General features: G+C 38.7%; 1 protein-coding gene across 1 annotated transcript; it reads left to right on the top strand.

Moving 5' to 3' along the window:
* The first annotated feature begins 34,528 nt into the window (after positions 1–34,528).
* zbtb46 (zinc finger and BTB domain containing 46) lies at positions 34,529–112,769 on the top strand. The gene is made up of 5 exons (XM_063015225.1): positions 34,529–34,601; positions 63,847–64,809; positions 94,976–95,260; positions 110,646–110,821; positions 112,287–112,769. The coding sequence occupies exons 2-5, from the start codon at positions 63,882–63,884 to the stop codon at positions 112,677–112,679; spliced, it is 1,782 nt and encodes a 593-aa protein (XP_062871295.1). The 5' UTR covers positions 34,529–34,601; positions 63,847–63,881; the 3' UTR covers positions 112,680–112,769.
* The last annotated feature ends 6,288 nt before the right edge of the window (positions 112,770–119,057 follow it).

The following is a 119,057-nucleotide window of genomic DNA, read 5'->3' as shown; positions in this document are numbered from 1 at the left end:
AGTTCATGACCTAATGCTCAATTGCAGTTTGGTTATGCAGCAGGACAAGATCCAAAGACCACAAGCAAATCCACCTTAAAAGAAACTAAATGAAAGTTTAGAGTCAAAGTTCTGACTTTAATCCCATTGAGATGATGGGGCAAGACCTCAAACAGACAGTTCATTTTCAAAAATCTTTCAACGTAGCCAAATTAAAACAATTCTGCAAAGAAAAGTGGGTCAAAATTCCTATATAGCAATGTAAAAGACTCTTCACAGGTTGGCACATGTTTGATTGCAGTTGTTACTGCAAGGGGTGGCACAACCATTAGGTTTAGGGGACAATTACTTTTTCATGTGGGTAATACAGGTTTTGAATAAACCTTTATCTTCAGTAAATGGAAAAATCACTTTAAAAGCTGCATTTTGTGTTTGCTTGTGTTTTAAATTAGTTGGAAGATTTGAAACATAAATGTGACAAATTAGCGAACGTAGAATAAATCGGGTGGGAGCAAATACATACATTTATCATACATATCATATGTTACATCTTATACATACATTTGTATGTAAGTACATGATTGTTCTTTAATATTAATTTACAAATTTTTGTATTAGCATAACAATTGTGATAAAATAATTGGTCAACAATATCTGCAAACTTATTAAATAAGCTATTGATGAGTAAATGAAATCCAGATACCTTTGACATGGTGTTTTTTAAAGATTTAAATTTTCCCAAAGTTGTTATGCTGATTACAATTTGTAATAAAAATCATTGTAATTAAATCAAGAACAATGCAAGATAAAAAACATTTTTATGCTATTAGACTTTTGGCCCCACTGTACATACAGTATATGCATACATGCATTCACATACACTCAATGAAAATGTATATTTAGTATATTTCTGTTTGTGTATATACATGTATTCACATTTCTGTTTATATGTATATATAATTTTTGTTACAGGTAACAGGAGATCTGTTTGGTCAGCTGGGCTAGTGTTCACACAGATTGCCCACAATACTCCTCACTGGTCTGAGCAGTGCTTTCAAGGACTGTCCAACCTGAGAATGCTGAAGTTTTGGGTCAATCTCAGGTTTGTCAGCCCATGAAAAGCTGTCTCCAATAAATACTAGTGGAATTAACAAACTGCCGTCTTAACTTTCTGCGTCTAGTATTTTAGAATTCAGGATTGTTTTATTGTCTAAGTAAGTGATAAAAAAAGCTAAATCTAATGTTTTTTTAGGCATTGAAATTTATATAGAAATTTTGTTCTTATAATTTGTTCTACTAATGCTTTATGTTTAATGCTCTTAAAATATTATTCTGTTACATCAAATCTTTTCGTATATTTTTTATTAATAATTTGATATATTTTGTGAAAATTAATTTTTTGGTATGCCAAGAATATCAGGGTATTTTTAAAATAACAGTTTAAATAAGTGTTTTATATTATTCACTATATTATATTCACTAAATAATTTTTTTTATTAACCACTTAATTTTGGTCAGTATATCAGTGCATCCGTTGCCACCCTAACACAAACTGGCTCCAGTTTATTACAGGGCAAAGCACAAAATTTCTCACCTCACACCTAGAAACAATATTAAATATAAACTGTGTTAAAATAAAAACTACATCTTTTCACTAAAAAGTGGTATGTAAGAAGAGCGGTTTACTAAGTAAAACAGAATTGTTAGCATGTAACAAACCAGCGACAGATAAAACTTTTCTGTGATGTTGTTTGACAAACTTCTTAAAATATTAACATAAAACATGTTAAAGAAAACATAGTGTTTTGTAAAATATTTTGTACACATTTTAAAAATATTTACATATTAACATGTAAAGGATAAAGCTTCAGTGTTCCAGTTTGCTCAGTGTTCATCCTGTTCAATAAAAACTAGGTGTCTCACAGAAAAGAAGCAAAACTAAAGAATTTGTAAATTATTTATTTACTAAGCATAAACCTTTTTTAGTATATAATTTTATGTCTGTTATGTGGAAATCACTAATAATTGCATTATTAGTTGTACTAATACATAACAAACACTTTGTTAAGACCTGTCTAGGCAAATTATTGAACATAAATGTACATGTTATTGGTAGTGGGTGTAATTGGCAGCACTTTTTAAAATGCATTTTTCCCCAATTCTTCTTCCAATGTAACCCTATCTCCAATTTACCTGCTGCGATTCCACTCGTGACCGAGGAGAGCCGTGACTCTTTTTCAGACATATGACATTTTCTGACACAGAGGTACACACGTAACTTGGATTTAAAATTGCTACAATTAACTAGTAGGCTGTCAAAATAGTCACTTATATTCCCAATATATATTATGTCACAGTCCACAAACAACATTTTGCACTACACGTGGCGGGGCATTTAGCATTCTCAATAACCTAAATCTTGTGTAAATAGTTTGTATACTAATGCTTGAAATGTTTTGTTTTTGTTTTATTTTTTGTTAAGTCACACTGGTTTTGGTTTTGTTTTGTTTTGTTCGTGTCTGGTTTAGCCCAATTTAGAGCAATTAGCATTGTTAGGCTCACTTAGCGTAATTAGCACTGTTAGCCTCACAGATTATTTACAGTGGTGATTAGTATCGGTGGTGGTTTAATCACTTTTAAATAAAGAGTAATCAAATTAATCAGTGTTTATAATCATGTTTTGTGTTTTACATTTATGTATAGTACTGAGCAAAGTTTAGGCCAACATTACACTTGTTGTTTTAGCGAAAGTATAAAGACCATTGCTAAAACCTGTTTTGTTCTTTTTTTATGTTAAAACGACTGTAAAAAAGGTTTATTGCACCAGGTTTGTGCAAGACATGCTTGAGCATTACATAGACATGTTGTATGAGTTTAATTCATCAGAGGCTTGCTAATATGTGTAAGACAAACTTTCACATAATTCCATTCAAAATACACAAGTCAGAGAATTTATTTATTCTTTGTCTGTTTTACCACTGCTTTATCCTGGTCAGGGTCTGGCTGCTGACTGGCTGGGTAATCAAACCCAGGCCCTCCTTGCTGTGAGGGGACAATGCTACCCACTTTGTCTACAAAGGCTCTCTGGATGTTTACTTTTTGTCAAACAAGCTTGTTTTAAATACAACCTTCTATTAATGATAACAGTTAAAAATTTAGGTTTAAAAAAAACTGTTATGTTCTAATATTTTAGGAAACCTGTCATCCACAGGCCCTAAGAATCCCCCACCACCGTTTTATTATTTTTATACCAAATTTCTGTCACACAGTTTTCAAAATATTCCCACCAAATCATTCTTAGAATATTTAATTGTCAGTGTGCAAAAGCGTTTTGCAACATCATGAAATACCATAGCAACCACCTACCAGCCACAGTAGCAGAAAGCACCTAGCAACATTCCAGCAACCACCAGAGATAAAGTCGCTTAAGCACAATCTGCTTCTTCATGTTCATTTTTCCTATCCTGCTGCAGAGACAAAGCATCTTAAGTGATAATGATAAAAACTAAAAATACCAATAAAATAATTAATAAACACAATTTTATGTACAAACATTTTACTACCTTTGTTTAAAGCAGCAGTTCTCATACTGTCCTGGGATTAAAGCTTCCAATTTTGAAGCACTAACTCATAACCTGCAACATGACTCTGCCAAGTTGTAAAGCAGTGTAAAAAAGGTAAAGATACTAATGTCTGGTTGTATGCAAGATATTTTGTGTTTAATGTGTTGTAAAGTAGTCTTGACCACTAACATGGTAATAACATGAATGTGTTGTACTGGTATAAATGTATCAGGTGAAGCAGTGTTCTTGTGATTTTTAAATAATGTTTACAGAGATATATTCCCCTTTGAGGACACATTTTAGGTTGATGTTGGCTTTATGTTGTTACTTAGAGCACTGCTATCCCAACAACACTGCTTCACCTAATACACTTATTCAGAACAACACACACTACAATATCGTCACCATGTTATTGTCAGTGCAGTGCTGAGAATGGCCACTGGGGGTCCCTCAGGGACATTCCATTGATGTATGAGGATGAGGGGTTAACAAAGTGTATAAGGCAACAGATGGACTACGGTTAGTAATGCTATACCCACAGTCAATTTATATGGTAGGTGTAGATCATAAAATGGCAAATGAATGTACAGGACAGGTATTCCTAATAAAGTGCTCAGCGAGTGTATAAAGACAATAAAAGAGTAGCTGAAATATACATTATACGATTTATTTTATTTATTTGCTTTGTTATCTATAGTATTTTTTGTTTTAAGATGTTAAACAAAACTAAGAAACAAATCACAGTACATGAAATAGATTATTACTGATACTATAATAATTATTTGTTTGATTTTAGTCAGATTAGTAAAAAAAAAATTTGAGACCCATTTTGAAACTTAAAAAATCATTTCCAAATTCAAGTGTGTGGGTGTTTAGGTGCATCTTCATCATCTTCCCTGTCCTTGTAATTACACTTGTCCTTCCAGCTCGTTACACCACTTTCACCCACTCTCCCTCACCCTCCCCTCTCATTCTTTCTTTAATGACATCACTCCTTTACTTCTTCCCACAAAAAGAGCAGACAGAAAATGCAGACAGAAAATGCATCCCACACTTTCCAATGATGCCACCATCTTCACACTTCATTGGAAAGTGTGGGATGCATTTTCTGTGAGTGAGCACGTGTGTTTATGTGGACTAAGCACACTAACCCTAACCCTTAATGTCCTAAAACCCATTTTTCTGCATACCTGGGAAACTGAATTGGATTGAGCAGATTAGGGCTTGCATATTTGTATGTGGTTTGAAGAGAGGCATTGGTGCTGGTGACGTTCACAACTTACGTATGTTTAATTAAGTCTTTTCATTCAAAGCTACAGAGCTAACACAATAATATTGCATATATGTTCTTTTTATGTTTTCAAAAACAGAATTGGCTTTAATTTTAGATCTCTCTGTGAAATGAGGGGATGGCTTAATATAAAAAATGTGGAAAGGGTAGAAAAGAGAAACTAAATGTCTTTGTAGACCTCACCAACATCATTAAAACAAGCTGAGCAGTAATGTGTACTGGTAAACTTTCTCTAAGGGGCGACCTCTAAAATCCAGTGTTATTGTTGCTTGAGGAAAGAGAAGGTAGCTTTTTCCATCTGACCCTTTATGATTTCCAGAGGAGTAAATAAGATTTAAATGGGTGAGAAAAGGAAGAAGAATAAAAGGAAGAGAAAGCAGTCTGTGTGTGCATGTGTGTGTATGTGTGTGTGTGAGGCACAAAATAGAAAAAAGGTTGCTGGGGGTTAGAAGCAGGGGTGGAGGGGTAGTGATGGTCAACCAAGGCCAGAAAATCAGTGAAAGAGTTGAGTAGGAGTGGGAGTTGGAAAAAAACAGAAATTCAACCTCACAACACAGGCCAAATGTAACTATGAGATCAGTTTTGCATATAACTATAAATATATAGTACACATGTACACTTTATACAGGTCAGTAACATTTTAAAATGTTCAAACTTGTTTTAAGTGGTAAAAAATAACTATTTAAAACAAAATCAAAATGAGGTCAATGCATTTCTGTATGTATTATACAGTCTATTTTTCATATTTTTTAATTTATTTTGCCTTTGCTAAACATGTTTAAAATAATCTGTGGTGTCTCTATTAGATATAATAGTGTTTTATCTTCTTAACATCCAAACTCTAAGTTAAAATTCCAGAAATATTTTAAGAAGAATGAGTGACCTTGTTACATCGCTACATGTGTCTTCTTTATAATCCAACAGCCTAATCTCTTCCACCTCCACCACCCCACTCTGATCAAAGACAGCAACAGACACTCACCCTCTCCTTCCTCTGTGAAGTCATTGGTTCTTCTTTTCACCTGCCAGAGGTGAATCATTACTCGTACTAGTGCCTTATTCAGCTTAACTGACAGCAGCCCTTTGTTTCAATCACAGTCCCAGGTGTATCCAGGATGTTAAGGGTGTAAAGCGTTGTGGTCAGGCTTGAAGGGTACTGATGCCGATGTTAGAGATTTTTTTGCATGATTTGTGGCTAACTCTACCATAGTAAACAGCTCATTGTACATTAATGTACATTAATCAGTGGTTTCTAGCTTTGTCCTACATAGCTCTCAACAGATCTTTCCAGATTTTCTGAATCTTTTTCATAATATTATAAACAGTAGATAATGAAAGACTAAATTATACTGATAATTTTCTCATATCGTTCAATTTTCTCATATCGTGTTCTATTAATGTTCTATTAACTTTTCACACCAATTTTGCCCTGTTTTCAGAGTTTGTTGTTGGCGTCCAATTCTAAGTGTGTTTATATTTACAAACTACAACGATCAGTAAAAACATTGGAAATCTTTTCTTTCTATTTTTTTAAAATTAAATAAAGATTAATAAGAATTAACAAATCATTTTGCATTTTACTAAAATGAATCAGTATTGTTTTGTGTCTTCTTTGACCGTTCTTACCACCACATTACGATTGCACACCCCGAAACTACGTTGTGGCACCTTTCATACCAGTAACTGCAACCCAAAGTCTGAGCTAGCTGGAGATTAGTCATTCACATCAGTGTGAATGGATTATTCCTTCTTTTTTACAGAACTACTACAACCTTGACCAGGATAAAGATGAAATTGTAATAGACAATAGTTCAAACTAAACTACATTTTCCCATGGATCACAGTGCTCATTAGTTACACCTGAACTCAGTGCTATAATAATGTGAGTGTCAATATACACCGATCAGCCATAACATAAACCACCTCCTTATTTTTACACTCACTGTCCATTTTATCAGCTCCACTTACCATATAGAAGCACTTTGTAGTTCTACAATTACTGACTGTAGTCCATCTATTTCTCTACATACCTTTTTAACCTGCTTTTATCCTGTTCTTCAATGGTCAGGACCCCCACAGGACAACCACAGAGCAGGTATTATTTGGGTGGTGGATCATTCTCAGCACTGCAGTGACAATGACATGGTGGTGGTGTGTTAGTGTGTGTTGTGCTGGTATGAGTGAATCAGACACAGCAGCGCTGCTGGAGTTTTTAAATACCGTGTCCACTCACTGTCCACTCTATTAGACACTCCTACCTGGTTGGTCCACCTTGTAGATGTAAAGTCAGAGACGATCGCTCATCTATTGCTGCTGTTTGAGTTGGTCATCTTCTAGACCGTCATCAGTGGTCACAGGATGCTGCCCACGGGGCGCTGTTGGCTGGATATGTTTTTGGTTGGTGGACTATTCTCAGTTCAGCAGTGACAGTGAGGTGTTTAAAAACACCATCAGTGCTGCTGTGTCTTATCCACTTATACCAGCACAACACACACTAACACACCACCACCATGTCAGTTTCATTGCAGTGCTGAGATGACATTCCACCCAAATAATACCTACTCTGTAGTGGTCCTGGGAGAGTCCTGACCATTGAAGAACAGCATGAAAAGGGGCTAACAAAGCAGAGAAACAGATGGACTACAGTCAGTAATTGTAGAACTACAAAGTGCTTCTATATGATAAGTAGAACTGATAAAATAGACAGTGAGTGTAGAAACAAGGAGGTGGTTTTAATGTTATGTGAATTCAATGTGCATAAAGTGCAAACTAGCAATCTCTTCCCCCCAATTTTCCTCCCAATCTAGTTGTATCCAATTACCCGATCGCAAATACCCTGTATTGATGTTGACCTCCACTCTGACTGAGGAGAGCTGTGAATAACACATGCCCCCTTCGACACGTGTGCAGTAGCCGGCTGCATCTTTTCACCTGCACGAGGTGAGTTCATATGTGGATAAGTTTTGCACACGGTGAGTCACACCCTGATCTCATTGTCCCTCGTCCCTGTGCAGGCAGCATCAATCAGCCAGCAGAGGTACTAATTGCATCAGTTATGAGGAATCCCCTTCATTATTTGCAAGCTGAGATTTGAACCGACGTGTTCAAGATGTCAGCTCTGGTGTGCTAGCATGTTTACCACTGTGCCACTTGAGCCCCTTGTGTTGTGAAATTTTATTGAGTTGACTATATATTTCAACTCATTTACTTAAAGATTTACTTCCTGCCATTACAGAGCACTTACTTACAATTATGAATTCATCTCTTAGCCTTTAATGTGTTTAAACATGCAGTTATTAAAACATTTATATATGTTATGAAGATTGTAGAAAAAGCAGTTTCCCACTTATAAGCTTAGAAATAATATTCATAAAACATTTAACATACACCCACATGTGCATGCAAGTACACATCTACACTGTACTAGATGTAGGTATTTCTACTCGCTGTTGTGGTTTAGAGCCTGAAAAGCTTGTAGGAAGAAGCTCCTCCTCATCCTCCCTGCCTTGGCCTTTAAGGAGTGAAAACACTTCCCTGATCGCATCCATTATTGGGATGGCTGGGGTCCTTCACTACCCCTCAAGCATTGGACCAGCACCTTTTGGTATAGATTAACTGCAGGTCAGGGAGCTTGGTCCTGATGATGCGCTTAGCTGAATGCACCACCATCTGGAGAGCCGGCCTGTCCTGCTTGGTGCTGTACCCAAACCAGGTTATGATGTTTTCTGTGAGGATGTTTTCAATTGTGCAGGTGTAGAAGTTGCACAGCATCTTGGTGGGCCGTCTGAAGTCCCTTAACCCTCTAAGGTGGTATAGGTGCTGATGGGCCTTTTTGGTCAAGGTGGTGGTGTGGCAAGAAATCTTTTGAAATGTGGACTCCAAGGTACTTGAAACTATCTACTCTCTCCACTGCAGTCGTATTTATCCAAACAGGGTGAAGGTTCCTCACCTTTTTCTGCTGCAGTCCACTGTCAGCTCCTTTGTCTTTCAGACATTGAGAAGAAGATTAGGCCCACCACTCGTCAGCAAACTTAGAAGTCATAGGTGTACAGTGAGAATAGCAGGGGGCTCAGACACAGCCCTGGGGGAACCAGTGCTAAGGGTGAGTGTGGCTGAGACATGTTTGCCTCCCCGCACTGCTTGTAGTCTGTCTGTCAGGAAGTTAGAGATCCAGTGAAACAGGGATGGATGAAGTTCCAGGTTCTCCCACTTGATAAAGTGGTTTGGAGGGGATAATAGTGTTACGTGCTAGCTGTAGTCAACAAACAGCATTTTAACATAATTAAGCCTTTTAGCATCCAGGTGTGTTAGTGTTGTAGGAAGCAGATAGGTAATGGCATTGTCTGTAGAGCAAACCAAAGAGATGTAAGGAAGTCTTTAATGAGCCTTTCAAAGCACTTCATCACGACTGATGTTAGGGTTACTGGACAAAAATCATTTAAGCAAACTGGCTGGGATTTCTTTTGGACAGGAACAATGACAGACTGGTTAAAGCAGAATTGTCAGGAATAATTTAAAAATGTCAGTGAACACAGTACAAGCTGGTCTGCGCAGGCTTTTGATGACTTTGATGTCCTGCTGCTTTCCTTTTACTCTTGTGAAAGCTTTCCGTACCTTACTCTCCTTGATGATGAGGGCTTTCTGCTTTCTGACGTGTTCTGTGTGCATGCTGATCACACCGGTAGCGCTGTTAGCATCACTAACACTGGTAGCATTGCAGGCTGCACCCTCAATGCGAGCATAGAATGCATTTAACTCGTTTGCCAGAGACTTGTCCGCATTCACCAGTCTAACATTGCTTTATAGCTATTTTTGAACAGAGTCTAACAGTGATCCAGTGTTCTTTTCCCTCTGGTGGTGCAGGTGACATGTTGGTGGATGTTTGGCACTGCATGCTTGAGTTTAGCAATCACAGTAAACTCAGCATCCTGTGATAAGACTGAAACTGTGTGAGAGTTTTATGAAGTTCACACAGTGTAGTGTCCATAATTGCCTGAGGTGGAATAAACACAATGCTGACAATGACCGAAATAAATTTCAGAGGGAGATAGAGAGGACGAAACCTGAGGGCCAGAAGCTCCAGGTTGAGTGGGCAGGAACATATAAGAACAACAACGTTGGTGTTGTTATTCTTACACGCTCCTGCCCAATGCTGTTGTTGCACCAGCTGTTGTGTACCATGAGTGCACACTCCACCTTCCCTCAACTTCCCCGACTCCACTGTCCTGTCCATATTGAGAACAACTGAGCCAGCTGGATGGGGTGATTTGGTACCGCTGGGTTCAGCCATGTCTCAGTGAAGCAGAGGTTGCAGTCCCGAATGTCTCTCTGGAATTGATCCAGGCCCAGAGGTTGTTGAGCTTGTTTTCCGGGGACTGGACATTGGTTAACAGGATGCTGGACAGGGAGGCTCGGTGTGCTCTAGCCGTTTTCCTAAGGGCCATCACTTCTAGTCATATCCTTTGTTTCTTTGTTCTTTATTCCCTCTCTTGACTAGGATGGATTCGGAGTTAAAAACGTGAAAAGTGAGTGAATTGTAGATTAATAAAAATAAAAGTATTCCTATCATGGCTAATTCAAGCCATAGTGAAAAGAAAAAGAGACTAGAACCAATGAAAGAGGAAGAAAAATAAAAACATGCAAAAAGTGGTTGGAGCCACGTTTTGATGGCAGCCGACCCCACTGCGCCATCTTGAACCTTCTTGGTGCATCCCTAATAGTAACCTGAATTCTGTAAGATGTTTTGCTGACTTTGCTAAGGGCACCTGCCAATACCCTTTGCACAAGTCCAACATGCTAAGGTATTCTGCATTGCCAAGTCTCTAAATCAGTTTGTTTATCCTTGGCATAGGATATGAGTCAATCAAGGTTATAGAAGTCTATACAGAACTTCAGTCTGTCATACTTTTTGGGCACTAGGACCACCAGGCTTCATAATTTACTCTTTGATGGCTTTATGATCACATGTCATCTTTCTTAGTACTTCATATGGGCCTTGCCACTTGGCTAACAGACTACATTCTGAGCTAGGTAAAAGTATGAGCACCTTTTGGCCTGGGGTTAGTAAGGTACTCTTTTGTGGAGACTTGTCATGCCACATTTTCTGATGCTGCTGGGCTTTCACCAGGTTGTCTTTAACCCTTGGTCATCAGTGTGTCCATCTTGTCTGTCATATTTTTTATTAGACTGTTACTTTCCCAGTTCATGCGAATGAACCCCACGTTCCATCTACCATGCCTCAAGCCAATATTGTGCAGTCCCTTTAACCTATCCCCCACTTCAAAGCCCCACCTCCCTGACTGATAGCTGAAAAACTGAAATGTCAAATGTTTGCTTCATGTTTCACTGGTAAAAAAAAATGCAACCCAGTATCTAGATGACTGGGAAGGATATGGGCCAGCTGGCATGGGAATGTTGGTAACCCTTTCATAGTGGGGGATGGGGGGTTCCTGTAACAGGACAAATGAAAACTCAAACACAATTGCAAGCATTACTTATAATAGAACATGATCAGTGTTGACAGAGGGTACTGAGGGCTGATCATGTTTACCTTATAGTTTGTTTTATATTACTAAATAAGAGTCGCAAGCAGTGTTGTTCGAAATACAAATGCTGCTCGCACTTGCTTCCTAATAACCTCAAAATTTCTCACTAAATTAATCACCCTGCTGCATAACTCAGTCAGTAGAGTGTTGTGTTTTACACAGGAGCCCAACTGATATGATTCCCACTCCGGGTAGTTGACATCAGAGTAATCACAAGCAGCCACACTTTCACTTTTATAAACACCTTGTTTGATTTATTGTACTTACTGCACTTGGCTCCTATTGCTGAGATGGTTACCTGCAGAGAGGAACATCACCTATAAATATAGCTAATTTCTTAAGAAATTTGCCTCTTTTTGAATAATTACATCATTACACAAGCTCTGTGTGCAATACACTGCACCCGTGTCCCCACAGTGAGCGGAAATTGTCATAAATGTATTGATAAAAAAGAGGGATAAATTTAGAGGGAACCTGCTCTCATCTGTGAAGAGAACAGGGTACCAGTGTAGACCTGCCAATTTTGCTGTTCTCTGGCAAATGCCAATGGAACTGCACGGTGCTGGGCTGTGAGCCTAGGTGCCACTAGAGGATGTTGGGCCTTCAGGCCAAAATCATGGAGTCTTTTTCTGAAGGTTTGGTCAGAAACATGCACAACAGTAGAAGGTCATTTTGTACGGTTCTGGCAGTTCAAACATTGTCTCTTTACATCAACTTTACATCATCCAGGACCAAAAATCAGAAAATACCAGGTGACCAAGCCAAAGGCAAGAGTGGCAAGAAAAAACTTCTTTAATATTACAATGAAGAAACCTTGAGAGGTACCAGACTCAACAGAGACCCATCATCTTTGGGTGGCCAATAATTAGAATTAGATTAAACAAACCATACATTCATTCATTCATTCATTTTCTTATCCTCTTATCCAATTAGGGTCAGGGAGGGGGGGGGTGCTGGAGCATATCCCAGCTGTTCAATGGGTGCAAGGCACACAGTAACACTCTGGACGGGACGCCAGTCCATCGCAGGGCAGACACACATACACACACCCATTCACTTATAGAGCAATTCGGTGGCTCCAATTAACCTGACTGCATGTTTTTGGACTGTGGGAGGAAACCGGAGCTCCCGGAGGAAACCCACGCAGACACGGGGAGAACATGCAAACTCCGCACAGAAAGGACCTGGACCGCCCCGCCTGAGATCGAACCCAGGACCTTCTTGCTGTGAGGCGACAGTGCTACACAAACCATACATATAAAATTCAATTATTTATAGTCAGCGAAAAGCATATCGAATTTAATTTCATCATTCAGACCAGATCTAGCCTAGTGAAACAATATGATCTACAGTATCAAACAATCTATATCAGATCTGCCCTGAGATCTAATAAAACAAGAAAAGGGACACAGACATTAATAATAATATTATTTCTAAGCTTATAAGTGGGAAACTGCTTTTTCTACAATCTTCTTACGTTTTTAATAACATATATAAATGTTTTAATAACTGTATGTTTAAACACATTAAAGGCTAAGAGATGAATTCATAATTGTAAGTAAGTGCTCTGTAATGGCAGGAAGTAAATCTTTAAGTAAATGAGTTGAAATATAGTCAAGTAGACATGACCATGACTTTGATGATTAAATGAAGTTAGCTCAGTTTGAAAGATTGGATTAAAGGAATTTAGCTAGATAGCATTTTTGGATAAGCCACTATTTTCCTTCATACTACTCCAAGTGAATTGCTGCGTAATAGAGCAAGGTGGCACATTTGAATGTGAAAAGTGTATTTTTTACTATCTTGTCATTTTAAAAAATCATTGCTAGTACAGCCGTATGGTATAATAGATTCAGTTTCCGTGACTTTTCAGTAATTTGGATACTGTCTCAAAAAGAAATCTAGGATTATTCTTAATCATTTTAATTTTAACCCATGCTATATTATCTAAGGTTGTATGGAATATGGACTCAAAGTGTTGGCTTGCCTGATCATGCTTTTCAGACTCCAAAGGCTGTTAATGAATGCAAGTGCAGCTGCAGACATAATGGTGCACTTAAATTGATAGCAATGTGGTAGACGAAAATTAAACACAGTTCATATATTTAAAAAGAGTGTGATCTGAAACAATATCATTTTGTGGTAAAACAACCAGATTGTCAATATCAAGAGTTAATATTAAGTTTGGTGCTTAGCCTTATGGCTGTCATCAAGACAGTACCCAGTCACCCTGCTTTGAGGGCTCCAGTGCAGGAGTCGGGGGTTCTACTGTCTGCTAACATTGTTTCTAAGCATTTAGCACTACCCATTGTCTCTTCTAAAGCCAGAATGTGCATTCTAATGCAGGAATCTTCTCTGTTACACTAACAACTATCCTATACTTATCACATGTAAAATTATCATTATAAAACGGATAGTTCCGGTCCTAAAATCTGATTGGCTGAGCCGCGTTCGAAGCCGTTGTAAAATCCCCGATAAACGCACACCTATGACCACCTCACATCATTCCATATTAATACGCCACTGAATACAAAAGTTAAGGTTATTTTCGCCCTCATGTTGCCTAGCAACACTGTTAATCGAACTATTTTGCGTCGCGGAAGAACGCTTTATTGTAAGTTTATACACAATAAATACATTTATGAATTAAACATTGTTGTATTTATTATATTTTATGTTGACCGCCGTTTTATAAAAGCAATAAGCCACTCGAGACCGTGCATTACTGTTATGATTTTAGCACGGGGAAAGAAGTTTTAGGCACTCCGCTTCGCGTCGTACAGAAACAACTTTAATACAGGTGTAATTTGTGTTAATTTGGTAAAGTAGAAAGTAAACAAAATGTGCTGTGTTCAGACACTGGTAGCACTAGTTTTTTAAAATGAGAAGTTATTCAGCAAGGAGGCTGCTAATGGCTACAAACAACCAGTTTACAGAGAGTGTACTAACCAGCTTATCCGATGCACCAAAGTTCATCCAAATAAATGTTTAAGGTAGGTGAACCTAATGGAGTGGTCTGTGAATTAATATGTGGAGTGCACTGAGGTCTGCAAAAGTAAATAGTTTGTGTACATATACAGAGCTCATTCCTGTTCCTTCTTGCACAAATGAGCTTATACCACTCCTACTGCTGGCTTGATGCCTTTCTATTGCCCTGTACACCTTGTGTAACAGTCTATGTTCTGCTTCCAGTAGTGACAAGAACATTAGCAAAATGCGAAACTAGAGAAGTTATGGAGAGTGTCTGTGGCCATCACCTGCAAAACCCTTTCCTTTTGGGGGTTGTATTGCTGTTGCTCCTCCAGTGCACCTGTTATCACTGTCATTGGCATCAAACCAGATAAAACTGATTTACATTTGCTTATGCTTACTAAATGGACAGATTGATATCCCTGAAGAATAACTGACTTGGTGTTATACGGAGATGATTAAGAGCACCCTTATATTTGAGAATGTGTAGTAGTGTGAAAAATTTCTGATGCTAAAGTTATTACAGATTATTTAAGACACAATAAGGTATTACAAAAGGAGAATAAACCCCACACATTTAATAAAACAGAATTTCATATTCTTACAAAAGTTTTATTCTTTTTATTTTTTAGCCATTCTGATCTGACCTTTGTCAATTAATATTACATAAATGTTTATATTTCACAATTTTAAAAGAGACAATCAACCAAACATGCTCTAAAAACAACATTGCTTTTAGATAAGATGTCTTTATTGTCATTGCACAGTGTACAACAAAATTGAGCAGCAATCCAACGGCACTTACACATACAATAAGTAAACACAGGAACAAACTATATAAAGTGCAGAATTTGTTATGAAGAGAGAGGTCGGACCCAAAGATGCTGAGTAAAAGGTTTGTTTTTATTTAACAATAAATAATAAAATACAGTCAAAACAAAAGGAAAAAGGAGAACAGAAAACAAATCGGGGAATCCCGAGCGAGCCTCCGACGTCACTGGCAACTGAAAAAGAGAAAGAAAACACAAAAGCACAAATTGGCGGAGGCATAAAAGCGGGCTTTTAGAGAAACCAGACCGTGCCGGCACGGGATTGCTGGGAGGAAGCCGATTTGAAAAAAGGGGTAAAGAAGAGAGATGTGGATTCGAACCGGGGTTGCTCCACTGTCAGTGCTGAGCTTACACCACTCAGCCAAACCGGCGCCAATGAACCTGGGAATCTAATAGCGTCTTAACAAGACTGCGGTCGTTTGACTAATGCGCTAGCATTAGCCCGCTGCTAACCATGCAAGCGGGGGAAGTAGCGAAATCAAAACAAACCGCAGCGCGAGGGCTGCACGGAATCGCACCAGCTTTTCTTAATAAAGAGATCTAAGCCCTAAAATACCTCGGCCTTACGACCTACACACCCAACCACTATACAGTGCCTGGGGTAACCGAACTAACCCTATGAAAGAAAAGGACTGATGCGATGCAGCCATAGACCAAAAAGAGAACAAAAGGTGCGACGCCTGCAGTGTGGCGATGCCCCTTTAAATAGGAGGCTCGCACCTGCAGGTCGTTCGCCCTAATCAGCTGGCCTCCTATTTGAGGCCACGCTGCCCTTTGTTCTGTAACGCCTGCGAGGCTGGGAACTGGTGGTCTGTTCACCAGACCTCGCAGGCACCCTAACAGGACCCCCCCCTCTAGGGACAGCTCCCGAGGTCCCAAGACCCGCGGACCGGTTCCTTCGGTACTCACGGATCAGTTCAGGGTCCAGGATGCGTCGAGCCGGTACCCATGAACGTTCCTCGGGGCCGTAACCTTCCCAATCCACCAGGTATTGGGTGCTACCCTGCACTTTCCTGTAATCCAGGAGGCGGCGAACCGTAAATGCAGGGGCACCCTGGATGATACGAGGGGCGGGAGGTTGTGGGGGGGGGGGGGGGGGGGTAAAACTCCCCCGCCCACGAATGGGCGGAGTTGGGAGACATGGAAGGTTGGATGCGCCTTCATCCTGGGAGGCAGCTCCAACCTATATGTCACCGGGTTTATCCGTCTAACTACCTTGAACGGACCAATGTACCTCGGTGCCAGCTTGTGAGTGGTACCTTCGACGGGGAGATCCCTCGTCGATAAGAGGACACGTTGGCCTGGTCGGAACGTTAGAGCCGGCTGCCGCCTACGGTCAGCATTGCGCTTTATGGAGCGCTGAGAGGCCAAAAGGGCCTGTCTTGCTTTCCGCCAGGTGGCGCGGCAGCGACGGATGTGTTGCTGCACAGTCGGCACCGCAACCTCTTGTTCCTGCTCAGGAAACAGCGGAGGGGGATAACCGAACTGTGCCTCAAATGGTGACATACCCAATGCGGCATGGTGCAGGGTATTGTGGGCAAATTCAGCCCACATCAACTTATCCGCCCAAGTGGCTGGATTTCCTGCAGTGAGGCACCGAAGCATCTTGCCCAGATCCTGAATGACCCACTCCGATTGCCCGTTGGACTCGGGGTGATATCCCGAGGATAAGCTGGCCGTCGCGCCAAGAAGTTGGCAAAAGGCTCGCCAGCACTGGCTAATGAACTGCGGACCCCGATCCGACACAATGTCAGACGGGACCCCATGTGCTCTCACCACATGTTGCAGAACAGCCTGTGCGGTGGCCATGGCGGACGGGAGCTTGGGCATCGGAACGAAAAGGCAAGATTTAGTGAACCGGTCAACAATCACCAGTACCACCGTGAATCCCCTGGATTTAGGCAACCCCGTGACAAAATCCAGTGCCAGGTGGGACCACGGTCTTGAAGGTACTGGCAATGGGTGGAGAAGTCCACGAGGACGCTCTCTTGTGCTTTTGCTAGTTGCACAGACAGCGCAGGCACGGACAAAGTCCTTGACCTGACTCTCCATCCCCGGCCACCAAAACCTTCGGCGCAACAACACCAGGGTCTTAGAAACTCCTGGGTGAGCCGCAAATGAGGACGCGTGAGCCCATTCAAACACCTGACGACGGACTGTTGATGGTACAAACAGCCCGTCAGGTGGACCTCCACCTGGGTCGGGCTCAACTGCTTGAGCGTCCCGAACTGTCTTAAATATACCCCACGTTACCGGGGCAGCAATTTGGCTCTGGGGGATGATAGGATCAGGCTCAGTCTCAGGTCTGGTCGGTTCCCACTGCCTGGATAAGGCATCAGGTTTAACGTTTTTCGACCCTGGTCTATAAGACAGGGTGAAACGAAACCGACCAAAAAAAAGTGACCACCGAGCCTGACGGGAATTCATCCGCTTCGCCTGTTGGATAAACGACAGATTCTTGTGGTCTGTCCAAACAAGGAAGGGATGTTTTGCCCCCTCGAGCCAATGTCGCCACTCATCAAGCGCCAGCTTGATGGCCAAAAGCTCCTTATCTCCTACCGGGTAGTTACGCTCGGCAGGAGTTAGACGGTGCGAAAAGTAAGCACATGGGTGGAGCTTCTTTTCCGGACCCACTCTCTGGCACAATACCGCCCCAACCCCGACATCAGAGGCGTCCACTTCCACTATGAAAGGTTCCTCTGGATCGGGCAACTGCAATACAGGAGCAGTTGTTAAGAGAGCCTTAAGCCTATTGAAGGCTTGTTGGGCCTGCACCGTCCATTTCAACGGACCCTTACCTGTAAGGGCCGTCAAAGGAGCGGCGACCGAACTGAAGTTCAGAATGAACCGCCTGAAAAAGTTTGCAAAACCCAGAAATCTTTGCACTAGGCGTACGGAACAAGGAGTTGGCCAGTCCTCCACAGACTTGGTTTTAGCCGGATCCATTCGGAGGGCACCCTGTGAGATTATAAACCCCAAAAAAGAAACTGATGGGGTATGAAAAACGGACTTCTCCAGCTTGACGAACAAATGATGGTCGAGCAAAAGCTGGAGAACCCGACGGACGTGCCTCACGTGTTCTTCGATGGACCGGCTAAAAATTAAGATATCGTCTAAGTAGACATAGACGTATCGGTCAAGGGCTTCCCGCAAAGCCTCATTGATAAAGCGTTGGAAGACCGCGGGGGCATTCATTAACCCAAAGGGCATCACTAGATACTTATAGTGTCCCGTGGGCGTAATGAACGTCTTCCATTCATCCCCTCGCCGGATACGGATCAAGTTATACGCGCTGCGCAAATCGAGCTTCGTAAAAATTGAAGCTCGCTGAAGGGCTTCAAAAGCCGTGGCCATCAGCGGCAGCGGATAACGATCCTTAACCGTTATTGCGTTCAGACCTCGATAATCGATACAGGGGCGCAAGGTTCCATCCTTCTTACCCACAAAGAAGAATCCTGCCCCAGCTGGGGAGGACGATGGTCGGATGAACCCCTGATCGAGTGCCTCCTTGACATACTCCTCCATGGCGATCCTCTCCGGTCCCGACAGGGAGAAGAGGCGCCCCCTAGGAGGAGAAGTGCCAGGAAGCAAGTTGATCGCACAGTCAAAAGGTCTGTGTGGGGGCAAGTCTCGCGCCCGGGACTTGCTAAACACCTCTTGTAGGTCATGGTACACGGGGGGGTACCCGGGCCAAATCAGGGGTCATCGCATCGAGCGATGGTGGCGCCGATGACATGCTTGCTGGCAGCAGGCATGCATCTTGGCACCGTGTTCCCCAGGCAAAGATTGACCCGGTTTGCCAGTCAATTTGGGGATTGTGTCTCTTCAACCACGAGTGCCCCAGTACCACTTGGAGTTGTGGAACTTGGGTCACTAAAAATGTGTTTCGCTCCTCATGACTCCCCAAACGCATCGTCAGAGGAGACGTTTGATGCGTGATTGGACTCCCGGCCACCGCCCGGTCGTCCACGGCGTGAACCGTTATGGGGACTCGTAATGGTTGAAGGTCAATCCCCAACCCGTGTACCAAATGGCGATCGATGAAATTTTCCACCGCACCGGAATCGACACAGACTTGGAGGTCAGTGTTCCCAGATTCCCAGCGCAACGACGCGCTTAGGAAGAGACCCTGCTCAGGGATGGTGGAACGGCTCGCCCTCGACTCCCTGCCACGAGAGCGGCCTACTCGTTTAACCGAGATCGGGCCCTCGAGGCGGAGTCGGATGGTCGTGGGGCGACCCCCCGGGTCGATCCCAGCTGCATGGGCTCTGGGTCCTGATCTCCCGACACGGGCCGGGGCTAGCCTTGGGGCCAACAATAGGGTGGGTGAGACCCTCGCTCCCGGGTTTGTTGTCGGAGTCGGGTGTCGATAGAGGTGGCTAGGAGATAGAAGGCCTTGAGAGAAGTGGAAAGTTCTCGAGTGGCCAGCTCGTCTTTAATTCTCTCTCCTAGACCACGGTGGAAAATGGCCACTTATGCCCCCTCGTCCCAACCGCACTCAGCCGCCAGCGTGCAAAACTCGATGATGTAGTCGGCGACTGAGCGCCCCCCTTGGGACAGCTCGAGCAAGCGTGGGCCCGCTTCCCTCCCCCCTGTGGGATGAAAGAAAGTGTCCCTCAGAGCCTCCTTAAAAGAAGACTCCGAAGAACACTCTCAGGCGTTCTGCTCGCACAGGGCGGTAGCCCATTCCAAAGCCTTGCCGGTAAGCAAAGATATAATAAATGCCACCTTGGAACGCTCCGAAGGGAAGCGGGAGGGCTGTAGCTCGAACGTGAGGGAGCATTGTAGGAGGAAGCCTCGACATTTCTTCGCCTCCCCTGAAAAACGCTTGGGGGGCGGAATGGAGGTTTCGACTCCTACAGGAGGCGCTGGAGGGACGGAAGGGTGACTGGGGTTACTCAAACCGACTGCCGGAGTCGGCAACAGCTGGGCGATTTCAATCACTCGCTGTGTCAGCTCCGACAGCGCCAGCTCGTGTCTCCCCAGTGCGACCCCCTGGTGACGAAGGACGTCAGCCACGGGAGGAAACTCTGCTGGGTCCATCTATGTTCGCACCTTTCTGTTATGAAGAGAGAGGTCGGACCCAAAGATGCAGAGTAAAAGGTTTGTTTTTATTTAACAATAAATAATAAAATACAGTCAAAACAAAAGGAAAAAGGAGAACAGAAAACAAATCGGGGAATCCCGAGCGAGCCTCCGACGTCACTGGCAACTGAAAAAGAGAAAGAAAACACAAAAGCACAAATTGGCGGTCGCTCACTCGCGGACCAACCGCCTATCCAACAGCACTATGGCGTGGCTGAAAGCACAACAGCTCCTTAGGGTTATAAGGAGTATAATGAGAAGGGGATCTCCGGATATTAATCCGTGAGAAACACAAAGCCCCATAAAAGCGGGCTTTTAGAGAAACCAGACCGACACTGTCACCAGCACGGGATTGCTGGGAGGAAGCCGATTTGAAAAAAGGGGTAAAGAAGAGAGATGTGGATTCGAACCGGGGTTGCTTCACTGCCAGTGCTGAGCTTACACCACTCAGCCAAACCAGCGCCAATGAACCTGGGAATCTGATAGCGTCTTAACAAGACTGCGGTCGTTTGACTAATGCGCTAGCATTAGCCCGCTGCTAACCATGCAAGCGGGGGAAGTAGCGAAATCAAAACAAACCGCAGCGCGAGGGCTGCACGTAATCGCACCAGCTTTTCTTAATAAAGAGATCTAAGCCCTAAAATACCTCGGCCTTACGACCTACACACCCAACCACTTTACAGTGCCTGGGGTAACCGAACTAACCCTATGAAAGAAAAGGACTGATGCGATGCAGCCATAGACCAAAAAGAGAACAAAAGGTGCGACGCCTGCAGTGTGGCGACGCCCCCTTAAATAGGAGGCTCACACCTGCAGGTCGTTCGCCCTAATCAGCTGGCCTCCTATTTGAGGCCACGCTGCCCTTTGTTCTGTAACGCCTGCGAGGCTGGGAACTGGTGGTCTGTTCACCAGACCTCGCAGGCACCCTAACAGAATTAAGAAAAGAAGTGTGTATATATATATATATATATATATATATATATATATATATATATATATATATATATATATATATATATACAGTATATATACTGTATATATACAGTGTATTACAAAAGTGAGTACACCCCTCACATTTCTGCAGATATTTAAGTATATCTTTTCATGGGACAACACTGACAAAATGACACTTTGACACAATGAAAAGTAGTCTGTGTGCAGCTTATATAACAGTGTAAATTTATTCTTCCCTCAAAATAACTCAATATACAGCCATTAATGTCTAAACCACCGGCAACAAAAGTGAGTACACCCCTTAGTGAAAGTTCCTGAAGTGTCGATATTTTGTGTGGCCACCATTATTTCCCAGAACTGCCTTAACTCTCCTGGGCATGGAGTTTACCAGAGCTTCACAGGTTGCCACTGGAATGCTTTTCCACTCCTCCATGACGTCATCACGGAGCTGGCGGATATTCGAGACTTTGCGCTCCTCCACCTTCCGCTTGAGGATGCCCCAAAGATGTTCTATTGGGTTTAGGTCTGGAGACATGCTTGGCCAGTCCATCACCTTTACCCTCAGCCTCTTGAATAAAGCAGTGGTCGTCTTAGAGGTGTGTTTGGGGTCATTATCATGCTGGAACACTGCCCTGCGACCCAGTTTCCGGAGGGAGGGGATCATGCTCTGCTTCAGTATTTCACAGTACATATTGGAGTTCATGTGTCCCTCAATGAAATGTAACTCCCCAACACCTGCTGCACTCATGCAGCCCCAGACCATGGCATTCCCACCACCATGCTTGACTGTAGGCATGACACACTTATCTTTGTAATCCTAACCTGATTGCCGCCACACATGCTTGAGACCATCTGAACCAAACAAATTAATCTTGGTCTCATCAGACCATAGGACATGGTTCCAGTAATCCATGTCCTTTGTTGACATGTCTTCAGCAAACTGTTTGCGGGCTTTCTTGTGTAGAGACTTCAGAAGAGGCTTCCTTCTGGGGTGACAGCCATGCAGACCAATTTGATGTAGTGTGCGGCGTATGGTCTGAGCACTGACAGGCTGACCCCCCACCTTTTCAATCTCTGCAGCAATGCTGACAGCACTCCTGCGCCTATCTTTCAAAGACAGCAGTTGGATGTGACGCTGAGCACGTGCACTCAGCTTCTTTGGACGACCAACGCGAGGTCTGTTCTGAGTGGACCCTGCTCTTTTAAAACGCTGGATGATCTTGGCCACTGTGCTGCAGCTCAGTTTCAGGGTGTTGGCAATCTTCTTCTATCCTTGGCCATCTTCATGTAGTGCAACAATTCGTCCTTTAAGATCCTCAGAGAGTTCTTTGCCATGAGGTGCCATGTTGGAACTTTCAGTGAACAGTATGAGAGAGTGTGAGAGCTGTACTACTAAATTGAACACACCTGCTCCCTATGCACACCTGAGACCTAGTAACACTAACAAATCACATGACATTTTGGAGGGAAAATGACAAGCAGTGCTCAATTTGGACATTTAGGGGTGTAGTCTCTTAGGGGTGTACTCACTTTTGTTGCCGGTGGTTTAGACATTAATGGCTGTATTTTGAGTTATTTTGAGGGAAGAATAAATTTACACTGTTATATAAGCTGCACACAGACTACTTTTCATTGTGTCAAAGTGTCATTTTGTCAGTGTTGTCCCATGAAAAGATATACTTAAATATCTGCAGAAATGTGAGGGGTGTACTCACTTTTGTGATACACTGTATATATATACACATATATATATACATATACTGTATAAACGTACATACACACACACACATATAAATATATATATGTGTAAATAATAACATATACATTATACACATACACACACATGTATGCATGACAAAAAAATCTTAAATATAAAGAAAAGAAAATACTAAAACTATATTTATAAAAAAAAAACTATCAACAATGGGTGAAGACAGCAGTGAGGTAGCAGTGGGGTATTGCACATGCTCTGAATAGCTTAGAGATATTGCACAGAAAATATTGCACGCTCCAAAAACAATAGTGCAGTAAGAATAAATATAAATATGAACAAGAGTGGAATGGAACGTTGTGCAGTGTTTTAAAGGAATCCAGTTACCAGTGTTTTGTTGTTATTGTTCAGTTCACTTGTGCTGTGTTCTATAGGAGTCAGTTGTCAGTGTGTGGTTTGAAAGTGTTCAGTTCCCGTATGGCCCTGGGATGTTCGGGATGTGATGGACCTACATTGTTTTTCAGAGGGCAGCAGGTCGAACAGATGATGTTCAGGGTAAGATGGGTCTTTCAGTATGTTGGCTGCCCTGCTAAGGCAGCGCGAGCAGAACAGGTCCTCCAGGCTGGGCAGTGGGCAGCCGATAATCTTCTGGGCCATGTTAATGACTCTCTGCAGAGCTCCCCTATCTGCCACTGAGCAGCTGCTGTAACACATCGAGATGCAGTATGTCAGCACACTCTGAATGGCAAAGTGATAGTAGGACACCAGCAGCTTCTCCTGAAGGTTGTTTTTCCTGAGAATTCTCAGGAAGTAGAGTCTGTGCTGTGCCTTCTTCACTACTGCCATGGTGTTGATGGTCTAAGAGAGATTTTCAGAGATGCGTGTGCCAAGGAACCTTAGGGAAGGGACTCTTTCCACACAGTCCCCATTGATGAACAGTATTGCAGGGTCCACACACTTTTTCCTGAAGTCTATTATGAGTTCTTTTGTTTTTGAGAAGTGAGGGTGAGATTGTTCTCTAAACAGCACTCAGACAGTCCTTGAACTTCATCCCTGTAGGCGTTTTTGTCTCCTCCAGAGATAAGTCCAACCACAGTCGTGTCATCTGCGAAATTGATGATGGTTTTGCTGGAGTGGGTGGGGGCACATTCGTAAGTGTAAAGAGAAGTGGGCTCAGCACACATCCCTGAGGAGCACCGGTGCTGAGTGTAATGCTGAAGGAATGATGACGGCCTAATCTAACAGACTGGGTGCGAGTTTGGTCACCAGTCTGCACAGGATGACTGTGCTAAAGGCAGAGCTAAAGTCTATGAAGAGCATTCTCACATAGCTCCCCCAGTGTTCCAGGTGTGTGAGTGCTGTGTGAAGAGCAGTGGTGATGGCATCTTCAGTGGACCTGTTTGCTTTGTAGGTGAACTGGTGTGTCTTAGGCAGTCTTAGGGCCCTTGATGCCTCTCTTCAGGTTGGTTCTAGCCGTGCTGTATAAGGCTTTGTCACCAGACCTGAAGGCAGTCTTGTGCTCATTGAGGATAATTCTGACCTCCTTTGTCATCTAGGGCTTTTGGCTTGGATATACCCTAATGTTTTTGTCAACTGTAACATTGTCCACACAGTTCTTGAGTACAGTTGATGTGTACTCCTCAAAGACGTCCTTTCAAAGCAGTCCTGCAGCTGTGAGGAAGTTTCTTCAGTTTCTTTGTCTTGACAGTCTTTTGTGATGGGTTGAGCTTTGCTTTTGAGGGGGGGGGGGGTATATGTAGGAGTTAAAAATATAGAACAGTAATCTGATTGGCCCAAGTGTGGTAATAGTGTTGTTTTAAAACTGTTCCTAATGCTTGAATAAACCTTGTCTAATGGATTTTTCCCCCTGGTAGCACATTTAATGTGTTGTTTAAATGTAGGGAGAATTGCCTTTAAATCAGCGTGGTTAAAGTCACCAGCTATTATGTGTGCCGCTTTAGGATAGCTCTGTTGTGAATTAATAGCACTGAGCAGGTAGCCTAACGCTATGCTAGTGTTAGCATTGGGTGGAATGTAAACAGAAGTTACCATGACAACGATAAACTCCCATGGAAGGTACAAAGGCCTTCATTTAACTGTCAGGTACTCCAAATCAGAAAAGCAATGTCTATCAATGATTTTGATATTAGTGCACCAGCTGTTATGTACGTAAATGCATAACCCCCCCCCCCCCCCCCCCCCCCTTTGTTTTCCCAGAGTCTTTGTTTCTGTCCCAGTTTGTACTTAACTCGTAACTGAGGGAAGGCATGATCTTCTGAAACAGGACAGTGTCCACCCCTTGTGGAAGGGTGCAGCTCTCGTTCATAGCATATATATGGTGTGGCAGGCTTTATGGTGTTAGTTTAGCGGCCGATAGTGGTTATTAACTATCCATAGCCAAGACCAGGCAGCAGACAAACAGGCTAAACCGTGTTTGAGTCACTATCCGATGTCACCTACAACTTTTAGGTCCCAAACTATTGAAACTGTATCTGTGCCATTTGTAAATAAAATTTTGTACATTTAAAAATTGTATTAATATAAATGATCCTGAGAAAAACAGAATAAAGTCAGAATAAATTTAAGACTACTTACGTTAGATTACTTTCATCTAAAACTGTAATTGTAAATGAAATTATCATAGATAACTGTCTTATTGCAAGCTCCTCTATTGGCAAACCTGCTATTTCTCTGAAGTTATGATACCAGGCTAGCTCCAATCCAGTTTTCCACTGGCATGTGATGCCAGAAAATTATAACCTAGCAGAAAATGCTAATAGTTTTATGCAGGTGTGAAGCTATACAATCATTTTACACATGTTGAAATTAAAGGCAAAAGAGGACAAAAGGTGCCAGTCATTTTAAAAGCAACAATGTGCATTAACATAGTAAATTTTGTTTTCTTGAGGATATAAAAAATCATTTTGTTTTACTTTAAGCAATGTCGAGGAAATTGGACACAGAGGAAGAACCCCACAGAACAGGAACTACTATTAAGTTTTATGTGAAACCCAATAACAGCATTAAAAAAATCAATAACCATGTAACCATGAGTTTTTATGAGTCTGCCTCCAGATTGAAAAGTAGCATGACGACAAAATTTAAGGACCTTGTATGTATAACTATAACTATAACCAGGTTCCAGGTTCAGACTGAGCACCATGGGTGGCCGATCTTTCAGTGTTGCTGCCCCTGCGCTTTGGAACTCTCTTCCATCCTTGTTATGGTCTACTACTTCTCTATCCAAATTTAAAACTTTACTAAAAACCCATCTCTTTTCTCTGCACTTTTCCCCTTCCTCCCCTGCTATTTTGGTGTGATTGTTATTTTTTGTTATTTTTGTTTGTAAAGCGACCTTGGGTTTTTGTGAAAGGCGCTATATAAGTGTAACTTATTATTATTATTATTATTATAAACGGACTTACAATAATGACTAAATACAATTTGAACAATTGAGGGTTAAGGGCCTTGCTTAAGGGCCCAAGAGTAACAATTTGGTGATACTGGTGCTTGAATTAGCAACCTTTTGTTTACAAGTCTAGTACCTTAAGAGCTGAGCTACCATAGAAATAGATTTATAATGGAAAAAAAAACATAATCACACATACATATCATACAGGTAACAATTTTCTACATATTTAATACTGAACATTTTCCCAATGTAACCATCAGGTCCTGAAATGTCCTCTGAAAAGCTGTGTCCCCAATGGTAGCATATATGTCATATAGTCCTATTTTATATTAGGTGGGTATTGGTGTGTGTCCAGGACCCTGTGGTAGCCCACTTTAAAAAGTAGTAATGAGGTTTAAGCTTACTTACATGGTAAATCATGTTGCAAGATTAAAGGGGAGTGTTGGAGAAAGGTAAGAGTCATTAAAAATTTACCATACAGTATATAAATAAATACGTAAAAATGTAATACTGTTTTTGTTTACTTAAAAATATGTATAATTAAATAGTAATTTAGTTAAAGTACTGTAGTTTAAAATACTATTACATGATAAGCTTCATATATTATCTTCATAATTCATATATTATCACCACACCTCCATTGTCAACAGGTCTACACAAGCATACTTTTTATCCACAACATAAATAAGTTTTGATTTAAAATATGCATTTACTTCCCAATACTCCCAATTTTTGTTCATTCAGAGTTCTTTTGAAGTAACCCCCACACTATTTAAGCTTGTTTTTTTCTTGTTAGCCAAATTAGCTTTGCCAAAAAGAAAGTGGAGTAAAATATTTGTCCAAAAACAAACAAGCTGCTGCTAAATATTAACCTCAGCTTATTAGTAAATTATTACAATTAGTGCAATAATCTATTTACGCATGAACAGAATTTTCACTCACTGTGCGTTCTTCAGTCTGTGAGGAGTTCTTGTGTGTCTTGTGTCTGAGTGTAGCTGTTGCACAGTGTATCACCAGTATGTCTCTAATTCTTTTTTCAACAGGCTTTTTGTACAAAAACCTCCAGCTGCTTACCAGTCCAGCCTGCCATGTTGGTAAATATGGCTAAATTCATATCAGCCTTAAAAAAATGTTTTCTTCTGGTCCTAAATTGGCTTTTTGTTTTCTCTGAACAGAAAGAATCTGTGACACTTAAACTGCTGAACCATAAAATGTTGTTACTCCATTACAGTCCATATCTTTAACAGTAATTAAAAACAGGTTTTTGTCAAGACCTGTGTGGCCCACAGTGTTTAGTTAAGCTCTGGCAACAACCATTTCATTTCATTTTCAGCATTTAGCAGAAGCTTTTATCCAAAGCGACTTACACAATGAGCGGAACACGATGAGCAATTGAGGGTTAAGGGCCTTGCTCAGGGACCCAACAGTGGCAACTTGGTGGTGGCGGGGCTTGAACCGGCAACCTTCTGTTTACTAGTCCAGTACCTTATCCACTGAGCTATCACTGGCTCAACCACCCAGTTCTAGTGTTAATGGTGGAGAAGTCACTGAGCTGCCTGCAGGCAAAAAGCTGCCACTTTGCTTTTGATATCGATCAGACCCTGTTCTCTTCCCTTCACCAGCACTGTCTGGACCAGAAAAAAAATTACTAAAATCTGGATGAAATGTGCTTGTGGGTTAATGTATGTATTTAGTGCCACAGAGCAGATGCAACCATTTAGTTAATGACCAGCACTTTTCCCTGTATGGTAACTGGAGTAGTAACCATTCCTGTTTACACAATGTGGAACACATTTTCTTCTTTCGTGGTACTCTTCTGTACCTAAAAACACTTGGGGAAAATTTAAATCAGTCTTACACCACTAACCATTTTCTAAAGTAGAAAATCTTTATTCAGCATCATTTCCAGGTTTTTGTATAACATTTCATTCAGGTTAGAAAGTTACTCCAGTATTTCTGGTGTGTACCTAGCATCTGTAGAAAACAAAATCCAATTTTTTTGCATCTTCAGAGTCAGAGGCAGTCAGACTGTGCATCTGCAAATACACATGGAAATATGTTTTGTGGTGTGTCCGGTTCCAACAGGAATCATTGGGCTCAAGGCATAAACACACCCTGGACATTAAGACATGAATTAAATTCTACCTTTTTCTATCTCCATCTTTTCCCATTGATGGATGGTGTGAAATACTGAGACTTAAAATTACTGCCATGACTAAGGGCACACTCCCTCTCCCACCCAAATCAACCAAGTTATTTAATGATTGCCTGATTTAGGATGAACGGTGGAACATCTGAATTTGTGACCTTCAAAGCAGGCACATGCAAGGGCTACATCAGCAAAAAAAAATCTGATACTCAAATTCTGCTTTACTAGTGTGTTTACTAAGTTTTAAATGATCAGTAATTCAAAACCCAACCTCTGCCAAGTTGCCACTGTTGTGCCCTTGAGCAATGTCCTTAACCTTTAATTGCTTACATTGTATGTAGTCAAAATGTTTAAATTTTATTAAATGATCTGTATAAAAGCTAAACATATGTAACATTACATATACATTTAAAAGACTGTACAATATATTGTCAAGGAAAAAGTTATTAACTAACGTTATCAACTAAAGTTGTTTATGTTTTATTCCTTCCACTAGGGGGCACAATTAGTTTTCTCCAGCATTCGAAATAAATCAGTGGATTGTGATGAGAAGTAACACGCGCTCGGTAATTTATAAAACCATGCCATACTCATGCGTGCTGCAGGGATGCTTACTTAGCCTTACATCCACCAGCCAGGTGGTTTAAACCGAATGATTACAGATCAGTTAGTTAAACACATAAAGACCTTACTATCATGCATAGAGAAAAATTGTTCTTAAACGGACTTTTCATTCATGTAGTGTTAGAGCGAAGCCTCAACCCACCCTTGTTTAAGAATAAATGCGCCTTTTAGTAATGCTTCTTTTATGCCTAATCATGATAGCATCACCTGGTACAAACCTGTTACCAGCAAGTTTTCAAACAGGCCTTTTAATCATTCCATGTCTACTTTACTGTCTTAAAGTCCCCCTTCCCTACATCGATATGTAGTATAGAAATAAATTAAATTGAGAAATTAAATGAGCTTATATTTAAAAAAATGTTAATAAGGTAAACTATTACATTATTTTATTTTTGCCTGACATATAGGTAAAGTATCACTGCTGTCTTTTTTTTATGGGGTTAGAATTTGGTTCGTACATCTAACTTGTATTTCCATAGGGCCCCTTTGCTTATAGGCCCCCGGTAGCTGCCTACTATTGCCTAGTGAAAAGACTAATTCAGATCAGGATGACAAATATGAGGTGTATCACAGGAACGCTGAGTGTTAGTCTGACACAGGACGGGCATTACATTCTTACTTACACCAATGAAGAGTAGACAATCAGCTCCTTGAGGAGCAAAGATGTGCAGAGTATTCAGAAAGTAAGGGTTTTGCATGTTTTTTTTTTCCTTAACAGTGCACAATATCATTAAAAAATTCAAGGAATCAAAAGTTAAATTTACAAATACCACCTAAAACTTTACTGTGCAAAAGAAGCTTCATGTTAACCATGTCTAGAAGTGCATGAAGGAATGGCAACACTACAAGTGGTAAATGCTATACTGTCTTAACTATTTTTGGAATATGTTCCTGTTAAGCTGAACAAACAAAACATGACATATCTCAGGTTAATATTGTCTGCAATGAAATAAAAGTTAAAGTAAACATAAATTTTACAGTTATTTACAATCAAAAATTATTTTCACCCCAATACACCCTTTTATCTGCTCTACAAAGACAACACACTTACATTTTGAGAAACCCACTTTACATGTATGTACATTTGTGATTTATATTTGCTTGGGTATAAGCCAAAAATGTACTGGGTAGGCACCATATGTGAAAGCACCCCATAGTCAAAATGCCAAGTCCCGTGCCAAGTAACATGCCAAGTGGTTAAAAACCAAGTACACTTACCAGATAAATATTGATAAATATTGTTTTAATTCATCTGCTCTTACATTAACAGGTCAGGAAAATATAGAAACAATGACTGTAAACATTAAAACAGTATCAAGACTTGAAATAAGATACTTGCAATGACTGAAAACATTAATACAATATAGATTAAATAAGATTTTGAACATGTAGCTTTTTACCTCTGCATGTACAGTAATCCTACTGGTATCATTATAAGTCACTTTAATAAAGTACTTTTAAGCAGACTTAAGGCATGCCTCTAGTATTGCAAAATGTCACATTGCAATCTAATTAATTTTTTATTACTTCTATTTTTTTTTCATTCAGGTGAAAGGCAGGGGGTTGCCCTTTGGCAAAAGAAGTGGTAGTAATAATAGTAATAGAAGTTGTAATATCAATAGTATGTCCAATACATGAGTATGGTACTATTCCTGAAGGAGGACAGGACACAGAAGCACTATGCCAAATTTCATGTCAATCGGACAATGTTTGCGCAAAATTATCTTGCATGTTACAGCACCACCTAGCACTGCTGTTACGCCATGTTTTTGCTATAGCCTACGAACCTCCTATGCTATGTTCTTCTAAATACTGGTAACAATCAGTGCAATTCTTTCTGAGTTAGAATATATGTGAATATTGTACATGTGTATTTTGTATCTACGCCATATGGGGTAGGAGATATACACACGTGGAGAAAATTGTTGGTACCCTTCCTTTAAAGAAAGAAAAACCCACAATGGTCACTGAAATAACTTGAAACTGACAAAAGTAATAATGAATAAACATTTACTGAAAATCAGCTAATGAAAATCAGACATTGCTTTTGAATTGTGGTTCAACAGAATAATTAAAAAAAACAAAAAACTAATGAAACTGGCCTGGACAAAAATGATGGTACGCTTAACTTAATATTTTGTTGCACAACGTTTTGAGGCAATCGCTGCAATCAAGCGATTTCTGTAACTCTCAATGAGACTTCAGCATCTTTCCAAAGGTATTTTGGCCCATTCCTCGTGAGCAAACTGCTCCAGTTGTCTCAGGTTTGAAGGGTGTGTTCTCCACACTGCATGTTTCAGCTCCTTTCACAGCTGTTCAATAGGATTTAGATCAGGACTCATAGAAGGCTCATCAGAATAGTCCAATGCTTTGCTCTTAGCCATTCTTGGATGTTTTTAGCTGTGTGTTTTGGGTCATTATCCTGTCGAAGACACCCTGTGCCAGATGCAGCAAAGCAGCCCCAAAACATAACCGAGCCTCCTCCATGTTTCACTGTAGGTACAGGTACAATGTGCTTTTCTTTGTATGCTTAATTTAGAGTCTGTAAACATAGAGCTGATTTGACTTGCCAAAAAGCTCCAGTTTTGTCTCATCTGTCCAAAGGACATTCTCCCAGAAGCTTTGTGGCTTGTCAATATGCATTTTGGCAAATTCCAGTTTCTTTTTTTCTATGATTTGCTTTCAACAGTGGTTTCTTCCATTAAGTCCACTTTGGCTTGAACAGCAATGGATGGTGCGATCTGACACTGATGTACCTTGACCCTGGAGTTCACCTCTAATGTCTTCAAGAGTTGTTCTGGGCTCTTTGGTTACCATTTGCATTATCCGTCTCTTCAATTTGTCAGCAATTTTCCTTTTGCGGCCACGTCCAGGGAGGTTGGCTACAGTCCCGTAGACCTTAAACTAGGGCTGGGCGATTTTCACGATTAATTCGGTTAATTCGCATGAACGTTTTCACCGGATGTTAGAATGTGACAATCGCGATTGTTTACATACTTTATATTTTAATTAAAATACCAACATGTCACGAGGCAGAAACTGACCAGACGCCCGCGGAATATAAATCAGAGAAAGTTTAATATCAAAAGGGCAAAAACAGTGTACAAAATCAGGTAAAGTCCAAAACCAGTGGATAAACTAAAACAGTAAACGGAAGACAACAAGGATTATACACGGTAACGGTTAGATTTAGAAATAAAGAGCGCAAACATGATCGGCAAAATGAGACACAAACAGAAGAGTTTAATTAAGATTCACTGAATCAAACACCGCTGAACTGAATCAAAACTCCGGAGACACTGAGCCCGATCAGGATTGGCTGACCGGGACATGTGACAGTCACGTGACAGTCCGTGAGAGCTTGGGATTTGTAGTCCATATTGTTAAAAGCAGAACTGGCCCCCTCCATCCACCCCCCAATCACAAGAGGACAAAAGCTGAGCTGAGTGATTACTTGATGCCCCCCAATGTAGATACTGATACAGACTCACTTAGTGGTGGAAACAGCACAGTACAGGCTTGTGTTCCTTTTAAGAAACCTGTAAATAACTTTTTGTAAGGTGGTTCTGCTGCACAATATTTAAAACAAGAGTTGTTTGTGAGCTATTCTTATAAAGAATATAGATAATTTAGATTTCTATTTTGTTTTAATTATTGTGATATCGTTATTGTTATAAAGTTTGAGTCCCTTACAAGGATAATTATAGGTGGTGCTGTTACTATTTTTGCACTTCTGCAGTCTTTTAAATTACAATGCAAAAAAAGAAATTTAAGTCTTATTTCAATTGCATTATACAAAAAATAAATAAATCGAAATCGTAATCGACAATCGGTTATAATTTTAAAATAATCAAGATTTTTTTTGTTGTTGCAAAATCGCCCAGCCCTACCTTAAACTACTGCAGAATATGTGCAGCTGTAGTAACAGGAACATCAAGCTGCTTGGAGATGGTCTTATAGCCTTCACCTTTAACATGTTTGTCTATAATTTTCTTTCTAATCTCCTGAGACAACTCTCTCCTTAGCTTTCTGTGGTCCATGTTCAGTGTGGTACACACCATGATACCAAACATCCATGTTTCACTGTAGGTACAGGTACAATGTGCTTTTCTTTGTATGCTTAATTTAGAGTCTGTAAACATAGAGCTGATTTGACTTGCCAAAAAGCTCCAGTTTCTACCATAATTTTTGTCCAGGCCAGTTTCATTAGTTTGTTTTTTAAAATTATTCTGTTGAACCACAATTCAAAAGCAATGTCTGATTTTCATTAGCTGATTTTCAGTAAATGTTTATTCATTATTACTTTTGTCAGTTTCAAGTTATTTCAGTGACCATTTTCTTTAAAGGAAGGGTACCAACAATTTTGTCCACGTGTGTAGACCTTAAAATGTGACGTTACACTATAGTACCAGTTATGCTGAGCTTAAGCTGTGTAGTATGGTATGGTATGTGCCTTTGAAGCTTTATGACAATCTACAAAATGTTTTCTGAGTAAGAGCAGTATATGTGTGCTTCAAGCTTCAATGTTTTTGATCAACATCTGGCAGTCACACTGTAGAAATTCCAAGATTTTTTTTAACATTAACTAAGATCAAATTCTCAGGTTCTCAGGTTCTCCTTTGATACCCCATTTGAACATGTAGGAGGAAAATTCATTTCCCATATTATGCAAATTAGCTTAAAATCTAAATAAACCGGGCTATATGGTTCTTGGAGCTTTTTGTAGGAGAGGAGACAAGTAATTAAAGAAAAAAAATAGTTTGTCTTTATGTCATACAGGGTAGGAAATATGGACCTCAAAGTTGGATGCTACGCTATAGCGCCACCATCAGGCCAATCGAGATGAGCTCGAGCACCTGAGAGGAGGGAATGACTACTATCTGTTGTCCAAGTGTCATGTCTATGACACGGTTTGGTCTGTGTTGCGTTTTAGTGGTAAAAATAATTATAAGAAGAAGAAAAAAAAAAAGAAGAAAAGAAAGAAAGAAAAAAGAAATTTAACAAAAACAATAAGGTTCCAGCACTTTTTGTGCTTGGACCCCTAATAATAACAATTATTATTATTATTAGTCTATTAATAATAATAATAAGAAGAAGAAAATCCCGCAGTAGCAGTTATAATAGTTATCAGAGAAGTGGAGCTGTCCAAGGTTTGGCATTTTTATACACCTTTCTACGTTGCTCCAACTGAGCTTGCAAACTCGCCCTGCCTACTTCAAACAGACAGAGAGAGAGAGAGAGAGAGAGAGAGAGAGATAACGCGACGCGGAAAAAGAGCAAGGGAGGGAGAGTTTGAGGTTTGAGGGAGGAAAAAAGAAGCAGACCTATAGAAGGGGAGAAGACAGTAAAATTACACAGCCTGGCGTAAAATTGCCGGGGGAGAAACTAAAATTCTAAAATTATTTTGAAAGCTCGCTTGCTGTTAACGCTGGGATATTGAGACCCGACGCGTCGCCAACGCTTGTACCCAGAACTCATGGGTTAACAGGTATGTGTCTTAACCATCCATTTACTCTTTATTCTTGCCATCATAACACCGTTAACGCTGTCAGTAGTGACTACACACTGCTAAATATCACACCTGTATACTTCAGTGTATAGACTTCAATTGCCAGGCTGCTAACGTGTTCCGCGAACAAGGTGAGTTCAAGTAGTCTACCAATGAACGCTGAAATTGTCACGAACTAGTAAGTTTTGACAGTTTATTTTTGTGTTTTTTTTGTTTGTTTTCTTTTCTTTTTCACGAAACAGTAAACTGCTAAGTTCTTATAGCTTCTGTCCTAGCAGCTTGTTTCACGCTGCCAGGTGATTTACATATGACATCGCTGACAATAGAAGCCTAGCAAAGGTAAGCTAAGAATGCTGATATAGGTTTTTAACAGTGTAACACTGTAATAACTGGACATGATGCAATAACTCATACTGCTTATATATAATAGGCCTAAAGCAAATTTCGAATGGTGTCGCGGTGCATTTACTAATGTAATTTATTCACGTTTACCTGACATATTCAACAGTGTTTCATTGCAAGTTTCGACCTTATCGTGCGTGACTCTTTGGCCTTGCAGAGCTCCGGTGTGGGCTTGTCGGTTATCCCTGCTTCCGCAATTGGAAGGATATAAAATCAAAAGATCGCGGTTGGTAAATTAAACCCCCACAATCTTTTCCTTTGACCACAATAAGGGAAATTTACCCTGCTGAGAATTTCATCTGCGTCAACATCAATTACCCAGTACACTAAACAAGACAAGGGGATTTTAAAAACTCCTATATATTTTGTTTCCCCCTTCCTCCCTTTTGTATAACACTTCTCGCAACTTAAATGTAGTGTGTCGCGCTCATCGCTGGGTGGGAATGAATCGTGTGTTTATGCGCGTTAACAGCGCTGTCTTCGGCTTATTGTGTGTGTGTGTGTGTGTGTGCGTATGTGTTATCCCCTCGCTGCCCACTTAAGCTGGTCAGTTCCGTCTTCCTCCATTTTCTCGCTAAGCTTGCTCGAGATTGTATCAGGGGAAAGGTCCACTTGTTCCGCACTTGCTTTTGTTCTGCTTTTGCTTTAGCTGTCACTTGAACAAAAGTCTGGCTGCGCCTGATTTTGGATGTAGTTGTTGGGTCATGATTTTGCATCCTAAGACCTGTTTACATATGGAGGAATATGTAAAGCGTAAAAATGAAAAGGAAGGTCTCGGTCCACCTTACATAAAGCCTCTAATAGGGTTCAGGTGTACTGAAGTTGAATTTATTCATTCATTCTTGTGTAACAGCTTTTTTTTTTGGAAAAAAAAACATGTTATATCCAAGGTTTTTATAAGGGAATACAGAATGAACCGGCATTACATGTGTACTCAATAACAATTTAAAGTAAAAAAAAAATCACCTATTAACACCTCCAGAATGAAACCAAAGGGGCATCCACAGAGACACAGGAAAACTGGTATGCTGTAAAGGAGGGCAGATGGGAGGATTTCAAGTGTGTGTGTTTTGCCCTGTGTTGGATTGGAACCCTCAACAAGGTTGCATTTCCAAGTGGTGCTGGACCAGCTGTAACCCTGATCAGGATTAGGGGATTAATAAATAAACATTATATTTTTAATGGAAAAATTCTAAAGAAGCTTATAACTGTACTTACAAAATATTGCTTTTATATTTACAGAAACGATACATTCTTATTAATTTAAAATTATTAAACTTGTAACTTTTAAGCTGAACAAAGTAAAGTTGTTTATTTAGGGGGATGATGATCATCAGAGAATACATCATAAATGTTAATAAGATGCAAGATTGGACACATATAGTATCTTCATCTCTTATCAACTCTGTAGTAGATTATGTATCTACTACGTATTTACTAAATTGATATAACTATTCATTTATTTATTCTTGTCCTCATGACTCTAGCAATTCTGGTGGGCCTGAAACCTATCCTGAAGCACTGGGCATAAGACTGGAAAATATCCTGTACAAGGGGCCATTGCGGAATGAATATCAATGTAAATGTCACTAGACAATCTAACATAGTATCAATGTATCCAATTTAAAATCCTCCACAGACAGCCAAATATTCAGCTGATAGTTTCCTCTTTGCTTGTACGTGCCTTTGGCACCTGTCAGTTGTCTGTTTTATTAGTGATTGTAAAACATACAACATGTCCATCTGTCACATTGAGACTGAACATACATACTGGGATGGTTGAGCTTATTACTGCAAAACTATCAAAAATAATATTTAGTTATTTCACAACTATGTCTCATTCTTATTGTGGTTGAATAAAAGAGGTGTTTTGTTCAGTGCTCACAAGTACAAATGCTTATTTAGACACTGGAGCACAGTATTTGCAAAACTCCCCATCACACTATAAAATTTGACATTGTGGTAAAGGTTATATTAGACTGTTAAATATTAGACAAAAATTCTCAGTTAACCATTTTTAATCTAAAGAAATTATTTAGATTTCCTTTTTAGGGTGCATAAGGTCAAATTTTGGCTCTAGTGGTAGCAAAATAAACAAACAGATTTTTTTCAGCAAGCGTAGTATCTCATAAGATGTTCAGATAGACAGTATATCAAGCAGATAGACAGTATATCTACAATACGTAATAACAAACTAATAAATACATCTTAGAAAAATACACATGATTACAATGGTGACTTAAGTAATTATATTTGTCTCATGTTAAGTTAGTAATGAGTTTTTCTGTCTTTTTCGCATAGGAATATTTATATCTTGGTGCTATTACAGAGACAATCCTTGATACCTGTTCTCCTCAACTTCCAATGGGTGAATCAGAATGAGCCAGACAGGGACTGTTAATTTAATTGGACCACAGCAGACATTTTGATTTACTTTTGGTTCATGCAAGGACTTATATGTCACAATTCAACAGTAGTTTACGGCATTGACCTACATGGACTGAAGTTTTTATGGATTTCCTGAATTCTTTTACAAACCCTATTTTCAGAAAAGAGATTTGTTGTACAGGTGTTGGCTTTTTCACCTTACATTAATAACAGTCTGGATGGTTCTTTTTGTCTGATATTACTCAGAATGTTGACTTACTCAGAACATTTTAACATTATGCGGATGGTAAAAGACTTAAAATATATACCCCATTTTCAGAAAAGTTGGGACATTTAGAAGAATGCAATAAAAAGAATGTGTAATCTGTTCATTTTGTTGAATTTTTTAACTGACAAAAGTATAAAAACATTTCCAAACTTCATGACAGAAGCATCAATCAGTTTTAAAATAACATTTCTCAATGCAAGATTACATCTACCATCTATCTAACATACTGCTGTAAAAAGAGAAGAGAATCTGGAGAAAGTCAGTGTAGGGCAAGTACAAAAAACTACTACTGAATGTGTGAGACCTTTGAGCCCTCAGCCAAAGTCCCAATGCTTCTCTCCCAGTGCTAAACTAGAAAAAAGATAGAAAAAAAGACTTAGGGAAGAGTCATGAAGGAATGGAGTTGGAAGGGGAGTTCAAGGAGCTGCAAAATACTGGTGTGAAACATGATACATGGAATGTTGAGTCGATCTGTATGTTTTGTGGTATTTTAAAAAGTGTAGTCCATTGGGTTTACCCTTCTGCCTTACTGACTGAGCAATGACTTAGCCCCAAATGAGAGTTCAGGGTTTTCTTATGTTATCCTGGATACAGGTGCTGAGGGTTTAGCACTGATTAGGGCTGCAGCTCTTGGGAAATGTAGTTTGTTTTGGAGCAAAATGGTTGATCTATGCTTCTTGCTGTGAGAGAAACCATACCAAGGTAAGCAACCCATTACAGATTATTCATTTAATGATGTCACAAAGTGTCCCAACTTTTCCGAAAACGGGATTGTATATTAATATAAGATATAAAGCAGTTCCGAACACGAAAGTTTATACAACAGAATGAATGAACTGGCTATACCATGTTAGAATGTCATTCAAATGTTTTTTTAAATTATTAACTACATCAGATGGTAAAATTGTCTGGTAAAGTTTTCTTCACAATGTATTAGTTTCTGAGTTTATTTTATGCTTTTGTTTAAAATCATAAAAGATTATTGAAAATATGTGTATGAATGTATTTGATATAATACAAACATGTTTGAGGAGAGATTGCATGAGACTTAGTCCATTCCAGTACTACAATGTAGTTTATTTTAAACTATTTTAAGCTTAATTTGCTGCATTGCTTTGGATTGTTGTCATGTTGCATAACGCACATGTGCCCTTGTCTTTTTTGAAAAATTTCCAAGAAGACTATGTTTTTTTTTTCAGTTGAAGCATTTATGTTCCTTTTCGTTATCAACAGGTTTTGCCTTTTAACATTCCATCAATGGTGAAATCATAAACCTTGACCTTATCCAAGTGTGAGCAATGCCTGCAATTTCAACAGAATCTTTTCTGACATCCTGGATAAGTCAATAATGCATTTTTGATAAAAGTTTGGTGGACCAGCCACATTTGGAAATATTAACCACTACTTAGTCTACCTCACATTGCGGGCAATGTTTTTAAAAAATAATGTTTAGATTCAGGAGGGCTGGCAGTCAGCAAGCCTGGGGGTGTATAATTTAAAAGAGCCAACTATCAATTAAATGTGATTTATTAAAGTTTTTTATACAGGGCCAATTGTTGTTAGGTAACTACACAAAATACATCTTTTAAATACTGTTTTGTTTTTTAGATTTGTGTATACATTTAGTTTAGGAAGGCACAGTGATCTCGTGCCTCACAATGAGAAGATTCTGGTTTTACTTCCCTATGGGAAAATTTAGGTCCCTTCTGTGTGGTGTTTGCATGTTCTTCTCGAGTCTGTGTGTGTTTTCACTGGGTGCGTCGGTTTCCTCCCACAAGTCCAAAGACATACAGTCAGGTTAACTGGATCTCTGGATCTACTAAAATTGCCATAGGTGGGAATTTGTGTGAGTGTTGTGAGTGTGTGTGTTTGCTTTGTGATGGTCTTGTGATCTGTTGAGGGAGTTGTCGCAGACAGCCGGAGCAGTCTGGCATATTGTGACACCAATTTTCAGTTCTGTGCTACCCCTGTTTTTTCCACTTTCTCCATTGCAGGCTGCATATATTTTTGTCTATCATTTGTTACTTGGATACTTTTTTCATTCTTGCAGATGCAGGGCTTTACTTCACTTTTCACTACTGAGGCGCGACCCACCCTATTACATTAATACTGTAAATCTTTGAGTTTTCTTAACCCTTTGATGCACAAGCTAAGCAAACCTCTTCTAATGCACAACATGGGTGGAAAATGACCCATATTCGTTTCCCATGTTTTTTTATGTATTACTGAGTATCTTTATGGTATATATTTTGAAACCATTTCACCATTTAATGTTCCATACTAGAATATGTTAACAGCTAGCAAGCTAATAGTATTGGACATATTCAAGATTCAAGAGCCTAATCTTTGGTTGTCTTTCAAAAGATCAGTAAATATGTTTCTGACTTACAAATGTCAGTAGTTCCTGTCAAATTCCATAGTAAATACATAAGGGTCATTTTTGACCCATGTTGTGCATTAGAAGGGTAGTGATACAAAAATGATTTTTATTAAAAAAACAAAAAATATAAAACTTAAATAAGGATTTGTGATGATCAAAAACAAGTTAATTGAGGAATTCATGAAAGCTTGAATGACAAAATTAATTTTTTGCAAAGATATAGAAAATAAAAACTCAGTCGGGTCACTTTTGAACCAGGTTGTGCATCAAAGGGTTAATTGTATTATATATTTTTTTTTTCAAAATATCACCAGAAAAATATAGAGAGAATGAGGTGGTTAGGCTGGTATTACTTTCATGTGGAGGGGTTTAGTAGAATAGGGTGCAGGCTGGCACGACACACAGCTGAACTCTGTGTATGAGTGGGTGGATAGTGTGTGAATGAATGCTGCTTTTTCCAAGCTGTTACAGGTTAGAATGTTTGCTACAGTACTGACTTATAAACACACAATCCCATATGTGTGTGTGTGTGTGTGTGAGAGAGTGTGTTGTGGGGTAGGGGTGGGCGATATATTATCGTTCACGATAATACCGGTATAGTTGTAAACTCGAAATTATTTTTGCCATATCGCGATATTGTTAGCAAACGCGCGTCACTCGCTCTCAAGCGCGTAACAGTGAAATAATGGCGACCAATGCAGAGCGTAGTACCGGAGTTAGCACTGAGGATGAACTAGTCCCTAAAAGCGGAGCTACATCACTAGTGTGGAAGTGTTTCGGATACAGAAGGTCAGACTCCAAACAAACGACTGTCATTTGCAAAACGTACAAAAATACGATGACGACAAATGGTGGCAACATCACATTTATTTCAGCACCTAAAGCAAAAACACCGGCGTGAGTATGAGGAGCGTCGGTCACTGCGTGAGTCCGAGAATAATGTGAGAACAAAAATTGTCAGTGAACGAACAGAATACACAGGTTACCACACAGGTTACCTTCTGAGAACGTTTAAAACCCAAAAGCGCTGAGCGGAACGCTTTCCGTCACATATGAGCATGGAAACTGAATGTCTGAGTCAATGAGTCAGAAACGACTCTCTTCAGACAACTCCGATTCAGAGATTCAGATGTATGAACCAATCAGAACTTCGAATTTAGCTTCATTGGTTGTTGTATAATTGACAGACACGCTTTTATTATGCAATGATAGCAAAGCATTATCAAATATTAAACGTTTTCGGGATTTTTTCATGCTCATTTATTTGAAGTAAAACGGACAGTATAAATGTGATTGTGAGATTCTGCTGGTTTGTTTAATATAAATGTTGTCAATATTAATACAAATACAGCCTTATAATAATACAAAATATAAACACTGTAATTAGTCAGAATGTATCAGAAGTACAATGTTTTGTGTTTTTAAGAGAACTTATAAACAATATAAGGTAAAATACGAGAAGTGACCTGCCATTGTACTTTAAATTTACATTATATCGTATATCACCACTTCTCAAAAGCATATGGAGATATAAAGTTTTTTAGCCATAGCGCACAGCCCTACTGGAAGTGATGCTTAATTTAATGTACATTTAGTAACATTTGTACCTTCGATTTCCTGAGTGTCTGCAAAACAAAAGTGTTTTTAAAATAAACTTTTTAAAAAAGTGTTCTTATATATCGCGAGTGAATATCGTTATCGCAAAAATATCCAAAAATATCGTGATATTATTTAAAGGCCATATCGCCCACCCCTATTGTGGGGTGATTAAAACATTTTTGAGTGCAATAAGCTAAAATATATTTTGAACACATTGCAACTATTGGTACTCCTTTCTTATGAAATATATAACTAAAGCATGTTTTTGTAAAATGTAACAATTTAAACTTTTAAAATGGAGTGTTTACCAACACAAAGGCCAAAAGTCATCCACCAGGCCTCCAAATCTACATTTAAGACATTACCTCCATGTCTATTTAGATGTAAGTGCTTGCAGTTTTGTAAATGCTAAGTAAACTTTAACTAAAAGTGGTTGTAATGGTTAAATGAGCCGAAACAGAGCTTTTTGGCAACAAACGTTTAAGGTTAATTTGGCTTTAGATGAAGGATGTTTCTCAGAAAGAAAACCTTATTTTCATCGTTAAGTATGTGCTGTTTTGTCTTTGACAAATGGTGAAACCTTGAGCTCTAGGCTGCACAAATTACAACTTGCAATTTAACAATTGACACAAGCTGTTTTTTTATTTATTTGTTTAATTAATTTCTTGGACTATAATATGCAATTTGCTGTGAATTTCAAAATGTAAGGTTTGTGTTGCGATTTCAGTTGATGATTTTTTCATTTGTGTAGCTTATGAAATATGAGACGCAATATGTAATATGAGGCGGTCCTAGCAATCATATGGCAATTAAGTTAGTGTAACACACTTTTCTGTGGTGTAGTGTGCTGTAGTTTCCATTTATTCTATCATTCAATTTATGTACGTTAGTTAATGACATGTGAAATGTGGATGTTTTTAGCTGTAGATTTTGGTAAATTGATATAACATATGAATGTAAACACAGTGAGCAGAACTAGTTGTCTTTCAGAATGTAGATTTACAGTAGCTGGTAGCAGACGGTTCATTACAAGTGCTAACTAAACATACTAACCATGCTAATCAGAAATAATGGAGATGCAGTTATTATGTCCTCTCTCAGTTTAAATCAAGCTTCAGCTGTGTTTCAATCAACAACATTAATCGAACAATGACTCCTTTGTCTGTTATCAATTAACAGGTTAATTATTAACATCCCTTATGAGAAATTTAACAAGCTTTGTTGTATTGTATTAGTAATACCTTATCAATTGCAGTTGCAGATGTGTAACCACTGCCCATCCTCCTGAAAAAAACAATTGCATTATGGAAAATATAAACAGGTGCTGTTAAAGTGTGGAGGCATTGCTGAACTGTGTGTATAGCAATAGAGCGACAGCTGTTCATCATATTCCTAAACTAAATGCTTAGTATGTGTTTTGGGGCACACCACTTTCTCCTTAAAGCGCTTGAGCAAATGCAGGTGAAATCTTTAGAAATTAGATATTGTGCCAACAGGATGAAAATAAGGACATGACTGCTTGCAGTGTTATCCCTCTTTCTTCTTCTCTTTTTTTTACCTTGTACTGTATGTCAGTTTAGTATCCCTATGTTACACAGCATGTACATAATTCACCTTTATTCTTCATTCATATGCAAATAAATAAAAATGGCACAAAAAATAAAAAGTACACCATAAAATAGTAAATCAGCCTCAGCAGTGCTTTTCCTATTAATTCAGTTAGTTTGCAAGGGCACAAATTAATTTCTTTGGTTCCAGATTATAATGCAATAAATTTAAATATGCAATAAATTGGCAATAAATTGAGTATATATTAAACTATGAAATAACAGCTATGGAATACGGTTTCGCTGTCACACATTTTCCCCTTTTATTTTATTTTCAACATTATCTAATAGAGATGCAATTTTTTTAACTCATAATTGATCATCATTAATTAATTGATAACCACCAAGTCCTGCCGAAATATATAAAACATCATTGATTTAAATATAAAAAAAAAAATTATTTTGTATTGATTAATAATTGTAACAAAGCGAACATGGCATTAAAAAAGAACATTAAAAGAAACATAACCACAAGCAAAACTGCAGCTCATGTTTTCACTGGGAGATAGGTGTATACTGCTGGCAGGTCAGTCTAGCACCTGCACTCTCTTACAACAAACCCCTGATGTTGTAACACATACCGAATGTGTCTGGTCTTTGTTATTGTAAAAGCAAGTTCTCCCCGAAAAAGATAAATTTCAGCATACAGGTGTTAAGCCGGATAGGGACTCCTCGTGGCTGATGCACTGCAACCTCTGCTGGCTGATTAATGGCGCCTGCACAGAGGCAGGGAAAGAGTGTGGATCGGGGTGTGTCTCTCCGTGCACAGGGCTGATTCGCATATATGCACTTGCCTAGTGTGGGTGACAAGATGCATACGGCTGCTGCCCACGTGTCGGAGGGGGCGTGGGTTACCTTCGTTCTCCTCAAATCAGAGCGGGGTTCGGCATTAGTGGAGAGGAAGCGTGACACAATCGAGCAATTGGACACGCTACAAAATCGGGAGAAAAAGGGGAGAAAATGCATAAACAAAATATACTGTATATATAAAAAGAAAGAAATTACTGAACCTTTTGTTAATGCTAAATTTGTTTTCAATTATGGCACATTTCAATTATTGTAACATTATCTGTTACAATACAGGTGCTTTTGACTGTTCTACAAATTCTAAAGTTATACAGTGGATTAAGAAAGTATTCAGATCCATTTAATGTTTGCACACTTTATTGTGTTGTGGATTTTATTTTGAATTGATATAATAGGCATGTTTTACCTGTCAGTCTACAGTGAAAACATAATAAAATAAAAACATTTACTAAAATTAATTAAAATTAAAAACTGTAATTTCTACAAAGTATTAAATAAAGAGCCATACACTTTTGTGCATAAGATGTTTTGATCTTTAATTTAAATATCCACTTTTAACATGTTTTCTGACACGTTTTCTTCATTTAAAACTACTTATGACTTCAAAGTCGCTCTGATACTTTGTCCTGAATTGAAACATAAAAGCGTTTAAATAGGAAAACACAAGGACTGGAACAAACTAAAAAAGGTAAACATAATCAAGGTAATTAACAGACAAAAATGGGTGGCAAACAGAAAACCAAGGCTATAACCTGGGGGACTGAGAAAGAGTGGAAACTAGTGTGGCTAGTGTGAAACTCCCGACAGAGAAGGGGGTTGAGCACATCCCGAGCGGGAACCCCTAAGCCAAGCCCTCCTACTCCACAATGTACTCAACCGTACCTCTCTGGTGGTGGAAGTTTAACAGGGCTTTGTACACGGGCTGTCCAACAATCTCCCTGATCTTTGGGGGACCCGTGGCTGTGGAATCACTGGCCAAGAGTCCTGAAATGAGAGGCTTTAGCAATGAGACATGATATGTGGGTGACAGTCAGCTGTGGTGTGATAATTCTAATGTTACCCTTTTAATTTTCTTATGAATTGTGAACCAAGATAGCAAGCGTTTAGTTCTTACATCCAGGGATGTAAGATGTTTGCTTCTGTTAAACCACTCATCCACTACTGAAGCTTCTGTGGGGGTGGCATCCCAAGGATATAATGGGGTTGATAACCTAGGACACATTGGAAAGGCGTGAGGTTAGTAGAGGAGTGGAGTAATAGAATTTGTTTGTATTCTGCCCATGGAATGAAATGATTCTACTCAGTCTGGTTTAGAGAGCAGAAGAGACATAGACATTTTCCAACTTCTTGATTAACTCTCTCCATCTGTTCATTGCTCTGAGGGTGGTGCCCTGTTGTTAGACTGACTTGGATCCCCAGCTTCTTTATGAAGCTACTCCACACTCATGATGTTTATTGCAGACCCCGGTCGCTAACAATGTTTTCAGCTAGTTCAAAATATCTAAAGTCCAAAATATCTGTCTAATGTCAGGGTACCACCCTCAGAGCAGGTGGAGAAAGTGAATCAAGAGATATCTTGAATTTCATTCCATGGGCAGAATACACACATATTCTTTATTCCACTCGTCTACTAACCTCACATTTTTTCAATGTGTCCTAGGTTATCAGCTCCCATGACTATAAGTTCAGCTGTCTGAAATGCAGAAGGGAGTCTGTAAAGGGAAATCAGATGCACAAATTTTGAGAACCTGTCATCAATGACCATTACAACTGTATTACCTCTAGACTTGGAAAGATCTGTGCTGAAATCAAGGGCTGCTGTGGAATAGGCAGTGGAAGGAGTTTTCAAGATGACAGGGTGTATGGAACGTTTACCTGGGCACTTGTGGTGCAGGATGTTATAGCAGTGAACATTGGCTTGGATCTCTGGTCACCAGTACTTGTGCTTCAGACACTCCAATGTGTGCCTGGGTGCCTCAATGTGGGAACAGTGTAATTCCTGTTGTCAATATTCCTTTTAGGTGGATCAGGAAAAATGTGAGATTGGTGTGGCAGGCTGAAGGGATTTCAGCGTCTGGGACCCGGGCGATTTCTGTTGCTGTCCTGAAGAAAACAGGATTGTATCAGGCGTTTGTTTAGGACACTGGATAGGATGACTGCATTGGTTTTAGTGTAATTAGAGTCTGGATGATAAGCAATCATGAAGTTAAAATGTTCAAGCTCCTGTCAGCTTTCAAGTATGAGGTATAAGATTTTTGTGGTCAGAAAAATCATAAAAGTGGTCAGCTCTTTTAAACCATATCGTAATTACATGCTAGGTTCCATGTTAGTTTTATTTGGCCTTTATTTAATAGCAAGGTAAGTACATTGGCTATTGTGCTGAAAAATCTAATGAATAGTGCAAATCCCAAATAAAAATGTGCAAATCCTGAAAAATGTTGGAGTTTTGGAGCACCTGCCATGTTGTGACTACACAAACTTTTTCTCAGTCCGTTGACAACCCCTCCAGGGCGATGATGTAACCCAAAAAAGAAATAGTGGAAACCCTAAACTTACATTTATTTTCTTTTACATGCAGGTGATTTTTAAGAAGTCTTTATAGTACCTGCCTGACATGCCCAGTACGTTGTTCTCTTGTTGAGAGTATATTAGAATATCATCAATATACGCAATGACGAACCTCCCCAAAATCTCGCACAGCATTAATCATCATTCATTATCGTCGTCATCGTCATCGACACTGAAATACACTTAGTGCTAGGGCATCACCAGATATTCATAATGCCTGGAGGTAGTGCTAAAAGCAATATTTCGATTATCTTTCAGGTGTATTTGCACTAGTTTTTGTGAAAAAATTGGCTTCTCATGTTTTTTTAGTGGCAGTGTATAGGGTATTTACTGTAACTTTGTTTAACCCACGATAATCTGTGCAGTGTCGAGGTAAAAATTCTGCTGAGGCAGATGTGAATGGGCAGATGTACCCCTGCGACATGTTGTGACATGCAAGTTCTGTAGGGATGTCCACATTTAGACCCTTACTGAATGCCACTTTCAGCCCCGGCCCGTTCCATCTGCTGCTTGCTGCCATGTATGAAACTCTAGGGCATATTCTGCTGTATGTAGTTCTCCCTGTTTTAGACAGAATAAAAGCTCTCATGTCTCTTTACCCTCTATGGCATAAACAAAAACATGTCAAAAATGTTCAGTTATTATTAGAGAGAATCTCACCTCGCTGATTCCAGTGGTCACCCATTTGCGTAAACTTACCTTGGTCAGAAAGTCCCTCCTGCCCGAGAAGTAAAGCTCGCATTGAAAGAGAAAGTTTTGACATTCAGAAGCCTTACTGGAGTAGCGTTCTGGGTGAGCCACGTGTTAGGATGCAAGTGCAGGTTTTTATTTCAGTTTTGACAAGTCCAATCAAACAATCCAAAAACAGAATCCAGACTTGTAGCAATGTCGAAGCAATGGCCAGGTACCTGGTATTGTGCCTTTGTATTTTTTATTTAACAAAGAAAAACATATATACACAATCTATGATTTTCAGTATCTTGCTTAATCAGTTTTTATAAAATTTTCATGAACAGGATGTATACGAACAGACTTTTACTATATTTGTCGGTTTAATCCAAAGGCGAATTATGGTGAATATACTTGATTGGCCTGTTTGATATATTGAAGTGTCATATAACAATCATATGTGTTTTGCAGAACATTTTTTGGCTATTTCTAAGTAACAAGTATTTACACAAGGTTAATGTACACTATAGGCAGCAGTTTATGTTTTTAATTTTTTTAGAACCAACCATGAAGAGTCGTAAACATTTACAATCCCACAATTTTATTTATTCAAAATTTTGTGCTGATAAATATCAGAAATGATTGTTTTGAACAAATATCAGTTTTATCATAACCTTTTTTTTAAATTGTGATAATCACTTATACTACCCTGTTAGATTTGCTAAGCATGACCTAGTCATCTAAGTTTGGAAATACCACTGATATATTGGTTTTGTAATTAAAAAGTCAGCCAATGTTGTTAGAGGGAAAAGATACTTTGCATTATGCCAGATTTGCAATGGCTGAAACTGGAGCATCATACTTGTAATAAGCCAGTATAAATGCATGACTGATACTAAAACGTACATGACTGATTCTTGATAAAAATCTCACTTTAGAACCAGAGTCTTAGTAATAGGGTAATTATATGTTATTATATGTCAAAAAATATGTCATTTTGTGCTGCTTAATTACACTGTTGAGCTTTGTTTACATTGTTGGAAGAGTTTTAATGAAATAAAATGTAGATTATTGTTTGATTGCGAAATTAAGGTGTTAATAAAAATTTTTACAACCCCAAATCAGAAAAAAGTTGAGACAGTATGGAAAATGCTAACAAAAAATTAGACAAAAAGTACAACATTTTTAAAGGAAGCCCATACTTTTTTCAACAAGAAAAACAAGCAAATCTGCATACTGCACACATTACAAAGGCATGGCCATGAAAGAAGAGGGTACAGGTATTGGACTGACCTGCCTAGAGTCCTGACATGTTCCCAGTACAGAATGCAAGCAAAATTTTGATAGGGGAAATGCGACAATGACAACCCTGTACTGTTGCACACCTTAAGACCTGTTTCCAGGAAGTGTTGTTAAGAATGTGTTGCAGGCCTGAAAATGCAGGAGTGGATGTGTATTAACAAATGAAATTAAGCTGACCAGACAGGCATGGAATATCTGTCTGCAATAAAATAAAAGTGAAAGTAAATGTTAGACACACTGAATTTTTTATTTGCGTTTTCCTTACTGTACCAACCTTTTCTGATTTGGGGTTTACAGTGAGCTAGTTGATCTTAAATAAATGAAATAATAACTTAAAAGTGTACATGAGCTTATATACAGTATCTAATAGAGTTAAAATATGACAAATATGCGAATATAGATGTAATTAGAAGGAAAGCAAATACTTTTTACAGCTCTGTAGATAAAATGCCTACATATTACTTAAAACTAATTATCTATGCATTTACATTGTTTTAAACAAATCATTACCTATCATAACATATAAATGAAATTCTCCAAGGTCAACATACTGAACATGAGCATCTTTCACATGCATTGGCCTCACATATTTTGAGCTGGTATTGTCTGTGGTTAATTAACTGTGGTAGAGGTTTGTTTTTCTAAATGCTTTGTATAATGTTCTTATCCGCATTAGTCCATTCTCAAGGGTTTGAAATCCAGACGTGTAGTTCAGTTGTAAGTGCTAAAGTGCTGTTAACAAGGCCTGTTTAACATTCAGTTTTCCCCTCTTAACATTACACACTTTCCCTCTTAACATTCCCCTCAGTACTATTACTGTGCTGCAACAGCTTTTAGCATGTGAAGTTTGCTTGCATGCTCCTAATTGAGATGATTTTACATATGCCAGATCAACTTTTCATTAATTATTTTTGTTTTTAAAGAGCCATCAGGACATGAAATATTCATCAGATTAAATAGTTGCATTTGCAGTGTGTATGCATATGTACGAGTGGCTACAATTGTGCAGAGTTAGAAATTAATTGTCTTGTATATGTTGTACAACAATTCTTTTTTTAGATTTTTTTAGTAGACTGTTTATTTTAAATATATACATTAAAAATGTTTTGTAGTGCATTAGCCAATATGTCTGCAATTTTCTGTGGTCTAAGTCTTGTGCCTTTGAAATGTCACATCCAACCATGTATCCCCCTCCTCTCTCAGGCCCTTTTCTGTTATCCCACCAAGGTGGTGTAAAAAGTGGGACAGACTCCCCCTGTGGCCTCTTATCTCCCTTTCTCAATTTTTCTGAGACAAAAAAAGAGTACCAATCTCTCTCTGACTCCAGATTACACACATTGATCCCATTGGGATGCCCCCTTTGTCGAAGTGATGCTCTGACCTGCCTAGCCTATAAAGTGCCATGATTCTTGTCTTTGTGTTTAGTCAGTAGATGTTATGTGGGTAAAGATTAAAAATTCAGCTGTTATCTAAAGGTCAGGATATTGCAGGAGGGGGCTTAAGAAACCAAACAGCACTTTTATCCTCCTTCCGTGGTTGCAGTTCCTGCTTACATGGGTGTTCTCAGAAATTAAAAAAGATGTGCCTTAGACTTGTTCTTTCTTTTGCTTTGCGTCACTTTCTTTTTAACATTTAAGCATCTTAAATGAGAATGTTGGCTGGACACTATTCTGCTGCTTTGCAGTGTGGAAATGTCTGACTAAAATTAGGCTTTTATGGTGGGTAGTGTAATGTTTTTTTGTTTTTTTTGCTTGTGTTTATCATTTTTTATAAAATTCTGTTATCACCAGATTAGTAGTGCCTTAGACAGTTGCACCATTAATTCAAAGAATTACAGCATTGCTTACAGTTGAGCTATTTACCATGTTCAGCTTCAATTATGACAACACAAGACTACCCAGCCAGTATTGAGACTTTTAAACCTTAAACCCTATAAGCAATTTGAGGATATTATGTATTTTGACTACCTGTAGTACAGCTGTTTTTTATGATTAGTACAGTATATGGCCAGAAATATGTGGACATTTGACCATAAGATTTTTGGACACCCCATCCCAAAGCCACAAGCATTAATATGGGGTTGGCCTCTTCTTTGTGGCTCTAACAGCCTCCACTCCTGTGGTAGTTAATACTGTCTAATTGTTTTAAATGCTTTTAAATCAAAGTAAGAAAAATTAATCTTAAAATAATTATGGACTGAATAAAGCAACACTGATGAATTTGTTTGAATATTTAAATGTTTCCTGATTTTTTTTATTCATGCACTTCAATAGTATCACATCTCTACATGTAGTAAAGCTTTTAGATTACCTACATTCTCAATAGCAATTTAGAACTCATACTGCGTCGTTGTATAAATCCAACTATTTAATTACTGTGATTAGATGTAGTCTTGACACACATTCCCCCTAACTCCAACCTTTATTTCCAGCTTTACCTTGGAGCCCCTTTCATTTTTCCAAACCACAACAACACCACTTGCCATGCTTGAGAGGGATGTTAACAACCTTTTTAGGAGACAGAAGCCCAGTAAAGGAGCAGGACCAAACTTCGTCTCTTCCTCCATCCCTCCAGCTGTCTCCAGTGTTCACAGGCATTTTTAACATCTCACTGGAAACATGTCATGTACCAGCCTGCTTTAAATTCTCCATCATCATCCTAAAAAACAAGGCCCACTGATCTCAACAACTACAGACCTGGTGCCTTGACCTCTGTGATCATGAAGTCATGAGCTCTTTGTTCTGTCCCACCTCCAATCCATAACAGTTTACCAACAGTGACAACAGGTCTTTGGATGATGCAGTAAACATACAGGGGTTGGACAAAATAACTGAAACACCTGTCATTTTAGTGTGGGAGGTTTCATGGCTAAATTGGACCAGTCTGGTGGCCAATCTTCATTAATTGCACATTGCACCAGTAAGAGCAGAGTGTGAAGGTTCAATTAGCAGGGTAAGAGCACAGTTTTGCTCAAAATATTGCAATGCACACAACATTATGGGTGACATACCAGAGTTCAAAAGAGGACAAATTGTTGGTGCACGTCTTGCTGGCGCATCTGTGACCAAGACAGCAAGTCTTTGTGATGTATCAAGAGCCACGGTATCCAGGGTAATGTCAGCATACCACCAAGAAGGACAAACCACATCCAACAGGATTAACTGTGGACGCAAGAGGAAGCTGTCTGAAAGGGATGTTCGGGTGCTAACCCGGATTGTATCCAAAAAACATAAAACCACGGCTGCCCAAATCACGGCAGAATTAAATGTGCACCTCAACTCTCCTGTTTCCACCAGAACTGTCCGTCGGGAGCTCCACAGGGTCAATATACACGGCCGGGCTGCTATAGCCAAACCTTTGGTCACTCGTGCCGATGCCAAACGTCGGTTTCAATGGTGCAAGGAGCGCAAATCTTGGGCTGTGGACAATGTGAAACATGTATTGTTCTCTGATGAGTCCACCTTTACTGTTTTCCCCACATCCGGGAGAGTTACGGTGTGGAGAAGCCCCAAAGAAGCGTACCACCCAGACTGTTGCATGCCCAGAGTGAAGCATGGGGGTGGATCAGTGATGGTTTGGGCTGCCATATCATGGCATTCCCTTGGCCCAATACTTGTGCTAGATGGGCGCGTCACTGCCAAGGACTACCGAACCATTCTGGAGGACCATGTGCATCCAATGGTGGTGCCGTGTATCAGGATGACAATGCACCAATACACACAGCAAGACTGGTGAAAGATTGGTTTGATGAACATGAAAGTGAAGTTGAACATCTCCCATGGCCTGCACAGTCACCAGATCTAAATATTATTGAGCCACTTTGGGGTGTTTTGGAGAAGCGAGTCAGGAAACGTTTTCCTCCACCAGCATCACGTAGTGACCTGGCCACTATCCTGCAAGAAGAATGGCTTAAAATCCCTCTGACCACTGTGCAGGACTTGTATATGTCATTTCCAAGACGAATTGACGCTGTATTGGCCGCAAAAGGAGGCCCTACACCATACTAATAAATTATTGTGGTCTAAAACCAGGTGTTTCAGTTATTTTGTCCAACCCCTGTAGCTTTCCACTTCATTCTCCATCATGAGGACTCGGCTAGTACCTATGCCAGAATACCTTTTGTGAACTTAAGCTCTGCACTCAATACAATCACCCCGGCTCTGCTGCATGAAACTTTCTCCGCTGCATGCCTACTCTCCCGCTCCATGCCTAATTCCACCTGCAGGTAAATCTTTGACTTCCTTTCTAACAGGAAGCGGGATGTGAAGCTGGAAAAACACATCTTTGACCCACTAATAATCAGCACAAGTTCCCTCAAAGCTGTGTCCTTTCCCCACTACTTTTCTTATTTCACTCAAAGATCATTCAAGTGGCCATGAGACTGTTAGGCCTCAATGCTTGCATGTTGTTTGGTCACAGCTGTAAGTGGCTTTAAATGAAAGTGTCTGCCATATCCTCTTTTTTTGCAGCCATGCCTTTTTTTTTGTTTTTTTTGTATTATTGAAAAATGAATGGCCATCCCTGGAAAAGATGTCTTAAAGGCAGCATATGTTGCTGTAAAATGTAAATGTTTTTTGTTTTTTTTTACAGTAATGCTGCAATTACAGAATTGACAGAACCTGGTTTCTGGACTGATAACAGTCTGGAGGGTAATTTTTATCTTTGTCCCAGAGCACATGATTTATATTTCTTCCAAAAAAGATCTGAATCAGTATATTCGTCCCCTTCTCCTGTGACACATCAAAACATCTGGCTGGCATGAGTGTGATATCGATGAGCGGCATAAAGTGTAAAGCACTGTAGCATGGCTTTGGCTGGAGGTAGCCTTCAGCTAAAGGGAGATTAAAATCCAGCAATATTATAGAAGATTGGCAATGTGCAAAGAATGTGGGGAAACAAAGACACTTGATCAAACACATTAAACTTCATAAAGTTTCTGAAGATACATAAAAAACCCGGACAGGTTTTATTTAGTTCACGCTAGGCGCTTAGCCGACATTTTTGCTATATAAAGTATAGTTCGTTACCCTAAGCCTACCCTGGCTTGACACAGTTACTATACTCTAACATTTTTAACTACATGTTCAAATAATTCAGACACACCTACTGTTAATCAGGCAAGTTATATAAATTTAATCAACAATTTTTTATTTTACTTTACAAAGCAAGTATTATATTGCAAACAGAAATTGTCATATTATTTGTGCAAAAATTGTAAGGAAATGTGTAGGATTTAAAGCAAAAAAGGACTAAATGTTGCACAGAAAGGTAATCTTTTATGTTTTCATCTAAACTTATATATTAGTTGTTTATGCTACATTTACCATATGTATATTGACTAGAGACTTAGATTTTATCCTGAAGACTCGTGACTTGATTTAGATTTGTATTTTTTGTTGTGTTTACCTTATTTCATTGAAGAAAATACTCTTAATACCTAAGTAACCATAAAAAGACAATCATTCAAATCAAACTAATTATTGACCTGCTTGCTCCTCTCATATTTCACAGAAAAGGGTGAGAGTGAGAAGCACTGGTCTGCCATTGTGTCATGGCACATTGGTGGAATGTATAGCTGGCATTTCATGTTTTCTTGCTAGCACTCTGAGTCAGTTCATTTGTTGATTTTTCCCCTTTACAAAGTTGTAAAACCAAGCATGTTAAAATTCTCTTTTTCTGTTGGTTGAAAATACAAACATACTGCAGATACATTATTTATTTCATCTTCGTGTTTTTCGTCTGTGCATGATGAACCCTTGTGTGGTGTTCATAGTTTTGTTACTCAGCCAATGTTTGTGGGTCTGGTGGACCCACCGCATTATTGTGTTTTTAAATCAATACAGCCATAACTTATTTAACATTCAAAATATCAGATGTTTACTTTAAAAGCAAAAAAAACAGCATATTTGGTTAACATTTACTATTTATCTATGTTGGATCATATTTATAAATAACAGTGCCATCCGTTTGATGTGATAAAATATAAAAAAGGAAAAATCAATATCAAAATATGGCTAAAAAACATGTTTACTTTGAACAAGTCGAAATGTAACAACCTTAAGAAATTTAAAACAATTGTCAGTCTAAGAAACACCAGCCTGAACAGATACAGTATCTGTATCAGTCTACACATCAGTCCCATTGAACACAGTCTATTCATGCTAGCCTATACAACACAGCTATACAAGGGTCAGCTGTGTGTGTGTGTGTGTGTTGCATACATTCATTTGATGCATGTATGCTGTGTCTGTCTATCTCTCTGTCTGTGTCTTTGTCTGTCTGTCTGTTTCTCTCTCTGTCTGTCTCTGTATCAGTACGGTCCAGCCGGAAAGTCTGCACACCCCTTTCCACGTTTTATTACATTACAGACTAATTCTATAATAGATTGAGTTCATTTTTTGTCAAAGAATTCTACACATAATAGCCCAAAATGACAAAGTGAAAGCAGGTTTTAAGACATTTGTGCTAATTTATTAAAAATCAAAATGTAAAATATCATATGTACACAAGTGTGCACACCCTTTGATATGACACCCATAAGTGAGCTAAGGTGCATTTTGTTTTCACTGATACTGCTCAAGATGTTTCTACAATTTAATTGGAGTCCACCTGTGGTAAATTCAATTGATTGGACATGATTGGGGATTGCCAACACCTGTCTATATAAGGTCCCACAGTTGACAGTGCATATCAGAGCAAACTCCAAGCCATGGGGTCAAAGGAATTATCTGCAGACCTCAGAAACAGGATTGTGTCAAGGCATAGATCTGGAGAAGGGTACAGAAAAATTGCTGCAGCTTTACAGGTCCCAAGGAGCACAGTGGCCACCATCATTCGTAAAATCTTCCTAGACCTGGCCGCCCGGCCAAACTGAGCGATCGGGGAAGGAGGTGAGCAGGAACCCGAGAGTCACTCTGACAGAGCTCCAGCGTATCCTTGTGGAGATCGGAAAACCTATCAGAAGATTAACTATCCAGTCAGCACTCCATGAATAACGCCTTTAGATTGGTAGAGTGGCCAGACGGCACATGATAGCCCGCTTAGAGTTTGCCTAAAGGAACCTAGAGGTCTGGTCTGATGAAACCAAAATTTGACTTGAATACCAAGCATCATGTCTGGAGGAAACCAGGCACCGCTCATCACCTGGCTAATGCCATCCCTACAGTGAAGCATGGTGGTGGCAGCATCATTGTGTGGGGATGTTTTTCAGCAGCAGGACCGGGGCGACTAGTCCTGATAGAGGGAAACATGAATGCAGCTAAGTACACCGAGATCCTTGAAGAAAACCTGCTCCAGAGCACTCCGGACCTCAAGGTTTACCTTCCAACATGACAATGACCCAAAGCAAGTCTGTGAATGTCTTTGAGTGGCCCAGTCAGAGCCCAGACCTGTATCATTTTGAACAACTGTGGAAAGAACTAAAAATGGCTGTATACCGACGCTCCCCATCCAACCTGACTGAGCTGAAAGGTTATGCCAAGAGGAATGGGCAAAAATGTCCAGAAACAAGTGTGCCAAGCTCTTAGCTTCTTTCCCAAGACAACTTGAAGCTGTAATTGCTGCCAAAGGTGCATCAACCAAGTATTAGGTTAAGGGTGTGTACAGATATGTAACCCCTAAATTTTACATTTACATTTACATTTTCTGCATTTAGCCGACGCTCTTATCCAGAGCGACTTACAGAAGTGCTTCCATAGTAAACATTTCATTTCTCAAGTTTTAGTAAACAACAGTCGAAGAACACAAATGAGCACTAAATAAACCATTTTTGTCAGTAAAATAAAATTGCATATTTTTTCACTTCGTAATCATTGGCGATTGTGTGTAGATGCAAAAAATGTGTTATTTTATATGTTCTTCACACAAAATGAGAAAAAGGCAAGGAGTCTAAGGTTAAAATAATAATAAATAGCATAATTCTTCTTTTGGTAAAGTACATTGCTCTCTGTTACTCTTTCCCTTTTCTTTCTTTCTGACTAATTGACTGGAGCCAGTTTTTCTGATTATTACAATTAGTTCACTGACAGCTGCCTCATGCCATGACATGTTTGTGTGTGTGTGTGTGTGTGTGTGTGTGTGTGTGTATGTTAATGTGTGTCTATGTGGGTGCTTACTTTGTTTTGATCTGTAAGATGTAGTAACTCATACTATTACGCTGGCTTTTTTGTAAAGTAATTTATTCTTACATGTTGATTTTTACTTACTGCTGTATCCTAAAAGGGTCACTGAGTGTTTGGTGCCACACATGGTGAACATATCCTGGGCAAGGTTCCAGTCCATCTAGGGTAAAATAAGTGCCAAATTACGAGTAGCCAAATTCACCTGTCATATCTTGGAATGTGGGAGAAATTATGTAGTAAGAGATGGGGTTTGAACCTAGGTGTGTGGGGGGGGGGGGGGGGGTGGGGGGGGGGTTACTGCTATTGCTGTGTTATACTGCATATATTTTCCTTTTACCTACTGCTTTGCCTATGTGTGTTGCCAGAAGGTGGGTTTGTTGTGACATTGCTAGGGGTGCAAGCTCCAGGAAGGTGTTAAAGATGATTTGTTGATTCGTGAATAGCAGCAGCCGAGCTGCAGGGAGTCATCGTCACACCATTTGGTGTTCTTGAAATGATGACTGTATGTGTGTGCATAAACTCATAGGGAAAAAAAGTGTAGGAGGAAGAAAGAAAGAGAAGAGGAGGAGGAGGTAGAGATCGTGTTGGAATTTGACTCCTACTCAGTAGCATGGCTGGATCCAGTATTATCAACCTCTCCCCCAGTCTCAGGAGAATTTCCACATGGCTCTCACATAAGATACTTAACTTAATCTCTCCAGATTCTTTCGTTACCATCTAATATCAAATGTCATTCCCACACTCTGCGTCTTACCAAATGCAAATATTTAACAAAGCCTTAAAATAAACGAATAATGTGGCACTTATGACAAGTAAAGACTGTATTTCTTACTGTACAAATGTCAAACATAATTTTACTAGAGAACAAAAATCATCTTATAAGAAAGCCAAAGCAACAGGTGGAGAATAGCTAAAACTATTATAAGGTTTGGGTTGTACCCAATTGTGTATGCACTTTCTGCATTTTGGAAGGTAACAAGAAACTCACACAGACATGGTGAGGACACCACACTCACAGAGAGTGACATGAAGATGAGGACTGATCTCAGGGCCTCAAAAACAATGTTGTAGTAACTGTGTCAGTGACCACTCAAAAATTATTCATTAGTCTCTAAATTACATTTTTAGCAGTGCTGTCATTTCCGTTTACACATGATGCATCATTTATATATTCTTCTTCAATAACTGTCCTCTGCATTGGATTGAAGACAATTAATTACTCAGTTTAAATGCTCACAGACTTATTATTTGTTATTCGTTATTACGAAAACAAGTAACTATTACAAAAACAGTAACAGTAGTTGAGTACACAACTGTTCAATAGACATTCAGAATATATGCATTATCATACATATTTTATTTGTGACTTCTTTCTCTCTTTTGGTGGGTATGTTGTTTAAAAAAAAAAATCTTTTTTTCATCATCAAAAATTGCAGGCGGCAACAATCTTGGCCCATAGCTCTCGGTTTGCTTCAAGGTCTCTGAACCCATTCTCAGTTGGTGGTTCGTTGTTGTTTAGCAGCCTTGCAAAATACTGGGTGTAGTTCATTTGTGGACGTCCACGTTTCCTGTGAAAAAAACGTTTTTTTTTGTTTTTTTTACTGGGTACAAAGGGCATATTTATTGATGAGCTCCATTGGGTCTCTTCGAAGATTATGGCAAATAAATTGCAGCTGTCGCAGTTGTAAAGTGTCTCGTTTGGGACCCTGTCTGAATACTTGATGTTTGCAGCAGTCTGTAGGCCGTTGTGGCAAAGGTGTCAATCTGGTGGCCAAGCTTCTTGGTGAGCTCTCTGAGCGGTACGAGAGAATCGAGATGCATGACTTCAAAATAGCTTAGCCTTGAGCTTAATTTCCACCATTTTAGAGTGCCAGATTAATTGATAGCCTAGACAATTTTGAGTGGGATGCCATAGTTTCATAGACTAGTCAAATGCCTTTTGGAATTCCAAATTGGTGATGTAGAAATGATTACCTTCACTTGCGAGCAGTGTGGAAATTATGGATTTGGTTGACACAGCTTTTTTCTTTTTTAAAGCCTGCCTGGTTTGGTCTCAGGGTTGCCTTGATAGGGTCACATATTCAATTTAGCAGCATTCAGTTATATATTTTGGTGGTGTGAGACATTCCACTGATTCACTTATTGTTGGCCTTTTTGGTCAAGCCTACTTTCTTGTGGAACCGACTGCCCAACAACTTGCGCAGCTTAAGGTCTGTGATCACCTCTGATGTTTCTTTGACAGTGGTGGACCATGTGCCGATGTGGAAGTCATTTTCTGCGGGAATCATTGCTTGATAATTGTCTAGCTGTATGGAACAACTGTTAAACAGGTTGTTAAAGTAGGCCTTCCAGTCATTCATGAATTCAGTCGGTGAGGTGTACTTCAAGCCATCTTTTTTTTCTGACCCTGGAGATCTTACTGTCAGATTTTTTTTAGCTGATTTCCTGTTTCCAATTTTGTTGCCTTCTTGAGAAGCTTCTTTGCAGTTGTGCAGCTCCCTGTTTAAGTTATTTTTCTTTTGAGTGGTTTTCATGTTTGTTGGTGAATAAATGTTTGACTTTTAAATGTATTTTATATACATGCCAACTATTATACTGTTGTAATAAACCTTAGTGGATACAGAATAGGCACATTTTGTGGTAGGTTTTTCGTTATTAATTTTAGGAAATTGAGTACCATTTTGATAATTTTTGAGTTAGAATGGTATAATTATGTAAATACAAACTTAATTCCGAAAAGTTCTCTATGCCAAAGAAAAGCCAGTGTTTCTAATGGAAGGGAGGTTCATTAGTGCCAATGGCAAGGGTTACATATCTGTAAAGGCACCATTAGAACTAAGGGGTCTTTTTATGGACATTGCATCATTCAGTCATTTAAAAGCTGTGTTTAGTGTTTCTTTACACTTTTATTTTGTTTTTAACACTATAAAAACATTTAGTGTGACAAAAATGCAGGTCAGATTAACTGTGTTTAAAATATCTTAGAATTGGATAAAGTGACATTGTGTGACTTACAATGACTAAAAAATGTCAAAAACTGCTGATCTCCTGGGATTATTTACGCACAACATAAATGATATCTGGTAAGTGGCAGATGAGGGGAGAATGGTCAGACTGTTATCTGGAAGAATATGATAAACACTCTTAACAGCAGTGTTAAGTAAAAAGGTATTTTAGAAACACATTTCTGTGGAATTCACCCATTTACTGTATTTTACTGTTGTATTATACCCAGTAAATGTTCTAATAAAGTACACTTTATCAGGTTAACATCCTATTTTTTCTTCCTTCATCTCTTCCTTACTCATCTCCTAAAGAGATAATGAGATGTTTTATTATTCGCATTTCACAGCTTTTAATAGTCAGAAAATTTAGGCTAAGCCATGGGTTGTCAGGGACAAAGTCTCCACAGGAATGATGACTGGATTCAAGAACTCTGAGGCAGTGAACAGACAAAGAAGGGATAAAAAATTAAGGCAGGGAAAGCACTGTACAGTGTTGCAGGGTCAAACAGGGTGCCTACTGAAAAAAGAACCACCACAAGACAGAATTTAGGGAGTTAACAAGTTAATTGCTTTCCATCTGACTTTAGGTTTTACCACTTTTGCCAAATGAAGACTAGTAAGATTGTGAAATAATATAAAAATGTACTTTAAAAAAATAGAAAGAAAAAAAAGCCAAGGTGATGTCTTGCTGCTTTTGATTACATGCAGAAGAAAGGAAGGTTGTCCTTGGCAGGGAGTGATATAGCTGAATGTTTTTGTCTCCAGCTGTAGCACATCTCTACTGTAAGAGATTTGGTCAGACAGCTTCCCAAAGAAAGAAACAAAGCTAACAAATAGTGTTAACAGTCCCTTGAGCTGTGTCAACTAACATAGAGAAGGACGAGGCCTTTGTGACCCCAAAGTTTGTAAAAAGAGAGCTTATATTAGAAAATAAAGCTCACTCACAGCTTTTTTAAGTATGTTAAAACTAAAACCTTGAATTTAAGCTGCTTATGTCCAGCCTAACCTGGTGGTAGCATTTTATCTGGACTTTTTTAAACAGTAGCAGTCATTTTTGGTGACTTTTGTAAATGTTATGAATACACACAGTGTCTAAAGTAGTAATCGGTTTCCTGTTGTCTATGATAAATTATATTTGTCATAATAAATGATTTATTTTTCACACAGAGGGAACAACAGCATTATTTGGTATATGTGATTTTATTTAATGAGGATTTTTTGCAACAGCCCTATCAACTCAAGACAATCTGTAAACCTTTAAGGTATTTACTGTGGTTGGCAACCCTCTGATTATCAGTCCAGAGTTTAACCAATGAGCCACCACTTCACTAGTTCTTATAATGCCTTAAGTGGGCAGTATGCTTTTTCTTTGTCTTCATCCATAATAAATGTCTAAAGAATGTCTTAAAATGTATTTAGGAAAGTTTTTTTTTCCCAATGAGTGTGTTGCTGACTTATTTAAATTGGGAGGAAATTTAATTACTCAGGATAATTACTTTGATGCTAATTTAAGTAGCTTTATAATAACCAACCTCCTTACACACAACAGGGATAATTACTTTGATGCCAATGTAAGTAAATTTATAACAACCAACCTCCTTACAATGTACGCACAACTTCTTTTACCTAACTCCATCACTGTCTTGTTGTGTAATAAACAAGGTAGTAAACATGTTTACTACCTGATTTTTTGCAACATTACATTCTGGGTAATACATTATTATCAATAACATCATATAATAACAATAATAGTTGAGGTCAAGTCAAGTCAACTTTATTATATATTTATTATAAGGTGAAAACTTTAAACTTTTAACATACATTTAATAAATTTCTTAGTATCTGGCACTACTAAAAACAAGCGTGCACATTTGTAAAATTGGCCATGTCAATTCTTCTATTCAAAAGTTGATTTCCTTGAGTCGTATCTAGTTATAAATTTGGTAAATTTTTTTGTTAAATAGTGTTAATAATATTGTTTGTAATGAAAATATTGTATTAAATGTTTAAATGCAAAATAGAACAGTTTTCACTAGTTGTCTCAGACTTTTGGCCTCCACTGCATGTAAAAAGCAAAGCTAGCCTAGAAATTGCAGTAAGTATAAAAATAAAAGATTCATAGAAGTACAAGGTTGCCTGACCACTTAATTACAAATCCCATACTATTACCATGTAGAACTCTACTTTTTGCATGTTGCATTTTCATTTTAAGATCATGTGATCACAATAAATATAATATTACACTAATCACATTTTTTGGAATAGTGAGCGCACCTAACCTGTTGTACTTCAGATCATTCAACAACCTTTCTAAACAATGTTTTAGTTAAGTAAATCCATAGAGTTTGTGAGGAGTCTACATCTACATCTATATCAGCCTACAATAGTATTCCTTTCCACAAACCTGGCTCAACTTGGCACACCCTTTAAGATTAAAGGCAAGCATTAAGACTTGTTTTTATCTTTTTACTGGCACTAATGTAATAGTAGGAATGTGCCCTTGTTGCCCAAATAGCTGAGTCTCTTAATGTCTTTAAAAATAACGTTTCAAAAAGTAACATTCTTAACCGTGTTACCTTTTAATATTTTAAGTCAATTGATGTTTCTAGACTGTTGTTTATTTGTCCAAAAATGAGAAAATACAAATACTGAGAAAAGTACAAAGTGACTTGTGTAAGTCACACTAAATTAGAGCATCAGATAAATGTTGTAAATATAACAGCTTAAAATCTACAAGCTTTAGATCCCTCTGACCCTCCTATAAGGTTATAAATAGATACTTTTTAATAAATATTTTTTACTTTATCTACCATACCTAAAAAAAAAATTCACTTAAAACAAAAAACTCTTGGTAAAAAGTATATTTCAATACATGTATGAATTATTATTAAGTTTATGGGTAAAAATACATATATAAAATGAGATTATAGCCTTATTGTTTTATGAGGACACATTGTTTTTATGAGGATTGTTATAAACAATACAATTATGTGCTTTCAATTAGAGCATTTTAAAGACAGTTATGTGTTTACATTGGACAGTTTAACTTTCTAATATAATCCTTAAAAATAGATGAAAATGTTCAATTTAAAAATTATTAGTGTTTAAGTGGATATTAGAAATATGAAGGACTGATTTTAAGGCATTAAGTTGACAAAACCTTTCCAAACATGACCTTAAGTGTAACCAGCCTACAGCAAATGCTAATGTCACTTTGGAGGAACTAAGCGGTCATGCTGCATTCATACCAATGTGGGTTGACAGATTGAACATCTACCTTTTGGTCATGATTACAGCTTTTTTATTTAATTCAAATGCTTTTGCCAGTGCATGCAAGTGCGCATAAAATCTGTGTCTAATTAACACCTCTGCACAATAGAGTGTTTTAGTAAATCGTTTTGTTTTTCATCTTTCTGTCCTTTCCCTCTTGTGCTCGGTCTCTCTCCCTTTCTCTTTCTCAATTTGTTTGAGCAGGTGTTATTATTTATATTTTTGACACCAAATAAAATTAGCATTTTATCAAATTGTGGCATGATCAAGTGCAAAACTAGAGAGCAAACAGCCAGTTTATTCTGATTTAAGAGCTTTATGGCTGCAGCTGACAGTCATACTCATGTTTGTAGCACTGGCCAAATCATCTTGTGTGCATAGGCATTGACTTCCTTCTCACAGTCTTATCACATTGAAGCTGGAAATTTTGAATCATTTTTTTTTTTTTTTTTTACCAAATTCTTGTTCTATCTTGTTCTACAGAATTCTTTACATGTAATATCCATGTATGGTACTTACTGTTGCATAAATTATAGAATTATTTGAATGTTACAGTTAAATACAACACTGAATGTGGTGTTAATGTTAAAAGCTTATTCATTTTATATACCACTAACATTTCTTTCAGGATGTAACTTATAAACAACATTTAAAATGTAACAGTTTAAAAACTTTTTTTTATCTTATTATGTTTTATTATGTATATCATGTTATCTTTAAATAAATTAGAGTGTATACAACAAAAAAATAAAGCCAGTTTCTACTGTTTCTACTGTTGGCATTTTCTTACTTCCATAAGGTTGCTGTAAAAACAAATGTGTGTGTGTCTCTTTATGCAGATTCTTTCTAGAAGAAACAGCCACTCAGTGTTCCAATGAACAACCGCAAGGAAGATATGGAAATTGCATCGCACTACCGGCAACTATTGCGTGAACTTAATGAGCAGAGGCAGCACGGTATCTTGTGTGATGCATGTGTGGTTGTGGAGGGTAAGATCTTTAAGGCACACAAGAATGTGCTGCTGGGCAGCAGCCGGTACTTTAAGACTTTATACTGCCAGGTCAAGAAGGGCACAGAGCAGCAGGCTACCATTACACACCTGGATATTGTGACAGCACAGGGCTTTAAGACCATACTGGACTTCATGTACTCAGCACATCTGGCCCTCACAAGCAAGAATGTTATTGAAGTAATGTCAGCTGCTAGCTACCTTCAGATGACAGACATTGTACAGGCATGCCATGGCTTTATCAGAGCAGCTCTTGACATCAGCATTCGTTCTGAGTTGATAGACATGGAGCTGACTAACATTGAGATTGGTGGCATGGCTGGCACAGGTACTGTAGGAGCAGCATCAGAGGCACTGGTCTCCATGATCTCAGCCCGCAGCTCCTCGCCTTGGTTGGTGCGTCGTACCAGTCCTGCCAACTCATCCGGTGACTCAGCCATTGCAAGTTGCCATGAAAGTGGTAGCACCTACAGCAAGGAGGAGCATGAGCCAAAATGTCATGAGGACCCATGGCCGACTGAATACCAATCCCTTCAAGTTAAAGAAGAGCAGGCATCGCCATCCAATGTTCAGGATGTGGCTGGGCAAGCACAGTGTACACCTGCAGATCAAGGCAATGGAAGCGATAGGGGGTGGCAAGCACTGGGTTCAGGACGCAGAAAGAATCGTAAGAACAAGGACACGGTCAGGCACATCATGCAAAAGATTGAGGGCAACAGTCGGGGAGGATCACCAATGCCTTCCATGATTTCTGCGTCCAACTGGAGCTACAACAACCCAATTGACATTTCAGGTAGGAGCTTTGGTAACTGTTGTATGTGGAGCCCAATTTGGAAAACATGAACAGCTGTAATAGTTAAATGATGTGTTCAGGTTTCTCAGTGGAGACTGGCAGTGGAAATTGGCAGTGGGGCACAATTTACAGAATCATGCTTATCTACCATGCCGTTAAGGCCATGGAATTTGCTCCAGCTGAAGGTCCCTCTGTTTAGTCATGTTTTCGTATTTTCTGGCCCCTTTGTTGGCAACATGCTTCACTCTTGAAACCCTGAGACTTTATTTTGTCAGGTTTTTTGGCACAGATGTAGACACTCATTATCTTTTTTTCTTGGAATTTAGTTCAACAATTTTGAACTACTAGACAATTAAATTGGATTTGTGATTGAAAACCTAAAACAAAAATGTACTGTTATCTTAAGGATTGTGAACATGCTATTTAATTGCAGACCTACCTGTCTAGGCAGTGTTTAGCCTCTGGTAACTGATAGGTATATAAATTATTGAAAGTGAGATGACTTTAATCTCTGGTGTATTTGAGCAGTCTGTGAAATGGGCACACACACTCTTTTGGAAAACAGGATAATTGAATTGACCTTGGTGGCAAAGTGAGGATTAAGAAGTGTTTTGTGTGTGTGTGTGTGTGTGTAATTGAAAAGGAGGGTGAAGAACTAACCACACAACTGCTTAACTGAATACACTCTTTGTGTCTTTGAGAAATCATCTTTACACATTTAAAATACACTCGTTTCTAAGTCTAAGTCAAATTACTTATTTTAGAGTTATACTGCTTGTCATCTTGCTTAAACATATTATGGTAAATGTCCTTCTCTCAATGGCAATAACACAGTAAGATAATCCTGAATTAAGAGAGATAATAGGCTTGACCTGATTTGCATACCTGATTTAAGTTCCACTGGGCGTTTCAAGTCATGTCTGTGAAAAGAACCAAGTCTGTTTTGAAAGCCTCAGGAGAAGCAGCCTACTAACAAAATAAATAGCTAATAGCACAATTAAAATACAGTACATAGATCAGCCATAACATTAAAACCACCTCCTTGTTTCTACACTCACTGTCCATTTTATTAGCTCCACTTCCCATATAGGAGCACTTTGTAGTTCTACAATTACTTACTGTAGTCCATCTGTTTCACTACATGCTTTGTTAGCCCCCTTTCATGCTGTTCTTCAATGGTCAGGACTCTCCCAGGACCACTACAGAGTAGGTAGGTTAGTGTGTGTTGTGCTGGTAAGGGTGGATAAGACACAGCAATGCTGATGGAGTTTTTAAACACCTCACTGTTACTACTGGACTGAGAATAGTCCACCAACCACAAATATCCAGTCAACAGCACCCTGTGGGCAGCATCCTGTGACCACTGATGAAGGTCTCAAAGATGACCAACTCAAACAGCAGCAATAGATGAGCAATCGTCTCTGACTTTGCATCTACAAGGTGGACCAACTAGGTAGGAGTGTCTAATAGAGTGGACAGTGAGTGGCCACAGTATTTAAAAACTCCAGCAGCGCTGCTGTGTCTGATCCACTCATACCAGCACAACACACCACCACCATGTCATTGTCACTGGAGGGCTGAGAGTGATTCAACACCCAAATAATACCTGCTCTGTGGTGGTCCTGTGGGAGTCCTGACCATTGAAGAACAGGGTGAAAGCAGGCTAAAAAAGTATGTAGAGAAACAGATGGACTACAGTCAGTAATTGTATAACTACAAAGTGCTTTTATATGGTATGTGGAGCTGATAAAATGGACAGTAAATGTAGAAACAAGGAGGTGGTTTAATGTTATGGCTGATCAGTGTATATACAGAAATGCAAATACGTGGTTAATAACACTGTAAATATTTTTCATCTGTACAACAAGTCTGTACAACAAGTCTACTGTATAATAATAATAATAATAATAATAATAATTTTACTGATAAATCACCTTTATAAATGTTTCATTGTTTATCCTTAAATCCTTAAAATCCTTAAAATACCTTTGTGAGACCTTGTATTCTCATGGACAAACTAAAAATTCTGCAATTTTCTTTGGGATCAATAAAGTGTTATCTTATCTTATCTTAAAATGAGTTATGATGTGCAATTTAACCACATCCCCAAATCTATCATCACAAGATCTTATACTCTCACAGATTGCTTGTATTTGAGTTATGAAGGGGATTTAACCCCTATCCCCAAATACATTGGTGAAACAGATTGGTAAAACATTATTCTCACAGATAATCTGTGTAAAGTTCAGTTCATCTCCATGTTGGAGGAAAACTGTCTCCCTGTTGGAGAAAAAAACTGACTCTGACCAAAACTGCTAGAACTAAAACTCTGGACTAGTTTTAGACAATGCTGATCTAAAGTGTATTTTAACAGTTAAAAGACACAAATACAGTACTACAGCTAAAAGAATAAAATGCAAGAATCATAGAATATCAAATGGTCAGATAAAAGAATAAAAGAAACCAGAATCATAAAAATGCTCATTTAAAAAGATTTTAAAGCAGCATTTTCAGCAGCTTCTTAAGCGTGTGTAATGATTAAATAGCTCTCAGCTCCTTAGGGAGAGAGTTCCAGAGCTTTGGGCCATAGTAGCTAAATGCAGATTCCTCACTCGTAGTCGTGTTTTGGGACCCACTGATATATTGCTGTTGGAAAATATTAAAGCCATGGTTGGTTCATAGCTAACAATTAATTCAGTAAGATGTAGAGGAGCAAGACTGTGAAGACAATTAAAAACCAGTAAAAGAATCCTAAAATCTGTTCTAAAAGACACAGGTAACCAGTTGAGTAATTAAAATGGTGGTGTAATATGATTAAAAGTATATAAAAAGGCTTATATAATTTTAATAGCTGGAATTTTCAGGATGAAGTAAATCGGACCAAATGGCATTTTGCTATTTTTTATTTCAACATTACATTAGGTTTTATCTTTAGGAAAGTAAAAAGCTTCCATGCTAGAATTAGGGCTGTTGTAGCCTAGCGGTTAAGGTACTGAACTAGTAATTAAAAGGTCGCAGGTTGCCACTGTTGGGCCCTTAAGCAAGGCCCTTAACCCTCAATTGCTCAGACTGTATACTTTCACACTACTGTAAGTCGCTTTGGATAAAGGCATCTGCTAAATACCAAAAATGTAAATGTAAATGAATTACTAGAGGCTGTATCCAGGTTAGTGTTTAAATGTTGCTTTATGGTTGTATAAAGAATTTGTGTGTGTGTGTGTGTGAGTGAGTGTTTGGATGTTGTATCCTTACTGTACATTAAATTAGAAATATTACAGTAGTATTTTTTATGATTTATTAATTATTACTCTTGTCAGTATAATAATATTATAGTATTACATGCTTTTAGTATTGCAATTAGTATCCCAACTTGGATATGTCTGGTCATATACACTCCTTGTTGACCCCTTTGCATTATCATAGATGGGGAGTTATACCATACCCTTTGTATTCATTTGCTGTTCAACACCTTAATCAGACAATAGGCATTACCACTGCAGCTACAGTAAGGTCAATCCCCAAACTGGCCTTTTTTCCCTCAGACACAGACAACTGTGTCTGTTGAGTCCCTGACTAGACCATCAGCACTGCTGAGACTCGGTTTTCTGTTATCTTTAGTGCTTACTAAACTTAATCCGTCCTTCCTTTTTTTGAAGCATATGCCACACATATTGCAAAATATCACTGTTAATATGTAGTTTACAAATTCTCTTTTTGAGATATGCACTCTCTTGTAAAGATCACTCAGATCATTTAGAAATTAACTCCAATCCAAAGTGCGCATATAATGGGTATCATAGGCCCAGTCTTAAGCACAAAGCACAGTATTAGCAGTCTAGCACACACACACACACACACATTTACTTACTATATTGTTTTGTTAACAAATTTTGTCAACTTAGTAATTTGCTTATTTATAAGTTAGCTTCCTGGTGTACACACTAGTTTTCCTGTCCTTACCAATGTGAAGCACCCCATAGCATGATACTGCCACCACTATGTTTTTCCATGGGGATGGTATTCATCTTACATATTAGGTATTGTTTTATATGCTTGCTCTGATTAATGCCTTGCTACAATTTGATTTCAAAGATTTTGAGTTTAGGGGCTGTTGAGTTACAAGGTACCACTGTATTTCAATGATTAGTTGGTCAATTAATCTAAATCAAAGTTGCATCTCTTGTGTTAAAATTAACATATAAAACAACATCCAGCAAGTTAAGTCAACAGCCATCCAGAACACATTATCAATTCTGATACCTATGTTTTATTATTTTTTATGCCTTTGGTTTCCACTTACTTTTTTATGTTCCCCAAGTCTAACGGTGACCACTTGAAATAATGAGTGCCCTCCAGAAACTCACTGCTCACTTCCAGAAACATACGCGAAGTATTTACACCTCATTAAACTTAAAAAAAGATTTTATAACAGAAGTTGGACCTAATTTTTTTTATCCCTTTATTATAAGTTGTTTCTCTTTTGGAGCCACTGTTAGCTTGACTGTTTAACCTTGTCTTTCTGTCACCTTGCCCAGTTTTCTTTACCATGCTTGCTTTACCCCATAGATTTTTAAGTTATCCCCTAACATGTCTAAATGCTAGTTTATTCTGGACATAGTTGTCATGTTGAAGAAGAGCTTTTTTTGTTTCCTCCTTTTACTGTTCTGTGCTTCCTCTGTTTCTCACTCTCTCTCAAGCTGTTCTGAAATGCATGCCCACCAATTCTTTACCTCCCACCTAATCTATGCCTCTCACGCTTCAAGCAAAAGGCAGAAAAATCCAGACGTATTCACAGTGGAGTTCCCCTTTAAACTTTCTTTTTAACATTTATGGCTTTATCTTACCACAGTGGGTGACAAAACTTCCCCTTCTCCAGAAATATAGACGTGCATGTTTGCTATATGTACATACACTTTAGTTGAATTCCGATGAATCTGGCCAGAAACTCTTTGTGTTTTGGGCAGTAAAGATGATGCAAAAAAGTATCATTTTTCACCACACCACCACCCCTGCCTAATTTAAAAAAGGCCACTGTAATGTGGCAGAGATAAAGGGATAAATGATGGAAGGTGATGTAATGAAGTCCTGCTTCCACCCTTAACCTGCCCTGTGTTGGCATTTGTTATTTGTCAATGTGGCCAGTAATGGCAGCCCAATTCAGGTACAAGGTCGAAAGTAAGTCCAATTGCCAGTTTCCAGACTTGGCTGAACATTAACCTCCTGAAGAATTTATAGTAGAATGCTATGTGTATAACTGTACAATAATAAGCCAAAACATTAGAACCACCCACCTAATATGCTATCAAAACTGCTCTGACCCACAGACATAGAATCGGCAAGTTATCTGAAAGAGGTCTGTGGTATCAGGTACCATTACCAGCAGGTCCTTCTACTACTGTATGTTGTAAAGCTGATAGTCCTGGTACCATCTCTTTTATAAATAAACAGCACACATGTGCCCAACCATCCTCATGATCTTGGAGAAAACAGGCCTTTTTGCCTGTCTATATACGCTGAATTCAACATGTGTATAAGTAACTATGTAACTGCCGCTAGTATGCTAGTGCTAGTGCACCAGAGTTGGGGTTCTGAATGCATCGCATCGAATCTCAACTCTACCTCTCCGACTGTGTTGGCCGGCAGCATGAACAATGATTGACTGTTGTTCAGGGTTAGAGGGTAGAGAGTCGGATCATAATTCCTCATAACTGGTACAACTGCGGCCCCTGCTGGCTGACTGATGGCGCCTGCGCAGGGCTGAGGAATAGTGCTGATGGGGGTGTGACCCTCCGTACACAGCGTCCATTAGTGTATGAACTCGACTCGTGCAGGTGAAAAATGCAGTCTGTACTGATTGCGTACCGGAGGGGTCGTAAGTCACTTGAGAGGCGTCCTCAGTCAGCGGTGAAGGGTCGAACCAGTATAGAGGATGCAATCAGGGTAATTGGACACGACTAGAATAGTGGAGAAAAATTGGGGGGGAAAAAGTGGGGGAAAATAGATAATAAAAAAAAGAAAAAAAAGTAACTATGTAACTCTGTAAAGAATGTTACTTGGTATTGTGTTGCTGAAGTAGAGTTTCTAGACAACATAGTATTTTGGAACAGCATATAGTGCTTTGGTTGCTTTTTCTTTAGGCTTAGAGGACATGTGATCTGTTATTTTCAAAACCACAGAACAATTTGCATTAGTTCATCTCAGATGAACTTGAGCCAAGGGCTGTTGGTGGCTTTCTGGATATTGTGGATTTGTTTTTCTCATTGTATAGCGGGGAATTAATTTGTATTTGTAGATGCAGCAATGAACTGTGTTTACTAACAATGATTTTGCTAAGAATTCCTAAGCCCATAAATGTACAACAGGGACATGGATGACTAGGCTAACTGATGCGAATGTCCTATCCCACAGAAGAGCTACTATAGCATAAATTGTGTAAGATGGGGTAAGAGCATAGTGCATTGCAGTTTTCTGTGTACAGGGTTGCATAATAGCCACATACCTGTTAGAGTGCCCATGATGACCACTGTCCACCTACAATGGACATATGAGTATCAAATGGACCATGGATAAATGGAAGAATGTGTCTAATTAATCAAATTTTCTATTATGTGGACGCCCAGGTGCATGTGCATTGTTTAATAAAGGAAAAGATGAAGAAGTGCAAGCCAGCGAGTTAGTTTGATGCTCTGGGCAATGTTCTGTTTGGAAACCTTGGCATTCATGTGAACAACATTCATGTGAATGTTACTTTGACACATACCACCTACATTGTTGCAGTTCAAGTACACCTCCTTATGGCAACGTTTTTTTCCTATTGGCAGTGGCCTCTTTCAGCAAGATAATATGCCCTGCCACACTACAAAAATGTTCAGGAATGATTTAAAGAACATGACAAAGGGTTCAGATTTTTTATTTGACAACCAAATTCCCTATATCTCAAATTGATTGAGCATCTGTGAGATGTGCTGGACAGTCAAATCTGATGCAACACCATTTTTTTAAAAGTTGGCGTGCAAAAAAAATTGACTTGGTAATTTTCTTAAACCGACAAAAGTACTAAAAATTATTTACTGACCAAGGTAATTGATTTAATTGATTTGATTTTTATCAACCACTTGCGGTTAGAGTCGTGGTGACCCCGGTTTCACTGGAAAAGACTGGGTGCAAGGCAGGAAAACTAGGCGCAGGACAGGAAATACCTTAGACAAGGCAGGGTTTCCATCACAGAGTTTCTGCCACCACTTTTTCTCCCCGACATGGCCAATCACGTCTGCATGCAAAAAATGTGTGTAGACACCAAGCCGGCCGATAGCACCTCTGAGATCCGAGTTTTAATTGCTTAATAGGTTGTTCTACCCGAGTGCTTATGTACTTTGTACATTTAACACAATGTTGTGTCTTCTGATTGCATAATAATTTTATTTTACTCAGAGTTGTTAGTCGATGTGATCTGCTCGAAATAGAAATGAGGGAATTTATGTAAAACATAATCAAGCTCTACTTTGGCATGTAGCTGTTTTGTTGTACAGTATTAGTGACTCTCATTCTTTGTGCTTTGCATTGATATGTGCATGTTCATGATTTGTGGTGGTTTTCCACACACAGTTCACCCTTGCCATTTCCTACTCTTTCACTGGGCAAGATAAGTTGGGGTTTGTGTGTGTTAGCTGTTGTGTGTGTTAGCAATTGTGTGTTAGGTATTTGGGCCGTGGTATGTGCATGTGTGTGTGTGTGTGTGTGTGTGTGTGTGTGGAAGGGATGAGAATACAACCATGGCCATAGTTCCTCATTCAGGGCTAGACAACGCCCTGGTGTTTGTTTTCTAGAGCTACTGCACTATTTTACTCTGTGGCTTGTTCTTCCTCTTTTGGTTTTATGGGGGGAATTCTGTTTTTCAGAGGTCAACCTCCTCTTCTCAGAAAGAGGAAAAAAGAAATAGAAGAGGTAAATGATGAAAGAAAGAGGTAGGGTGTTGGGGAAAACGGACGCCCCAGGCAGGATGTGTAGGTCTGCTGCTCTCTGGGTGTGTCTACTTGGTCCTTTCACACACACGAATGGGCACACAAACATAGACACACACTTTGTCTCAACTTGTGTAGGAGGGCAAAATTTCCCTTCCTCACATAAACTTAGCCAAACATGCACTCTCCCTAATTCCTTAACCCCACACCCATCTTTGTTTTTCTTGTTAACTCCCCATTCTTCAATATTAGTCCTCCTGCTTTCCTCCACTACGCTTTATGTAGCAGTGTTTAGAGAAATGACCCGGGTAATCTAGCCTACATACAATGCTACTATATCCTCTATATGTTAAATATAAATATACAGATTTATATCTATCTGTCTGTCTGTCTGTCTGTCAGTCTATATATATATATATATATATATGTGTGTGTGTGTGTGTGTGTGTGTGTGTGTGTGTGTGTGTGTGGGTGGGTGGGTGGGTGTGTGTGTGGGTGGGTGGGTGTGGGTGGGTGTGTGTGTGGGTGGGTGGGTGTGTGTGGGTGGGTGGGTGTGGGTGGGTGGGTGGGTGGCTCGGTGGGTAGCACTGTTGCCTCACAGCAAGAAGGTCCTGGGTTCAATCCCCGGTTCAAAGCGGGGAAGTCCGGGTCCTTTCTGTGCGGAGTTTGCATGTTCTCACCGTGTCTGCGTGGGTTTCCTTTGGGAGCTCCGGTTTCCTTCCACAGTCCAAAACCATGCAGTCAGGTTAATTGGAGACACTGAACTGCCTGTGTGTTTGTGTGTGTGTGTGTATGTGTGTCTGTCCTGTGATGGACTGGCGTCCCGTCCAGGGTGTTACTGTGTGCCTTGAACCCATTGAAAAGCTGGGATAGGCTCCAGCACCGACCCCCCAGCGACCCTAATTGGATAAGCGGATAAGAATGATGAATGAATGTGTGTGTGTGTGTGTGTGTATTGTGTCTCTGTGAATGTTTTTTAACCCATTGCCCTTTTGTTGTGGAAAAAAATTTTCCCCTCTCAGCATTAGTAAAATTTCTCTAGTTTTCACCATGGTAGCAGCACACCTTGAATACTTCTCTGGGTGTTTTTTGTGTGTATCATAGCTAAAGTAAATTTAAAGCCATTGTTGACTTTCCAATGGTTCACTCCTTATGTAACCCAATTTTAGATCATACAGGCAGTAGGTATTATAATCAGCAATACTGTGTAGGGGTTGACAACAAAATGCAATGCTACTGTAAAATCTTACATTATTAATAAATACTTATTTTTATTGTTGGGTTAATATTTCCAATACCAACTGTATATACACCTAAGGCTCCAAACCATAGCAATAGCCATTATATTCAAATAAAGAAAACTTGGAATGGGTTCAATCTTTTTAGAAGTGACCAGCCTACCAAAATTTCTCAAATTGCAGGCTAGAGAGAAGCCAAAATACATTATTATGGGTGCTATGCTGCCCGATGATCGGCACTATGTGACAATAGCTTATCTCTAACTGTAAAATGAAGCAGCTCTGGTGCTAGCAGTAAATTGATAGGTTTACAAAGGAGAAGATGAATTGAAGATGATTGAAACTAAAATTCTTTTTTTTTTTTTGCTTATCTTTTTTTGTGAAAGCATTTTAAACATGGTCGTCTACCTTGCTGGCTCAGTCTTACAGAAACAAAAACTCACCACTGCATTGATCCACGAACACACTAATATAGTGCTGAGTACAGGTGAATCTTGCCAAATTAGTGTGGTAGTTAATGGCAGTTGTTGTCTTTTTAGGACTACTGGACGTTGCTTCCTGTTTCTCAGATTGCTAAAAGTAGGCTGAACTGTGGTCCCTGATCCGACACTAGGTCACTAGGCAGCCCATGGACTTTTACCACTAAGTAAGCCGATGGGCCTTTGGCCAAGGAGAGCTTAAGAAGTGCAACAAATGTGCATATCTTCAAGAACCTCTCAACTATGTCCAGGCCCACGGTGTACCCTTATAAGGGGAGTAGGGCTGTGATAAAGTTGAGGGACAGATGGGACCAACAACGGGGTGGGGTGTTGTCCATGGAGGGCCACCAAGAACCTCAGTGTAGGAACTATACTGTATAGTAATATTTGCACCAGTGTGTCCAGCAAATGGAAAAGCATGAGCAAAACCCATGCTCAGATTAGGGTGGGGACAAACAGTGATCCCATGGGGCTATTTCCAGGATCAGACTCTTGTCACTGAGCCTCTCAAATGGCTTCCTTGAGGTCTTACTAAAGGCGGTCCACCACTCAGGATCCTGATATAATGAGACTGCTGAGTGAAGATGAGGTTTGAGTTTCCTTGCTTAGTATTCTTTAATCTGGGCCAATAAACAGGACAAAGTTGAATCGACTGAAAAACCAAGCCCACCAGGCCTGGAGTGGATTTAACCATTTGCTTTTTGGATGTACTTGAAATTTTTATGGTCGATACAGACCAGGAACTGGTGCTTGGCTCCCTTTAGGCAGTGTTTCCGCTCTCAATAGCGAGCTTGACTGCCTGCAGTTTTTGGTTGCCCATATCATAGTTTCTCTCACTGGTGGGAGAAATAATTGCAAGGGTGCTGTATGTGGTATCCCTCCATGATGAGAGGGACCTCAGGGTTTGGCAGTCTGAGCACTCACACTGCCATGAGGTGTCTTTTACACTGAACCATCGAAAAATGTCAGCAAACCCTGGAAGCACTGGACCAACCATACAGAGGTGGAAGGAGGGCAGTCCGACATGGTCATGGTCTTGACTGGATTCATCTGAAAGCTGTCCCTGGAAACTACAAACCAGAGCAAGGGCATGGAGTTGGTGTGAAACTAGGATTTCTGCAGTTTTAAGTATAGGATGTCATCCAGGAGGAGCCATTAATGTGCTTGACATGTGTTTGCCCCGGCTTTTGCTGTAAATCAGAATATCATCAAGGTATGCAAATGCAAATTCTGCCAGCTGCACCACTGCAGCCTGATGATTGACACTACGTGGCACTGGCTTATCTCTGTAACGGACACCTCTGACTATTTGTAACAGACTCCTCAGACGAAGGCTCATAAGTCCTGCCTGGCACTCCACATGAGGGTGGCCTTTAGGAACTCTATTCCGCACTCCATTGTGACAAATTGTTATATAATCCCTCCTTATATCCGGATGCATCAGGGCCTGGGCTTCAAGTGGATAGGTGGTCATTCCACAGCTGCATCAGTTTGTCCTTTGCACTGGCACACTTGGTGGAGGAAACAAGGCTAGTGCAGATGGCAGGGATGAGCTGACTGCCTCCTTCACCTGCCAGGAAGCTTTTGCCGAATGACTGTTGACATTTACAGATCATAGAGAGGCTCAAGGAAAGTTGGTGGGTCTCTAGTGGCCAGCTGAGAATTGAGATTATCTGACAACCCCTTATGGAAAAAGTTGATTATGGGAACCCCCTACAATGACCCAGTTTCCCATCATGGTGGAGCTGGTGGAGACTTGCTCATGGGCTTCAGCTGGTCCATAATTTGTTGTAACGCCTGGGTGTGCTGGAGCAGCATGACCCAAGCCTAGAATTAGAGATCAGGCTAGAGAGAAGTTAAAATGTATTAACTATGCAGCTAAAGGTGGAATCACCCAGAACAGGGCTCAAACTGGCAGAGTACAGCTTAGAAACATTGCGCTCTGCTTGCTGTGAATGCTGCAGAGAGACTGGCTCTATATCACAATGTGACTATGTTACACTGTGGTCTGATTGTTTGCCTTGAGTTATAAATCAAGCTGCGTTTCAACCTGGTCATGCATGAACAATAAAGTATGTATAATTTTTAAAATTGTTTTTAAGAGTATGTGCAAATCGGGACAGTTATCAAGTACAGTTATGTAAAATTTCAATATCTGTTTTTTATTTTATCTGTGAACTGGGCTTCAGGTCTCCCCACAAATCGTGTTTAAGTCTCAGCTTTGACTGAGCCTCACAAGGACATTCAGAGACTTGGTCTGAAGCCACTTCAATGTTATTTTGTCTGTACTCTTTGGGTTTTTGTTGTGTTGAATAGTGAACTGTCCTCATATTCTGAGTTTTTGTGTAATCTGGAGTGTTAAAGTGTTATCTTTAAGGATGTTTTTGTATATGGCTGCATTCATGCATCTGCCTCTTTAAAGCAGACTTATAGCATTATGCTGTTACCACCCTGTTTCACTGAAACTTTTTATCTTGTCCTTTACAGGCTGTCATATGTCTTTTACTCAATAGTGGCTTACAATCCACTTTACCATAAAGGCCTGGTTAATAAGTGCTGCAGAGATTTGTCCATCCAACAGGTTGTCTATTTAGAGATGGTCCATCCAGCAGGTTCCTCCATCTCTGCAAAAAGTGACTCTTGGGTTCTGTCCTATCTCCCTGACCAAAGTGCTTCTTACCCAGACACCTAATTTAGCCAGCATAGAAAGTTTAAACTTGTGCCAAGCTTCAAGACAAGCAACTGTAAACACACAACACAGTAGTGTGTGTAAAAACCCAAGGGGCTAAATAGTACAATTGCTCAATGTAATTCAGTGCTGTGGACCATTCTCAACTTTTGTTCAACTATGGTTAGTAATGGTTAGTCTTTTTACCAGTGAACAGTTTTTGGTTACACTGGTGGCTTTATATTTTTAGCACGATTTTCATTCCAGCACTTAACAACACACTTACTGCACCTGAAATACTCATACTAGTGCACATGATTAGCATGTTAGTGATATTGCAGGGACCCAAATAACATGTGGTTGGTGGGGGTCCCTTTTCTATTTTAGAATGGGAAGATTAGGTTAAGAAAGTGTACAGAGCAATAGATGTTAAACAGTCAGTAATTCATAAAATGGCCATGATGGCAGTGATGTTGAATTACTTCCTTGTCTCCAGTCATTCCAGAATGACTTTGTAACCCAATCCAGAAGATCACAGTTACTTAAGATAAATGTGCAATATGAAAATAATTATAATAATATTAATAATAAGAGGAAGAATAGTAGTTTTATGCATTGCTGTAATCATTTATGTTTCAGTTACTCCTAACCACTGTGTTGTAACCCTCACCCTAGCACCTATTAAAATTAAACAAACGAGGGGCGTGATAACGGCGTGTGGCTGTGAGGACTTGTGAGTGCCGAGCTCCCGAGACCAACGACCTAAATTTACTTTTTTTATCGGTAACCCGTAACACAGTATTATAACAGATTAAAAACATATTAAAAAGTTAGACTTGACTTTTTGGAGAGAGAAGAACCATGTCTTCAACGGAAAGGAGCGCTAAAGCACAAATTTAACAAACATCTTTTTCATGGTCAGAAAGAAAACCCAAACTGTCACCTATGCTGAAAGGAAGTTTGTTCAGTTGGTCAAATATAGATCTAAAAAACACCAACAAGAAAGTCTGTCATGAATACAAACTGTTGGAACACTGGTGTTGTTGTGCACAATCAGGTGAACCTTACACTGACATAGGCTTAGAGTGCGCCATCCAAGTAACGGGCTCCTGTTTTAAAACTTGACAAAACTCGACACCTTAAAACTTGACTAAAATTTGTTGTTGACAAAGAAAAAAGAGGAACCATGGTGAAATTCCTACAAATTCCAGTGATTTGGAATTATTTGACACACTAGCCCTCTGTGTTATGGAATTCTTTATCTAATGAATGAGACAGGTATAATATAGACAAAGTGTGTGTGTGCAGCTGAGTTTGTGGTTTAGATGCATGAATATAAGTTTATACTACATTAAATCCCTAATCTCACGTTATCTCACAGGAAATGTATGCCCCTTACACACACATACGCATTCACACAGTAGGAACCAGCAAAAGCCAGAGTGACATGCAGTTTGGCTTTTTATTACCATTTAAGTATATTTTGAATGATTCTTAAGAAAGGCCTGTCAGTGGGGGCTAACACAGGCCTCCTTGTTTCAGAGAAAATGGCAGGAAGCTAGCAGAACGATTCTCCTTGTTCCCCCCCTCAGAGGCATTGTGTTGTTGCAGAGAAAGAGAGAAAGAGAGAGAGAGAGATCTCCAAGAAGTCATGTCTTCCTGGGAGGAGTTTTACTATGATGGATCTGCACATATAGGTTCAAGTATTCTCTAGCAGGAGGAAAGAGAAAGTGGAGATTAGAGAGAGAAAAAGGAGGTTCCAAAGTCTGCAGGGTTTAGGGATTTCTGGATGATATTTTCATCACACACACACACACACACACACACACACACACACACACTGATCTGCCCAACCCGCATTCCTTGGCTTAAGAAAGCTGCAGTTTTTGTACTCTCGAATTATTGCTCTTCCTCACTACTCACCTGTCAGTATCTGTTCACTTCTTATCTTCCTAGCCATACTTTTGTCCGTTCTCTCAGTAAAAGTATTACTTGTTTTATCTTGCTCGTTTTTGCTTCTTGGGTGCTTAGAGTATTTTATTTCTCTTGTGCCTTTCTGATTTTTTCCTGTTGTCTCTTGGTCTCTTTTTTATTGCAATTGTTCATATTTTTGTATCCCACCATTCCAACTTAATTATCCCTTAGTCTCACACTTGCTGTAGATTTCTTTGTCTATTCATTAATTAAGTGTAATACTACAGCACTATTAAATACATTAAATTGTGACAAGACTCCTCATTAAGCCAGGGAGTATGATCAAAAAACACTATGTGTGGCTATATGCGTGTTGCATATGGCAAATAGGGAAACCTTTTTCTGAGGTAGTTTAATTTGATCATATTTAATTTAGTGAAGACAAAATTTTTTAAATCTTTGGTCTCTTTTAATATTTGGTTTGTAGATCATTAGTTGTCAGTCACATTAAACTGGTATAAAGATAAATTGGCAGTCAGACACATTGCACATATGTGCGCTCACATGCAAACACCATGGTATTCATTGTTTTTTGTTAAGCTGTTTTGTTAGAGAAGTCAGCCGCAGCGCAGTACTAAAAATAAATTTTAAAAAAGCTCATAGTGCCTTGCTGATTATTTGGTGCAGTTGTTGGGAGTGTAATCATTCATAATGTGACTTTCTTAATGTGACAGGAATGATGAGCATTGGTATTTTTTTTATGGAGTTAAACTAGACTGCTGTGCTGCTATATAATAAGTGGAATAAAAAGAAAGGTTAAATTAAAGTGTATCAGCTCTTATTTATATGAGATAATTTTTGCATTACACATTTTACAAGAACATTAAGAGGTAGTTTTAGCATCTTCTTATTTGTACTTGCAGTTAATGTCTTCAAATGTCTCTTTCTATAAATAGTGTACATGTGTACTTTTTCTCTCTGTTGCAAAAGCCTCCTAATATCCTTCCACCTTGGCCTCCATGTTCTCTTTTAGTGCAGAAGTTGCAAAGGATACTAAAATATAGGCAATGTAATAAACTACTTAATGACTTAGAATATTGTAAATTGTCTGAGATAGTACAGATAGTACAGATACACACACATGCATTTAAGTCCAATGAATCAGACCCACCACAACCCTGACCAGGATAAAGCTGTGGTAAAACTGTGAATGAATGTAAAAATGGCAATATATCAATGGAAAATCAAATCCACAACAAAATGTTATTTGGTGTCCAAGCCATAAAATTAAAATTTACATGATAAGTAAAGGATACAGTAAAGGCCCTACATTTTAACTACATTTATTGGAAAATGTGCTTAATTTCACAGACCTCGTTTTTTTTAAATCACATATTTCACGAATTTTTACAGAAAAGTACCACATTTCACGACAGTCAGTCAATAACACTCGTAAATTTAATGAGAGAAGGAATACACAGGGCCTATCTTCTAAACCTAGAATGGTTGACTGTAAATCCAGCGTTGGTCTCAAACATACTCAACCATGTTTTGACACCCTAACTAAGCATAAAACTCCTTAAATCTTCTCTGATGCCCTCCCGTACTATGACATGTTGGCTTTTGCACCTTCTGGATGATCCTTTTTCAGCATCAGTTTCTTCAGATTCTTGTTTTATTTAAAGGGTCTCGACATCGGTTTTTCATGAAAACAACCTGAAATGTGGACTCGTCTTACCACAACACGTTTCCACTGTCTTTCAGTCTGTCTGCAGTAAGCTTGGGCCCAGAAAGGTCTGTACTGTTTCTGCACAGAACTGATGTACGGCTTTCTGTCCCTCAATTTCTTTTTACAATATAATGTATGGTAAATGGTGTAAGACCCAAATGATTTGCAATTTTGCACTGAGAAATGTTTCTTTTGAAATAATTGACAGTTCTTTCACAACGTTCAGCACAAACTTCTGAGCTGGGACCCTCTTTGCTTGTAAATACAAAGTCTTTGGTGGATTTTCCTTTTACACCAAATCATGATACCCTCACCTTTTTCCAATTCACCTGCTTACTGTTAAATGTTTCAGAACAGCGTAACAATATTCTATAAACTTTTTGCTCTTATTTTACCCCTATAATATACAGTCAGGTTGGTCAGCCAAAACATTAGTCATTTCATTAGTCATTTCTTTATATTTTTTGTCAGTTAAATAAAGGTTCCAGATGATTAATAAATTACAAATTCTTGTTTTTGTTCTTTTTTACAATATGTCCCAATTTTGGGGGTTTTGTGCATCATTTAAAATGTCATATCATATTGGGACAATGCGTCATGGTACATCAGATTATGCAGTTAACCATGTAAAATACAGCACATTGGTATCAGACTGCCCATAACACACTATATGTTCAAAAGTATGTGGACATCTCTTTTTATCATTGAGTTCAAGTGTTTTATTTAAACCCATCAATAAAGACCTTAAAATGTATGTAAAATAAATTAAATGCTTCCAACACTTTGGACAAGACCCTTTCCTGCTTCAGCATGACTGTACCCCAGTGCAAAAAGCACAGTCTGTAAAGACATGGTTTAAGTAATTGTGTAAAGAAACTCAGTTGGCACATATAGAGCCCCTACCTCAACCACACATATTTGGGATGAATTGGAATGGTGATTCGGCTTTTTGGTGCAAAATCAGTGCCTGATCGAACAAATGCTTTTTTTTTTTACTTAATGGGCACAAATCCACCCTCCTACATACACACTCAAAAATCTTAAATCTTAATAATACTTAATCATATATCTTATGGAAAGCCTTCCCAGAAGAGTGCTAATGGTTTATATTGGTAGAAGTGCATGCTACACCTTTAACTTTAATCCAGTGCAGGGAGTATTTAGTTTTAAATAGGAAGGCAGTGATGTAAAGAGTGCGTAATTTGAGGGTTAGAATATAAACTTCGGTATCTAAACATTTGATATATAAATAGTTGTAAATGGACTGGTGCCCCTGGACTGGTCATAAATAAAATCCAAGTGATACAGTAAAGTAATAAGGTGCAGTTTATGGATTTAATGTGTCCTGTATTAAAAATTTAAATTCTATATTGTCAAAATTAGATGAAGATTCTGCCTGAAACTTAAGGCCTTAATAAAGGCAGCTATAGGAACAAGTAAAAGCTGCCACTGTGGCTGTTGGTCTGAATTATCCTTTTGTTGGGTAGAAGTTGGTCTTGCTGGATGGTTGTTGTGGGCCATTGTGGTCAGCCTTGGCTGTGCATGGTACAGGATTGGATGAAAAAGTAGGCAACTGGATGAAAGTTGTAAAAGGTTGGATAAAAAGAGTAAGAGATTGGATGAAAGGGGAAGAAGATTGGTAGTACAAGTCTTGTTGGCATTTTTGGTTCTACTGACTAATTATGTATGGTTTTATAGCTGACACTTGAAATACTGGTTGCTGTGAATTTTAATAATTAAGGTAGATGCATTATCAAATTGCTAAATCTGAATGAATTTTCATGACCTTTAGGTGTATTATTGTAATACATAATTTTTTTGTAAGTAGCTGCTCTCAGTAGGGTTGTAAATAAATTTGGTTGTTGAAAGCGGTCAGATTTCTTGTTTCTGGTGCACAACATTACCAACATGGTGTATCACCACCAAGTGGCTAACTCATAGTTGTGATTGCTGGGTGAATACATTTGTAAATTTTTAATAGTGACCGAATATATGTGCCCTTGTTAATTTAAAATAAAAAATCGATGCTGTTCTGTTTACATTTATAAGCACAAAGTCAAAAGAAAAGAGCTCTCATTCACCAAAACACGGAATAAGAGTTTTACTACATGCTCCGATTCATTTGCGTAGGGTGCACAAAGTGCGTAAGGTGCGTCCGTACTATATATACCTATAGTTTACACCATTATTTCCATAAAATTGCCCCAATTTCTGTATCTGCAAAGCAAAGTATTCAAAAACTTACAATCTTCCAATGCCTACCAATGTACTGATGTCTGTTAGGATTTTAAAAGCATAACAACATGACGGTACCACAACAAAACACAGCAGAGCAGGAGGGGAGGAGCGAGGTGTACATTTAAGATGTGAGAGGAGCGGTGTCTGTACAGACATGGTCTTTACTTTCTGATCAAAAGGGAGAAACATGCTGAATGTAGCAGAGAAAAAGTCAAACTAAAGTATCGATCCCATTACACTAGTATCAATTCGATACCAATACCAACGTTGGTATCGATAATATCGATATTTGGATCGATCAGCCCACCACTACTTTCTGCGGCTGAAGGAGAAACATAATTGCTAAAGCCATCTGTGGGTGTAGTTTTGCCAAGTGCTGAGTGTAGTGTCTAGAGAAGTTAGTGATGGCATTGGGTAAGAAAGTATAGTGACCAAGAAGTATAGAGCTGAGAGATGGTAGTAGATTGTTTGGTTTTCTTTCTGAATTTCGATTTACAGACAGAATAACACTACAATAGCTGTGGGGCTAGTAAAGCGGATTCTTTAGTGTTTGAAGCTTTGGAGTTAACGATGGTCCGATTTGAGATGCAGTCAGAGCAAAGGACAGTTTTTAGGAACTGTTGAACATTCTGAAATGCGAACCTCTGAAACTGGAGCTTCTTCTAGGAGGATGCGATGCTTGAGAAAACGGTGGTGCAACTCGGTACTGCTCAGGTGTTGTGAGGTGGTGGGTATGACAGGTATGTGAGAGGGTACTAGCGGAAGTGGGGAGAAACATCAGTGGATGGTGAGAGCTTTTAGGTGCCAAATCGGATTTCCTTTCCAGCTTGGATTTATAAAATTGCTAAACTGCGTATTGTCTGATGAGAAGCTTTTATGAAATCCACATTGTAGAACTACCAACCTTCAGTGTGTAGCTTAGATGTTGAGATTTGGTTTGTGGAACTACAGTCTCTGGTATGTAGCATTGGTGATGAGTTTCACTTGTAGAACTTCAGTCTCTGGTGTGATGCTTATGTGTTGGAATCCATGTTTTTGATGTACCAGACTGATATTAAGCTTAGATATTGAGTTCCAATTTTTATAGACATGTTCTGTAATACAGACATGTGCAACATGACTGCGGGTAAGAGAAGGGAATGATGGGTATAGATGTAGAAGTAGTCAGTTAGGGATGTGGGAGGAGTTTCAGTAGTGTCCTTTCTCCAAAAGTTCCATATATAATATTTTAAATGATATGTGGCATGATTAATTCAGCTTATTTTCCCATATAAGTCTTTCAATTATTTTCTGGCTTTCTATTGCTTATGTTTCTGATTTCAGATATAAACATGGATGTGCACAGATTTTTACAATTCACACTTACTATTACAATCATGCATGGCAATGCCTATTTACTAAAGACTGACAATTTTATAGTTTATAGTTTATCTATGCGTGGTATGTCATTGATTTTATCTGTTTCTGTCAATGTGAAACATAGGAGACAATATGCATTTTTATTCACACAGCAAACAGACAATATCTATTGGTATATCCTAAAGCAAAGTCAAGACAGGCAGGAGTCATTACACAAAGAGCAATATAACTTCACACAGTTTTTAAACAAGATCCAAATACAGTAATCAGGGAAACAGTTCAAGACAAAACAAGGCAAAAATGAAGTCATGTGTGTGAAGAGGAGCAGTGAAGACAAAAAAGACTGACCTCTGGCAGCTTGGAGGAACTAGAGTTCTTGATATAGACTGGTGCACCTACAATTTTGGCACGTAATATTTAGCACACACCTTGTAACTCTGGATGCTTAATTTTGCTTTGACATGTCACATATTAAAGTGCTAACTGACAGAGCTTGTTTACTGTTTTACACATTGGTAATTGGCAATCAATTAAATATACAGTAATTCTATTTTTAAAAATTAAATCGTTCAAGTCTCTTACAAAAGTATTCAAGATGGCACTCCAAATTGTGGTCAGGTGTATTCTGAATTAGAGTAATTTGTTTCTCATTTGAACTGATTGGACATAGTTTGAGAAGGCATACACCTCGGTCTATAATGGCCCACAATTTACACTGCATCAGGACATCCGGGTGCAGATGAATGTTGCCAAATACAAAAAAGGTTTAGGGTGTTACAAAAAAGTAACACCCTAAAGAAAACCTTTCCCAGGGTGCACGTAAACTCAGACCAGGCTGACATTTTAGTGGACACAATACTGTAGTCACTTCAGAGCTAATCTCTAAATGTCTTTGAGTGGTCGAGCTAAAGCCTATACCTAAACATTGTGGAACATACAGGGAGAAACCTGAAGAAGGAAGTTCACATACTTACTATAGAATCTGATGGAGTTTGAGAGGCTCTGGTATGAAAAATGGGAAAAACTGCCCAAATCAAGTGTGCAAAAGGTATAGATACATATCCAACAAGACTTGCAGCTGTAAAATCAGCTGAGTAAAATAGAAATATACTAATTACCGTAGTTTACTACACAGGAAATACCTCAAAAGTGTGAACTGCATGCAACTAATTACTAACTGAATAGGCCATCCATGGCACAGATGAGCATCTTACTCTGGATGCAAGTGATATTTCTTGCAGATACTTATTACAGTAACTAACAATGCATATGATTCTTTTTGCCTATAACAGGTATGAGTATTTGAGTATTTACCTATATTTTCCTTTCATTCTCTGTAATGAATAATAGCTCCACCATCTCCCTCCCATTTCCTGCACAGCTCTTCACATTTTTGTTTTTAAATAAATACTTTTTTTTGAATGACCTTGGGTTGGTGGCTGCCAAACACAAATAATAAGTCACCCTGAACTATTTTCAGTTTCCTTACCTTCCTCTATAGTCACATAATCACTTTTTATTCACTGTACGTATTTAAAGGCATGGCCCACACTTGTAAATTTACTTTTTCTCTTTCTAACTTGCTATGATTCTTTCTTTTCATCTATAGCTCTCTCTCTTAATTTCCACCTCTGTCCATCTCTGTTTCTCTCCTTCTCTCTGTCAGTCTTTTTTATTTTTTATCTTCATTACTAGAGACCAATTCTGACAACCAGCATTGACTTCTCAGATTACTTTTACACTTGCATTTACAGTTCACCCCTCCTGTTCTCAATGCTTTGCCTTATACTGAATAAATTTGGTCACCAAACTTTCTGTTACTGGCTTCTCTTCTCTCTTCTTCTTTGAGGGGGATAGCAATCTCTTTTTTTCTTTTCATTCAACCTCCTCTTGCTTCATGCAGTGTTTTTTTTACTCCTCTCTCCCACACAGCTTTTAAATTGGGTTTGAATTCATGAGCTTTTTCAATGTCTCACTCCCTCCATCCCTTGGAAATTACTTTTTACCCTTTCAAACTTTGCTATGCTGAGGAGGCAGGTCTGACCTTCCCTCCCTCTCAAAGTAGGTCCTTTTCATGAACACACTCTCTCTCTCTCTCTCTCTCTCTCTCTCTCTCTCTCTCTCAAACACACACACACACAAACACACATACACACACACACACACACACAACATTTTAATGATAAACCAGACATGCCACTCTCTTGTGAGTCCAAAGATTCCTTTAACAAAATAAACACCTTCCAGTGACATTGGAAACAAAGAGGATGACTTTCATTGTTTTGGCCAATTTCCATGAATAAATACTAGTACATAATCAGCTTCTTTATAAAGCAAATACACATAAATATTTCGCTGTTTACCCTGCTTTTGTGGGGAAAAACATGCATAGTGTTTACAGGTTCTTATTATTTGCCACAATGCATGTTATGTCTTATTCGTACAACATTAAGAAACTCGCACACTGAGAAAAACATACAGATTCATGTCCAAACTAGAGTACGCCCACACACACACACACACACACACACACACAGTGAGCCTTTTCCATGAGTCTGCCTATTTGTGTCTACTCTTAAAAGGGTGTTTTATTTAGCATAAATGTTGAAGCCAAGTGTGCCTGGCTGCCATGGCAACCAAATTAAACTGAGAATATCTTTGCAAGGAGGCATCAAAATTATTCATATCTCTCTCATGAGGAAGAAGTATAACAATGTTTTTCCCCTTTTCTTTAAGATACTACTGTGATGTGAAATAGCAGTTAAACCATTAGTAATTTAAACACTGAACGTAACACAAACATATGGCAACCATAAAAAATAACTGTACAAATAAAATAACTACACTTCTATGGTCATTCACTAAAAAAGTTATTGTACGTTACTATATCATTCTAAATGTATTTATCAGTTGATTACTTTTGTATTTATGCATTTTTGTTGTACCCTATTGACCAATTATACATTAACATAAATGCCAAATTGTATAAACTAAACATAAAAATCAAAGGCAAAATGTGACTTTGCATTATGGTTGGTGTCGGGATCTGATGCGAGTGTGTGTCTGTTGTGTGGTGGGGGGGGGGGGGGGGGGTAAAGGGTCATTGCAGTATGCTTGAGGCATATGTGTAAGGGGTGAATAGTTCCCATCTCAGTTTTGAGGGTCCAGAGTGCTTGTGTTGTTGGGAGTAGAAGATCCATTTTATTGATTGACTTGTATGCCCCCTGCCCACAGATGAAGGCTGTACAACTCTAATGAATTCTTTCAATCCTGCACCCTCTCAGCTCCACTCCTCCACACTGCCATCATAATTAACTCTCCATGCCTGTGTGTTTGTTTGTGTGTGTAGGTCTGAGTATGTGTGTATTTTTACAGGGGTGTTTATGCATGGGTGTTTGTAGATGACCTCTTTGTTTTTCTCTATTCTTTTTTCTTTCTGTGTTTTTAAGCTGATGATCTTTTTCTTTGATTTTTTACTTTGTGCTTAACTGCAACACAATGTAGGTAAAAATATGGGGGAAAGTATTTCAACTCAAATTTGGTATTTTAAGGACTTTTGTATGATTTCTAAAGTGTGATCTACTTACAAATAAAGCCATTTATTTGACACAAAACACATGCACAACATTTTCAGTGTCAAGTCTTTAATAAATAAATGGCTTATTAAAACAAATAGACAAAAAACAACAGTCCAGTTCTTTTATTTACAGTCAAGCCGGAAAAGTCTACACACCCCTTTTACCTTATCCATGTTTTATTACATTACAGACTCATTCTATAATAGATTTAGTTAATTTTTTGCCTCAAACATCTACACACAATCGCCAATAATTATGAAGTGAAAACAGCGTTTAGAAAATATGCAATTTTTTTTTACTGACAAAAATTGTTTATATCTGTACACACCCTTAGCCTAATACTTGGTTGATGCACATTTGGCAGCAATTACAGCTTATTGGCTTCTTGGGAAAGAAGCTATGAGCTTGGCACACTTGTTTCTGGACATTCTGCTGATCTTCCAATAGGTTCTCCCATCTCCACAAGGATACGCTGGAGCTCTGTCAGAGTGACCCTCAGGTTCCTGCTCACCTCCCTGGCCAAGGCCTGTCCTCCCCGATTGCTCAGTTTAGCTGGGCAGCCAGGTCTAAGAAGATTTTTGGTGGTTCCAAACTTCTTCCATTTACAAATGATGGTGGCCACTATGTCCTTTGGGACTTGTAAAGCTGCAGCAATTTTTCTGTACCATTCTCCAGATCCATGCCTTGACACAATCCTGTTTCTGAGGTCTGCAGATAATTCCTTTGACCCCATGGATTGGAATTTGCACTGATATGCACTGTCAACTGTGGGACATTATATAGGCAGGTGAAAAAATTAACTCAATCTATTATCGAATAAGTCTGTAATGTAATAAAACCTGGAGAAGGTGAAATTGGTCTGCAGACCTTCCGGCTTGACTGTAAATCTGTGAATTCTGTGAATCAGCCTATTGTGAATTTAATATGTTGGGGGCAAACGTTTAGGACTACTAGTTTTAGTTAGCTTTTTTAATATACTGTACATTTAGTGATAAAGTTTTAGTTACAAATCATAGAATCCACATATCAGTTTAAGTAAAAAGTTGAATTTTTAAAAAATCTACATGAATTTCAGGATTCCTTAGTATTTGGTTTGTGCTTTTTGCTGTAATGACAGCATCATTGACATGGACTTCTCAAGTGTGTGTAAAATCAGATGATTTATGTTAGCCAGGTATGGTTTTATAAAATTCCAAAGAGCACCTGCTAAAATAATTTCAGTGATCTTTTTGTTAGCTCAGGAGAAAGTATTGACAAGGACAAGGCAGCTGATATCACTTTGTCATGCTGCTTGAATTAGAAGAGCAGAATGGTTGCTTGAAAAGGGGAGTGGTGCCTAAATCATTGTCTTTTTCTGTTAACCAAGGAAACATGTGCAGTCATCATTGCTTTGCATCAAAAGGGCTTTGTGGGCAAGGACATTGATGCTTGTAAGATTGCACCTAAATCAATAATTTATAGGATTATCAAGAACTTCAAGGAGAAAGGTTTAGTTGCGGATTCAGCTATGGATCAGGCACCACCAGTGCAGAGCTCGCTCAGGAATGGAAGCAGGCAGGTGTGAGTTCATATGCATGCACATTGAGGCTTTTGGAGGATGGTCTGATGTCAAGAAGGGCAGCAAAGAAGCTGTACAGATATTGGACTGCAGAGGACTGGGGTGTGTTACGAGGGTGGAGAAAGGACTCAAGTGCGGAGGTTAAATGAAATAATGATTTTATTTAATTAGACAAAACAATAAAATCAAAACAAAACAGAAACAAAACAAATAAAAACCCCAAAGGACGGCGCTGGGCGCTGCCGGCAACAAAAAAACAAAAGGGACAAAATACAAGATGCTGGACGCGAACCCCGGTCTTTGCGCGCGGAACCGGGCGCGTTACCAGCGCGCCACTACAGCGCGGATGAGAGGGTGAGTGTAGACGCTGAAGGCGCTTCGGTGAGCTGACGCAAGGGTAGCTAATCTCCGATAATAGCCTAGCCCCAGCACAGCGGTTGGCTAGGGTTGTTCGCTATCGGCGGACACCTCGCTTAAGGAACCGCTCCGATCTGAAAGAAGAAAGAAAATCATATTTGGTTAGGCAAGTTCACAAATGCGGATACGAACCAGGTGATGGCGTGATAGCCGAGCGCTTGACGGCATCACCATCAGGCAGTACGAAACCCACTCGAACTCAGTATAAACCAGTTGGATTCGAACCGGGTAGTGGCGTTTTAGCCGAGCGCTTGACGGCATCGCCACCAGGCAGTTACAGAATCCAATGGGCCACTAGTAAGTGAACGCCCCCGAAATCACCTATGGTGCGGTTCGGGGGGAACAGAAGGCTCCGTATACAGCCGCAGCTAGAGCCAGTCTGTCGTAGCAAAATAGATAAAGAGAACCAATTAGTTATAAAGGTAATCAAGCTACTAACGCGGATTCGAACCGGGGTTGCTGGCGGACCATCCGAACGTTTTACGGAGTCGCCACCCAAGGGTTGCAGAATCCAATAGCTAGATTCAATAAGCGAACTATAGCGGTGAAAGATCCAGCGCCGTGTGACGGGGCTGGCTTCACCCGCTAAAGCTAAATGCTAACGAGGAAATAAAAAGCAGTTCGAGGACTGCACGGCATCGCACCACGCTACTTCTAAGAAAGGTAAAGCAAAGCTAATTACCTCAACCTTGCGGTCTACACACCCTAATGGCCTTATGCCACCAGGGGTACCTCTAAGGCTAAAAAGAAGCGTGGGGGAGCCGTCAGCAGTCCCCACGGACACCGCAGTGCCCAAAACAAAAAAGGAAATAAAGGCAGAAGGTGCGACGCCTGCAGCCTGGCGGCGTGCCCTTAAATAAGGGAACCGCAGCTGCAGGTCGTTCGCCCTAACGAGCTGGCCTATTACTTAAGGCCTAGCTCAGAACTGCTCTGTAAGGCTTGTGACGTCGGGGAAGAGTGGTAAGTCCCACAGACGCCACAGAACCTTACAGGGTGAAGTTATTTTCTCAGTTGAAGCCCCCTTCAGACTGTTTAAGACATCTGGAGAAATGATTGTCCGGAGAAGAAAAGGTGAGCGCTACCACAAGTCCTGTGTCATGCCAACAATAAAGCATCCTGAGACCATTTATGTGTGGGGATGCTTCTCACCCGAGAGAGTGGGCTTACTCACAATTTTGTCTAAGAACACTGCAATGGATAAAGAATGGTTCTCCCAACAATCCAGGAGCAATTTGGTGATGAGCAATGCTTTTTCCAGAATGATGGAGCACCATGTCACAAGGCAAAAGTGATAACTAAATGAACAAAACATTAAAATTTTGGGGAAATGGACAGGAAACTCCCCAGATCTCAATCCAATTGAGAACCTGTGGTAAATCCTCAAAAATTTAAGTCTTAAGTTTTATTTTTACTAAACATAGTTTCTCTTGCTATTTATATTTTATATTTTATTATGTTTACACACACCGAGACCTGAGTAACTGCATTTCGTTTTAATCATGTACATGGTTTTGAATGACAATAAAGCTGAGTCTGAGTCTGAGTCTGAGTCTGAAAAAGAAGGTGAACAAACAAAAAAACATTGTAATAACCTCTGAGCACTGATTAGGCAAGAATGGGTTGTCATCAGTCAGAATTTAGTTCAGAAGCTAATATCCAGCATGCCAGGGCTAATTGCAAAAGTCTTGAAAGAGAAGGATAAACACTTCAAAGTCTTATGTGATGTATTTGTCAATATACAGTGTATCACAAAAGTGAGTACACCCCTCACATTTCTGCAAATATTTTATTATATCTTTTCATGGAACAACACTATAGAACTAAAACTTGGATATAACTTAGAGTAGTCAGTGTACAACTTGTATAGCAGTGTAGATTTACTGTCTTCTGAAAATAACTCAACACACAGCCATTAATGTCTAAATGGCTGGCAACATAAGTGAGTACACCCCACAGTGAACATGTCCAAATTGTGCCCAAAGTGTCAATATTTTGTGTGACCACCATTATTATCCAGCACTGCCTTAACCCTCCTGGGCATGGAATTCACCAGAGCTGCACAGGTTGCTACTGGAATCCTCTTCCACTCCTCCATGATGACATCACGGAGCTGGTGGATGTTAGACACCTTGAACTCCTCCACCTTCCACTTGAGGATGCGCCACAGGTGCTCAATTGGGTTTAGTCCATCACCTTTACCTTCAGCTTCCTCAGCAAGGCAGTTGTCATCTTGGAGGTTGTGTTTGGGGTCGTTATCCTGTTGGAAAACTGCCATGAGGCCCAGTTTTCGAAGGGAGGGGATCATGCTCTGTTTCAGAATGTCACAGTACATGTTGGAATTCATGTTTCCCTCAATGAACTGCAGCTCCCCAGGGCCAGCAACACTCATGCAGCCCAAGACCATGATGCTACCACCACCATGCTTGACTGTAGGCAAGATACAGTTGTCTTGGTACTTCTCACCAGGGCGCCGCCACACATGCTGGACACCATCTGAGCCAAACAAGTTTATCTTGGTCTCGTCAGACCACAGGGCATTCCCGTAATCCATGTTCTTGGACTGCTTGTCTTCAGCAAACTGTTTGCGGGCTTTCTTGTGCGTCAGCTTCCTTCTGGGATGACGACCATGCAGACCGAGTTGATGCAGTGTGCGGCGTATGTTCTGAGCACTGACAGGCTGACCTCCCACATCTTCAACCTCTGCAGCAATGCTGGCAGCACTCATGTGTCTATTTTTTAAAGCCAACGTCTGGATATGACGCCGAAAACGTGGACTCAACTTCTTTGGTCGACCCTGGCGAAGCCTGTTCCGAGTGGAACCTGTCCTGGAAAACCGCTGTATGACCTTGGCCACCATGCTGTAGCTCAGTTTCAGGGTGTTAGCAATCTTCTTATATCACTTTTGTGATACACTGTAAGTTATAACTATAACTTATAATTGCTTATAATTGTACTTCAGTATACCATAGAAACATCTGACAGATCAAAAATGCTGAAGCAGCAAACTTTGTGAAAACCAAAATTTGTGTCAGTCTCAAAATTTTTGGCCACGACTTTAGATCATAGTTCATCCTTAAGTAGTTGTTGCAATGATATAAGGTTTGATTAAGGACATTATTCTGTTATTCTGTTGCGACATAATTACTTCTTTAAACTTGTAGGCAAAAAACCATATTTGAATATTCCCACCACCATGGTTCATTGTTGTTGTCAATCTAGTTTTTAGTTCTAGTTGGCATTTTGGAGTGCCATGTCCAGTAAGGTCAAATTTGTTTGTAGAGCATTTTACAGCATTCATGACCGCTAAACCAAAACTCCCGGTTGGACTAGCCAAGGCAACAATGGCAAGGAAAAACTTCCTTAAAATTATAGGAAGAAACCTTGAGAGGAACCAGACTCAGCAGCGACCCATTGTTCTTGGGTGGCCTGAAGGATAATTTGAATGAATTAGAATTAAGCAAACCATACATACACAAACTAATTGTAAACAAGTTATAACTAGTGAAAAGGTTTTTTGTTAAGAATTATATTATGTTCTTAAACACAGACATTAAACAGCTGTTCACATATTTAAGTTGGTACATAAAATGCAAAAAAAAAAAAAGACTTTTAATGTTTTAAGACATCACCTTGATTGTACTTGTAAGTATAAACTAATTTTTAATATGGTGCCTGCAACACTAAAAAATTACAGGGGCAAAATAAGAGTGAAAAGTTTCTAAAATATTTAATTTATGTTGTTTTGAAACATATACAGTGGTACCATGAAACTTAATGTCAATTGGTTCTGGGAGTAGCGTTGAGTTTAAAAGGCGTTGAGTTTCAAATTATTTTTTCCCATAAGAATGTATGGGTAAACCTGTTAATGCGTTCCATGGTCTCGTGGAAATGCATATATTTTAGGCTAATGTTAAATGATGGGGTTGTTTTTGACACTTATACACTGACAATAACACAAATATAATATAAAAACACAGAAATACAATTGAAAACTGTTAAAAATCTATAAAAACCTGCACTGTAGCTTTACTTCTTTATTGTTTCCTTATGCTTCTTAATCGTGGAGATGCTTGATATTGGAATACCGTATTCTGTTGGTAAAGGCGCATTCACATGAGAAGCGGCACAATAGCTTTTAAGATGGCTGTGCCATTATTTCCTATGGAGTGTGGCAGTGCACAAAGCCTAATGTGACTTATTGTACTAAAACAACGAGCGGAGAATTTCATCAGTGCAGAGAATATATGAGCAGTAATAATTAAGAGAAGTTTAGCGTTTCTGTCGTTCTTTTAATACATTAGGTCACATCAAGCTTATTTTTAGCGTTTTAGACTCTCAGAAAAGCGGATTCTAAAATACAGCTAAATACATACATGTCGACGCTTTTAGAGTAAACTTGACAGTTATTCCTTACAAATGCAGATTCGTCTCATACTCACACTATGGGTGTTTTCAAAAACCTAGGGAGTTGCCTTGCTGTCTTACTGCCGCACTGAATGCTGGGATTGCCTTGATCACTAAGGACGCTTCCGATGCTCCCTCGTTCTTGAGTCAAAATAACATTGAAATGTTAAGATACCTAACTAGACAGTATATTAAGGCATCTAGGGTTTCGAACAGCCTCCTTTTCGGGAGCGTGCGTAGGATGACGTAAAATGCTGTCTATGTAGAGAGCTCACTAGCTTTTCGAACACACCCTTTGATGACGTCTTACTGCACCGCTTAAGCCAAGCGCTGAACAAAGCGGCTGTTCAGTGTTAATTTGAAATTAAATAATTAATAATAATTAATTAAGGTAATTCTTGTAAAGACCATATTCATTTAAGTGCCAATGTGTCCTATCCTCGTGGGTAGTGGCCCATCACCTAAAGCTTATTAAAGGTTAGGATGAAGAGGGCTGTTCATGCAAGAAATTCCATAATAGTCAACAACTATGCCTTAGTATTGTACAAACCTTGGATGTGTTACTTTATGTGAAATATTTGTATTGTAATCCATTTACCTTTAACTTATATTTGCCTCCTTAGGAGCAGATGAAGCCGAGCTCAGTTCAGACAGCCGAGGAGAAAAAATGGACTTATTCTTGAAGCAGGAAGAATCTCTGGCTGGGGAACCAGGCTTTCATGGCTCCACACCGGCCAGTGATAGGGAAGAGGCAGTTGGTAAGGACCATGAACGAGGCAGCTCTGTAGCTAACCTGCGGGCGGCACTAATGAGCAAAAACAGCCTATTGTCTCTGGGGACAGAGATGCTTAGTGAGGGAAACCCCCTGCTGTTTGACTACTTACCTAAAGGAGGACATTCACTCTCCCGTAAGTCATGACTCTTACTGTACAACACACTTTCTTAGAGGCTACACTCATGTAGGTTTATAAAATTAATAGACATTGTAGGTGTGTGTTAGTTTTGATTATTTATGGTGTATTGTGTGAACACATTTTAATTGTATTACACAGTAAATTTTGCATTAAAATGTTTTCAGAAATCAGTAACACCTACATATACTAGTATAATAAATTTGTAAGTTTGTAATCTTAAGACTCCTGCTACCTACAAGATAGCCTTGTCTGTTTTCTCACATCTGCCCTTGTTAAGAAATGAACTGAATCATTGTATTACTTACAAATATTAATGAGGATAAATTTATTATCATAATGATTAATGAAACCAAAAAATTTGCACCTCTCACAAATTTGAAAATGCACTTGCAATTAACCAATAGAACACAAGAGGGAGTGTGTTATCGCGAATAACATCACGGCTGTGTAGATCTACAGCGAAAATAAATCAAAGAAGCCCTGAATTTCATATTGAATATGCCTTAATATTGACAATACCTTCCTCCAAAAAGTAGTTCCACAACGAATGAGTTGCTGCTATGCAGCGGTAAAAATTCCCTACCCTGCCTTAATACAGTAGGCTAAAAAAGGCATATAGTTTAACACTACAAAGTAACGCTAGTTTGGAATAAAAATAATAAGCGAAGATGAATAAGCGAAGATGAAAGGAAACGGAGAAAAAGCTAAAAATAAAATTAAGAATTAAAAGATAGAATTTAGTTATTTATCAGAGTTATTGCGTTATTTGTATATGTTAATCTGCACACTTCCGTTCATTGTGCAGTTAGAAAAAAAAAGGCTGCTCTGTAGGATGTGCATCAGCAACAAACAGTCCTGCTCGCTTCGCTGTTGGCCTCTGTACTGTCTTCTGGGTCATGTTCTGCAATGAGGACTGCACTCCACCTTTATCTGTCAGCTAGTGTGGGTCTCCAATAGCTTTTTAACGAGCCCTTAGACCTGAAACAAGCGGCGGCTTGTGTGCATGAAGCTTGTCATTACTGGCAACGCGTCAGCAGAGTAATACAGTTGTGGTGTGAAAAGGCTGTGCTGTTATCACCAATTTTAGCACGGTTAGAACGCTTCTCAGCCAATCAGATTGTAAGGTCGGAACTAACTGTTGTATAATTCTTATTCTATCATGGCAAACAATTTATAAAATAAAGGTTTAATAAAATTATTATCTTAAAGGTAAGCTAAACATGCTTAATTACATTAATTTTTTTTTATTACAAAATTAAATTTTAAACTGCCTATGGACATTTCCTCTTCTTTAGTGTTGATCAATAAGTCTTGGGGTACCTTGTCATATAAAAAAAAGTGGGTTAATCTAAGTATTAAATATTTAAATTCTGAATACTCTCTCTCTCTTTCTGACCCTCTCGCTCTTTCCAAGTATTACTTTGCTAATGTGATTTGTTAGTTTAACTTTTTCTACTGTCAGAGAGAGAAACACTGGAGGTAAACATTTTAGTATGCTCACACATACAAGACATTTGCTTTTGTTAGGAGAAAATAAACAGCCCTCCATGTTCATTTCTGAAGGGCATGGGGTTTAGCTTGCAGACACATAAGGCAGTCTTTCTTAACTGGTACTTTACAAATGCTGATGTATTTCATGAGATGTTTCTTGACTGCTTTCACCTTGTCTGCATCCCATCTCTTTGGTGCTGCTGAAAAAAGCAAAAAGATGTTACAGGGCAACCAGACAGTGGCAGAAAGAAATGTGTTTAATTAAACAGTTTAATTTTGTTTCCATCGCCCAGCCCAGGTGAAGCCCACATGCACCGCCACATCAGACCAGGGGGTGGCAAGGGGAAAGGGGGGCTCACGTTAACATCAGTCCAGGCCAATGAGGGCTGTCTGAAACAGGGCTCCATCACCTATGGGCCTAGGGAGAGGGGAGGATTGACAACATTAATCTGGGACAATGAAAGCTATCTAAACTGGGGCACTATCAAAACCTCTGTCAGCTCAGGTAAATCCCACAAATACTGCCACTATCAGCCAGACCAGGGAGGCTCACATTGACATCAATACAGGACACCAAAGGCTATCTGAGCCCCACTATGTCCTCCCACAACCAAAGACATGTAGTCAGGTTAACTGGAGCTACTAACCCCCACTAGCTTAGGTGGAGCCCACATGCACCGCCATATCAGGCCGGACCGGGGGCTAAGGTTGTCTGAACTGGGGCACCCTTAAAAACTCCCGCCAGGCCAAGTGAAGCCCACATGCAATGAAAGTGGGGCAAACACCATTAGAACCTCTCACAAATTAGTCTATGCTAACAATCGTGTTAAAGAAACAGCGGTTTGGTAAATCGTTTTGGTTTTAAGGTAAATTACACCTACAGTACAAAATGTTTAGAGATATTTATGAAATGTATATTCATGTAACTTATAATAAATTAGAAAAGCCAGTGTAGCAGGAAGAAGGAAAGTCCAGAGGATGGAATTTATGTGCATTTGTAATGTTCAAGAAGATTATTATGATTTAAGAAAAAAACAATTATGATAATATGAGCCACTACTATAATTTGAAGTAGGCTGTAATTTTTGTGTTGTTTTGTGTGTGTTTGTAGGTGTGTGTGTGTGCAGGTGTCTGTGTGTGGGTGTGTGTGTACTCATATAAATCTTACCTTTAAATTGTATGACTTGAAATAAATATCATGTACATGTGTTGTTACCCCTAGATATTTTGTTAAATACATTTTTTATTCTTGTTTGAAGCTTTAAGAAATCTTAAGTAAATATTTTTAACTTCCTTTTATACTGGATATAAATATGAGAGGACAAAAGCCAAATTTCCTTATCTATTAATTATAATGGGAAAAATACACAAATGAAATAAACTATAAGACACGTGTTTTGACTTTTAATGAAGTAGTGCTTATGAAATGCTTATGAAAAAACTTTGCAATCATACAAGCAATAATGGTATGCAACAATGCAGCTATAAGACATTTGTTTTCATTGAGAGCTGGGGATGTTCATCAACAGAAAGTTGCTGTACTTTGCCAGAAGGACTGATGCCAGCAATAATCAAAAGTTGAACAGTGTAAAACAAAATGGCAACTACAGTTGAGAGTTGAGCAATCCTGTTTTTTTTTTTATCCTCTTTTTTTTTGGTTCCTATAATGTAAAGGTGGGCACCAAAGTAATTCCTTAAAATAGTGGCAGTATGTACATTAATTCATTGTCTGGAGCAATTCAGGGACACGGTGGATACAGTTCACTGGGCGAAAGGCAGGAAACACTCCATACAGGTCACCAGTCCATCTCAGGGCAAACACATTAACAACTGGGTCAATTTTAGTAGCTCCTGACTATTTCTTTGGATTGTGGGAGGAAACCAGAGCACCCAGAGGACACCCAAATGGACACAGGGAGAACATGCAAACACAGAAAGGAGACAGATCATTCCACAAGTGAATCGAATCCAGGACCTTTTTGCTGTCAGGTGATAGTGCTACCTTCTGGTCCTCCGGTTTCCTGCCACAAGTTTAAAAATTTGTTCATATTTACAAAATACAACATGGGTTTGTCAGTGAAAACATTGAAATTGTCCTCATACATTTTTTAGTTAAACAAAGGTTCAATAGTAATTTTTTTAATTATTCTATTTTTGCAAATTTCTTTTTTTTTTTCATTTAATCTGGTCATATCAAACTTTCTTAAGCGTAAATTCCCCTGCCAATGCAGACACTCGTGCAGACACAAGCACTTCTTTTCACCTGTTGAAAAAATTTAGATTGTTCACATGAAAATGGTATATTAGTCAACATGTATCACTAATACATCGATCAGCCATAACATTAAAACCACCTCCTTGTTGGATAAAATGGACTCACTGTCCATTTCATCAGCTCCACTTAGATTGGTAGATTATTCTCAGCACTGCAGTCACATGGTGGTGGTGTGTTAGTGTGTATTGTTCTGGTATGAGTAGATTAGACACAGCAGCACTGCTGGAGTTTTTAAATACCGTGTCCACTCACTGTCCACTCTATTAAACACTCCTACCTAATTGGTCCACCTTGTAGAGTAAAGTCATAGACGATTGCTCATCTATTGCTGCTGTTTGAGTTGGTCATCTTCTAGACCTTCATCAGTGGTCACAGGACGCTGCCCACAGGGCGCTGTTGGCTGGATATTTTTGGTTGGTGGACTATCATCAGTCCAGCAGTGGCAGCGAGGTATTTAAAAACTCCATCAGCATTGCTGTGTCTTATCTACTCATGTCAGCACCACACAAAACCACCATGTCAGTGTCACTGCAGTGCTGAAAATCATCCACCACCCAAATAATACCTGCTCTGTAGTGGTCCTGGGAGAGTCCTGACCATTTGAAGAACAGCATGAAAGGGGGCTAACAAAGCATGCAGAGAAACAGATGGACTACAGTTAGTAATTATAGAACTACAAAGTGCTTCTATATGGTAAATGGAGCTGATAAAATGGACAGTAAGTGAAGAAACAAGGAGGTGGTTTTAATGTTATGGCTGATCGGTGTATATACACATTCATAACTTCACAATCAAAAAGTCAGATAGGTGTGATCCGCATACCCGCCAGCGTTACAACATGATGCCAGAACTGTCAATCACAACAGTGTCATTACCAGTAATTATGACTGTGATTACAATTTTCAAAGATTCAGAGATCCCTAGAAGAGTTGGCTTTCATATGAAGTTAATTACTGCATAATTAGCAAAATCAGTTGCTATCACTGTCGTATTGTTGTTGCTTCTAAAAAGTCTAAATACTCTTGTTTTTGCATGACCAAATAGGTGCAGGGTACCATGTATTACACAACTTTTAGATTGTGTAACAGGGCTCTAGACTAACGTTTTGCACTGGTTGCACTGGTGCACCTAACTTTTTTTCTTAGGTGCACCAGCACAAAAGTTAGGTGCACCCAAATTTTCGACCGCATCGCATTTAACACCGCAGTTTTACAGGTTCACTTTTTTTTTTTTTTTTAAATCACTGTCCATACAGGCAATATTGACTTGTAAATAACTAACAATCTGGTCAACATGGTTTCGTCTGATGATCTGTTTGCTGCTGCCTGCCGCTGAAAGGCAGTGGGGTGAGGGGACACTTGGGCAGTGCATTTATCGAGGCATGTAAAGTCAAAAGTCAAAAGTCAAAATTGCTTTATTGTCAAAAACTGCAATATGTACAGGACATATAGAGGATTGAAATTACGTTATTCTCTGACCCATGGTGCAACATTACACATTAATTAACAATAAACCTATAATAAAAGAATAAAAATTGAATAAGAATAAACACACTCTGAAGCGCAAAATATATACACTGACAAATATGAAAATATAGAGGTAAAAATGACCACCTGAAGAATGATAAAAAATTATAAAAAATAGAAGTTCCATAAATAAAAAGGCATTTAAAGTGGCAGTGCAGATTATGAAGTCTTTGTTAGAAACCAGTTTAATTACGACGGCAGTTCAAAAACGATTTTGTTATATTATAGATTATGTTTAAAGTGATATATGCGTTGGGAAGATAAAAGGATGTAAGTTTTGGTATTGATGGGGGGCGGGGGTTAGGTTCGTGAGAGGGGGGGCAGAACAGGAAGCGAGTTGAGGATCCTGACCGCCTGGTGGATGGTGCTGTCCCTCATGTGTTTTATAGATGCATTGGGCTTTTTCAGCCTTTCAATTCAAAATGTATTAGAACCAGTCACAAATATACTATTGCCGGCCACTGTCTTCTTTACAGTTAATTATAGTATTACAGACTAATTATAGCACACTTATAAAAATTATAAAAATAATAGAGTAAATGTGTATGTATGTGTGTATATCTATTTATATGTGTGTGTATATTTAAAATTATATGTATATGTTTGTGTGTGTGTTAGAGTGTAATCTTAAATGCAGTGCATTATATTATCGGCTTTACTGAATCTTTTACACAGATTCCCAAAATCGCTTGCGGTGCACTCACTGCGTATTTTGACTACATGTATTGTAATATATTTTGGTCTTTTAGTTATTTTTATATTTTACTTAACGAAAATATTGTCGTGTTTTTACTTTCACTATCGCGGCACTTTACCGCTAGCATTAGCCCCTTGCTACTGTAGAGGGTCGGCTCACCTAGCCGCTGTCCGGTGGGGATGCTGCGGGTCTTTTGCTGTGCGGTGGTGGAGGTGTGGGAATAAAGGCACACGACAGGGTCGAGTCACTTTAACTGTTTAGTCAGGACTTAAGTGAGCGTTACAACACTTTACACCGCCGAGCTCCAGAACCCGAACTTCCATTCTGGAACATCCTGCAAGTCTCATATACAAAACTAAACTTACGGCAGAACGTCCGAACGCACGTGTATAAACCTGGTGCTGCATTCTGATTGGCTGAGCTGAATGTCGCTCACATATCACCGCTACAATATTGTCCCGCCCTTCACTATCTCTGATTGGTTTAGACCATGATATTGGCCTAATGTGTGTCTGTTGTTTCTTTTGTCCCTTGGACGCCTGGTCGCACTGGTGCGACCTGAGATTTTTTTTAGTCGCACCATTGAGAAATTAGGTCGCATGTGCGACCAAATTGGTCGCACTCTAGAGCCCTGTGTAATGTTGGGTGTCTTTTTGCCTCATCATATTGCTCCCCATGTTGTTAAGAGGCTGTAAACTAGTGATGGAAACAAGTAAACATGGTACTCAGCAGTCTCTTTTGCCTTCTAGCCTGACAGACTGAGAAACGTAACAGATTGTTTTTTATGTTGTTTAAAAGAGTAGGCAATATAAATGACACAAGCAATAAAAGCATAATAAACTGTTGATATTTTTTAGATGCATGTCATCTCATGGTCCTGGCTTGTAAATTATTTATATTATGTGGAATGTTGGGCACAATGATCCTATTTCTATGAAGTGGAGTTTTATGTTTGTGCCTGCCCACCATGAGTAGGTAAATGTAATGTCCAAAGTGTGTATTAACATTAGTTATAATGTTATAACATATAAAAATATTTCTCAATTTGTCACAACTAATTGTGATTAAGTGGTCAAGTTATTTGTAATATAATACAAAAACAATCTAGGTGAACACCAACATTTCTTCTATTTCAGAAAGAAAAGATTATCCAAAATCATTTTGCTCTGTGTGAAATTCTAGTTTCTCATTCAACCAATTAAATTTGATAATTAGGTACCATTAGACTAGACATATTCTTGATTTATTACTGTAGCCCTGTTTAAATTAAACATCTTTTAAAAAGAACTTTTTCAGCAAATGTCCTATCAGCAAGCAAAAAAAAATCTAAAGAAAAGAATAAGAAAATCATTTTGTATCATTTTAAAAATGGATCCAAATCCATAGTTAAAGCTTTTCAACTCCAGCAAATCATGTGAAATGCCAAAATGGCTAAATGACAAAAACTAAATGAGATAAAAAACCAATCCAGAACATCACAAAGATCTCGAAGATTTAAATTTTAATATCAGGTTGAATATCAGTGACCAGTCAGAGGTTACTGACTTATGCTGATGAATACCCAATTAGCGTTTTTATGGCAGGCTTTTAACCTCAGTGAACCAATCAGCATAGCTGTCTGCACTAGTGAATACTCAAAGTTTTTCATTGGAGTTTACTGCGACCAGAGTTTTTCATTGGAGTTTAAGCTTTTATTACAAAACCTGGACACTCAACAGAATTGTGTCATCATTACATTGTGCTATATTGCTCATGACAGAAAATCTAAAAGTCTAAATTGTATGTATGTTTAATCTGGACAATAAAAAGCAGATGGAAAGGACTGTCCAAAAGTTCAAAATATGTCTTCATGAAACCTGAAAGTTTAATCAAATCATAGAACATAGAACATTCAATCAAAGAACAAGTTGATGTACAAAAATGAAATTATTATAAAAGATAATAAAAAATTATAAAATTGTTAGCAATATAATTATAATATAACAAAACGAATATTATTGTAATTAAAATGCTTTGCAAAAATATTAAATTAGAATATAACATTGAAAACAAAGTAAGATTAACAGAAGATTTTACAGTTGTACACTGATAGTTCTTTTGCCATTTATAGCCTGCTTTCTTTAAATGTATATGACACCATAGATGTTAAGATAGTTTCAGCTTTCAAAGGGTGTGTTTTAGACATGCTTGCTTTATTAGCAATTAAAAACAAAGCACTTCTCCACTAAACACAACAATTCTTATTCTTACTTTAGAAATAATGACACACTGTGTTGCCAGGTCCAGAAAAAACATCCAACTTAAAGTTTGTCTTTAAACCCGCCCTTTGCCAGAATGTGCTCTCACTAACACCTCCCCAAGCACCACCCCCTCAATTCACCATGCTAATATTTTTCCCTACTTTTACAACCTCCAGCCGCCACTGCCGTATACTATTTCAGATCCTTTGATACTGACCCAAATGTTAGTAGATAAGTCTCTGTACAATAAACAGACATGACATCCAATGGTTTACTTGGCAATTAATTAAAGACTAGCATGACAGAAGATTTTATTATTAGTATAAAAAGCCTTTTGTCTAAGATAGCATTTAAGCCACCCACCCTGATCATGTCACAATGGTTAATTAATGTAATACATCCTTTTAACTTCTCCATGGATCAAATTTTTACAGCATTTTTACCTACAAATCTGGATAATTAAATGGGTTAATCACATGCTAAATTAGTAGTCAAACTAGGTGCTCAATTAAAGCTCTCTTGCTAGCAGATGGGTATAGTTGTCATAGTGACATTGAAATACCAGTCAGGTAATTATCTTTTTCTCTCTACATTTATATGGAAAGTTCTCAAGTTACAGTTGGAACAGGCTGTTTTTAATGTGAACACCATATAAGTAAATGTGTATGGGTTGCTGTACAGTGAGTGTGTGTTTTTGTGAAATTGGACTACAGGGTGTAAAAAAAGAAAATTCTGGTCACGTAGGTGGTGATCTCATGTTAAAATCCCAGCTTTGCTAGCAGTCGGCCAGGCACCTACCCAGACAGACAATTATTACCACTGCTGACCATTTGAGTTACCTGCATGGGGCAGTGCATAGCAATACCCTGACACTTTAGCAATTTAGCAATAAAATATAGTGCGGGAGTAAAAGTTTAACTGATACCACGACTCAAAATTTACTCATTTATTCATCTACTCGTCTCCCTCTTTTGTTGTAAATTGCTGTGCTTGGCCCCTGCTCCTCCCCTCACTGCCGCTGTGTGGAAGATGGCGGCTGCTCTGAGTGCAGGTGGGTGAGACTACTTTCCTGTGCTCTCCAGGGTCTCACTGCTACAGCCATGGCCATAACAAAAGAAAAGTATCTTCATTCTACCCTTCACCCATTCTTGCTTCCCTTTGTCCACTGAGGCCCCTGGGGGCACTCAGTATGTCTCTCATTGGCTACACAGACAATAAAGATGTGGACCAGGACACAGAACAATCAACCTTGGAGGTAAGTGCACTAACACACAACCTGTCCCAAGGTCACTAGAGGCCATTGTCACTGTCATGCACTGTCAATGTCTTTCTTTATGTTGCATTCATATAAACAATTAAATAGACGTGTTCCTGTTTTTCTTTTGGTTTATGTGACTTGACTATTTGCAGTTTCTTTTTCTCAGCTTTACTTTTTAACTGTAGCATAATATGACTGCAGAACATTCAATCCGTTATATTCTTAGCCTATGGAAAACTAGCAGATCTACTATAGCAACTGAAAGGCTACAGAGCAGAGCGGAAAGGGGTTAAACCAGTAGAGACGAACAATGAAAGGGGCAGTGCAGGTTTGGGTTTCTTGTTCAGGTTCAGGAAATTGCATTCTCCCTGGGTGTGCTAAGGTGGCATTTGGTTTCACAGGACCTCCTTCCCAAGATGCCACACAATGTCTGTGGACAAGCCATCTGTTTAGTTAGAGTATGCTGTATTTCAGCATAAAGGGAGGGTTAAATACAATCAAGTAAAAGAAAGGGAATGACGTGTATGCTGCCTAACTTTGATTTCTGCACACATCACTCAGAAAGTAAATATTAAATACCTGCTTGTGTTTTGTGACAAGGAGTACACTGAACAATCATCAGATAGTTTCTGCACTAGCACACTTCATTATCTGTTTGTTCTGAAACATGAATACACTAGATATGGTTTGTATTAACAAGTTTAAACAGTGTGTACATTTATTTTTTACAGGAAGAAATGCAAGAGGATAAAAATCCAGGTAGCACTGCAGGTATTTGTGTGTACCTGTGTTTGAGTTGCCCCAGCCTGGCCTTATTTCCTAAATGTTATTATTCTCAGACATATCTTTTCGTCTTTGAACTCTCTCTCTCTCTCTCTCTCTCTCTCTCTCTCGTACTTTCACTCTGTTAGGCCTGGAGTGTAGCCAGGTTCCTATAAAAGTGGATCAGATGGCAGAAAAGCAGTGTGGGGTGTGTGTGGCACAAAAGCTGGCCTGCTCTCTGTGCAAGCAACTGTTTAGCAGCATGCTCCAGTTGAGGAAGCATGAGTATGACCATGCACTCTCATTTATGTCACTCTCTCTAAACTGTCTCGTGCAACGGCATCCAAGTGCCCGCTATCAGTGTCCACTCTGCCCAGCCAGTTTCACGCTAAAGTCCAATGCTGACCGGCATGAGAAAACTGTCCACCAGAAGCGCAAGCTCCTACAGTGCACTTACTGCCTCAAACACTTCCGTGACCGTACCGACCTCACCCGTCACTTGGCATCCATGCATTCAGTCATGCATTCAGAGTGTGGTTACACATGCCCAGTTTGTGCCCATGCCTTTGCAACACCCAATAAGCTGGAAACACATATCAAGATTGGCTGTAGGACAGACGCTTACTCCACCAAGTCACTTGGCAACTCATAACAGAGACTGACACTGTTTCTTGGCTTGCCATCAATTGAGGAAACAGTAAGGGATAAGTAACCCTTGTTTTACACCAGGCACCTGGCAGACATTGTTTAAATGATGTCAGGTTAGCTAGACAGTTGTAGCATTTTATATATTTGACCAAGAGGTAACTTGATTGGCAATGACAAATTTGTTTGTGGTTGTATTTTGTTGATATGGTACAAACCCCATTTCTGTAATAGTTGGGACTTTGTGTAAAATGTAGGAAATTATTTTTATTTGTTAATTTTCTTGAATCTATACCTAACAGACAAAAGTAGAAAGATTTCCAATGTTTTAATTGGCCTACGTCACTGGATTTTGTAAACAAATTTATAATTTGATGCCTGCAACACGAAAGGCAAATTGAATTGGTGAGGGTATCGAAATTGTGTATAAAAGGAAGATTCATCAAAAGCTCAGTTTACACAAGAAATTATGGGTCAGGGCTCACCACTATGTTCCAAACTTTATGAGAGAGTTGTTAATCAGTTGAAAATAAACACTTTTCAATAAGAGATTGCAAATAATTGTTTTTCCATCTACCATAAATACTATTGTGAAAAGATTAAGAGGATTCACAGAAATCTCAGTCGAAAATCACTGTTAAATGTGCCTGACCTTTGAACCCTCAGACATCATTGCATGAGAAACCACCATGCTAGTGCGATTGTAAACCATTGTAACCATAGTAACTTAACATAGTTCACCATTGCAAAAAAAAAGCCAAACATCAGTTCTATGCAGAAATGCCACTAAGTTCTTTGGACTCATCTTAGATGGATTAAGAGACTTGTGCTATGTTCAGATGAGTCCATGTTTCAGCTTGTTTTGAACTCAAATGAGACATTGAGTTATCTCTGCTGAGGTTTAAAAGAATCATCCTCACTGTTATCAGCAAAAGGTGCAAAAGCCAACATCTGTCATCGTATGGGGGTGCATCAATGATTGGGTCACTAGCATATGTGTGAAGGTACCATTGATGTAGAGGTGAATATTGGGATTTTAGAAAGATGTATGCTGCTGCTGAGGCAACAACTTTTTTCAGGAAGTCCATGGTAATTTCAGTAAAACAATGCCAGGCCTCATTTTTCATGCACTACTACTAACTTACTTGCAGTGTGTTGCAGGCATCAAATTCCAAATGTGTTTATATTTATAAAACATAATTAAGCTGATCAATGAAAACTTTGTAAATCTTTTTTTTTCTTCTTTTGTCAGTTAAAGATTCAATAGAATTGACATATCACAGATTCTACTTTTTAATGCATTTTACAGAATGTCCCAACTTTTTTGGGATTAGGGCTTGCAAATAGTGTTGAGCTCAGATTGCCTGCAAATAGTGTGAAGCTCAGAATTAGACTACCAACCAGCTCACTAGACTACCACCAAGAGTTCAAGCACAGATATTTTTGTCTTCAACTGCCAAGACTGAGGGTGCAGAAGTTGCACACAATTAGGGAATTAAACATGACTAGATTTGGAGGAAAAACAGGATAATGCAAAATAAATAAATATATAAATAAAACTTGTAACCAGTAATATAGTAATATTTTCCATAAAGCTTATCATTCCAGTAACTATCTTTTAACAGTATATTCATGTCTACCATTTCTTGTCTAAAAGCAAAGAATTAAGGTAGTTTTTATCTTTTAGTTTACTGACATGGTGATTTATTTTGTATTTTTTTTTGTTTTTTACAATTGTGCTTCACTTTCAAAGTGCCTTTATTACTTTTTTTTAAACACACTTGGTGTAAAACTGCAATACAACTGGACTATTGTGTCCTAAGAGGATTAAATTTATGAATTTGTAAGTAACAGATGGTTAATAGACATTTGTGAGCCATTATATGACGTTTATTTTAAGACATTTATGAATATTTAATTTATTTATTTAATTATTTACAAATGTGTTAAATTTTTTAATGAGACAATTTATTTTTAAAACAACAAATTGTTAATATGCTTTTTTAAAACTTTGTTAATGTTAAGGAAAATTTAGTCTGAAGACTTTTTTAAGGCTTTGTTGTGCTGCAACATGTTGTTTAATTAGTTTTCTAAACCTTTTTTGCTAGTATCTTTCATAATGTACTTCCATCATCATTAAAAATGAGACTAGAGCATCTTCATTATTGTACTATTTATAAAAGGTGTCCCATTTAAAATCCAAACTTTGTAACTTATGCATAACATATATATTAATATATATATTATCCAATATACTGTATATCTAATATATTAATTCTTGTACATTTTGTTTTACATTTACTACGGTTTAAATTTAAATAAAGCATATTATATGGTTACAATTCTGTATATTTTTACCTGCTTCACAAAATTATAACACATATCTCCTGTACTTGTAATTGTTCTTGTATTTACAAGCCCTTTTACTGAAATATTCTGCATTTTGCAATAAATAAATATTTCCAATGTTTCCACCAAAGTTACTGTCCATGCATGCACAGACAGGTCATAGCTTATTAATTTGTGCCAAACGTTGTTAGATAATTGTTGTCAGATCAGTTCAAAACAAACCACAGATTTTTTTTCGGAGTTTAAAATAAAATAATTGAAATACTTTTGTGTCTTTCTGATGTTGAAGATGTCATCTAACTTTAGTAGTCAAAAAGCTACCCAGATGCAATTACTTCCAGAATTTTTGACATATAGAAATGAGATTTTAGGGGATAGGGTAAATACCTCTTCTAGCAACACCCCTTCTATGTGTGTGTTTTTTCTAAATAGTCATAGTAATTGGCTTAGCTTGTTCCTTGACCTACGTTTAACCTATGAGATAAAGAAGATGTGGGAGGAGAGTGATAGAGTCACAAAGGTCATGGCTACATTGACACTCACCTTACAATCCTCTCTGAACAATAGGATTCAGTTATAGAAAGGAGGAGAGGAAAGATGCAGTTGTAGAGGATGAGGATGGGTTTCACTTTTGAGTATGTGACATCCAGGCTTGCTTATTTGGAGCTGTAGATCTTTGTGAAGCTACTTTTTAACAATGTGTATAGTTGAATGTGCATTATAAATAAATAAACTAATTATAATGCAATTTTTGTATTTTTAAATGTGAACATGGTAATGTTTTTGAGAATATATAATTAAGCACATTGTTGACAATAATTAAACAAATTGATGGAAATGTACATGAGTGGTTAGCTAACAAACAAATCAGGACAGTTTCTGTCTGAGCAAACTGGCGATACATTCAGAATTTTGTAAATAGTCAAAAGATGTAACAGTATTTATGCTTTATAGTCACTTTCAAGTAGATTTATAAATATAAAAATAAAGCAATAAGCCACGAGAGGCCGTGCATTACTGTGATTTTAGCACGGGGATGAAGTTTTTGGCACGACGCGAAGCGGAGTGCCTAAAACTTCTTTCCCCGTGCTAAAATCATAACAGTAATGCACGGTCTCGAGTGGCTTATTGCTTTTATAAAACGCCGGTCAACAAAAAATATAATAAATACAACAATGTTTAATTCATAAATGTATTTATCGTGTATAAACTTACAATAAAGCATTCTTCCGCGACGCAAAATAGTTCGATTAACAGTGTTGCTAGGCAACATGAGGGCGAAAATAACATTAACTTTTTCGATTCAGTGGCGTATTAATATGGAATGATGTGAGGTGGTCCTAGGTGTGCGTTTATCGTGGATTTTACAACGGCTTCGAACGCGGCTCAGCCAATCAGATTTTAGGACCGGAACTATCCGTTTTATAATGAACAATATAGAGTATACAGCCATCTAAGTATAAATTGATTTTCTGTAGTATTGTTTGTCAAAATGCATGAAATAAAATTTAATAGTAAATAGACAACATATATCTAAATACCAGCATGAGCCACATGCCTATTAATATATTTTGTATGGTGGCTTTCTAAAACTATTATGACAAGGTCATTATGTCTATGTGGATTTACAGTGGACATAAAAAGTGTCCATCCTGGAAGGGTGGCTTTAGTCAGTGAGGTAAGAAAACAGTCCAAGAAACTGTTCGATAACCACTATAATTTAGTCCATTATATCATAGTGGCAAGATGGAAGCCACAGTTGAGAAACAGCAGCCCGCCTGAAGTTTGCTACACAACATGACTCAGGTTGTGTATCTCTGGTCTGATGAGACAAAAATGTAACACTTTGGGCTGAACACCAAGCACCAAGTTTGTAGAAAAAACAAATACTGCACATCACCCTGCTAATACCATAACTGTGGTAAACATGGTGGTAGCAGTATCACGCTATGGGGGTGCTTTTTAGCAGCAAGGACAGAGAAATTGCTAAGACTTGAGGGATGGATAAATATAACTAAATACCGGAACCTCCTTAAAGAATCTAGCATAACTAGCATCTTGACCATTATTTTGAAGTTAAAGATAAGCATGACCCCATTATGCTCTCAAGGAAAACTTTCTTTTTTCTCTTTGCAGTAAATGACTTTACAGTTATCAGGAAAAAATTCAAGTGCCCATACTGCAGCTTCTCCGCCATGCACCAATGTATCCTGAAGAGGCATATGCGCTCACACACAGGCGAAAGGCCCTATCCCTGTGAAATCTGTGGCAAGAAGTTCACTCGCCGTGAGCACATGAAGAGGCACACTCTGGTGAGTTAAGAGCAGTGTTCTAGAGAGTCTTAATGGCTTCAGTAAAAGTAAAGTCCGTCTGTACATTTACATCAACGTTTATGGGAAAAAGACAGAACACACAGTCAACCATACAGTTTTCAACTTATAGACAAAAATGAGCATGTGAAACTTTTTTCTTCTCTTTGAGGTTTTCAACACAACATACGGCCCGTGGGCCAGACACAGCCGGCAAAGCCCTGCCCGCCAAAGAAAGTACTGATGCATTTTTAAATACTGCTGGAACCCCAGATTGATTGGACAGTTTCAAAAATTTGCGGAACACCGCCGCCTAGTGTTTAGTTTCAAACATTAAAGAGGTGAATCCTAGTTACTTCAGTGATAAGTGCATCATGCATTTCCTTGTCAAAGTACGAAAAAATGCAAAGTTGAACATAAGAAATCTAACCCAGAATGAACACCCCTGTACTTTTTTAATGAAACAAACCATCTGGAACATTTTCCAACATGCCTAGAGGCCTTTGCTAACAAGGACTGTTAATGGAGTCGACACAGCTGTGTACTTAAAAACATAAAACAGACATTTAATTCAAGATTTGGGCAGTTCAGGAGTTAACAGTCTACACTCACTACTTGTAGATCTGTTCTCTGTAGATACCGAAACTGTACCTGGTGAATTACATCAAATAATTGAACTAAAATGCTCTGCACCAATGAGACAGAAGCAAAGGGAGATGACACTTCTAAGGTTTAAGAAGGTCAGAACAGTTTTCAAACCTTTTTGCAAATGCACAAAAGTGGATCTAATCATGCTGAAGGATTTAATCATGTTGTAATCCAATGTAGACTAGTGGTAGGTTTTAAGATCAGCAATATTATGTAGGGGTTGAATAACTGACATGGCACTATTGACAAAATATCCTTTATTTAACTGACAAAATATACTTTTAATGTTTTGGCTGACCAACTTAATTGTATTTTGTAAACAACATCAATAATTTGATTCCTGAATTTGATTTCTGCAATACACTCAAAACGTTGAGACAGTGATTAAATAAAAAAACAAAACAGTTTATAGAATGTTACACTGTGCAATAAATTAAAGATTACAATTAAATATTTTTATATTTATTTATTTATCAGTGTTTGAACTAATTAACTAGAAAAACACATGTTGTGTACCCAACAGCTTAAAACGGTGTGCCCATTTTTACCAATTTTTAGTTGTAAATTACATGGTACTAATTATTTTCAATCATTTTATTATTACAGCTTAGTCATTATAAAGCTTAGTCATTGTGTAGCTTAGTCATTATGTAAATTTGTGGTAATTACCACGAAGTTGTGAACTTCTAAAATAAATCCTAAAAGTAAATCCTAATTGTACCACCCCTTCAGTAGTTGAACAAAGGCCTTTAATATCACAATAACTGGCTGTTCAACAATAAATTGCCTTCTCTGAAATTAAAGTTGTCCTTTTTTTTAGGTCCACAGTAAGGATAAAAAGTACGTGTGTAAGGTCTGCAGTCGGGTCTTCATGTCAGCTGCCAGTGTAGGCATTAAACATGGCTCCCGTCGTCATGGCGTGTGTGCAGAGTGTTCAGGCCATGGTATGGCGGCCCTGCTTGACCACAACGGTGAGGACGAAGATCTACTCTATCCTGGCAATCAACGCTTTACTGATGATGGAGAAGAAGAATTGATGCCTGAGCTGATGGGGGAAGTGGGTGAAGAAGAAGAGGGCACCAAGTGGCCAGGTAACTCAGGTATACCACCACGCGATGAAGATGGCACAGATGATGCCAAGGATGAAAGTGATTCTGCACAAGAAGGCGAAACCAGAGCAGGCAGTGAAAAAGACTTTACCTGGATTTCCTAGTTAAATGCCAAGAGCCTGTTTCTAAGTCTGAAGCACCTGCTGAGGTGTGTGTCGATCTGAGGTGCCAGTGTCATATCACTATGTGTAAAGGGAGCTACACACACATCGAGCCTAGAGCTGGAGACAGGGCAGTCAGATCAGAAGGGGAATCTTTAAGCTGTAATGTGTATTTCAGCAGATGTTTGCAACAACTTCTTCCTTCTTTCATCCTGAGGACCAGATGGGTTGGAATGTTGGGAATTTCATTAAGTTTTGAGCAAAGAGATTCTAAGTGTCTTATATTGCTGTTAATCAATCAAACTGTGTTAATGGGTTGAAGAAGAAAACAAGAATGCAAGAAGGCAAGGTTTGGCCATGCAATGCAGCGGCTGTTTTCTGCTATCTATTGCAAATCTGAACTTGTCAAAGGATATTCAGCAGTTATATTTTATAGAAACTGCCACAGACTTGCACTTTAAAATATTCACTTAATTACTATTATTTGTTTGTTTCTGTGGTTTACATTTTTATTCCAATTTACCTAGTGACCGCTCCTACCTTTAACTTTGTGTCTTCACGACTGTTATATATAAATATTTGTGCAGTATATGATGTATGCCTTTTAATATTTTCTTCCTCTGTCATTTATGTTTTCCTAAATTATGTGCACATAAGAACAGGAATGCATATAACTGATTATTTTATGTTTGTAACAGAAAAGACAATGAATGGAAAAATAACACTATGCAGAAATTAATTTTTCTATTTCTAGTTTTAGTTACTAGGTGCAAGTCTTTTACCAAGAAAATAAGTGAGAGTGAACAAAAGATATTGCAGAATAGGTTTTAGGCTACTTTTAAATAAATGGGAATACTACTTTTGTACTCCCTAATAAATTGCATTCCATATTGCATTGTCAGGGAAAATACCTATTTAACAAATAGAACCTCCACTCAGAGGTTGGTGTTTGTGTGTGTGCCTGTGTGTTTGTGAGTGTGTGGGTATGCACTTGTGTGGGCTGTATGCATGCAGGTGCCAGAGGTTGTGCCATTGCTGATGTGAAGCCACTTAGGGAAATATGAAGCCAATTAAAATAGCAGAAACTTTTTTTCTGCTATGGACTTTTCAAAACTTTCTTACTATTTCTGTTGTTATTTTTGGTGTGTTTGACAGGTTCTTGCAGTCTATGCTGTTGTACTGATTTTACTCTCTAGAATATTAATACCTTTGAAAGGGGGAACGATGCCTACCTGTAAAATGCTGAATTACCTTATTTCAGATGTGTAATTAGAGATGTATGCATTTATCTTATTTATTGAACACCACCAGATGATTGATCTTTTGTGGTCTTTTCTTTCTTTCCTGAAACAGTTTTATGCTATTCTGTTGTTATTTAGCTGGTTAAAAATAAGAAAATATATATAAGGTTTGTGTTGGAAGTCCGTTGAAAATGGCGCATGCTTTAGAGTGTATTTAGTCTCTGTATTTTCTTTGATAAGTTATTTATTATTTTCTGTAAAAAAAATTATAGTCAATTTAGTCTTTTTGTTTTGTTTTATCCAGAGAAGCACAAACTATGAACATTGTGTGCAAGTGTCCATAGGTGTGAGTGTGAATGTGTGAGTGATTTGAAAATGTCTATTTTCAGAGCCAGATCATGTGAAAACAAAATAAATGATTTATTATTATGATTAACAACTTGTATTATTATTATTATTGATATTATTATTATTGACACCATTATAACAATTCTTGTATTTGTTGCTATGATGTGTGGGATGCTATGCTTTATTGTGAAGTTTATTGAGGGTTTTTTAACGCTCAGCTTTGCCTTTTTTGGACAGTAAGCCATGCAGCTTTTTGTAATCCACTTGCGTTTTTATTTGATATTTCAGATAACATTTGGATTTAAAGAGAAACCTGTACCAAGGGTCATGATTGTATGCTGTTAGAAAGGGATATACTGCACATACTTTTATATTACTGACATGCATTCAAGTAATGAATATTTTACCAAAAATATTTAATATACTTTGCATACATTGCATTTAATGCAATTGTTTCAATGTTTTGTGTTCAGATGCCAAGCTTTGAATATTGTTTCTTTGTTCACTTATGTTTTTTTTACTAACTTGGGAGAGCAAAGATAATATTTGGGGTCATTATAATCAAAAAGGTGTTTTAAGATTTCTTAAATTGAATGTAAGCTTTACATTCATTGTGCTTGAAGAGCTGATTAGTTTTCTTTGTGTGTTACTGTATGAATTTTAATTTGGAACAGGAGTTCCAATGCCTGGCACTGGCGTATGAAATACAGTAAATGTACACTTGAATGAGAATACATTTGTTTAAATTTTTAGACTTTGTATCCCATCAGCCATTATTTATGGGTATTTGTAACATAAAAATGCCTCAAAAACCTAAGAAAATTTGCTTGTTTTTGTTTATTTATTGTGTTCTTATTGTTAAATAAAATTAAACCACTTTTAAATAAGAACTGGCTTGTATGATGTAATTATATAACTTTTCATGACTTCAAAAAGCGTATGTTCTTTTAACATATATCAAAACTTCATTTAATTTTATCAACCACTTTATCTGGTCAGGGTCACAGCAAGTCCAGTTCCACTAGGTAAAACTGGGCACACGGCAGGAATACACTAGACAGGGAACTAATCTATCACGGCTTTGGCCTCGAACCTGCTTGAGTGCTGTCTTATAAAAACTGTAAACATTACAGAACACATTGTAACTTAGATTATTTTTAAATATTGGGCTCCTAGCTGTCTAATGCACTAGCCTACCACTGTGGAGTCTCGGCAGAGACCTACCTGGCCTACCAGGCCAGAGGAAGGAAGAGTCAGATAGGGAGTCACCTTCTTGCTGCAGAGAAATACTAATATCCTGGAAGCCAGTGTGTGCTAGCCTGGATGGAGGATGGAGTTGGGGCAAGTAAACTAGCATGAGTATCATGCAAGATTGTAGATTATTTAACACTACTGTATTTAAAAGCAACTAAACAGAAGCATATTAACTATTTTTAGAGGGGAGACAGGTGCCAAATAGAGATTATTGTTTATTAATCTTGAATTATTTTTTTACTCTTAAGTGTCATTGTGCACTAATAATGTGCACTTTGTTTAGGGCAGAAGTGATATTTTCCTTAAAATTCGAAATATCTTAATTTTAGTTTACACTTTATTCAATATTTACACAATGAAAACAAATAAAAAATTTTTAGCATTCCATTGTCTAAAACGTAAAATAGCTTGAAATGATTTATGTCTAAAAATCTTGTCATGTTGTAAAATAAAGCAACTTTACAAATAATGTAAAACATTTTGTTCTACCTAAAAATGTAGATTTTTAGTATAAATTATTATTATTATTATTATTATTATTAATGCAATAATAAAAACAAATGTCGACAGATACAATAGTTTGCAGTGATTTTTATATTAATTTAATAAAAACATAATTAATTAACTGTAGGACTTCTTGTAATGTAGTTGTAGTAAGTAGCGTATGTTAATAGGTAATTACTACAACCTTTATTCTAATTAAATTTACATTGTTTTAGTAAGCTTTTACATTTTATGATTTATTACTTCATCCATACTGGCCTTTCCTGTAATATACAGTAGCTGTAGTAAGTGGTACATGTCGCATTTTTTAACCGTGTAGGACTTTTATTCTGTAAAACAGGTATAAAGAATCGTCCATGTCAGTGTGTAACTACTACAACCTTGAATGCATTTTAAACAGTGTACTCGTCATGCACTTTTTAGACACTCCCTTAGTTTTTTTCAATGCAGATGAATTTAAGAAATTTATTTAAGAAATAGCCTTAAGTAAAAATTAAGAGAGTAACAATATTTTAAGAGAGGAACAATAAAAACGGCTCTTTTTCCGTTTCGGTTTTTGAAATGAAAAACTAATTACCAAAGGTACACAGACTATAATACTTACCAATGACTCAAGTAAAAAAATCACTTACTTTAATCTGCTTTTTCAAATTAAACAGTGAATACTTACCTGCCATAAGCTCTTGTTTCTTTGGATGACACAAAATGCAGAGCATTTGTCAGTATGTATTTGTTGACCCAGCTGCATCAAATAGTTCCTTCAAGTAAAGCCATGGATGAGTTTTTATTTCTGATGCACAGCCAGAATTGGAAACTGTCTACCTTTTTTTTTTTCTTTTCTGCCTGATCACTGCTTGTGGTAAGCTGTGAAAGCAGCCAGTCACAGGTTTTTACTTCGTTACCTACTACCTCTGACAACTACAACTTGCCAGAAATTCCAGCAGCTCTTTTAATGTTGCTATAGGCTTCTTGGGAGCCTCCCGGAATAGTTTTCTTTTTTATTTTCATCAATTTTGGAGGGATGTCCAGTTCTCTGTAATGTCAATGACCTAATAATGGTCAGTGGAAAGCAAATTCAACCCAGACCTGTATTAGGGCATCAGTGAGCTCATAAACAGTCTGTGACACTACTTGGCGGTGTGTGATGCTCTACATACAAACATACAGGGGTTGGACAAAATAACTGAAACACCTGTCATTTTAGTGTGGGAGGTTTCATGGCTAAATTGGACCAGTCTGGTGGCCAATCTTCATTAATTGCACATTGCACCAGTAAGAGCAGAGTGTGAAGGTTCAATTAGCAGGGTAAGAGCACAGTTTTGCTCAAAATATTGCAATGCACACAACATTATGGGTGACATACCAGAGTTCAAAAGAGGACAAATTGTTGGTGCACGTCTTGCTGGCGCATCTGTGACCGAGACAGCAAGTCTTTGTGATGTATCAAGAGCCACGGTATCCAGGGTAATGTCAGCATACCACCAAGAAGGACAAACCACATCCAACAGGATTAACTGTGGACGCAAGAGGAAGCTGTCTGAAAGGGATGTTCGGGTGCTAACCCGGATTGTATCCAAAAAACATAAAACCACGGCTGCCCAAATCACGGCAGAATTAAATGTGCACCTCAACTCTCCTGTTTCCACCAGAACTGTCCGTCGGGAGCTCCACAGGGTCAATATACAGGGCCGGGCTGCTATAGCCAAACCTTTGGTCACTCGTGCCAATGCCAAACGTCGGTTTCAATGGTGCAAGGAGCGCAAATCTTGGGCTGTGGACAATGTGAAACATGTATTGTTCTCTGATGAGTCCACCTTTACTGTTTTCCCCACATCCGGGAGAGTTACGGTGTGGAGAAGCCCCAAAGAAGCGTACCACCCAGACTGTTGCATGCCCAGAGTGAAGCATGGGGGTGGATCAGTGATGGTTTGCGCTGCCATATCATGGCATTCCCTTGGCCCAATACTTGTGCTAGATGGGCGCGTCACTGCCAAGTACTACCGAACCATTCTGGAGGACCATGTGCATCCAATGGCGGTGCCGTGTATCAGGATGACAATGCACCAATACACACAGCAAGACTGGTGAAAGATTGGTTTGATGAACATGAAAGTGAAGTTGAACATCTCCCATGGCCTGCACAGTCACCAGATCTAAATATTATTGAGCCACTTTGGGGTGTTTTGGAGAAGCGAGTCAGGAAACGTTTTCCTCCACCAGCATCACGTAGTGACCTGGCCACTATCCTGCAAGAAGAATGGCTTAAAATCCCTCTGACCACTGTGCAGGACTTGTATATGTCATTTCCAAGACGAATTGACGCTGTATTGGCCGCAAAAGGAGGCCCTACACCATACTAATAAATTATTGTGGTCTAAAACCAGGTGTTTCAGTTATTTTGTCCAACCCCTGTATATACATAATGTCCCAGAGGTTCTCAATGGATTCAGGGCTGGGGACTGTGAAGGCTAGTCAATTGCAGTGATGCCTTCATCTTTCAGAAACTGTCTGCTGATGGTCATGCACATTCACATGGTCTTTATGTACCAAGATTTCCCCTGACTTCCTGAATCATTTCATGATATTGTGAGCTGTAGATGGTGAAAAACCTGAATTATTTTGGTCATGCACTGACAAACATCTTTGAACTGACTGACAAACCATGACCTATTCTTTCTTGCAAAGACTAGCGTTTGGTGGATGTCTCATTTATACTCAGTCTTGATGCCTCACCGGTTACCAGTTAAACGGCTCGTTGTGGAACCTTCCAGTGGTGTTACTTAAAAGTATTATTTTGCCTCTGTCCAAAACTTTTTTTTGAATGTGTTGCAAACATCACTATCTATTGTTTTTATTTACAAAATACATTAATTTTTGTCAGTGAAAAAATGATTTATTTGTACTGTTATCAGTTAAATAAAAGCTCAAGCATTTTACCAAATTACAGTTTTTAGTTTTTATTGCATTTTTTAAAATTAAAAAAAAATTTTTGAAAATGGGATTTGTAAATATATACACTCTTCAAGTTTGTTAG

This window comes from Trichomycterus rosablanca, chromosome 19, assembly GCF_030014385.1.
Source record: "Trichomycterus rosablanca isolate fTriRos1 chromosome 19, fTriRos1.hap1, whole genome shotgun sequence".
Lineage (NCBI taxonomy): Eukaryota > Metazoa > Chordata > Actinopteri > Siluriformes > Trichomycteridae > Trichomycterus > Trichomycterus rosablanca.
Note: the sequence above shows the minus strand (reverse complement) of the source record. Positions and strands in the feature narration are given on the sequence as shown.

Excerpts from the sequence above, each read along its gene's own strand:
- zbtb46 (XM_063015225.1), top strand. The coding sequence starts at position 63,882 with ATGAACAACCGCAAGGAAGATATGGAAATTGCATCGCACTACCGGCAA. Across the intron at positions 95,261-110,645 it reads AGGAGGACATTCACTCTCCC|TAAATGACTTTACAGTTATC; the intron begins GTAAGTCATGAC and ends TTCTCTTTGCAG. Across the intron at positions 110,822-112,286 it reads ACATGAAGAGGCACACTCTG|GTCCACAGTAAGGATAAAAA; the intron begins GTGAGTTAAGAG and ends CCTTTTTTTTAG.